Source organism: Cajanus cajan, chromosome 1 (assembly GCF_000230855.2).
Source record: "Cajanus cajan strain Asha chromosome 1, NIPB_CcT2T_4, whole genome shotgun sequence".
Classification (NCBI taxonomy): domain Eukaryota; kingdom Viridiplantae; phylum Streptophyta; class Magnoliopsida; order Fabales; family Fabaceae; genus Cajanus; species Cajanus cajan.
Genome location: NC_138517.1, coordinates 50987787 through 51131965, shown reverse-complemented (window position 1 = coordinate 51131965; position 144179 = coordinate 50987787).

Below are 144179 nucleotides of genomic sequence, written 5' to 3'. Positions count from 1 at the left end.
CACCTTGCGCCACCTCCTTTACCCTAAAACACCCATCCCTTTCCTTAGCACTAGGTTGCCTTTGGCTAACCTCCTTCCCTCTCCACCATAAAAGCAAAACCCTACCTAGGTTTCATCCTACACTTGGATGAGACTACCTTGAGCAAACCATCTTCACCTTCATTTCTTTGTGCTTCCGCCAACCATCCCTCCATTTTCTTCATCATTTTGGAGTCTCCTTGTTGAACCAAGATCAAGGGCGTGCATGGAACTAAGCCACCTTCCATCACGTATTGAGTTTTTGAACTACAATACGACCGTATTGAATTTAGTACGGCCGTATTGAAGTTCAAGAAACCTCAATACAGCCGTATTGAGTTCAGTGCGGCCGTATTGAAGTTCAAGAAACCTCAATACGACCGTATTGAGTTCAGTGCGGCCGTATTGTAGTTCAAAATGTTCAATACGGCCGTACTGAACTTTTGGGAGGCCGTATTGGGCTTCATTCCCTCCACTTCCTTATTTTGAGCTATTACAAGACCTCTAGACCTACAGAGAATCCTCCTAGGGCCTTCCATGAGTCCTTCTGGCTGACTTTCCTTCAGTCCTCAAGAGTCTTCAAGCTTTATTTCCGACCCGGACAATTTTAGGGGTCTACATGGAGAGAACTCACGGGGCAGATGGACTATCACGCTGGAGTGAAGGGTACTCGGCTCCCGACCGCACTCCGGATCTGCCACAAGCTGATCACCGGCTCCATCCATGCCAGACCCAAGAGCCCAGAGTCAGTGACACGGTAGGATCTGCTGGCTCTTTACTGCATGGCCACCGGACAGAGGGCCAACCCCGGATTCTTTTTCCTCGAGCACATAAAGAATCTGGGGGCACGAGAGTGTAGCGACGCTCGACGAGGATACATCATGGTCTCCACGCTCCTTTCACGACTCGCCGAGAACTGGGGGTGCCCCGATGGCGTAGATGCGGGGGAGTTGGCGCCTAAGCCCATCAATGCTGCCACCCTGCTCAACATGAGGATTATTGCCAGGGCAGGGAGGCAATATGTACGGGCGACCACACACGACACCTTCAGCGAGCTCTTCGAGAACATCGAGCTCCCGGGTGATGTGGACCCGCAGCCAGAGGCCGACACCTCACAGCAGGACATGGCCTACTTCGATGCTCGTTTCGACGCGTTGCAGCAGAGCATCGACGCTCGATTCGACACTGCGCAGCACGGTATCGACGCCCTACGACAGGATTTTGACAACCTGTCAGTCTGGCTGCATCGTCGCTTCCCAGACCCTCCACAAGATCCGTCGGCAGAGGAGTGAAGACCAGCTATCTTTCTTGCTTTTTATGTATTTGATTGATCGGGCTATGCCCCACTTCTCTTCATTTTCATTGTACAAATTTCATTCTATTTAATAAATGAAATTTTCCACTTTTGAATCCAAATTCTTTAGCACTTTAATTTCTGTACAGAAAAAGCCAAAATCAACAAAAAAGGCAAAAATACAGAAAAAGCCGAAATCAACAAAAAAGGCAGAAATTCAGAAAAAACCAATAAATCGTACAGAATAACTGAGCCTGGAGAGGCTTGCCGAAATAATACTCCCCAGAGACTTCTCAGCTCACACTCTTGGACCAAATCCCCAGTAAGAGCTATCAAAGCAAGATCGGTAAGATCCCCCAATGGAAGCAATGATCATCCAAACGAAATATCCGAGTCAAAGGACTCAGACTTCCTCAGTGGAAGATAGCTTTCCAACTCGAGCGACGAGTGAAGCTAAGCCTGAAGAGGCTTTCTAAATAATACTCTGGGATAAATAAGATCCTCAATCCCCATTCGCCTACTTAGAGGCACCCCTTCAAAAAGAGAAAAATCAAAAAGATCAATAACCATTCCCCAAGCGGAATCCGGCACTCAGCCGAACACCGAACATCAAGATCATTCGCCTACTCAGAGGCACTCCTTCAAAAAGAGAAAAAATCAAAAAGATCAATAACCATTCCCCAAGCGGAATCCGGCACTCAGCCGAACACCGAACATCAAGATCATTCGCCTACTCAGAGGCTCTCCTTCAAAAAGAGAAAAAATCAAAAAGATCAATAACCATTCCCCAAGCGGAATCCGGCACTCAGCCGAACACCAAACATCAAGATAATTCGCCTACTCAGAGGCATTCCTTCAAAAAGAGAAAAATCAAAAAGATCAATAACCATTCCCCAAGAGGAATCCGGCACTCAGCCGAACACCAAACATCAAGATAATTCGCCTACTCAGAGGCACTCCTTCAAAAAGAGAAAATCCAAAAAAGATCAATAATCATTCCCCAAGCGGAATTCGGCATTCAGCCAATCATTGAACGTCAAGATGATCCGCCTAACAGAAGAGGCTAATCAAAATTAACGACAGAATTCCCCAGCGGATAACAGCCTACGCAGAGGCAATAAAACCAGAAAATCAAAAAGAGTCACCCGAATAAGGATAACCGGGATACTCCACCAATGTCGAAAGGACGTCAGCCAATCATAAGGCATCGCTCACCTCAAAAGGAGCATCTTTGTGTCTGCACCCCCAAGGAATCAGAAATTCCCCAGTGGGCACCATCTACGCAATGGAAAGTTGGGACACAAGAACCTATGAGTAACTGCACATCCCCTAGACGGATCCCTACGTTATCCAGCCCTCAGTGGCACAAAAATCAAAAACAATCGTCGAAGCAGCATCGTGGACTGTGGAGACAAAATCATTACAAATCCCTGGAGAGGGCAAACTCACACTGCCAACGTCGTCAGAAACACGGAGGCAGACCCTGGGGAGGGCAAACCGCAGACCCTGGAGAGGGCAAACTCACGCTACCAAAGTGACCAGAAGCACGGAGATACGCAACCCTGGGGAGGGCAAACCGCAGACCCTGGAGAGGGCAAACTCACGCTACCAAAGTGACTAGAAGCACGGAGGTACGCAACCCTGGGGAGGGTAAACCGCAGACCCTGGAGAGGGCAAACTCAGCTGTCAAGGTTGTCAGAAACACCGAGACAGAGCCTGGAGAGGCGGTACTCAGCTACCCCGTCGTCAGAAACACGGAGGTATGCAACCCTGGGGAGGGCAAACCGCAGACCCTGGAGATGGCAAACTCAGCTGCCAAGGTTGTCAGAAACACCGAGGCAGAGCCTGGAGAGGCGGTACTCAGCTACCCCGTCGTCAGAAAAACGGAGGTATGCAACTGCCAATGTCGTCAGAAACACAGAGGCAGAGCCTGGAGAGGCGGTACTCAGCCACCAACGTCGTCAGAAACACGGAGGTGTGCAACTGCTAACGTCGTCAGAAACACAGAGGCAGAGCCTAGAGAGGCGGTACTCAGCTACCGAGGTTGTCAGAAACACCGAGGTATGCACGAGCCTGGAGAGGCGACGACTAATACTCAACCTGGAGAGGCTACTCAACAATTTTCCACCGGAAGACACTACAAGTCGGAAGGATGGCTTATTCCCCGGACAATTGGGTCAACTCCTTTACTTGTCAACCGGTACACCAAAAAGTCGTTTGACTAAGTAAAGGGGGGGCAGCTATAGACCCCTAAAATTGTCCGGGTCGGAAATAAGACTCGAAGACTCTCGAAGACTCTCGAAGACCGAAGGAAAGTAAACCGAAAGGACTCCTGGAAGACCCTGGAAGACCCTAGGATGATTCTTCATAGGTTTAGAAGTCTTAGAGTAGCTTAAAATAAGGATATGGGAGGATTGGAGCTCAATACGGCCTCCTAGAAGTTCAGTACGGCCGTACTGAACCATTTGAACTGCAATACGGCCGTAGTGAACTCAATACGGCCGTACTGAAGTTTTTGAACTTCAGTACGGCCGTACCAAATTTAATACGACCGCACTGTAGTTCAAAAAACTTCAGTACGGGCCGTAGTGAAATCAATACGGCCGTACTGAAGTTTTTGAACTTCAGTACGGCCGTACCAAATTCAATACGGCCGTACTGTAGTTCAAAACTTCAGTACGGGCCGTATTGATGTCAGAGGCCGTACTGCGCCTCACTCCTATATATAGGACGTCATTTGGACGTCATTCCACACATTTGGAGCATTTCTCCACCCTCTGGCTGAGTATTCTAGGGTTTTTGAGCAGTGTTCTGCCCTAGAAATCTCTCCGAGAGCCGATCCGACGAAGTTCTTGAGTTCTGAGCATTTAGCTTGAGGATTCGAACTAGTCGAAGGGAAATCTTTTTGATTTCCATAGTAAAAATTAATCTTTAGGGAAGGAGCGAGCAAGCGTGTAGTGGGAAGGAGCGCCAAAAAGCCTCCTAACGTCTATTTGAATATATAAAAGCACGCTTCAAAGGTTTCTTTTTCAAATCCTTCCTTTTATTGCTTTCTGATTGTTGCATTGCATTTTTCATCATGTAGATATCTCGTTTATAGTCGTTTCTAATAAATAGGGGTAATTTAGTAATTTTACACTGTTATTTATGAAATAATCCATCATAGGGAACCCGAAAAGGGCGTTGTGGGGTGCTAACACCTTCCCCGCACGTAACTGACTCCCTTATCCAACTCTGGTTGTAGTGGCCAAGGTTGATTTGCGAAAATCAATTGCCTTATCCCTTTTTGCAATGTTTTGAGTAAAACATTGGTGGCGACTCCAAGAACCCTTCTTTTTGCGAAAACCACTAATCCATGGAGGGTCTTGTAGACCCCTAAAATTGTCCGGGTCGGAAATAAAGCTTGAAGACTCTCGAAGACCAAAGGAAAGTCAGCCGGAAGGACTCCTGGAAGACCCTGGAAGACCCTAGGATGACAATCTGTAGGTTTAGAGGTCTTAGAGTAGCAAAAAATAAGAAAGTGGAGGGAATGAAGCCCAATACGGCCTCCCAAAAGTTCTGTACGGCCGTATTGAACATTTTAAACTACAATACGGCCGCACTGAACTCAATACGGCCGTATTGAAGTTTCTGAACTTCAATACGGCTGCACTGAACTCAATACGGCTGCACTGAACTTCAATACGGCTGCACTGAACTCAATACGGCCGTATTGAGGTTTTTTGAACTTCAATACGGCCGTACTGAATTCAATACGGCCGTATTGTAGGTCAAAACTTCAATACGGACCGTATTGACCCCCAGAGGCCGTATTGCGCCTCATCCCTATAAATATGACGTCAATTGGACGTCATTCTACACTTTTTTACTGAGTTTTAACCCTCTTCTTGAGTATTCTGGGTTTTTTTTTGAGCAGTGCTCTGCCTAGAAATCACTCGGAGAGTTGATCCGACGAAGTTCTTGAGTCACGAGCCATTTGCTTGAGTCTCGAACCTAGTCGAAGGGAAATCCTCCGGATTTCCATAGTTAAAATTTTATAGGAGGGAGCGAGCGGTCTTGTAGAGGGAGGGAACGCCAAAACGCTTCCCAATTTCTGTCAAGATATATAAGAAAGCACGCTTCAAAGGTTTATCTCTTTAAAGTCCCTTCTTTTACCGCTTTCTGTGTGTACATATTTAAACTGTCATCATGTATATAGTTAATTTATAATTGCTTAGAATAAATAGGGGTAATTTAGTAATTTCGCACTATTATTTTTAAATAATCTGTCATAGGGAACCCGAAAGGGGCGCTGTGGGGTGCTAACACCTTCCCCACGCGTAACCGACTCCCTTACCCGACTCTGGTTGTCATGGCCGAAGTCGATTTTTGAATCGATTGCCTTAAACTTCTTTTTCCAATGTTTTGAGTAAAACATTGGTGGCGACTCCATGAACCCTTCCTTTTTATGAAAACCGCTAATCCATGGAGGGTCCCGCTTGGGATTAACATGGATTGGTGAGCCTTTTAATAAAATTGCTCGTTTGACAAGGTCTCAGTTTGAGAATAAGTCATTCTAGCAATCCATATTTTTAAAAAAAAATAAAAGAGTCCAACCATCCTTCGCGAATGCCGAAAGCCCGTTTCGGGCCGGTGGCGACAGATGGCGACTCCACTGGGGAAGCCTCGAGAGTCAGTCCCATTTAGTGACAGATTATTTTTAACAAATAATAGTTAAAATTACTTTATTACCCCTTGTTTGTATGATAACATGCTTTCTCTATTTGGCTTTAAATAACTGTTGTATGTTTAAATTCTCGCAATTGTTTGAAATAAAAACTGCACACAAACCTTTGCACACAACAGTTCCCTCTATACCCGGGGGCATGAGTGGTAAGCCATAAGGAGTGGATGTTAGTACGGCCGGTTGTCGAATGGGTCTATAGGTGCCCGTAGACCGTTGTCGGAAAACATCACTCAAGGTGATAACCATGAACTCGAGTCCGACAGTGCGTTGGAGCTTTCCATCGACTTACGACAAGAGGAATTGGGTCCCTATAATGGGGGCACCTTGGGGGCCTCAGACCGGTGAGAACAGTTAGAACCACCTTGAATATGCAGCTTTCTGCAGGAAACCCCTACCTCGTGATTCGCTCGTGACTGTTCGTGGATGAGTGAAATTGTTTGTGTAAATGCTTATGTGCAATTGTTTGTGCATTAATAAATAACCTCGTGATAAGGTCTAAAGAATAATCCCCATGCATGAAAATACCATGACATGAGAGGAAAGACCATGTGTGAAAATATAATAAAAAGCGAGGAGCATGTACATCATTGCCAATAAGACCTCATGCATCCTCATCAATTATTCATTTTAGGATCACCAATACCCTCTCGATGTGAGTAAAAGGGACCCATGACTATTGAGATTCTCCGTTGGGGAGAGATCATAGGCTAGGAAGGGTGATAAATCTTCATCTTAAAAAGGCAGCGCCTTAAAGATGGAGTCTTATCAAGCTCACATCGAGAGTGTATTCATACCATGAATAAACTAATTAGAATAAAACATTCATTTTAGAAAGTGGCTGGTCATCTCTCTGTCCTCACACGCGCGCAGAAAATCAAGAAAATGGAAGCATTGGAGGAGCAAAATAAGAAGCTCACAACCGAGCTTTCACAGCTTAAAGAGCAGATGGCGCAAATGATGGAACTCATGCGTCAACATAACTTCCATGGATCAAGCCACAGTGACCATGGGTCCCATCATGAGGAAGAGGAGGTGCATGAAGAAGAGCCTCCGCACGCCATACCTATTGGGGCTGGAATTATGATTAAAGAGCCCGAAGTTTCAAAGGAACAATTCCACGCCCTAGAGGATCGGCTAAGGGCTATGGAGGGGCATGATTTCGATATTAAAGATGCCGCCGACATGTGTTTAGTGAGGGACATCCAATTCCCTCTTAAATTTAAAGTGCCGGATTTCCCAAAGTACGTGGGATCGACTTGCCCTAAGAGTCATCTCACCATGTACTGTCGCAAAATGGCTGCATATGCCACAAATGAAAAGCTCTTGATCCATTGCTTCCAAGAGAGCTTAGCCGATACTGCGCTCAATTGGTATATGCAGCTAGATGGAAATCTAGTACATACATGGAGGCAGTTGGCCGATGCCTTTCTCAAGCGCTATAAATATAACATCGACCTAACACCCGATAGGTCAGATCTTCAAGCCTTGAGTAAGAAAAATGATGAATCTTTCAAGGCGTACGCCCAACGATGGAGGGAGTTGGCGGCACAGATAGAGCCCCCGCTGTCGGATAAGGAGACGGTGTCCTTATTCATCAACTCGTTGACTGGTCCCTATTACGATAAAATGATAGGGAACACAACGACACTCTTCTCGGACATCATCACCATTGGGGAGAGAGTGGAACAAGGACTTAAAAGTGGGAAGCTGGCTAAGCCTTCCCAATCATATGAAGCTAAGAAGGCCTTCGGGAAGAAGAAAGAGGGAGGAGTCAATGCTATAACCATACCCTCGGCTACTTCCACTTCGAAGTCGGGAAGATCGCAATTCACCCCTGTGAAGAAGTTTGATAAACTTCCGATCACCTACAGCGATCTCCTGCCGAAGCTAGTAGAAGCCAAACTTCTAGCTTATGTTCCACCAAGAAAGATCGACCCACCTTACCCCGATTGGTACAAGCCACAGGACAAATGTTTATACCATTCGGGGGCACCAGGGCATTCAACAGAGAAATGCCTAGCTCTCAAATACAAGGTCCAAAACCTTATTGATGCCGGGTGGGTCACCTTCGATTCGACAGCGCCCGACGTGAGCAAGAATCCTCTGCCAAAGCAGGAGTAGAGAGAAGAACAAGCCACGATAGGGCCCCTTCATATTTCTCTTTTAGGGACTCATGATCAGTACCCGAGATCATGAGAACCTTTTCATGTAAATAAGGGTTTTTGTACAGTTTTAATACATATCAATAAAGAGGCATTTTTCACATTACTCTCTTTTTTTGTTCTTTTCTCTCTTTCCTCATTAACATTAATAATTCTAAACCTAAACAGAACCAATAAAATAATTATGTCTGTAATTGTTCGCTCTGACCGGGATCCGAAGGTGAAAGGGTTGAGTTGGACAGTGATGAGGAGACCATTTCTCCGGATCTGCAAAGATTGCTAGATCAAGAAGCTCGTCAAGAGAAATTGGAGACTGTGAATTTGGGGCAGGGCCGAGAGATAAAAGAGGTCAATATTGGGACCCATATCAGTGATGAAATAAGGACACATGTTTCCACTATGATTATAATAAAATCATTCTTTCTCATTGCTTCTTTTCTTGCTTATAATAAAATTCTAAACCACATTTTTTTTAACCCTGTTTGAATAAACATGAATGAGGTTAAAATCATCTTAATAATAATAAACCCACATCATTTTTATGTGGAAGTGTGTGTGACAACTTGGAGCACCTTTCCTTGGCCTCGACAAGTGCCATCATGGATAAAAAGAAATCCTTTAAAATAAAAGAAGCTCGGCAGGAAACTCAAAAAGGGGACTGCGCAAAAATAAGAGCAAAAGACCCGCTAGGAATCCCACGAAAGGGTAACCTAGGCAAAAGTTAGGGTTACAAAAATAAACAAAAACAAAGGTCCGCTAAAACGCCACAAAAGGGTGTTTTAGGCAAAAATAAGGACAATCAAAAAAATAAATCCATGATGGTACCATGAACCGAATTTAAAAAGAAAGGTTCAAGGGAAGCTATCCAAGTTGTCGAATCACAACACGACTTTTTAACTTCATAAGTGTTTAATCAAACAAGCCTAAACACATAAGCCTACCTTGGCCATCCATTCTTACAAAAACCATTTTTGAAAAATAAATCCCCTCTAAAACACAAACTTCAGAACAAAAATATCTTTCCTTTCTTTTCTCTCTTGTCCCGAAAGATTTTAGAATAATCTAGTGGAAGCATGGAGAAATAAATCATCACTGAAAATGGATCTAATCTGAATAATAAAATGGGGGAAGAACTGTGCCAAGAATTCAAGATCCAACATCATAACTCTTCCCCATATCGGCCGAAGATGAATGGGGCAGTCGAGGCAACCAATAAGAACATCAAGAAAATAGTGCAAAAGATGGTTGTCTCATTTAAAGACTGGCACGAGATGTTACCCTTCGCTCTTCATGGCTATAGGACTTCAGTACGCACATCTACAGGAGCTACTCCATTCTCCCTCGTCTATGGGATGGAGGCAGTTCTTCCCGTCGAAGTCGAAATACCTTCTCTAAGGGTAATCATGGAAGCAAAACTTTCCGAGGCAGAATGGGTTCAAAGCCGATACGACCAGTTGAACCTCATCGAAGAGAAACGGCTGAACGCCATATGCCATGGTCAAGCCTATCAGAGGAAGATCAAAAAGGCTTTTGACAAGAAAGTCCACCCTCGAGTCTACCATGAGGGAAAGCTGGTAATGAAGAAATTACTACCAGCTCAAAAAGACAAAATCGGAAAGTAGGCCCCAAATTACTAAGGACCATACGTGGTGAAGCGAGCCTTCTCAGGAGGAGCATTAATCCTCACAGACGTGGATGGAGAAGAACTTCGATACCCAGTCAACGCTGACGTGGTAAAGAAGTATTATGCTTGAAGACGTTGCTTGCATAAGCCCGCTAGGATGAAAACCCGAAAAGGGCATCCTAGGCAAAAGTTAGGGCAAAATAAAAAGCCCGCCAGTACAAGGGTACTAGGCAAAACAAAGGTGAATTTATCCCCGCTAGGATACGTCCTAGGCAAAAATTAGGGGCAAAAGAATAAGATGCAAAAACAAAGCAAGCAACGATCACTTGAATCGAAAACCGAAAGGCGGTTCAAGTGATTATCTTCTAGAAGCAAGCGTCTTGCAGCATCTACGCTCCTGGCTCAGGCATCTCACCCGAAGCAACTAGAGGAATGTAAAGAGCAACAATTACAGATATAATTGTTAAGCCCAATGTATATAGCCTACCCTGGCCAGCCATTCTTCAGAAATTCCTTCTGTATATCTTTCTGTAAAAACACTTGTGAATATCAATAAAATATCTATTCATTTTCTCTTCTCTCTTGACCATGTGATTATGCCTCTAAAATTGGTATTTCATAAAAATTGTACGAAATTCCTTTAATAATCAGTCAATAAAGAAAATTGGAGGGGTTCCTATAAAATCCGTAATGTCCTGCATAAAAGGCTCACAAAAATCCTCCCTCGCGTCTATGACAGAAACTCCTCCAAAGAAGAAGAGGATAGGGAGAGCCATTCATTTTCTAAAAAAACATCAACAAAATTAACTTGCATTTTTGTGCATCACACACACATTAGTTGCACATTCAAAGACCTTATCATGAGGCAATTGCATAAAATAGAAAAAATAGAAAATTGCTTGTGTATGACAGCAGTCAACAAAGGCCAAAAAAAAAAAAAAAAAAAAAACGACAAAAGGGCAAAAATACAGAAAAAGCCAAAAAATCGACAAAAAAGGCAAAATACAGAAAAAGCCAAAAATCAACAAAAAAGGCAAAATACAGAAAACCCAACAAATTGTACAGAATAACTGAGCCTGGAGAGGCTTGCCGAAATAATACTCTCTCAGAAATAACTGAGCCTGGAGAGGCTTTCCGAAATAATACTCCTTCTTCATACAGAATAACTGAGCCTGGAGAGGCTTGCCGAAATAATACTCCTTCAGAATAATTGAGCCTGGAGAGGCTCGCCGAAATAATACTCTCTCAGAATAATTGAGCCTGGAGAGGCTTGCAGAAACAATACTCCCTCTTAGAATAATTGAGCCTGGAGAGGCTCGCCGAAATAATACTCTCTCGGAATAACTGAGCCTGGAGAGGCTCGCAGAAATAATACTCCCCAGAGAAACCTCAGCTTAAGCTCATGGAACAAATCCCCAGCGAGAGCTATCAAAGCAAAGATCGTCAAAATCCCCAATGGAAGCGCGATCATCCAAGCAAAATATTCAGTCAAAGGACTTGAAACTTCCTCAGTGGAAGATAGCTCTCTGACTTAAGTGCTGAGTGAGGCTAAGCCTGCAGAGGCTTCCTAAATAATACTCTGGGATACATAAGATCCCCAAATCCCCAGTCGCCTACTCAAGAGGCACCCCTACAAAAGGAGAAAAATAAAAAATTTCAATAAATATTCCCCAAGCGGAATTTGGCATCCAGCCAAAACACCGAACATCAAGATGATTTGCCTAACAGAAGAGGCCAGTCAAGAATTGAATGACAGAATCCCACAGCGGATAACAGCCTACACAGAGGCAACAAAAATCAGAAAATCAAAAGAGACACCCGAATAAGGACAACCGGGATACTCCACCAACGTCAAAGGACGTCAGCCAAACATAAGGCATCGCTCAATTCAAGAAGAGCATCTGTGTCTGCACCCCAAGGAGTCAGAAATTCCCCATGGGTACCAACTATGCAAATGCAAGTTGGGGCACAAGAACCTATGAATGACTGCACATCCCCTAGACGGATCCCTGCGTTATCCAGCCCTCAGTGGCACAAAATCAGAAAAACCATCGAAGCAGCATAGTGGACTGTGGAGACAAAAAATCATCTCAGATCCCTGGAGAGGGTAAACTCGCATTGCCGAAGTGATCAGAAGACACGGACGCAGACCCTGGAGAGGGCAAACTCAGTTGCCTAGGTCGTCAGAGACAACCGAAGCAAAGTCTGGAGAGACGGTACTCAAAGTCTGGAGAGACGGTACTCAAAATCTGGAGAGACGGTACTCAAAGTCTGGAGAGACGGTACTCAAAGTCTGGAGAGACGGTACTCAAAGTCTGGAGAGACGGTACTCAGAGTCTGGAGAGACGGTACTCAGAGTCTGGAGAGACGGTACTCAGAGTCTGGAGAGACGGTACTCAGAGTCTGGAGAGACGGTACTCAGAGTCTGGAGAGACGGTACTCAGAGTCTGGAGAGACGGTACTCAGAGTCTGGAGAGACGGTACTCAGAGTCTGGAGAGACGGTACTCAGAGTCTGGAGAGACGGTACTCAGAGTCTGGAGAGACGGTACTCAGAGTCTGGAGAGACGGTACTCAAAGTCTGGAGAGACGGTACTCAAAGTCTGGAGAGACGGTACTCAAAGTATGGAGAGACGGTACTCAAAGTCTGGAGAGACAGTACTCAACCATCAGCGTCGTCAGAGGCACGTTGGTGTTCAACTTCCGGCTCGGGCGTCGAGTGAAGTTGACCCTGGAGAGGGTAAACTTAGCTACCGAGGTTGTCAGAAGCGCCGAGGTATGCAACAACCTGGAGAGGCTACTCAACAATTTTCCACCGGAAGACGCTACAAGTCAGAAGGTTGGCACATCACCCGGACAATTGGGTCAACTCCTTTACTTATCAGTCGGTACACCAAAAGGCCGTCCGACTAAGTAAAGGGGGGGCAGCTGTAGACCCCTAAAATTGTCCGGGTCGGAAATAAAGCTTGAAGACTCTCGAAGACCAAAGGAAAGTCAGCCGGAAGGACTCCTGGAAGACCCTGGAAGACCCTAGGATGACAATCTGTAGGTTTAGAGGTCTTAGAGTAGCAAAAAATAAGAAAGTGGAGGGAATGAAGCCCAATACGGCCTCCCAAAAGTTCAGTACGGCCGTATTGAACATTTTAAACTACAATACGGCCGCACTGAACTCAATACGGCCGTATTGAAGTTTCTAAACTTCAATACGGCTGCACTGAACTCAATACGGCTGCACTGAACTTCAATACGACTGCACTGAACTCAATACGGCCGTATTGAGGTTTTTTGAACTTCAATACGGCCGTACTGAATTCAATACGGCCGTATTGTAGTTCAAAACTTCAATACGGACCGTATTGACCCCCAGAGGCCGTATTGCGCCTCATCCCTATAAATATGACGTCAATTGGACGTCATTCTACACTTTTTTACTGAGTTTTAACCCTCTTCTTGAGTATTCTGGGTTTTTTTTTAGCAGTGCTCTGCCTAGAAATCACTCGGAGAGTTGATCCGACGAAGTTCTTGAGTCACGAGCCATTTGCTTGAGTCTCGAACCTAGTCGAAGGGAAATCCTCCGGATTTCCATAGTTAAAATTTTATACGAGGGAGCGAGCGGTCTTGTAGAGGGAGGGAACGCCAAAACGCTTCCCAATTTCTGTCAAGATATATAAGAAAGCACGCTTCAAAGGTTTATCTCTTTAAAGTCCCTTCTTTTACCGCTTTCTGTGTGTACATATTTAAACTGTCATCATGTATATAGTTAATTTATAATTGCTTAGAATAAATAGGGGTAATTTAGTAATTTCGCACTATTATTTTTAAATAATCTGTCATAGGGAACCCGAAAGGGGCGCTGTGGGGTGCTAACACCTTCCCCACGCGTAACCGACTCCCTTACCCGACTCTGGTTGTCATGGCCGAAGTCGATTTTTGAATCGATTGCCTTAAACTTCTTTTTCCAATGTTTTGAGTAAAACATTGGTGGCGACTCCATGAACCCTTCCTTTTTATGAAAACCGCTAATCCATGGAGGGTCCCGCTTGGGATTAACATGGATTGGTGAGCCTTTTAATAAAATTGCTCGTTTGACAAGGTCTCAGTTTGAGAATAAGTCATTCTAGCAATCCATATTTTTAAAAAAAAAATAAAAGAGTCCAACCATCCTTCGCGAATGCCGAAAGCCCGTTTCGGGCCGGTGGCGACAGGTCCCGCTTGGGATTAACATGGATTGGTGAATCATTTAATAAAATTGTTAGTTCGATGAGGTCTCAGTTTGAGAATAAGTCGTTCTAACAATCCATCATTTTTTCCAACCTTTAAAAAGAGTCCGACCATCGTTGCGAATGCCAACGTCCGTTTCGGCGGGTGGCGACAGTCCTTATTTTTGCCTAAAACACCCCTTTGTGGCGTCTCAGCGGACCTTTGTTTTTGTTCATTTTTGCAACCCTAATTTTTGCCTAGGTCACCCTTTCGTGGGATTCCTAGCGGGTTCTTTGCTCTTATTTTTGCGCAGCCCCCTTTTTGGGTTTCCTGCCGAGCTTTTTTTGTTTTTAGGATTTTGTCCTTAAAGGATTTCTTTTTTTATCCATGATGGCACTTGTCGAGGCCAAGGAAAGGTGCTCCAAGTTGTCACACACACTTCCACATAAAAATGATGCGGGTTTATTGTTATTAAGATGATTTTAACCTCATTCATGCTTATTCAAACAGGGTTAAAAATAATGTGGTCTAGAAATTTATTGCAAGCAAGAAAAGAAGCAATAAGAACTAATAAAGAACGATTTTATTATAATTCTAGCGGAAACATGTGCCCTATCGAGGCTCGGGGGTCGGGCTGTCCCCGAGGAGTGATCTCTAACAGTCATCAGGTCTATACATCCCTATCGGAAGAAGAAGAGCACTTGATGACGACGACCGGCCTTGACGCTTGTGAACCGACCTTCCTAAAGATCTGGCTTAAAGAACGTCGAGAAGGATCTTGGTTCCTCTTCGTCCTTTGATCTTTATTAGGGTTGTATCCTAACTCTTGTTTCCCCGGATTATCCTTAATAATGGGTAGCTCGAGAATTCCTTGGGAATCCTTGCCAAGTCCTTGTCCAGGCAAGTATCCGTTCTTGGTGAGCATGTAGGCTACCTTCTTCATTTCTCGGGGAAACGTTTCGACATTGGCAATCTCCAATGCTTGGAAGGCGATCTCTAGAGCTTCCTCTGCTGCATCCACGTAAGGTATGGCAGATGGCTTGCTGATGAGTATGTCATCTTCGGCTTGTACGGTCACCAGCTTGTCACCCACTATGAATTTGACTTTCTGGTGGAGCGTAGAGGGAACAGCTTTCGCATCATGAATCCAAGGTCGGCCGAGGAGACAGCTGTACGCGGGAGTAATGTCCATCACTTGAAATTCGACATTAAAGATGGTGGGTCCAATTTGGATTGGAAGATTGATTTCTCCCACCACTTCTCTTTTAGAACCGTCGAAAGCTCGGACGATCATGTTGCTCGGGCGCATTTGGATTCCCTTGATTGCCACTTGATCAAACGTTCTTTTTGGCATCACATTCAAGGAAGATCCATTATCCACCAAGACTTTAGCGATGTGATATTCCTTGCACTTTACAGAGATGTGCAAGGGCTTGTTGTGATTCGGTCTCTCAACGGGGATTTCTTCATCGATGAAAGTGAGGTGATCATTAGCCGTGATGTGTCTAACAATCCCCTCAAACTTGTCTTGGGAGATAGTGTGCGACACGTACGCCTCGTTCAAGACTTTCAACAGAGCTTGCCGATGCGGTTCGGAGCTTAGGATCAACGACAACAGAGTAATCTTTGCTGGCGTCCTATGAAGTTGATCCACGATGGAGTGTCGCCACAGGCCCGAAACGGGCTTTCGGCATTCGCGAAGGATGGTTGGACTCTTTTATTTGTTTAAAAATATGGATTGCTAGAATGACTTATTCTCAAACTGAGACCTTGTCAAACGAGCAATTTTATTAAAAGGCTCACCAATCCATGTTAATCCCAAGCGGGACCCTCCATGGATTAGCGGTTTTCATAAAAAGGAAGGGTTCATGGAGTCGCCACCAATGTTTTACTCAAAACATTGGAAAAAGAAGTTTAAGGCAATCGATTCAAAAATCGACTTCGGCCATGACAACCAGAGTCGGGTAAGGGAGTCGGTTACGCGTGGGGAAGGTGTTAGCACCCCACAGCGCCCCTTTCGGGTTCCCTATGACAGATTATTTCTAAAAATAATAGTGCGAAATTACTAAATTACCCCTATTTATTCTAAACAATTATAACTTAACTATCTACATGATGACAGTTAAATATACACACAGAAAGCAGTAAAAGGAAGGTCTTAAGAAGAAACCTTTGAAGCGTGCTTTTATATTCAAGTAAAACTGGGAAGCTTTTTGGCGTTCCCTCGCTCTACAAGCCCGCTCGCTCCCTCCTAGAAAATTTTAACTATGGAAATCCGGAGGATTTCCCTTCGACTCAGTTCGAGACTCAAGCAAAAAGCTCAGAACTCGAGAACTTTGTCGGATCAACTCTCCGAGTGATTTCTAGGCAGAGCACTGCTCAAAAAAACCCAGAATACTCATATTTATAGGGATGAGGCGCAGTACGGCCTCTGGGGGTCAATACGGCCCGTATTGAGTTTTTGAACTACAATACGGCCGTATTGAATTCAGTACGGCCGTATTGAAGTTCAAAAAACCTCAATACGGCCCTATTGAGTTCAGTGCGGCCGTAGTGAAGTTCAGAAACTTCAATCCGGCCGTATTGAGTTCAGTGCGGCCGTATTGTAGTTCAAAATGTTCAATACGGCCGTACTGAACTTTTGGGAGACCGTATTGGGCTTCATTCCCTCCACTTCCTTATTTTGAGCTTATTACAAGACCTCTAGACCTACAGAGAATCCTCCTAGGGCCTTCCATGAGTCCTTCTGGCTGACTTTCCTTCAGTCCTCAAGAGTCTTCAAGCTTTATTTCCGACCCGGACAATTTTAGGGGTCTACAGCTGCCCCCCCTTTACTTAGTCGGACGGCCTTTTGGTGTACCGGCTGACAAGTAAAGGAGTTGACCCAATTGTCCGGATGATGTGCCAACCTTCTGACTTGTAGCGTCTTCCGGTGGAAAATTGTTGAGTAGCCTCTCCAGGTTGTTGCATACCTCGGCGCTTCTGACAACCTCGGTAGCTAAGTTTACCCTCTCCAGGGTCAACTTCACTCGACGCCCGAGCCGGAAGTTGAACACCAACGTGCCTCTGACGACGCTGATGGTTGAGTACTGTCTCTCCAGACCTTGAGTACCGTCTCTCTAGACTTTGAGTACCGTCTCTCCAGACTCTGAGTACCGTCTCTCCAGACTCTGAGTACCGTCTCCCCAGACTCTGAGTACCGTCTCTCCAGACTTTGAGTACCGTCTCTCCAGACTTTGAGTACCGTCTCTCCAGACTTCGAGTACCGTCTCTCCAGACTTTGAGTACCGTCTCTCCAGACTTTGAGTACCGTCTCTCCAGACTCTGAGTACCGTCTCTCCAGACTCTGAGTACCGTCTCTCCAGACTTTGAGTATCGTCTCTCCAGACTCTGAGTACCGTCTCTCCAGACTTTGAGTACCGTCTCTCCAGACTGTGAGTACCGTCTCTCCAGACTCTGAGTACCGTCTCTCCAGACTTTGAGTATCGTCTCTCCAGACTCTGAGTACCGTCTCTCCAGACTCTGAGTACCGTCTCTCCAGACTTTGAGTACCGTCTCTCCAGACTTTGAGTACCGTCTCTCCAGACTTTGAGTACCGTCTCTCCAGACTTTGAGTACCGTCTCTCCAGACTTTGAGTACCGTCTCTCCGGACTTTGCTTCGGTTGTCTCTGACGACCTAGGCAACTGAGTTTGCCCTCTCCAGGGTCTGCGTCCGTGTCTTCTGATCACTTCGGCAATGCGAGTTTACCCTCTCCAGGGATCTGAGATGATTTTTTGTCTCCACAGTCCACTATGCTGCTTCGATGGTTTTTCTGATTTTGTGCCACTGAGAGCTGGATAACGCAGGATTCGTCTAGGGGATGTGCAGTCATTCATAGGTTCTTGTGCCCCAACTTGCATTTGCATAGTTGGTACCCATGGGGAATTTCTGACTCCTTGGGGTGTAGACACAGATGCTCTTCTTGAATTGAGCGATGCCTTATGTTTGGCTGACGTCCTTTGACGTTGGTGGAGTATCCCGGTTATCCTTATTCGGGTATCTCTTTTGGATTTTCTGATTTTTGCTGCCTCTGTGTAGGCTGTTATCCGCTGGGGATTCTGGATGTTGATTTTTGATTGACCTCTTCTGTTAGGCAAATCATCTTGATGTTTAGTGGTTGGCTGTACGCCCAAATTCTGCTTGGGGAATATTTATTGATATATTTTTTATTTTGCTCCTTTTGTAGGGGTGCCTCTTGAGTAGGCGACTGGGGATTTGGGGATCTTATGTATCCCAGAGTATTATTTAGGAAGCCTCTGCAGGCTTAGCCTCACTCAGCGCTTGAGTCAGAGAGCTATTTTCCACTGAGGAAGTTTCAAGTCCTTTGACTGAATATTTTGCTTTGGATGATCGCGCTTCCATTGGGGATTTTGACGATCTTGCTTTGATAGCTCTCGCTGGGGATTTGTTCCATGAGCTTAAGCTGAGGTTTCTCTGGGGAGTATTATTTCTGCGAGCCTCTCCAGGCTCATTTATTCTATACAGTTGGGGAGTATTATTTCAGCAAGCCTCTCCAGGCTCAATTATTCTGAGAGAGTATTGTTTCGGCAAGCCTCTCCAGGCTCAGTTATTCTGAGAGAGTATTATTTCGGCAAGCCTCTCCAGGCTCAGTTATTCTGAAGGAGTATTATTTCGGCAAGCCTCTCCAGGCTCAGTTATTTCTGAGAGAGTATTATTTCAGCAAGCCTCTCCAGGCTCAATTATTCTGTACAATTTTGTGGATTTTCTATGTTTGCCTTTTATCGATTTTTGGGCTTTTTCCGTATTTTGCCTTTTTATTGATTTTGGCTTTTTCTGTATTTTGCCTTTTTTGTTGATTTTGGCTTTTGTTGTACAGAAATAAAAGTGCTAAAAGATTTAGACTCAAAGAGTGAAAAATTTCATTCATTAAATAAACATGAAATTTTGTACAAGGGAAATGATGGGACGCAGCCCATTCAAACAAATACATAAAAATAGGAAAAAGAAAGCCGGTCTTCATTCTTCTGCCGGCGGGTCCTGTGGAGGAGCGGGGAACTGGCGGTGCATCCAGACCGAGAGGTTGTCGAACCCCTGCACCAAAGTGTCCAGTCGAGTATCGGTGCTCTGCTGCCATGCGCCGATACTGTGCTGAAAAGCATCGAATCGAGTATCGATGCTTTGCTGTAAAGCGTCAAAGCGGGCATCAAAGTAGGCCTTATCCGACTGTGAGGTGCCGGCCTCTGGCTGTGGGCTGCCGTCGCCCTGAAGATCAACGTCATTGAAGAGCTCGGCGAAGGCATCGGGGCCATCCGCTCGTACATACCCCCCTCCTGACCTCGCTATGATCTTCATACTGATCAAGGTGGAGGCATTAATTGGCTTCGGTGCCAATGGCCCTGGCTCTGCGCCGTCTGGGCATCCCCAAGTCTCCGCAAGCCGTGAGAGGAGTGGGGCAACCAGGATGTATCCCTGCCTAGATCCTCCCTCTCGTGCCCCCAAGTTCTTGACGTGCTCGAGGAAGAAGTATCCGGGGTTGGCCCTCCGACTGGTGGCCATGCAGTATAATGCTAATAAATCCGGCCGTGTCACCGACTCGGGGCTCTTCCACCTGCCATGGATGGTGCTGGTGAGGATCTTGTGACAGATCCGAAGAGCGGTCGGGAGCCGGGTGCCCTTCACCCCGGCATGATAGTCTTCGTGGCCTGTGATCGCTCTCCACATGCCGACCAGGGTCCACTGATCAGGCCACTCGCATATAGCATCTCGATATGCCAGCTGATCAGTCCTGCTGAAAAATCCTGCTTGGACGTTGAACTCGTCCAACGTCAGTGAGCGGTACCCCTGGTTCATCCAGAAGTCAACTGAGCAGACAGCCTCCCCAAAACTGTTTGTCGACTCAGTAACGCCGACAGTGGCCAGAAACTCCTTCGTTGCCGTCAAGTACAGCTGAGAAGGGGGATCAAGGAGGAATCCCCATCCTATACTGTCGAAGTAGCCTCGGACTTCATCCTCCAAGCCCACTGTACGGAGAATGTCAAAGTCGAGTGCCCTCGACGGCTCGAAGGTGAATGACTCTATGAGCTGTAGCCGTTCCTGATGTCGATCTGTCATTACGAGTCGAGCTGGGGCTCTTTGCCTCTTTCTGGATGATTCAGCCATTTTGTATTTGGAGAAGATTTCTGGGTTTCACTCACAAGCAAGGTATGCAGAGGAATGAAGATTGGAATGCAAAAATAAGAAGGGAAAAACCTATTTATAGACAAAATTTCGCCAATACGGCCCGTATTGATTCAATACGGCCGTATTGACGTATCCGTTAGTGGGCAAAATTGGTAACCAATACCGGCTGTATTGAATACAATACGGCCGTATTGGAGGCTAATACGGGCGTGTTGGTTTTAATACGCCCGTGTTGAATCTGAAGAGTTGCTTCAACGGTAGTCTCAATACGGGCGTATTGAAACCAATACGGGCGTATTATTATTTTTTTTTATTTATTTTTTTTTTTTAAGATAAACAAAGAATAAGTGATCTTCCAGTACACCTATCATCTGTATGCATGTATGCAAATATGATGCACCTAATTCTATTTGATTCATTTCTTTCAAAAGAATTAATCGGTGCACTTTTTGTTTGGATCTTGCCATTCCTCCAGATGGGCTGTGCTCTGCTGATTTCCGTAACCGAGGAATGATGCGTATTTGATTTTGGTGTCATCAACCAAATGATTTTCCTTTCCTTTAGAAGATGTGTCAACCCTCCTATTGACTACTATATCTCCATGTTTCCACTAGATTATTCAAAAATCGTTTGGGACAAGAGAGAAAAGAAGGAAAGGATATTTTTTCGAAAGTTTGTGTTTTAGAGGGGATTATTTATTTTTTGAAAAATGGATTTTGTAAGAATGGCTTGGCCAATGGTAGGCTTAAGTGTTTAGGCTTGTTTGATTAAACACTTATGAAGTTAAGCACGTCTTGGTTATTAACGTTTGTGATTTGATAACTTGGATAGCTTTTCTTGAGCCCCTTTGTTGAATTCAGTTGGTGGTACTGTCGCCACCGGCCCGAACGGGCTTTCGGCATTCGCGAAGGATGGTTGGACTCGTTTATTTGTTAAAAATATGGATCGCTAGAATGACGTATTCTCAAACTGAGACCCTGTCAAACGAGCAATTTTATTAAATGATTCACCAATCCATATTAATCCCAAGCGGGACCCTCCATGGATTAGTGGTTTTCGCAAAAAGGAGGGGTTCGTGGAGTCGCCACCAATGTTTTACTCAAAACATTGGAAAAAGGGATAAGGCAATTGATTTTTTCAAATCAACTTTGGCCATTACAACCAGAGTTGGGTAAGGGAGTCGGTTACGCGTGGGGAAGGTGTTAGCACCCCACAGCGCCCCTTTCGGGTTCCCTATGACAGATTATTTTCTAAAATAACAGCGTAAAATTACTAAATTACCCCTATTTATTCTAAGCAATTATAAATTAACTATCTACATGATGACAGTTTAAATATGCACACAGAAAGCAGTAAAAGGAAGGATTTAAGAAGAAACCTCTTGAAGCGTGCTTTTATATATTGAATGAAACTGGGAAGCTTTTTGGCGTTCCCTCGCTCTACAAGCTCGCTCGCTCCTTCCTAAAAAAACTTTTAACTATGGAAATCCGGAGGATTTCCCTTCGACTAGGTTCGATCCTCAAGCAAAATGGCTCGGGGGTCAAGAACTTTGTCGGATCAACTCTCCAAGTGATTTCTAGGGCAGAACACTGCTCAAAAACCCCAGAATACTCAAGGAGAGGGTTAAAACTATCTGAAAAAGTGTGTAATGACGTCCAATTGACGTCATATTTATAGGGAATAGGCGCAATACGGCCTACAGAAGCAATACGGCCGTATTGAAATTTTTGAACTTCAATACGGCCGTATTGAGTTCAATACGGCCGTATTGAAATTCAGAAATTTCAATACGGCCGTATTAAGTTCAATACGGCTGTATTGAAGCTTCAATACGGCCGTATTGATTTCAGTACGGCCGTATTGGGCTTCATTCCCTCCACTTCCTTATTTTGAGCTATTCTAAGACCTCTAGACCTACAGAGAACCCTCCTAGGGCCTTCCAGGAGTCCTTCTGGCTGATCTTCCTTCAGTCTTCGAGAGTCTTCAAGCTTTATTTCCGACCCGGACAATTTTAGGGGTCTACAGCTGCCCCCCCTTTACTTAGTCAAACGGTCTTTTGGTGTACCGGCTGACAAGTAAAGGAGTTGACCCAATTGTCCGGGTGATGCGCCGACCTTCTGACTTGTAGCGTCTTCCGGTGGAAAATTGTTGAGTAACCTCTCCAGGTTGTTGCATACCTCGGCGCTCCTGACAACCTCGGTAGCTAAGTTTACCCTCTTCAGGTCCTGCCTCTTAACATTCAGCCGTGTGAGTTTACCCTCTCCAGGTCCTGCCTCTTAACATTCAGCAGTGTGAGTTTACCCTCTCCAGGTCCTGCCTCTTAACATTCAGCAGTGTGAATTTACCCTCTCCAGGTCCTGCCTCTTAACATTCAGCAGTGTGAGTTTACCCTCTCCAGGTCCTGCCTCTTAACATTCAGCAGCGTGAGTTTACCCTCTCCAGGTCCTGCCTCTTAACATTCAGCAGTGTGAGTTTACCCTCTCCAGGTCCTGCCTCTTAACATTCAGCAGTGTGAGTTTACCCTCTCCAGGTCCTGCCTCTTAACATTCAGCAGTGTGAGTTTACCCTCTCCAGGTCCTGCCTCTTAACATTCAGCAGCGTGAGTTTACCCTCTCCAGGTCCTGCCTCTTAACATTCAGCAGTGTGAGTTTACCCTCTCCAGGTCCTGCCTCTTAACATTCAGCAGTGTGAGTTTACCCTCTCCAGGTCCTGCCTCTTAACATTCAGCAGTTGAGTATTGCCTCTCCAGGCCCTGCCTCTTAACATTCAGCAGTTGAGTTTACCCTCTCCAGGTCCTGCCTCTTAACATTCAGCAGTGTGAGTTTACCCTCTCCAGGTCCTGCCTCTTAACACTCAGCAGTTGAGTATTGCCTCTCCAGGCCCTGCCTCTTAACATTCAGCAGTTGAGTATTGCCTCTCCAGGCCCTGCCTCTCAACATGAGGTAGTTGAGTATCGCCTCTCCAGGCCCTTCCTCTCAACATGAGGTAGTTGAGTATCGCCTCTCCAGGCCCTGCCTCTCAACATGAGGTAGTTGAGTATCGCCTTCTCTAGGCCCTGCCTCTCAACATGAGGCAGTTGAGTATAGCTTGTCTCCACAGTCCACAATGCTGCTTCGACGGTTTGTTTTTCTGATTTTGTGCCGCTGAGGGCTTGATAACGCAGGGATCCGCCTAAGGGATGTGCAGTCATTCATAGGTTCTTGTGTCCCAACTTGCATTGCTTAGTTGGTACCCATGGGAATTTTTGACTCCTTGGGGTGTAGACACAGATGCTCTCTCTCTGAGTTGAGCGATGCCTTATGTTTGGCTGACGTCCTTTTGACGTGAATGGAGTATCCCGGTTGTCCTTATTCGGGTGTCTCTCTTTGATTTTCTGATTGTGTTGCCTCTGTGTAGGCTATTATCCGCTGGGGGATTTTGTCGTTGATTTTGATTAGCCTCTTCTGTTAGGCGTATCGGCTTGACGTTCGATGTTTGGCTAAGAGCCGGATTCCACTTGGGGAATACTTATTGATATTTTTGATTTTCTTCTCCTTTTTGCAGGGATGCCTCTTGAGTAGGCGATTGGGGATTTAGGGATCTTATGTATCTCAGAGTATTATTTAGGAAGCCTCTACAGGCTTAGCCTCGCTCAGCGCTTTGAGTCGGAGAGCTATCTTCCACTGAGGAAGTATTAAGTCTTTTGACTTGTATATACTGTTTGGATAATCGCACTTCCATTGGGGATTGCGTCGATTTTGCTTTGATAGCTCTCGCTGGGATTTTTCCGTGAGCTTGAGCTGAGGTTCCCTCTGGGGAGTATTATTTCTGCGAGCCTCTCCAGGCTCAGTTATTCTGCATACTGTGGAGGATGTGGAGTATTATTTTGGTAAGCCTCTCCAGGCTTAGTTATTCTGTACAAACTGTTTGTTGGATTTTCTATATCCTTGCCTTTTTTCATTTTCGGCTTTTTCTGTATTTTGCCTTTTCTTCTGATTTGGCTTTTTCTGTATTTTGCCTTTTTTTATGTTTTTGGCTTTTGCTGTACAGAAATTAAAAGTGCTAAAGAAATTAAATTCAGTTATTATGAGAGAGTATTATTTCGGCGAGCCTCTCCAGGCTCAGTTATTTTGTAGGAGTATTATTTCGGCAAGCCTCTCCAGGCTCAATTATTCTGTATGACGAGGGAGTATTATTTCGGCGAGCCTCTCCAGGCTCAGTTATTCTGAGAGTATTCTTTCGGCAAGCCTCTCCAGGCTCAGTTATTCTGAGAGAGTATTATTTCGACAAGCCTCTCCAGGCTCAGTTATTCTGTGGGAGTATTGTTTCGGCAAGCCTCTCCAGGCTCAGTTATTCTGTGGGAGTATTGTTTCGGCAAGCCTCTCCAGGCTCAATTATTCTGTGGGAGTATTGTTTCGGCAAGCCTCTCCAGGCTCAGTTATTTTGAGAGTATTCTTTCGGCAAGCCTCTCCAGGCTCATTTATTCTGTATGATGCTGTTGATTTTCTGAATCTTTGCATTTTGCTTGCTGCTGTCATACACAAGCAATTTTCTATTTTTCTATTTTATGTAATTGCCTCATGATAAGGTCTTTGAATGTGCAACTAATATGTGTGATGCATGCAATACAATTTTTTATTTTTGTTCATTTATTTAGAAAAGTGAGCGGCTCTCCCTATCCTCTTCTTCTTGGAGGACTTTCTGTCATTGACGCGAGGGAGTATTTTTATGAGCCTTTATGCAGGAGATCTATGGATTTTATAGGAACCCCTCCAATTTTCTTTATTTGACCAATTATTAAGAGAGTTTCGTACAATTTTTGAAACATCAATTTAGAGGCATAATCACATGGTCAAGAGAGAAAAGAAATGAATAGATATTTTATTGATATTCGCAAATGTTTTTACAGAAAGATATACAGAAGGAAATTTATGAAGAATGGCTGGCCAGGGTAGGCTATATACATTGGGCTTAACAATTATATCTGTAATTGTTGCTCTTTACGTTCCCCTAATTGCTTCGGCCTGAGCCAGGAGTGTAGATGCTGCAAGATGCTTGCTTCTAGAAGATAATCACTTGAATCGCCTTTCGGTTTTCGATTCAAGCGATCGTTACTTGCTTTGCTTTTACATCTTATTCTTTTGCCCCTAACTTTTGCCTAGGACGTATCCTAGCGGGGATGATTTTGCCGTTGTTTTGCCTAGTACCCTTGTACTGGCGGGCTTTTTATTTTACCCTAACTTTTGCCTAGGACGCCCTTTTTGGGTTTTCATCCTAGCGGGCCTATGCAAGCAACGTCTTCAAGCATAGTACTTCTTTACCACGTCAGTGTTGACTAAGTATCGAAGTTCTTTTCCATCCATGTTTGTGAGGATCAATGCTCCTCCTGAGAAAGCTCGTTTTACCATGTACGGTCCTTCGTGATTTAGGGCCCACTTTCCGATTTTGTCCTTTTGAGTTGGTAGTAATTTCTTCATTGCCAACTCTCCCTCATGGTAGACTCGAGGGTGGACTTTCTTGTCAAAAGCCTTTTTGATCTTCCTCTGATAGGCTTGACCATGGCATATGGCGTTCAGCCGTTTCTCTTCAATGAGGTTCAACTGGTCATACCGGCTTTGAACCCATTCTACCTCGGAAAGTTTTGCTTCCATGATTACTCTCAGAGAAGGTATTTCGACTTCAACAGGCAGAACTGCCTCCATTCCATAAACAAGGGAAAATGGAGTAGCTCCTGTGGATGTACGTGCTGAAGTCCTATAACCATGGAGAGCGAAGGGTAGCATCTCATGCCAGTCTTTGAATGAGACAACCATCTTTTGTACTATCTTCTTGATATTCTTATTGGCTGCCTCGACTGCCCCATTCATTTTTGGTCGGTATGGGGAAGAGTTGTGGTGTTGGATCTTGAACTCTTGGCACAGTTCTTCCACCATCTTGTTATTTAGATTGGATCCATTATCAGTGATGATTTATTTCTCCATGCTTCCACTAGATTATTCTAAAATCTTTTGGGACAAGAGAGAAAAGAAGGGAAAGATATTTTTGTTTTGAAGTTTGTGTTTTAGAAGGGATTTATTTTTCAAAAATGGTTTTTGTAAGAATGTTTGGCCAAGGTAGGCTTATGTGTTTAGGCTTGTTTGATTAAACACTTATGAAGTTAAGAAAATCTTTGTTTATTGACGTTGTGATTTGACAACTTAGATAACTTCCCTTGAACCTTTCTTTTTGAATTCGGTTCATGGTACCATCATGGATTTATTTTGTTTTTTGATTGTCCTTATTTTTGCCTAAAACACCCTTTTGTGGCGTTTTAGCGGACCTTTATTTTTGTTTATTTTTTGTAACCCTAACTTTTGCCTAGGTCACCCTTTCGTGGGATTCCTAGCGGGTCTTTTGCTCTTATTTTTGCGCAGTCCCCTTTTTTGAGTTTCCTGCCGAGCTTCTTTTATTTTGAAAGGTTTCTTTTTACCCATGATGGCACTTGTCAAGGCCAAGGGAAGGTGCTCCAAGTTGTCACACACACCTCCACATAAAAATGATGTGGGCTTATTATTATTAAGATGATTTTAACCTCATTCATGTTTATTCAAACAGGGTTAAAAATAATGTGGTTTAGAATTTTATTATAAGCAAGAAAAGAAGCAATGAAGAATGATTTTATTATAATCATAGTGGAAACATTAGTCTTTATTTCATCACTGATATGGGTCCCAATATTGACCTCTTCTATCTCTCGGCCTTGCCCCAAATTCACGGTCTCTAATTTCTCTTGACACGGTTGGAGTAGACGAGTTTCTTGATCTAGCAGTCTTTGCAGATCCGGAGAGATGGTCTCCTCATTATTGTCCAACTCAACCCGTTTATCCTCAACTTTCGGATCCCGGTCAGAGCGAACAATTACAGACATAATTATTTTATTGGTTCTGTTTAGGTTTAGAATTATTAATGTTAATGAGAGAGAGAGAAAAGAACGAAATGAGAGAATAATATGTGAAAAATGCCTTTTTATTGATATATGTATGTAAAACTGTACAAAACCCTTATTTACATGAAAAAGGTCCTCATGATCTCGGGTACTGATCATGAGTCCCAAAAAGAAAAATGTGGAGGGGCCCTATCGTGGCTTGTTATTCTCTCTAATCCTGTTTTGGCCGAGGATTCTTGCTCATGTCGGGCGCTATCGAATCAAAAGTGATCCACCCGGCATCAATAAGGTCTTGGACCTTATATTTGAGAGCTCTGCAGTTCTCCGTTGAATGCCCTGATGTCCCCGAATGGTATAAACATTTGTCTTGTGGTTTGTACCAACTGGGATGAGGTGGATCAATCTTCTTTAGTGGAACGTAAGCTAGAAGACGTGCTTCCACTAGCTTCGGCAGGATGTCGCTATATGTGGTCGGAAGTTTATCAAACTTCTTCACAGGTTTGAATTGCGATTTTCCTGACTTCGAAGTGGAAGAAGACGAAGAGATGGTTATGGCACTGACTTCTCTCTCCTTCTTCTTCCCAAAGGTCTTCTTAGCTTTAAATGATTGGGAAGGTTTAGCTAGCTTCCCGCTTTTCAGCTCTTGTTCCACTCTTCCTCCAACATGATGGGACTCATGGTCACTGTGCTCAGCCCCTTGTATGTTGTGGTGACGCATGAGTTCCATCATTTGCGCCATTTGCTCTTTGAGCTGTGAGAGCTCGGCTGTAAGCTCCTTATTTCGTTCCTCCAACGCGTCCATTTTCTTGTTGAGATGAGAGAGATCGGTTGTGAGCTTCTTATTTTGCTCCCCCAGCGCTTCCATCTTCTTGATTTTCTGCGCGCGTGTGAGGACAGAGAGATGACCAGCCACTTTCTAAAAATGAATATTTAATCTAATTAATTTATGGGATGAATACGCTCTTGACATGAGCTTGATAACCCTCCATTTTTAAGGCGCTGCCTTTTTAAAACAAAGCGTTACCACCCTCCTTGACTTATGATCTCTCCTCAACGGAGAATCTCGATAATTATGGGTCTCTTTTACTCATGTCAAGAGGTATTGGTGAACCTAAAATGCATGGTTTATGAGGATGCATGATATCTTTATTGGTAATGATGCACATGCTCCTCACTTTTATTATATTTTCACACATGGTTTTTCCTCTCATGTCATGGTATTTTCATGCATGGGGATTATTCTTAGACCTTATCACGAGGTTTATTATTAATGCACAAACAATTGCACATAAGCATTTACACAAACAATTCACTCATCCACGAACAGTCACGAACGAATCACGAGGTAGGGGTCTCCTGCAGAAAAGTGCATATTCAAGGAGGATCTAACTGTTCTCACTTGGTCAAAGGCCCCCAAGGTGCCCCCATTATAGGGACCCAATTCCTCTCGTCGTAAGTCGATGGAAAGTTCCAACGCACTGTCGGACTCAAGTTCATGGTTATCACCTTGAGTGATGTTTTTCCGACAACGGTCTCGTAGGCTCCTATAGACCCATTCAACCGGCCGTACTAACATCCACTCCCTATGGATTACCACTCATGCCCCCGGGTATAGAGGGAACTGTTGTGTGCAAAGGTTTGTGTGCAATTTATTTCAAACAATTGCAGAAATTTAAACAAACAACAGTTATTTAAAGCCAAATATATAAAGCACGTTATCATACAAGCAAGGGGTAAAGAAGTAATTTTAACTATTATTTGTTAAAAATAATCTGTCACTAAATGGGACTGACTCTCGAGGCTTCCCCAGTGGAGTCGCCATCTGTCGCCACCGGCCCGAACGGGCTTTCAGCATTCGCGAAGGATGGTTGGACTCGTTTATTTGTTAAAAATATGGATCGCTAGAATGACGTATTCTCAAACTGAGACCCTGTCAAACGAGCAATTTTATTAAATGATTCACCAATCCATATTAATCCCAAGCGGGACCCTCCATGGATTAGTGGTTTTCGCAAAAAGGAGGGGTTCGTGGAGTCGCCACCAATGTTTTACTCAAAACATTGGAAAAAGGGATAAGGCAATTGATTTTTTCAAATCAACTTTGGCCATTACAACCAGAGTTGGGTAAGGGAGTCGGTTACGCGTGGGGAAGGTGTTAGCACCCCACAGCGCCCCTTTCGGGTTCCCTATGACAGATTATTTTCTAAAATAACAGCGTAAAATTACTAAATTACCCCTATTTATTCTAAGCAATTATAAATTAACTATCTACATGATGACAGTTTAAATATGCACACAGAAAGCAGTAAAAGGAAGGATTTAAGAAGAAACCTCTTGAAGCGTGCTTTTATATATTGAATGAAACTGGGAAGCTTTTTGGCGTTCCCTCGCTCTACAAGCTTGCTCGCTCCTTCCTAAAAAAACTTTTAACTATGGAAATCCGGAGGATTTCCCTTCGACTAGGTTCGATCCTCAAGCAAAATGGCTCGGGGGTCAAGAACTTTGTCAGATCAACTCTCCAAGTGATTTCTAGGGCAGAACACTGCTCAAAAACCCCAGAATACTCAAGGAGAGGGTTAAAACTATCTGAAAAAGTGTGTAATGACGTCCAATTGACGTCATATTTATAGGGAATAGGCGCAATACGGCCTACAGAAGCAATACGGCCGTATTGAAATTTTTGAACTTCAATACGGCCGTATTGAGTTCAATACGGCCGTATTGAAATTCAGAAATTTCAATACGGCCGTATTAAGTTCAATACGGCTGTATTGAAGCTTCAATACGGCCGTATTGATTTCAGTACGGCCGTATTGGGCTTCATTCCCTCCACTTCCTTATTTTGAGCTATTCTAAGACCTCTAGACCTACAGAGAACCCTCCTAGGGCCTTCCAGGAGTCCTTCTGGCTGATCTTCCTTCAGTCTTCGAGAGTCTTCAAGCTTTATTTCCGACCCGGACAATTTTAGGGGTCTACAGGTACCATCATGGATTTATTCTGTTTTTCGATTGCCCTAACTTTTGCCTAAAACGCCCATTTGTGGAGTTTTAGCGGGCTTTTGTTTTTGTTCATTATTTTGTAACCCTAATTTTTGCCTAGGTCACCCTTTTGTGGGATTCCTAGCGGGTCTTTTGCTCTTATTTTTGCGCAGTCCCCTTTTTGGGTTTCCTACCGAGCTTTTTGTTTTTTAGGATTTTTGTCCTGAATGGATTTCTTTTTATCCATGACGGCACTTATTGAGGCCAAGGAAAGGTGCTCCAAGTTGTCACACACTTCCACATGAAAAAAAATGCGGGTTTATTTTTATTAAGACGATTTTAACCTCATTTATGTTTATTCAAACAGGGTTAAATAATGCGGTCTAGAATTTTATTGTAAGCAAGAAAAGAAGCAATAAGAAATAATGAAGAATGATTTTATTATAATCATAGTGGAAACATGTGCCCTATCGAGGCTCGGGGGTTGGGCTGTCCCCGAGGAGTAATCTCTAATAGTCATCAGGTTTACACATCCCTATCGGAAGGAGGAGAGCACTTGATGACGACGACCGGCCTCGATGCTTGTGAACCGGCCTTCCTAAAGATCTGGCTTAAAGAACGTCGAGAAGGATCTTGATTCCTCTTCGTTCTTTGATCTTTAACAGGGTTGTATCCTAACCCTTGTTTCCCCGGATTATCCTTGATGATGGGTAGCTCCGGAATTCCTTGGGAGTCCTTGCCAAGTCCTTGTCCCGGCAAGTATCCATTCTTGGTGAGCATATGGGCTACCTTCTTCATTTCTCGGGGAAATGTCTCAACATTGGCGATCTCCAATGCTTGGAAGGCGGTTTCTAAAGCTTCCTCTGCTGCATCCACATAAGGTATGTTGGATGGCTTGCTGATGAGTATGTCATCTTCAGCTTGTACAGTCACCAGTTTGTCACCCACTATGAACTTGACTTTCTGGTGGAGCGTAGAGGGTACAGCTTTCGCATCATGAATCCAAGGTCGGCCAAGGAGACAGCTGTATGCCGGAGTAATGTCCATCACTTGAAATTCGACGTTGAAGATAGTGGGTCCAATTTGGATTGGAAGATTGATTTCTCCCACTACTTCTCTTTTAGATCCGTCGAAAGCTCGAACGATCATGTTGCTCGGGCGCATTTGGACTCCCTTGATTGCCACTTGATCGAGCGTTCTTTTTGGCATCATGTTCAAGGAAGATCCATTATCTACCAAGACTTTAGCGATGTGATACTCCTTGCACTTTACAGAGATGTGCAAGGGCTTGTTGTGGTTCGGTCCCTCAGCGGGGATCTCTTCATCGGTGAAAGAGAGGTGATCATTAGCCGTAATGTGACTAACAATCCCCTCAAATTTGTCTTGGGAGATAGTATGCGACACATATGCCTCGTTCAAGACTTTCAACAGAGCTTGCCGATGCGGTTCGGAGCTTAGGATCAACGACAACAGTGTAATCTTTGCTGGCGTCCTATGAAGTTGATCCACGATGGAGTACTCGCTCTGTCGGATAAACTTTAACAGCTCGTCTGTCTCCTCCTCGAATTCTTTTTCCTCGGTTTTCTTTTCTTCTTTTCCTTTATTCTTGGGAGCTTTATCCTGAAGATCTTCGGGAGTGTAGATCCTGCCACTCCTAGTCATGCCCCCAAGTCCAGCGATGTTGGAGATATTGCTGTTGGCAGAAGAGTGGATGTCGTATATCCACGGCACAACCTTATTTGATTCGTAAGGGAAAGGCCTTGGAGCGGTGATCCTTAATGGTGTTGGACCTTCCCCTTTGTTTGTCTTGATTACCAACAACGGAGTTGACGTGTGTTCGCTTGGCGCGGTTGTTGGCTTACACTTGATAACGAACGGCGTGCGATCCATTCTTTGAACATACGCATCGATTAATTTTTTCTTTTTATTAATGTTATTAATGGATTACTAGGAGAGATGTATGAAATGAATGACTCCTAGATCCCTCCATGATCTATATGCATGATATGAGATGATGATGTTGAATATGCATGCATTGTGTTTATTGAACTAAGCATTATCATGTTTTCGGGATGTCCCTAAGATGATGCATGATATTGCTTGGTTTTGGGTAAATATCATTTTTCTTTGTTTTTTGAATATATATTTTTTTTGTATTTTTAGGGTGAAAAGGGAAACTACCTATATGAATGTGATGAAGGTAGATGTTAACACCATGTAATGGAAGATTCTTATTTCTATTTATTCTTATTATTTAAAAAGGAATGTTGTATGTTTAAAAGGTGCAATGTATGCTCATACAATGTCACATAAAAATGCACAAACAATTCACTCATCCACGAACAGTCACGAGCGAATCACGAGGTAGGGGTATCCTGCAGAAAGGTGCATATTCAAGGTGGTTCTAACTGTTCTCACCAGTCCAAGGCCCCCAAGGTGCCCCCATTATAGGGACCCAATTCCTCTCGTCGTAAGTCGATGGAAAGCTCCAACGCACTGTCGGACTCGAGTTCATGGTTATCACCTTGAGTGATGCTTTCCGACAACGGTCTACGGGCACCTATAGACCCATTCGACAACCGGCCGTACTAACATCCACTCCCTATGGCTTACCACTCATGCCCCCGGGTATAGAGGGAACTGTTGTGTGCAAAGGTTTGTGTGCAATTTATATTTCAAACAATTGCAGAAACTAAACATACAACAGTTATTAAAGCCATATAAATAAAGCATGTTATCATACAAACAAGGGGTAATAAAGTAATTTTAACTATTATTTGTTAAAAATAATCTGTCACTAAATGGGACTGACTCTCGAGGCTTCCCCAGTGGAGTCGCCATCTGTCGCCACCGGCCCGAAACGGGCTTTCGGCATTCGCGAAGGATGGTTGGACTCTTTTATTTGTTTAAAAATATGGATTGCTAGAATGACTTATTCTCAAACTGAGACCTTGTCAAACGAGCAATTTTATTAAAAGGCTCACCAATCCATGTTAATCCCAAGCGGGACCCTCCATGGATTAGCGGTTTTCATAAAAAGGAAGGGTTCATGGAGTCGCCACCAATGTTTTACTCAAAACATTGGAAAAAGAAGTTTAAGGCAATCGATTCAAAAATCGACTTCGGCCATGACAACCAGAGTCGGGTAAGGGAGTCGGTTACGCGTGGGGAAGGTGTTAGCACCCCACAGCGCCCCTTTCGGGTTCCCTATGACAGATTATTTCTAAAAATAATAGTGCGAAATTACTAAATTACCCCTATTTATTCTAAACAATTATAACTTAACTATCTACATGATGACAGTTAAATATACACACAGAAAGCAGTAAAAGGAAGGTCTTAAGAAGAAACCTTTGAAGCGTGCTTTTATATTCAAGTAAAACTGGGAAGCTTTTTGGCGTTCCCTCGCTCTACAAGCCCGCTCGCTCCCTCCTAGAAAATTTTAACTATGGAAATCCGGAGGATTTCCCTTCGACTCAGTTCGAGACTCAAGCAAAAAGCTCAGAACTCGAGAACTTTGTCGGATCAACTCTCCGAGTGATTTCTAGGCAGAGCACTGCTCAAAAAAACCCAGAATACTCAAGAAGAGGGTTAAAACTCAGTGTAAAAGTGTCAAATGACGTCCAATTGACGTCATATTTATAGGGATGAGGCGCAGTACGGCCTCTGGGGGTCAATACGGCCCGTATTGAGTTTTTGAACTACAATACGGCCGTATTGAATTCAGTACGGCCGTATTGAAGTTCAAAAAACCTCAATACGGCCCTATTGAGTTCAGTGCGGCCGTAGTGAAGTTCAGAAACTTCAATCCGGCCGTATTGAGTTCAGTGCGGCCGTATTGTAGTTCAAAATGTTCAATACGGCCGTACTGAACTTTTGGGAGGCCGTATTGGCCTTCATTCCCTCCACTTCCTTATTTTGAGCTTATTACAAGACCTCTAGACCTACAGAGAATCCTCCTAGGGCCTTCCATGAGTCCTTCTGGCTGACTTTCCTTCAGTCCTCAAGAGTCTTCAAGCTTTATTTCCGACCCGGACAATTTTAGGGGTCTACATGGAGTACTCGCTCTGTCGGATATATTTTAACAGCTCGTCAGTCTCCTCCTCGGATTCTTTATTTTCCTCGGTTTTTTCTTTTTCTTTTTCCTTTCCTTTATTCTTTGGAGCTTTATCATGAAGATCTTCGGGAGTGTAGATCCTGCCACTCCTAGTCATGCCCCCAAGTCCAGCGATGTTAGAGATATCGCTATCGGCAGAAGAATGGATGTCGTATATCCATGGCACAGCTTTATTCGATTCGTAGGGAAAAGGTCTTGGAGCAGTGATCTTCAACGGTGTCGGACCTTCCCCTTTATTCATCTTGATTACCAACAACGGAGTTGATGTGCGTTCGCTTGGCGCGGTTGTTGGCTTACACTTAATAACAAACGGCGTGCGATCCATTCTGAACATACGCATCGATTAATCCTTTCTTTTTATTAATGTTATTAATGAATTACTAGGAGAGATGTATGCAAATGAATGACTATGAAATGCAAAGGCAATTGGAAGATTTCATAGATCTCAAAAATTCGATTTATTAATCAAAGAAAGTGTACAACTCATTATACAATGCTTCAAAGCAAATTTTTACAAAATGAGAAAAGCCGATAGAAACCCACAGGCGGGTTCATGTTTCTTCTCCATTCAACTTCGGCTTCCTCTACATGACGAGCCATTGCTTCGGCTTGCGTATGGACCGCTTGGCTCATATTATCACTAATCTTTTGAGCGTCCTTCGCCTTTTGAATATAGTAGTTGATAATGGCTTGCAGCTCATTAAGCTCGTCTTCGGCTCGATCCTTCTCCTCTCGGAGCTTAGCCATATGTGCTAATCCTTCCCTTTCCTTCTTGCGAAAATCGGAAAGGCTTGCGGTTTGTTGTTGAGCAACTTCCCGCCATTGCTGCGCATCGGATCGAGTCAAGAGTAGATCATCTTGCATATCCTTGATCAACTGTGCCTGCCTTGCGTACTCGGCTTCAAGGCGTGCTATCTTTGCGTCGACATCTCGGAGTTGACTACTCGGTTCGACCTTTGGCATTTTGGATGCCCGAATAGCCTTCTCATTAAGGTTAGCACACTCGTCCTTGAGCCGCTCTATCTCATGGTTTTTTTTCTTGCACTGCCTTTGTAGACCGTCAATGGCGAAACTGGATTCTTCGCTTTTCTCCTCAAGAACTCTCATCTGAGCTCCCATGATTTCCAGCTTCTTGGTCAAGGCATCGACTTGTTCTTGCAGCAACCTCCTCGTGACTGCGGTTGCGCAAGAGGTGGATGGTTGGGGCACTCCCCTCTCGCTCCTCCAAGTCTCGTAGTCGGTGGAGACGGATACCCGAGGCTTTCCAAGCTCTCGATCTCCCTCGTAGATTGGTCTCTCCCATGTTCTAACGACAGCGTGCATGTCCCTTTGATGCTCGGAATCAAAGGAGAAACACAATCCTCCAAGCTCCTCTTTAGTAGGAACAATCTGAGTCCTCATAAGTTGCCTCATAGCCAATCTAGGTGAATAAGCTATGCAACCTCTGAGGCCCATCAAAGGTACGCTTGGGTAACTGCCGCATCTCATCAATACGTTGCTCGGACGGAACCAAGGACAAACCCATGTGAAGTGCTCGATGCTCCACTGTTCCATCTCTTCCTTCCATTCGGAAGCATAACGGCGGCATACGGGGATCTTCGAAAAGCTCCTCAACGGATCGAGGAAAGTCCCCATGTGACTAGAGGCGTAGAAGTGTGTGATGCTCCACACATATAACAAGGAGGTGCAGCATCGGATAATCTTCCCTTGCTTCTGCTGAGATATGTTGATAGAAAGCAAGGTGTCGGCAAGAATGGCAGGCACGGGACTCTTCATGTGCACGTCCCATGCGAAGAAAGCATCCATAGCGGCATGGTCCACTGTGTTAGTGTGAAAGGGGAATAGGACTGTCCCAAACATGGCTAACGCTAGAGTCTTGTTGAAAGCTAACCAATCTCCCTCACCAGCTAAGGAAGAAAGGTGATCCTCAATCATAGCGAGCTTCCAACCTTTGATACTGCCGTTCCCCACTATGGCAGATGATCGTGATGGTAGTTTGACTTGAGTAGCGACCCTCTCCACGACCACATAATTACCATGAAAAACATAGACTCCTGCTGATTTGGGCCATCGCAGCATGAGCTCGTACTCCTTGAGAGTAGGAACTAAGTCAAACTGGGGGAACTCGAAGCAATGCAGATCGAGACTCCAAAAGTGAACCAATGCTCTCAGAAAGGCCGGATCCACACATATCTTCCTCAAATCGAGGACTCGTCCATATGATTTCTCGAACTCAACACGAGCCTCATGTGGCATCAAAGAACAGAGGTGGTCCAACCTCTCGGCACGGTATAACAAGAAGTCCACTTTCTTCAACTGCCCTTGCACTCCCCTAGATCCCTCCACGATCTTCGATAAGAATGCATGATATGAGATGATGGCGTTGAATATGCATGCATTGTGTTTATTCAACTAAGCATTATCATGTTTTCAGGATGCTCCTAAGATGATGCATGATTTTGCTTGGTTTGGATAAATAACTTTTTTTTTTTTTGGGTATTTTGTTTTTTGTATTTTTTTGGGTGAAAAGGGAAACTACCTACATGAATGTGATGAGGGTAAATGTTAACACCATGTAATGGAAGATTCTTATTCCTATTTATTCTTATTCTAAAAGGGGAATGTTGTATGTTTAAAGAATGCAATGTATGCTCAAACAATGTCACATAAACAATGCACAAACAATTCACTCATCCACGAACAGTCACGAGCGAATCACGAGGTAGGGGTATCCTCCAGACAAGTGCATATTCAAGGAGGTTCTAACTGTTCTCACCGGTCTAAGGCCCCCAAGGTGCCCCCATTATAGGGACCCAATCCCTTTCGTCGTAAGTTGATGGAAAGCTCCAACGCACTATCGGACTTGAGTTCATGGCTTTCACCTTGAGTGATGCTTTCCGACAACGGTCTACGGGCACCTATAGACCCATTCGACAACCGGCCGTACTAGCATCCACTCCCTATGGCTTTCCCAGTGAAGTCGCCATCTGTCGCCACCCGCCGAAACGGACATTGGCATTCGCAACGATGGTTGGACTCTTTTTTAGTTTTGAAAAATGATGGATTGTTAGAACGACTTATTCTCAAACTGAGACCTCATCGAACTAACAATTTTGTTAAATGATTCTCACCAATCCGTGTTAATCCCAAACGGGACCCTCCATGGATTAGTGGTTTTCGCAAAAAGGGGTTCTTGGAGTCGCCACCAATGTTTTACTCAAAACATTGGAAAAAGACATAAGGCAATTGATTTTCGCAAATCAACTTTGGCCATTACAACCAGAGTTGGGTAAGGGAGTTGATTACGTGTGGGGAAGGTATTAGCACCCCACAACGCCCCTTTCGGGTTCCCTATGACGGATTATTTCATAAATAATAGCGTAAAATTACTAAACTACCCCTATTTATTAGAACGATTATAAGTAAACTATCTACATCATGAAAGTTTTAAACGTGCAATGCAACAATCAAAAAACGATAAATGAAAGCGGTAAAAGAAAGGATTTGGAAAGAAACCTTCGAAGCGGGCTTTTATATATTCAAAAAGGAGTTAGGAGGCTTTTTGGCGCTCCTTCCCACTACACGTTCGCTCGCTCCTTTCCCTAAAAATAAATATTAACTGTGGAAATCAAAGAGATTTCCCTTCGACTTGTTCGAGTCTCAAGCTAAAGGCTCGTGAACTCAAGAACTTAGTCGGATCAGCTCTCGGAGAGATTTCTAGGGCAGAGAATAGCTCAAAAACCCAAAAATACTCAGCCAGAGGGTGGAGAAATGCTCCAAATGTGTGGAAGGACGAGCCAATGACGTCCTATTTATAGGATTGAGGCGCAGTACGACCTAAGGAGTCAATACGGCCCGTACTAAGTTTTTGAACTATAGTACGGCCGTACTGAATTCAGTACGGCCGTACTGAATTCAGTACGGCCGTACTGAAGTTCAAAAACTTCAGTACGGCCGTATTGATTTCATTATGGCCGTATTGTAGTTCAAATGGCTCAGTACGGCCGTACTGAACCTCTAGGAGGTCGTATTGAGCTCCAATCCTCACACACCCTTATTCTAAGCTACTCTAAGACTTCTAGACCTACAAAGAATCATCCTAGGGTCTTCCAGGAGTCCTTCCGGCTGACTTTCCTTCGGTCTTCGAGAGTCTTTGAGTCTTATTTCCGACCCGGACAATTTTAGGGGTCTACAATAGTGCAACTTGTACACTTAGACTTCCAAGTGCTATTTTTGTTCCTAGAAAATACCAAAAACATTTTATCTCTTTTGCATAGGATATAAATTTCTTATTGCTTAATCATGAGTCATATTTCTCAAAGTGATAGTGATCTTGAATCTCCTAAAAGTTTTTCAAGAATTGTTAAGGAGGTTGAAGCACTAAAACTTAGGAAGCAACAAGAGGTACTTCAAAAAGAAAGAGAAAAGATTGAAAGAGAAGTACAACTTATTGCTCTTGAGGAAGAGATAAATAAAATTAAGCAACAAGAAGAAAAACTTTTTAAAAAAATCAATAAAAGAAAAAGTCAAAAGAGTTCTACTAAAAGTTCCAATGTCTCTTCTAGCCAAGAAGATATGGGTAGTTTGAAAGTTGATGATTATTACCAACCCATGCCTAGAAGAGTCATTAAGGAATCCAAAGTGAGGGAATCAAGGGTTGATCTCCCTTACTTTCATGGTAAAGAGGATGTAGATGCCTACTTGGATTAGGAGATGAAAGTGGAGTAAATCTTCACTTGTCACCAAGTAGGTGAAGAAAGAAAAGTTCCCCTAGCCACCCTAGCTTTCCAAGGACAAGCTATGTATTGGTGGACATCCTTAGAGAGAGAGAGAAGACTTCACGAAGACCCTCCTATCACTTATTGGAATGAATTGAGGAGTGCTATGAGAAGAAGACACATACCTTCTTATTATAGTAGGGAGCTTATGGATAAGCTCCAAAGTCTCCAACAAAAGAACATGAGTGTGGAGGAGTATAGACAAAAAATGAAGTTATATCTCATGAGGGCGGGAATAAGGGAAGAGGAAAGATTGACCATTGCTAGGTTTTTAAGTGGTCTAAATTTTGATATAAGAGATAGGGTTGAGTTACTCCCTTATAGGGACCTTGATAATTTGGTCCAACTTTGTATAAGGGTGGAACAACAAAATTTGAGGAAAGATTCTTTTAAAGGAAAAACTCAAGCTAACTCTTATATCAAGAAAGATTACAAGAGGGAGGGTCAATATGACTCTTCTAAAAACTCTAGTAAGGGTCAAGAAAAAGAAATAGAAAAAGAAAAAAATAAAAATGTTGTCACTTCTAGTAGTAAAACTAGTGACATCAAATGCTTTAAATGTCTTGGGAGAGGCCATATAGCTTCTCAATGTCCAACTAAAAAGGTTATGATTTTGAGAGGACAAGACATTTATAGTAGTCTTGATGAATATAGTTTTACCACTACAAGTGATAGTGAGACTAGTGAGGAAGATAATCAAGTTGAAAAGTTATATCCTATTGATGGTGATCTTCTTATGATCAAAAGGCTTCTTGGAAGTCAACCTTGTCCCACTTCACTATCACAAAGAGAGAACATCTTTCACACAAGATGTTTAGTTTCCAAAAGAAATTGTTCTCTCATTGTTGATAGTGGATCATGCTCAAATTGTTGTAGTACAAGGTTGGTTAACAAGTTAGCCCTTACCACTATTCCTCACCCTCAACCTTATAAACTTCATTGGCTCAATGAAGGTAAGGAATTAGAGGTAAATCAACATGTGAAGGTCAAGTTTTCTATAGGGGATTATAAAGACAAAGTTTTATGTGATGTGATCCCTATGGAAGCTTGTCATATTTTGCTTGGTAGGCCGTGGCAATTTGATAAACACACTATACATGATGGCCTCACTAACAAAATATCCTTGACTCATAAAAATAAGAAAATTGTTTTTAACCCTTTAACACCACCCCAAGTGTTTGAGGATCAAAAACAAATAAAAAGAAAAAGAAATAAAGAAAATAAAGAAAATCTCTTAGGAAAGAGTGTGGATGAAGGGGATTCCACTAAGGCAATTGTGACCAAGGAGAGTTATTTTATTACCAAACAAGCCTTCAAAAGAACTCTCTTTATTCATAAAAGTCTCGACTCTTATCCTAATGCTGCCACTTACCTTAAAGTTGAGAATGAGAAACAAAATAAACTTCAAACCAAGAATTCTCAACTTAGAGATATAGTGAAGAAGGAGTGGAGTAGTTCTAGTTTAACTTCTTATACTACTTCCTTGGAGGTGCACAAGGGAGGAAGTATTTTTGTGGTCTTAATAAAGCACCCAATTTTTGGTTTACATTGTTTGGTAGATACAACTTTTAATAATCTATATTCTATGTTTGCTCCTATGGAAGTTCTTTTTTTTTTTTTTTTGAACTTAATTTGATTTCTTCCCTACAAGACAAATGTAGTTTATATGATTATCAGTATCTAACAAGCAATCAAATCCAAAATTGTTTAGGGCGTTTTCTAGTAGTTTTTTCTTTATATTTTAGGAAAAGCCTAGGTTACCATTTAGGGTACTTTAGGCAAGATGTAGTAGTGTTTAAAAATCATTCTTTTCATTGTCTTAGTCATAGTGTTCTTACAGTTTTAGAAGAGGAGCCTATTTCTTCTTTTAGGGAGTCTAATAGTTTATTTTTCTTTCTTAGGCTAGATAGAAGGACTCCTCTTAGGATTTATGAAACTTTCATCTCTTATCCATTGTATGTTGTATATGTAGGTGTTGGATTTTCTTCCATGCATCCTCGAGATTTGAGGACAAATCCTTTTCAAGAGGGAGGGGATGATGAAATCATACTTTGGAATGCAAGAGGTGACACACTCAAAGATCTAAGAGGAGTGGGCTAGACATGGAAGATTGGGCCAGTCAAGGCCCAATGGGCCCTATGGGCTTGGAAGGCCCAAATCAAGTTTTCAACATGGGCCTATCTTGATATGAACATTCTTATTATATTTTGTTAGCATAGTTGAATATATTTTGGTCTTGTATTTTGGACCACATAGAGTAGCATTTTTAGGTTTTAGGCTTGTTGGGCTTAGTTTTGGGCTTCATGGGCCTTTGGGCTTTTGGTACCCAATATTGGGCTCATTTTCATTCTTGTAATTTTTCCTATTCATTGTATTTCCTTGACCATTGTATTTAGGTCATTAGATTAGGGTTGAAGGAGGATTACTAGTTTAATTGAATTAGGGTAAACTAGGTTTAATTTAGGATGCATTTAAGTTGCATTTTGGGTCACATGTTTGGTGCCACCTTGGCTGAACATGTGTGACTCAAAATTCAACCCTAAATGCATATTAAATCAAATCTAAATGAACTTAGCACTAGTGTGACCGGACTTGAACATGTGAGCCAAATTTTGAATTCAAATTTTTGAATTTGAATTCAAACTTGGCGCCACATGTGAAGCCTTTCACAATGGCGCCAAGTAACCCTAATTTCGGTTCAATATATACCTCCTTTATCATACATTGTAAACACTTTGAGTTGAATGAAATTTGAGAGCCATTGAGCCGAGTTTCCTTTCAAAGTCACCGAAATTCTCACCTCAAAAACCCTAGGAGAGTTCATCTCTTTCCTTCTCTTTGAAGTGAGTAGTCCATTGCTCCTTAAGCTTGGATGCTTCCATCCAAGGCTTAGGCCTAGTTCATCCGAGAATCATTCATCCTTCAAGTGTTCTTAAGATTCGGTCTCCATCTCCTTTGAAGAAGATTTAAGCTAAGGTGAAGCTAAGGAGAAGAATCACATCCACTTCTCCTACCTTTGCCATCAAATAAGCGTGGCCGATAAGAGTTGTCTTAATCGGCCCCACGGTGGGCGCCAAATGTTCTTACCGGGGATCTGAGGTAGGGATGATCTGCTAGGTAAGGTCGGTGAGCCTCCTTCACTGGTACGTTGATGCTCCAAGATGGGGGTGGTACCTGCAAAAGAGACTTCGATGCTAAAGTTAGGGTTTGCGTGAGTATATGTCTCGTATAAGTAATGCACGTACCTCGGTGTGAATTAGGGTTCTTCTGGGCCTTGGGCCCGAGATCTGTTATGACCTCTTTGAATGACGAGCTGACGTCACATAGCGCGTGTCCGAGGTCGTCAACTTATTCTAATACTCTATATGGTCCTAAATACAAGACCAAATTATATGAAAACTTATTCTAATAAAACATAAGAAGAATGGTCATATCAAGATAGGCCCATGAGAAGCTTGTCTTGGGCCTTCCAAGCCCATGGGCCCATTGGGCCTAGACTGGCCCAAACCTCCATGCCTAGCCCACTCCTCTTGGATCTTTTAGGTTGTCACCTCTTGCCTTCCTAAGCATGATTCTATCATCCCCTCCCTCTTGAAAAGGATTTGTCCTTAAATGGATTATGGATCCTAAGAGGAATCCTTCTATCTAGCCTAAAAAAGACAAATAAACTATCAAAATTAGACTCCCTAAAAGTAGAAATAGGATCCTCTTCTAAGTATAACCTAGAATGAAATCCTAAAAATGTAATGACACTATGGTTAAGAAAATGAAAAGAGTGATTCTTAAAAACTACAACATCTTGCCTGAAGTACCCTAAATGGTAACCTAGGCTTTTCCTAAAATATAAAGAAAAGACTACTAGAAAACGTCCTAAACAATTTTGGATTTGATTGTTTATTGGATACTCATAATCATATAAGCTAGATTTGTCTTGTAAGGAAGGAATCATATTAAGTTCAAAAGAGTAAGATCTTCCCATAAGAGCAAACATAGAATATAGATTTTTAAAAGTTGTATCCACCAAACAATGTAAACCAAAAATTGGGTGCTTTATTAAGACCACAGAAATACTTCCTCTGATGGAAGCACTTGGTGAAGATTGATGTTCATCCAAGCTTCCATGCAAGGACTGAAAATACTCCATGAGGTTATCACATTTTGACCTTGGAATTCTCCTTTGAAGAAGCTTCAATGGAGGAGAAGCACCTTTGAGGAGGTTCGGTTACCTCTTAGAAAGGTGAAGAAACTTGAGGAACCAAGCTTCTAGGAGAATAAACTTTGAGAGAGAACCTAGGAGAAGGTTTCTCACGAAATTGACTCTTGAAAATGAGAGAGAAATCTGATTTCTAATTCTCATAAATGTCCAAAAGTGATTACAAGAGAGGGATTTACAAATATATAGGGTAAGGTAGCTTCTAGGAGAAGCTAACCTTAACCATGGTTCACTAGGAACCATGGTAAGGTGTAGCTAACCATCCATGGTTTCTAAAACTTGTTGGAGAAGCTAACCTTGACCATGGTTCACTTAAGAACCATGGTAAAGTCAGCCCAACCTACCAAGGTTTAGAAACTTGGAGGAGAAGCTTCAAAAACTAAGAAGAGAGCTTACAAATTTCGGCCAAAGAGAAAGCACATGAGCTAGGCGGCCAAGGCTCCAATTTCTCCTTTGAATTATTTCAAAAAATTGTTGATTTGGTTTAGTTAGGTTCATCAAATGATGATGAGACCTAGCTAAATCAAATCTATGAAAAATTAGGAGAAAAATGAGTCTAATATGCAAAAATTTGCCTAGGCCCATCTCAGGCCCAATTTCTAAGCACACTCCCTAGCTTTGCTAAATGTCACCCCCTTTTCTCTACTGAAAAAATACAAAATGAATGTATCAACTAGGGAGGTTAAATGGAGTCAAACTCTCCAAGTAACCTACCCCAAAATCAATATACAAACACTAGTTAAAAGTAAGTAAAGTGCCTCCCAAATACAAAGGCAACAAGTGAACCTATACAAAGAAACTATGTACAAACATATGAAAAGGTCTTTAAGATCATTCCATTCCTCTTGGTTCTTTTAGGATATCACCTCTTGGATTCCTTGGCCTTGGCCATAGTCTATCATCCTCCCTTGTGCACCTCCAAGGAAGTAGTATAAGGAGTAAAGCTAGAAATAATCCACTCCTTCTTCACTATATCTCGAAGTTGAAAATTCTTTGCTTGAAATTTATTTTGTTCCTCATTTTAAACTTTAAGATTAGTGGCAGCATTAGGATAAGAGTCAAGAATTTTATGAAAAAAGAGAGTTCTTTTCAAGGCTTGTTTGGTAATAAAATAACTCTCCTTGGTCACAAAGGCCTTAGTAGAGTCCCCTTCATCCACACTCTTTCCTAATTTACTTTATTTTCTTTCTTTATTTCCTTTTCTTTTCATTTGTTTTTGATCTTCAAACACTTGGGGTGGTGTTAAAGGATTAAAAACAATTTCTTTATTTTTATGAGTGAAGGATATTTTGTTAGTAAGGCCATCATGTATAGTATGTTTATCAAATTGCCATGGCCTACCTAGCAAAATATGACAAGCTTCCATAGGAATCACATCACATAAAACTTTATCTTTATAATGCCCTATAGAAAACTTGACCTTCACTTGTTGATTTACCTCCAATTCCTCACCTTCATTGAGCCAATGAAGTTTATAAGGTTGAGGGTGAGGAATAGTGGTAAGGGCTAACTTGTTGACCAACCTTGTACTACAACAATTAGAACATGATCCACTATCAACAATGAGAGAAAAAGGTCTTTTAGAAACTAAACATCTTGTGTGAAAGATGTTCTCTCTTTGTGATAATGAAGTGGAACAAGGTTGACTTCCAAGAAGCCTTTTGATCATAAGAAGATCACGATCAACAGGATATAGCTTTTCTATTTCATGATCACTAGTTTGATCTTCACTCTCACTAGAAGAGGAAGATGATGAAGACTCTTCACTATAAATGTCTTTGCCCCTTAAGATCATGGTCTTTATGGAGGGGCATTGAGAGGCAATGTGGCCTCTTCCTAGACACTTAAAACATTTGATCTCACTCATCTTCGAACTAGTGTGTGAGGTGACCCTTTTCTTTTCCTTATCTTTGTCAAGTTCTTGAGTTTTAGAGGGGTTTTCTTTAGCAAAATTTTTAAATGAACTTCCCTCCCTCTTGTGTTCTTCCTTGTTATAAGATTTAGAGTTGGTATTTTTAAAAGATTTTCTAAGAATTTGTTGCTCAACCCTTATACAAAGTTGGACCAAGTCATCAAGGTCCTTATAAGGGAGTAATTCAACTCTATCTCTTATATCAAAGTTGAGACCACTCAAGAATCTTGCAATTGTTAATCTTTCTTCCTCCCTTATTCCAGCCCTCATGAGATACAACTCCATCTTTTGTCTATACTCCTCCACACTCATATTCTTTTGTTGGAGTCTTTGGAGCTTATCCATAAGCTCCCTACTATAATAAGAAGGTATGTGCCTTCTTCTGATAGCACTCCTCAAATCATTCCAATAAGCTCTATGAGGGTCATTATGAAGTCGCCTTTCTCTAACCAAGGCTGTCCACCAATACATAGCTTGTCCTTGGAAAGCTAAGGTGGCCAAGGGAACTTTTCTTTCCTCACCTACTTGATGACAAGTGAAGATTTGCTCCACTTTCATTTCCCAATCCAAGTAGGCATCCACATCTTATTTTCCATGAAAGTAAGGGAGATAAACCCTTGATTCCCTAACTTTGGGTTCCTTAATGACTCTTCTAGGTATGGGTTGATAATATTCATCTACATTCATACTACCCATATCCTCTTGGCTTGTGGAGCCATTGGAACTCTTAGTGGAACTCTTTTGACTTTTTCTCTTTTTATCCAAAAGTTTTTCTTCTTGTTGCTTAATTTTGTTTATCTCTTCCTCAAGAGCAATAAGTTGTACTTCTCTTTCAATATTTTCTCTTTCTTTTTGAAGTACCTCTTGTTGTATCCGTAGTTTAAGTGCCTCAACCTCCTTGACAATTCTAGTAAAACTTTTAGGAGATTCAAGATCACTATCACTTTGATAAATATGACTCATGATTAAGCAATAAGAAGTTTATATGCTATGCAAAAGAGACAAAAATATTTTTGGTCTTTTCTAGGAACAAAAATAACACTTGGAAGTCTAAGTGTACAAGTTGCACTATCAAGGGAGGTGAGCTACTAAGAGCCACTTAATAACCAAGCCTTTTCAAGTGGAAATCACTAAACTCCCTTGTGGTATTTTCAATTCCACAAAAATTTTCACAAAGATTTTTATGTAGTATGCTTTTCACAATTGTTTTTGAAGCTATCTAAATGTGAACAAGTAAATTCTATACAATGCTAGTCGAATTAGGACAGTAAAACAAAACAATTAAAGTTCAAACAACTCAAAGGAAGCAAGGTTAAGCAACTAGTCGTTTTGCCCTAAGTGGAAGCTTGAAACATATGAAATTTCCAAGCCACTTCCACTAGTACTACTCGTGAGTGAGCTACCAAGGGTTAGATATACCTGACCAACTTCTTAACACTCCCTTCAAGCTTTACAAATTGATGTAAAATACAAGAGAAATTGCAAAAATTTAAACTACACTAGAAACTGATGGAATCATACTTAAGAAGGCAAGAGGGGACATTCTACAAGATCCAAGAGGAGTGGGCTAGGCATGAAGGCTTGGGCCAGTCAAGGCCCAATAGGCCCAATGGGCTTGGAAGGTCCAAAGTTGAGCTTCACATGGGCCTATCTTGTATATCCATTTTGTGCTTATGTTTAGTAGTGTAGGTTTGGGCCTTAGGGCTTGTATTTCATTTAAGGCCTTGTATTTTGGCCACTTAGACTAGGAATTTCATTTCATGGTCATTTAAATTTAGGGTTAATTTAGGGTTACATGTTTATTGTCATTTAAATGTAATTAGCCTTGCATTTGGTATGCATTTTGGCCATGTGCACACATGCACATGGTGTGACCGAAATGCAACTCAAATGGATGACAAATTACATTCTAAATGAAGTGCATATGGGTGGTGTCCGGGTTTGGCTCCAAAATTTGAATTTTGAATTCAAATTTTGGGCGCCTAAGGTTAAGTAAACCATACCATGGTTTCACTTAACCTTAGGCTAACCCATGGTTCACCTTAACCTAATTTTCCCTACATATTCTATATGGTCGAGAATTGTATTTGGAATGTATGAATGAGATTTCTCACATTGAACTCTCTCCCTCCAAAAGTCACTCTCAACCTACCTCTACCCTCCTTGAGCTCCTCTCTTTGTAGAGCTAGGTTGTTCTTCTCTTCTACCGGACTTAGCTTGGTTAAGCCTAGGTCACATTGATTCTTCTTGGAGTTTCCTTCCTTGCTACACTTCCAAGGAACCGAGAAGGATTAGAAGCATTCTTGAGGATTCACAAGTGGAACCTCATCAAGTGGTATCTAGAGCTTCGATCTTCAAGAGATAAGCTGATAGCAAACCTAGGAGAAGTGATGGATGATCTTCTCCACGGATTTGCTTAGGCCGGATCTTCTTCAATGGAGGCTTGATTCTTCAACTCAAGACACTTAGAAGCTTAAGAACTCACGGATGCACTCAACCTAGAACTAGGAGGGAAGCATCCAAGCTCAAGCATCAATGGAGAGCACACTTCAAAGAGGAGGATTCTAAGGTGAAATCCTAAGGTTTTGAAGATGAACTCTAAGGTGACTTTGAAAGGGGAAACTCGGCCAAAGGCTCTCAAATTTCATTCAATATTCAAAGTGAGTACAAAAGATGAGAGGAGGGAATCATATAGCATCCGAAATTGAGGAGCACACTTGGCGCCACATGATTGGTCACATGTTGGCGCCAAGATTTGAATTCAAATTCAAATTTGAATTCAAACCTTGTGTCACATGCTCATGACCGGTCATGTAGTGCTAAATGATAGATTAGGTTGAATTTAGAGTGAATTTAGGGTTGCATTTCGGTGTCACACTTGTGCAACCAAGGTGGTGCCAAAAGTGTGACCTAAATGCAACTTAAATTCATCCTAAATTTGACCTAATTTGTCCTAATTCAAATGAACTATTAAACCTCCTTAAACCCTAAACTAATGACCAAAATACAATGGTCTAATGAATACAATCAATAGGAAATATTACAAGGAAAATAATGAGCCCAATATTGGGTGCCAAAAGCCCAAAGGCCCATGAAGCCCAAAACTAGGCCCAACTAGCCTATAACCTAAAATGCTACTCTATGTGGTCCAAAATACAAGACCAAAATATATGATACCTATACTAACATGATGTATACAAAACATATGAAAATAGATATAACAAAATATGGCCCATGAAAAGTTCAACTTGGGCCTTCCTAGGCCCAATGGCCCGATGGGCCCTGACAGGCCCAAACCTTCATGTCTATCCAACTCCTCTTGGTTCTTTAAGTATGTCACCTCTTGCACTCCAAAGCATGATTCCATCATCCCCTCCCTCTTGAAAAGGATTTGTCCTCAAATCTCGAGGATGAATGGAAGAAGAAAAATTAACACCTACATATAAAACATGCAAGGAATAAGAAGTAACATGATAAGATAAAAGATCATGGATCCTAAGAGGAGTCCTAGTATCTAACCTAACAAAGAAAGATAAAATATTAGACTCTCTAAAAATAGGCTCCTCTTCTAAGCATAACCTAGAAGTAAAACCTAAAAATGTAAGAACACTATGACTAAGACAATGAAAAGACTGATTTTTAAACACTACAATATCTTGCCTAAAGTACCCTAAATGGTATCCTAGGCTTTTCCTAAAATATAAAGATAATACTACTAAAAAACGTCCTAAACAATTTTGGATTTGATTGTTTATTAGATACTCATAGTTATATATTCTATTTTTGTCTTGTAGGGAAGGAAACATATTAAGTTCAAAAAAATAAGAACTTCCCATCAGATCAAGCATAGAATATAGATTATTACAATTTATATCTACTAAACAATGTAAACCAAAAATTGGGTGCTTTATGAAATCCAAAGAAATACTTCCTTCCTTGTGCACCTTCAAGGAAGTAGTATAAGGAGTAACACTAGGTATAGTCCACTCCTTCTTCACTATATCTTGAAGTTGAGAAGAATTCTTTACTTGAAATTCATTTTGTTCCTCATTCTCAACTTTAAGATAAGTGGCAGCATTAGGATAAGAGCCAAGACTTTTATGAATAAAGAGAGTTCTTTTCAAATCTTGCTTGGTCATAAAATAACTCTCCTTGGTCACAAAGGTTTTAGTGGAATCCCCTTCTTCCACACTCTTTCCTTCTTTTCTTTCTTTATTTTTTTTTTTCATTTGCTTTTGATCCTCAAACACTTGGGGTGGTGTTAAAGGATTAAAAACAACTTTCTTATTTTTATGAGTGAAGGTTATTTTGTTAGTAAGGCCATCATGTATAGTTTGTTTATCAAATTGCCATGGCCTACCAAGCAAAATATGACAAGCTTCCATAGGGATCACATCACATAAAACTTTGTCTTTATAATCCCCTATAGAAAACTTGACCTTTACTTGTTGATTCACCTCCAATTCCTCACCTTCATTGAGCCAATGAAGTTTATAAGGGTGAGGGTGAGGAATGGTGGTAAGGGCTAACTTGTTAACCAACCTTGTACTACAACAATTAGAACATGATCCACTATCAACAATGAGAGAACAAGTTCTTTTAGAAACCAAACATCTTGTATGAAAGATGTTCTCTCTTTGAGATAGTGAAATGGGACAAGGTTGGCTTCCAAGAAGCCTTTTGATCATAAGAAGATCACCATCCACAGGATATAACTTTTCAATTTTAGGACCTTCCTCACTAGTCTCACTACCACTTGAAGTGGTAGAACTAGATTCATCAAGACTACTATAAATGTCTTGTCCTCTTAAAATCATAACCTTTTTAGTTGGACATTGAGAAGTTATATGGCCTCTCCCAAGACATTTAAAGCATTTGATGTCACTAGTTTTACTACTAGAAGTGACAACATTTTTATTATTTTCTTTTTCTTTTTCATGACCCTTACTAGAGCTTTTAGAAGAGTCATATTGACCCTCCCTCTTGTAGTCATTCTTGATATAAGAGTTAGCTTGAGTTTTTCCTTTTAAAGAATTTTTCCTTAAATTTTGTTGTTCCACCCTTATACAAAGTTGGACCAAATCATCAAGGTCCCTATAAGGGAGTAACTCAACTCTATCTCTTATATCAAAATTTAGACCACTTAAAAACCTAGCAATGGTCAATCTTTCCTCTTCCCTTATGCCAGCCCTCATGAGATACAACTCCATCTTTTGTCTATACTCCTCAACACTCATATTCTTTTGTTGGAGTCTTTGGAGCTTATCCATAAGCTCCCTACTATAATAAGAAGGTATGTGCCTTCTTCTCATAGCACTCCTCAACTCATTCCAATAAGTGATTGGAGGTTCATTGTGAAGTCTTCTCTCTCTCTCTAAGGAGGTCCACCAATACATAGCTTGTCCTTGGAAAGCTAAGGTGGCCAAGGGAACTTTTCTTTCTTCACCTACTTGGTGACAAGTGAAGATTTGCTCCACTTTCATTTCCCAATCCAAGTAGGTATCCACATCTTCTTTTCCATAAAAGTAAGGGAGATCAACCTTTGATTCCCTCACTTTATGTTCTTTGATGACTCTCCTAGGTGTAGGTTGGTAGTATGCATCCATGTTCAAACTACCATCATTGTTTTGACTTTGAGAATCATTGGAGCTCTTGGTTGAGCTCCTTGAAGAACCTTTTTTATTTAATCTTTTCAAATGTTTTTCTTCTCGTTGCTTAATTTGTTGAATCTCTTGTTCTAAAGCCATGATTTGTACTTCCTTTTCAAGCTTTTCTTTTTGTTTTTGAAGTATTTCATCATGCTTCCAAAGTTTTAGTGCCTCAACCTCCTTGACAATTCTTTTAAAACTTTTAGGAGATTCAAAGTCACTACTATTTTGGGAATGTAGACTCATGATTAAGCAATAAGATTTTATATGCTATGCAAAAAGTTATAAAATGTTTTTGGTATTTTCTAGGAACAAAAATAGCACTTGGAAGTCTAAGTGTACAAATTGCACTATCAAGGGAGGTGAGCTACAAAGAGCCACTTAATAACCAAGCCTTTTCAAGTGGAAATCACTAAACTCCTTTGTGGTATCTTTGATTCCCAAAAACTTTTCACAAAAATTTTGAATGCTTTTTCACAATTTGTTTGTTTTTGAGACTAAACTAAGCGTGAGCAAATAAAACTACACAAGTCTAGACATTTATAGGCAACAAAAATAAAGCAATTAAGTACAAGAAAACTTAAAAGAAGCAAGTTAAGCAACTAGTCGGATATCCTAAGTGGAAGCTTGAAACATATGAAATTTCCAAGCCACTTCCACTAGTACTACACGTGAGAGTCTATCAAGGATGTAGATATACCTGACCAGCTTCTTAATACTCCCTCCAAGCTTTACAAATTGGTTTAAAAATACAAGAGAATTGACAAAAATTAAACTAGCCTAAAAAACAATAAAGTGGCGGCTTTGGTGACCAATTAGTGGCGGTTTTGTGTTCAACTTTTCTAACACTTAACCAAGTGTTTAATCCACCACTAATCCTTCAATATGCTGCTCCTGGACCTGCAAAAGAAACACAACAAAGAGGTTAAGGTGGCTGCCTCACAAGGTGAAGGAATTGGTCACTCAAGTGAAGGAGTTTTAGGAGGATTTTGGTCACTAAATTAGGTCAAATTTGGTGATTATAGTGTCCAAAATTTTTCCTACTCTTTGTTGAGCAATGCTTGATCCTTGAGCAAGGATTTAAGGCCACTTCCAGCACAGGAAAATTATTGAAAGAAAACTAGACAAGCAACAAAGCACAATTTGGAAAGCTTATACCAAAATTAAGAGTAATATGTGTATATGACAAGACTCAAAGAAGTTCAACAAGTAAAACTGAAAATTAAGACTCCAAATAAAAGCTAGCACTCAGAGAGAAGAGTTCCTAGATAGGTACTAGAATAGATGAACAAAACAAAAAAAATTTGAAGACAATTGGACAAGTATAGCAAAAGTAGTAGCCAAAACAATAACAAGGAATCAAGTAGGTTTTTTAACTTGTATACCTCTCGGCTTTTTCCTTTTAATTTTCTTTCTCTATTTTTTTTTTAATTCTTTCTTTTTCCAGTATCAAATTAAGAGTCCAGAGAGCATATTTGCCTTTTGTTTCAAAATTTTTAAAGATTCCAAGCTATAGAAACCGAGAATACAAATCAGCCAAAAATTAGGTCAAATTTCAAGTAACTTGAATAACTAGTGCACTAGTCTTTAGGTTTTTGGTTTGGATTCCTTTGAATTCTTTTCTTTTTGATCTTTTGAACACTTTAGGCTCTGTTTTATCTCTGTTTTCAGCCTCTAATTTTTTAAAATTTGAATCCACAAGAAGAGTGCACTAGAAGTAGGTTTACACTTGAAATTTTGAAGTCACAAAAATTTTTATAAGTTTTTCAATGGAATGTAATTTGAAAACTTAAGAACATAATAGAAACCTAACTCTAAAGAAACTTACTAGAACTAATAGCAAGTTATGAACACAATAAGGCAAAAGAAAAAGCACATATAGGAGGCAAGAACAATAGGTAAACCGAAAGCAATATATGGACACAAAACTCAAAATAAAACTAGGTTAAACATGCTATTCAAGGAATTTGCAACAAGTAAGGACTAAACACAAACTTCTAAGACAAAACAAAGATTTAAAAACAAAATCTAAATGCAATGCATGAGGTCCAATCACGGACACATACAAGGAATGGAGAGACTCAAAATAAACTCAAAATTAGCACAAAGCAAATAGTTCCTACAAGTTGATTATGGAAGAAAATTCAAGACAATCAACAATGGATCTATGAACTCAATAGCATCAAAATATAGATCCGAATTGAAACTCAATTAAGACAAACATAAGAACACAAAGAACACAAAATATTCGGACCAAACAAGATGAAGAACTTATCTCCTTGAAGACCTTGCTCTGATACCAAAAATGATAGCAAACCTAGGAGAAGTGATGGATGATCTTCTCCACGGATTTGCTTAGGCCGGATCTTCTTCAATGGAGGCTTGATTCTTCAACTCAAGACACTTAGAAGCTTAAGAACTCACGGATGCACTCAACCTAGAACTAGGAGGGAAGCATCCAAGCTCAAGCATCAATGGAGAGCACACTTCAAAGAGGAGGATTCTAAGGTGAAATCCTAAGGTTTTGAAGATGAACTCTAAGGTGACTTTGAAAGGGGAAACTCGGCCAAAGGCTCTCAAATTTCATTCAATATTCAAAGTGAGTACAAAAGATGAGAGGAGGGAATCATATAGCATCCGAAATTGAGGAGCACACTTGGCGCCACATGATTGGTCACATGTTGGCGCCAAGATTTGAATTCAAATTCAAATTTGAATTCAAACCTTGTGTCACATGCTCATGACCGGTCATGTAGTGCTAAATGATAGATTAGGTTGAATTTAGAGTGAATTTAGGGTTGCATTTCGGTGTCACACTTGTGCAACCAAGGTGGTGCCAAAAGTGTGACCTAAATGCAACTTAAATTCATCCTAAATTTGACCTAATTTGTCCTAATTCAAATGAACTATTAAACCTCCTTAAACCCTAAACTAATGACCAAAATACAATGGTCTAATGAATACAATCAATAAGAAATATTACAAGGAAAATAATGAGCCCAATATTGGGTGCCAAAAGCCCAAAGGCCCATGAAGCCCAAAACTAGGCCCAACTAGCCTATAACCTAAAATGCTACTCTATGTGGTCCAAAATACAAGACCAAAATATATGATACCTATACTAACATGATGTATACAAAACATATGAAAATAGATATAACAAAATATGGCCCATGAAAAGTTCAACTTGGGCCTTCCTAGGCCCAATGGCCCGATGGGCCCTGACAGGCCCAAACCTTCATGTCTATCCAACTCCTCTTGGTTCTTTGAGTATGTCACCTCTTGCACTCCAAAGCATGATTCCATCATAAGCTCCTAATTCTTGTCTTTTGAATTGTTTGATCTGTGGTTCATCCTTGTTCATCTTTGTGTTCATGTTACTTTAGAGTTGATTCCATTCCTAGATCTATTTTCTTGTCTTAAAATTGGTGGATCTAGTTGTCATGTTTCTTGAATGATTCATATACGCGTTTATGTTCAATTGCTTTTCATGCATCATGCTCCATTTCTTATGCCTTTAGGAAAATTCTGCCTATGATCATTTTTGTTTTACTTGAGTCTTATTTGAAATTTTTTTCGGTCATTGTGTGTTTGAGTAATTTTTCTTTTTGAATCCATGTCTAGAAGTCATGTGTAGTTCTTTCTTTGTTGAAAATTCTTGCTATGCTTGTTTAACTTTTTGTTTTCATCTTCTTGTGAACATTTTCTGGATTTGGCCGAGATCCTTTTAGTCCTTGTGTGCTCATTAGTAGTTTTCTTAGATTTTAGGTTTCTTATGTTCTAAAATGTCTTGCAATTCTTTTTCTCTATCCGTGAGTTTGATCTTGTGTAATTTCTAGTTGCTAAAATTTTTTGTTTAAGATCCATTTGAAATTTGAATTTAGGAGCCAAAACCGTGGCATGTGCTAAAAAAACAAGCAAGTGAAAAAAGCATGTTAAATTTACATTACATCTTGACCTAATTTCTTTTCCATTTGAATTTCAAAATTTGAAACGGTTTTGTGCTTAAAACAAAGTGTGACCGAGAGTGTGTGTTTCAAAATTTTAAAAGGAAAAAGACATCTCCTAAAGATATAAAATATATATATATATATATATATATATATATATATATATATATATATATAAAACAAAGTTCAAAAGAAAAATGCAAAAGCAAGTTGATTAAAAAAAAAATAGCTAAACCTAATTCCTCAAAGTAAAAGCCAAACAAGGAGATTGTGTTGAAATTGTTTAATCCTCTTCTCGGTTTGACATTGCTTTTTAGTGTATACATTTTTCAGCTTGTTTATTTTGAGTGTTTTGGTTTTGTTACTCAATTCTAGATCCTATCTAGGGTTATTCTTTCTTGTTCTAGCCTTTTCCTTCTTATTTGCTCTTCTACCTTGTCTCCTTTATTACTCCATTCTTGTCTTCCTTAAATCTCAATTCTCTTGGCTGTTTCTGTTCATTATTGTACTCAAGTGTGACCTAAGTTTTGACCTAGTCTATCTCCATAGAAGCTAGTTCTACAAGGGTCATCAAAAGAGGACTAAGAAAAGAAAGAGGAAGGTGGCAAAGAGTGCTATCGGATTGGCTACCAAAAAAAAATTCAAACACCAAACACTTGTTGCTGGAATTTTGTGGCTGCTGGACTTACACAAATCCGAGGAGACACATTGGAGTTTCATTTGATTTGTAATTGAATTTAAAAAAAAACAGAGTAATTAGTGACGGATTTAGAGACCAAATTTTTCCTTACTAATTGAATTTTCCTTGCAAAATTGGTCTCTAATTCTTCACTAATTTTTGGTGGCTGTTTTTGAAAATTCTTGAAGCCACTTGTTTAAATTTCTGTTCAGCTTTTAATTATCTTGTAATTGGCCATTTTTAGGAGTGTCTTGGGTGTGTCTTTGGTACACAACCATCTCTCCTTAGTTTCTTAATTTCGTTAGACTTGGTGGGAGTGGTCCTTGATTGGTCTTTGGTACCTCTCAAGCTCTCACTGTAGGAAAATGTGTTAGATAGTTTTTAAATTCTTGCAATCATTAATTGTTTAGTTTTTAATTCGCCTAGTTTTTCATATATCACATTTCATTAAAAATATTTTCATTGAAAAGATTTTTGGTGGAGATTAACTACAAGGGGGATTAGTAATTTTTACTTGAAGATGCTTGGTTATTAAGTGGCTCTTAGTAGCTCACCTCCCTCCAAAGTTCAATTTGTATACTTAGTCCTCCAAGTACTTAGTCTTAGCCTTTTAAAAAAAATGCTTCAAAAACATCTTTCATTAAAAGAAATCTTTCTCCTATAATGGAAGAATTTTCTGCTCCTCATAGTGATAGTAATTCAAGTGATTACAATGATATTGCCAAAGTATCACATGAATTAAGATCACTAAAAATTTGGAAAGAGCAAGAGTCTAAACAAAGACTTAAAGAAAAACTTGAAAGGGAGGATCAACTTGCTCTTTTGGAGGAGGAAATTCGTTTATTGAAGGAAAAAGAGGAAAAATTGCATCATAGATGTCGCCACCTGCCGAAACGGACCTTGGCAATCGCGACGATGGTTGGACTCTTTTTAAAGTTTTGAAAAATGATGGATTGATAGAACGACTTATTCTCAAACTGAGACCTTGTCGAGCTACCAATTTTATTAAATGATTCACCAATCCATATTAATCCCAAGCGGGACCCTCTATGGATTAGTGGTTTTCGCAAAAGGTAGGGTTCTTGGAGTCGCCACCAATGTTTTACTCAAAACATTGGAAAAAGATTTAAGGCAATTGATTTTATAAATCAACCTTGGCCATTACAACCAGAGTTGGGTAAGGGAGTCGGTTACGTGCAGGGAAGGTGTTAGCACCCCACAACGCCCCTTTCGGGTTCCCTATGACGGATTATTTATTAAATAATAGCGTAAAATTACTAAATTACCCCTATTTATTATAAACGATTATATATTAAATATCTACATGATGACGAATTTAAATATGCAACAATCAGAAAGCGGTAAAAGAAGGGATTTTTAGAGAAGAAACCTCTTGAAGCGTGCTTTTTATATATCAATGAAGTTTAGGAGGCTTTTTGGCGCTCCCTCCCTCTACAAGCTCGCTCGCTCCTTCCTAAAAAATAATTTTTACTATGGAAATCAAAAGATTTCCCTTCGACTAAGTTCGAATCTCCAAGCTAAATGCTCGGAATTCCAGAACTTCGTCGGATCGACTCCCAGAGAGATTTCTAGGGCAGAACACTGCTCAAAAACCCCAGAATACTCAAGGAGGGAGTCAAAACTGTGTGGAAAAGTGTGGAATGACGTCCAAATGACGTCCTATTTATAGGGATGAGGCGCAGTACGGCCCCTGGGTTCAATACGGCCCGTATTGAGTTTTTGTACTTCAATACGGCCGTATTGAATTCAGTACGGCCGTATTGAAATACAGAAACTTCAATACGGCCGTATTGGTTTCAGTACGGCCGTATTGTAGTACAAAATGTGCAGTACGGTCGTACTGAACTCCAAGGAGGCCGTATTGAGCTCCAAACCTCCCACTTTCTTATTTTTGGCTACTCTAAGACCTCTAAACCTACAGATAGTCATCCTATGGTCTTCTGGGAGTCCTTCTGGCTGACTTTCCTTTGATCTTTGAGAGTCTTCGAGTCTTATTTCCGACCCGGACAATTTTAGGGGTCTACAATAGACACCGAAGTAAACATAGCTCCCAAGCCCATAGTTCAACCATAGGAGAATCTATACATGATGATAGCCTAGCCTTAGATGATCATTACCAACAACCTCCTAGAAGAGTTCATAGGACCCCCAAAACTAGGGAATATAGGGTAGATCTCCCTTACTTTCATGGCAAAGATGATGTTGAGGGGTACCTTGATTGGGAAATGAAGGTTGAACAAATCTTCACTTGCCATCAAGTGAGTGAAGAAAGAAAAGTGTCTCTATCCACCTTAAGCTTTCAAGGCCATGCAATGTATTGGTGGACATCCCTTGTTAGATATAGGCGTCTCCATAATGATCCCCCAATTCAATATTGGAATGAATTAAGGAGTTCCTTGAGAAGGAGGCACATTCCCTCTTACTATACTAGGGAGCTTATCAACAAGCTCTAAAGACTCCATCAAAGAAACATGACTATGGAAGAATATAGACAAACCATGGAGTTGTATTTAATGAGGGCTGGCATTAGGGAGGAGGAAGATATTACCATTGCTAGATTTTTGAGTGGTTTGACTTTTGAAATAAGAGATAAGGTTGACCTTCTACCTTATAGAGATTTGAATGATTTGGTTCAACTTTGTATCAAGGTTGAACAACAAAATTTGAGAAAGAATTTCAAAACAAGCTCATACTCATCTTCTTATTCAAAGGTTGACTACAAGAGGGAGGGTAAAAATTTTGAAACGAAAAATACTTTTGATTCCTCCAAAAATCTAGACAAGGGTAAAGCAAAAGAGGAAAAAGAAAAGAAAAACACCTCACACACTAGCACCAAGTCTAGTGACATTAAATGCTTTAAGTGTCTTGGGAGAGGCCACATTGTTTCTCAATGCCCTAACAAAAAGGTCATGATACTAAGGGGCCAAGACATTTATAGTAGCCAAGATGAAGCTACTAATTCTCCATCTTCAAGTGAGGATGAAGAAGAAGAAAATGAGGGAGAGTCATGTGAGGTCACTTACCCTTACAATGGGGAACTTCTTATGATGAGAAGGGTCCTCAATAACCAACCTAGTGATACACAATCCCAAAGAGAGAACATTTTCACACAAGATGTAATATTTCAAACAAAGCTTGTTCTCTCATAGTGGATAGTGGATCTTGGTGCAATTGTTGTAGCACTAGGATGGTTGACAAGTTGCGCTTAACTACCACACCCTACCCCAAACTTTATCAACTTCATTGGCTCAATGATGATGGGGACATGGTAGTTAACCAACAAGTGGAAGTCGAGTTTTCTATTGGGAACTATCAAGATAAAGTCAAATGTGATGTAGTTCCCATGGAAGCTTGTCATATTTTGTTGGGTAGGCCATGGCAATTTGATAAGCAAATACACCATGATGGCCTAACTAATAAAATAACTTTCACTCACAAGGGTAATAAGTTTGTGCTTCATCCTCTATCACCTTCACCAGTGATGCAAGATCAAGTACAAATGAAGACCAACTATGATCAAGAAAAAAATAAATTATTAGGGAAGAGTGAGGCTAAAGGGGTCTCCCCTAAAGAATTTGTGTTCAAGGAGAGTTATTTAACCATCAAACAAGTATTGAAAAGTACTCTCCTTATTCATCAAAGTCTTCACTCTTATCCTAATTTTGCCACTAATCTTGAAGTTAAAGATGAAGAACAACACAATTTTCAAATGAAGCATCTTCAATTTCAAGATATTGTGAAGAAGGAGTTGCCTAATTTTAGTTTTACTCCTTATACTACTTCTTTGAAGGTTCACAAAGAAGAAAGTATTTCAATGGTCTTCATAAAGCACCCAATCTTTGGATTACATTGTTTGTTGGAACCAATTTGTAATAATCTCTATTCTATGTTTGCTTTGATGGGAAGTTCTTACCCTGTTAAACTTAAATTGCTTCCTTCCCTACCAAACAAATGTAGCTTATATGATTATGAATTTCTAATAAGCAATCAAATCCAAAATTGTTTAGGGCGTTTTCTAGTAGTTTTATCTTTATCTTTTAGGAAAAACCTAGGTTACCATTTAGGGTATTTTAGGCAAGATGTTGTACTTTTTAAGAATCATTCTTTTCATTGTCTAAGTCATAGTGTCACTACATTTTTCGGTTTTCATTCTAGGTTATGTTTGGCAGCGGATCCTATCTCTACTTTTAGAGAGTCTAATTTTGCTAGTTTGTTTTTTAGGCTCGATAGAAGGATTCCTCTTAGGATCTCTAATTCATTTTCTTACCATGACAATTTTACCTTCTATTCTTGGCATGTTGTGTTTGTAGGTGATCCTTTTTCTTCCATGCATCCTCGGGATTTGAGGACAAATCCTTTTCAAGAGGGAGGGGATGATGGAATCATGCTTAAGAAGGTGTAGACCCCTAAAATTGTCCGGGTCAGAAATAAGACTCAAAGACTCTCGAAGACCGAAGGAAAGTCAGCCGGAAGGACTCCTGGAAGACCCTAGGATGATTCTTTGTAGGTCTAGAAGTCTTAAAGTAGCTTAGAATAAGGGTGTGTGAGGATTGGAGCTCAATACGCCCTCCTAGAGGTTCAGTACGGCCGTACTGAGCCATTTGAACTACAATACGGCCATAATGAAATCAATACGGCCGTACTGAAGTTTTTGAACTTTAGTACGGCCGTACTAAATTCAGTACGGCCGTACTGTAGTTCAAAAACTCAGTACGGGCCGTATTGACTCCTTAGGTCGTACTGCGCCTCAATCCTATAAATAGGACGTCATTGGCTCGTCCTTCCACACATTGGGAGCATTTCTCCACCCTCTGGCTGAGTATTCTTGGGTTTTTGAGGTATTCTCTGCCCTAGAAATCTCTCCGAGAGCTGATCCGACTAAGTTCTTGAGTTCACGAGCCTTTAGCTTGAGACTCGAACAAGTCGAAGGGAAATCTCTTTGATTTCCATAGTTAATATTTATTTTTAGGGAAAGGAGCGAGCGAACGTGTAGTGGGAAGGAGCGCCAAAAAGCTTCCTAACTCCTTTTTGAATATATAAAAGCCCGCTCCGAAGGTTTCTTTCCAAATCCTTTCTTTTACCGCTATCGCTTTTTTTGATTGTTGCATTGCACGTTTAAAGCTTGCATCATGTAGATAGTTTACTTATAATTGTTCTAATAAATAGGGGTAGTTTAGTAATTTTACGCTATTATTTATGAAATAATCCGTCATAGGGAACCCGAAAGGGGCGTTGTGGGGTGCTAACACCTTCCCCACACGTAATCGACTCCCTTACCCAACTCTAGTTGTAATGGCCAAAGTTGATTTGCGAAAAATCAATTGCCTTATGTCTTTTTCCAATGTTTTGAGTAAAACATTGGTGGCGACTCCAAGAACCCCTTTTTGCAAAAACCACTAATCCATGGAGGGTCCCGTTTGGGATTAACACGGATTGGTGAGAATCATTTAACAAAATTGTTAGTTCGATGAGGTCTCAGTTTGAGAATAAGTCATTCTAACAATCCATCATTTTTCAAAACTAAAAAAAGAGTCCAACCATCGTCGCGAATGCCAATGTCCGTTTCGGCGGGTGGCGACAGATGGCGACTCCACTGGGGAAGCCTCGAGAGTCAGTCCCATTTAGTGATGGATTATTTCTAAAATGATAGTTTAAAATTACTTCATTACCCCTCGCTTGTATGATAATATGTTTTACCTAATTGGCTTTAATAACTGTTGGGTGTTTAAATTTTCGCAATTGTTTGAAATATAAACTGCACACGAACCTTTGCACACAACAGTTCCCTCTATAGTCGGGGGCATGAGTGGAAAGCCATAGGGAGTGGATGCTAGTACGGCCGGTTGTCGAATGGCTCTATAGGTGCCCGTAGACCGTTGTCGGAAAGCATCACTCAAGGTGAAAACCATGAACTCAAGTCCGACAGTGCGTTGGAGCTTTCCATCGACTTACGACGAAAGGGATTGGGTCCCTATAATGGGGGCACCTTGGGGGCCTTAGACCGGTGAGAACAGTTAGAACCTCCTTGAATATGCACTTGTCTGCAGGATACCCCTACCTCGTGATTCGCTCGTGACTGTTCGTGGATGAGTGAATTGTTTGTGTATAGGTCTATGTGACATTGTTTGTGCATTAATAATAAACCTCGTGATGAGGTCTAAGAATAACCCCCATGCATGAAAAATGTCATGACATGAGAGGAAAGACCATGTGTGAAAATATAATGAAAGTGAGGAGCATGTGCATCATTACCAATAAGACATCATGCATCCTCATAACCATTCATTTTAGGCTCACCAATACCCCTTGACATGAGTGAAAGAGACCCATGACTATTGAGATTCTCCGTTAGGGGAGAGATCATAAGTCAAGGAGGGTGGTAAACCTCCGTCTTAAAAGGGTAGCACCTTAAAGATGGAAGGTTATCAAGCTCATGTCAAGAGTGTATTCATTCCATAAATAAACTAATTAGATTAAGCATTCATTTTAGAAAGTGGCTGGTCATCTCTCTGTCCTCACGCGCGCGCAGAAACTCAAGAAGATGGACGCGTTGGAGGAACAAAATAGGAAGCTTACAGCCGAGCTCTCACAGCTCAAGGAGCAAATGGCGCAAATGATGGAACTCATGCGTCACCAAAACATACACGGGGCTCAACACAGTGACCATGAATCTCATCATGAGGAGGAGCAAGAGCAAGAGCCTCCGCAAGCTGTACCCTTTGGGGCGGGGATTACAATTAGAGAGCCCGAGATTTCAAAGGAGCAATTCCACGCTCTCGAGGACCGGCTGAGGGCTATGGAGGGGCATGATTTTGATATCAAAGATGCCGTCGACATGTGCTTAGTGAGGGACATCCAATTCCCTCCCAAATTTAAAGTGCCCGATCTCCCAAAGTATGTGGGATCGACTTGCCCCAAAAGTCATCTCACCATGTATTGCCGAAAGATGGCTGCATATGCCACTAATGAAAAGCTCTTAATCCATTGCTTCCAAGAGAGCTTCGCTGACACCGCACTCAACTGGTATATGCAGCTGGATGGGAATCAGGTGCTTACATGGAAGCAATTGGCCGACGCATTTCTCAAGCGCTACAAGTATAACATCGACCTAACACCCGATAGGTCCGATCTTCAAGCCTTGAGTAAGAAAAATGATGAATCCTTTAAGGCGTACGCCCAACGATGGAGGGAGTTGGCGGCACAAATAGAGCCCCCGCTGTCGGATAAGGAGACGGTGTCCCTGTTTATAAACTCGTTGACCGGTCCCTATTATGACAAGATGATAGGGAACACGACAACGCTCTTCTCGGACATCATCACCATTGGAGAAAGAGTGGAACAAGGGCTGAAAAGTGGGAAGCTAGCTAAGCCTTCCCAATCATTTGAAGCTAACAAGACCTATGGGAAGAAGAAGGAGGGAGGAGTCAACGCCGTAACTATTTCTTCATCTTCCTCCGCTTCGAAGTCGGGAAAGTCACAGTACAACCCTGTGAAGAAGTTTGATAAACTTCCGACCACATATAGCGACCTCCTGCCGAAGCTAGTGCAAGCTCATCTTCTAGCTTACATCCCACCAAGGAAAATTGATCCACCTTACCCCGATTGGTACAATCCGCAAGACAAATGTCTATACCATTCGGGGGCACCGGGGCATTCAACGGAGAACTGTAGAGCTCTCAAATATAAGGTCCAAGACCTTATCGATGCTGGGTGGATCACTTTTGATTCGACAGCGCCCGACGTGAGCCAGAATCCTCTGCCGAAGCAGGAGTAGAGAGAAGAGCAAGCCACGATAGGGCCCCTCCACATTTTTCTTTTCTTTTTGGGACTCATGATCAGTACCCGAGATCATGAGATCCTTTTCATATAAATAAGGGTTTTTTGTACAGTTTTTTATACATATCAATAAAGAGGCATTTTTCAAACATCATTCTCTCATTTATTCTTTTCTCTCTTTCTCTCATTAACATTAATAATTCTAAACCAAAAACAGAACCGATAAAACAATTATGTTTGTGATTGTTCGCTCCGACTGGGATCCGAAAGTTGAGGATGAATGGGTTGAGTTGGACATGTCGCCACCCGCCGAAACGGACCTTGGCATTCGCGACGATGGTCGGACTCTTTTTAAGTTTTGAAAAAATGATGGATTGTTAGAACGACTTATTCTCAAACTGAGACCTCATCGAGCTAACAATTTTGTTTAAATGACTCTCACCAATCCATGTTAATCCCAAGCGGGACCCTCCATGGATTAGTGGTTTTCGCAAAAAGAAGGGGTTCTTGGAGTCGCCACCAATGTTTTACTCAAAACATTGGAAAAAGATATAAGGCAATTGATTTTCGCAAATCAACTTTGGCCATTACAACCAGAGTTGGGTAAGGGAGTCGGTTACGTGTGAGGAAGGTGTTAGCACCCCACAACGCCCCTTTCGGGTTCCCTATGACGGATTATTTCATAAATAATAGCGTAGAATTACTAAATTACCCCTATTTATTAGAAATGATTATAAGTATAATATTTACATGATGAAAGCTTTAAACGTGTAATGCAACAATCAAAAAAGCGGTAAAAGAAAGGATTTTGGGAATAAACCTTTGAAGCGTGCTTTTATATATTCAAAACGAAGTTTAGGAGGCTTTTTGGCGCTCCTTCCCACTACACGTCCGCTCGCTCCTTTCCCTAAAGATAATTTTTACTATGGAAATCAAAGAGATTTCCCTTCGACTTGTTCGAGTCTCAAGCTAATGGCTCATGACTCAAGAACTTCGTCGGATTGGCTCTCGGAGAGACTTCTAGGGCAGAGAATAGCTCAAAAACCCAAGAATACTCAGCACGAGGGTCCAGAAGTCTGGAAAAAGTGTGGGAGGACGTGCCAATGACGTCCTATTTATAGGATTGAGGCGCAATACGGCCTGGGAGGTCAATACGGCCCGTACTGGGTTTTTGAACTACAGTACGGCCGTATTGAATTTGGTACGGCCGTACTGAAGTTCAAAAACTTCAGTACGGCCGTATTGATTTCACTACGGCCCGTACTCAGCCATTTTGAACTACAGTACGACCGTATTGAATATGGTACGGCCGTACTGAAGTTCAAAAACTTCAGTACGGCCGTATTGATTTCACTACGGCCGTATTGTAGTTCAAATGGCTCAGTACGGCCGTACTGAACCTCTAGGAGGGCGTATTGAGCTCCAATCCTCGCACACCCTTATTCTAAGCTACTCTAAGACCTTTAGACCTACAAAGAATCACCTTAGGGTCTTCCAGGAGTCCTTCTGGCTGACTTTCCTTCGGTCTTCGAGAGTCTTTGAGCTTTATTTCTGACCCGGACAATTTTAGGGGTCTACAGCTGCCCCCCCTTTACTTAGTCGAACGGCTTTTTGGTGTACCGGTTGACAAGTAAAGGAGTTGACCCAATTGTCCGGGGAGTAAGCCATCCTTCCGACTTGTAGTGTCTTCCGGTGGGAAAATTATTGAGTGGCCTCTCCAGGTTGAGTATTAGTCGTCGCCTCTCCAGGCTCGTGCATACCTCGGTGTTTCTGACAACCTCGGTAGCGTGAGTTTGCCCTCTCCAGGGTCTGCATACCTCGGTGTTTCTGACAACCTCGGTAGCTGCATACCTCCGTGTTTCTGACGACGGGGTAGCTGAGTACCGCCTCTCCAGGCTTGTGCATACCTCGGTGTTTCTGACAACCTCGGTAGCTGCATACCTCCGTGTTTCTGACGACGGGGTAGCTGAGTACCGCCTCTCCAGGCTCGTGCATACCTCGGTGTTTCTGACAACCTCGGTAGCTGCATACCTCCGTGTTTCTGACGACGGGGGTAGCTGAGTACCGCCTCTCCAGGCTCGTGCATACCTCGGTGTTTCTGACAACCTCGGTAGCTGCATACCTCCGTGTTTCTGACGATGGGGTAGCTGAGTACCGCCTCTCCAGGCTCGTGCATACCTTGGTGTTTCTAACAACCTCGATAGCTGCATACCTCCGTGTTTCTGACGATGGGGTAGCTGAGTATTAGTCGTCGCCTCTCCAGGCTCGTGCATACCTCGGTGTTTCTGACAACCTCGGTAGCGTGAGTTTGCCCTCTCCAGGGTCTGCGGTTTGCCCTCCCCAGGGTTGCATACCTCCATGCTTCTGGTCACTTTGGTAGCGTGAGTTTGCCCTCTCCAGGGATTTGTGATGATTTTGTCTCCACAGTCCACGATGCTGCTTCGACGGTTGTTTTTTATTTTGGTGACGCTGAGGGCTGGATAACGCAGGGATCCGTCTAGGGGATGTTCAGTTACTCATAGGTTCTTGTGTCCCAACTTTCCATTGCGTAGTTGGTGCCCACAGGGGAAATTCTGATTCCTTGGGGATGCAGACACAAAGATGCTCTTTCTGAGGTGAGCGATGCCTTATGATTGGCTGACGTCCTTTCGACGTTGGTGGAGTATCCCGGTTATCCTTATTCGGGTGACTCTTTTGATTTTCTGGTTTTGTTGCCTCTGCGTAGGCTGTTATCCGCTGGGGGATTCTGTTGTGTGATCTTGATTGGCCTCTTCTGTTAGGCGGATTATCTTGACGTTCGGTGTTTGGTTGAATACCGAATTCCGCTTGGGGAATGGGTATTGATCTTTTTGGATTTTCCTTTTTTGGAGGAGTGCCTCTGAGTAGGCGAATGGGGATTGAGGATCTTATGTATCCCAGAGTATTATTTAGAAAGCCTCTTCAGGCTTAGCTTCACTCGTCGCTCGAGTTGGAAAGCTATCTTCCACTGAGGAAGTCTGAGTCCTTTGACTTGGATATTTTGTTTGGACGATCATGCTTCCATTGGGGAATCTTGCTGATCTTGCTCTGATAGCTTTCACTGGGAATTCGGCCCAAGAGTGCAAGCTGAGATGTCTCTGGGGAGTATTATTTCGGCAAGCCTCTCCAGGCTCAGTTATTCTGTATGATTGTTGGGTTTTCTCTTTTTGAAGGAGTGCCTCTGAGTAGGCGAATGGGGATTGAGGATCTTATGTATCCCAGAGTATTATTTAGAAAGCCTCTTCAGGCTTAGCTTCACTCGTCGCTCGAGTTGGAAAGCTATCTTCCACTGAGGAAGTCTAAGTCCTTTGACTCTGATATTTTGTTTGGATGATCATGCTTCCATTGGGGAATCTTGCTGATCTTGCTCTGATAGCTTTCACTGGGAATTCGGCCCAAGAGTGCAAGTTGAGATGTCTCTGGGGAGTATTATTTCGGCAAGCCTCTCCAGGCTCAGTTATTCTGTCCGATTGTTGGATTTTCTGAATTTTTGCCTTTTTTGTCGATTTTCGGCTTTTTCTGTACAGAGGGATCTCAAACACACTCACAGATAAAGTATGCAGAGGAATGAAGATGTTGTGATGAATGAGAGGAGGAGGGACGTATTTATAGATAAAAGTACGGCCCATACTGAATTCAGTACGGTCGTACTGATCTTATTGTTGATGTACAAAAGAATGGGCCAATACGGGCCGTATTGAATTCAATACGCCCGTATTGGTGTGGACGTTATGGCCAATACGGCCGTATTCATTTCAGTACGCCCGTATTGAGTTGAAAATTTGTTCATAACCCTAATTTTAGTACGGGCGTACTGAACATGGTACGGGCGCATTGTTTTTTCTGAAGTTTATTTGTTTTTTTGCTTTTTTGTTTTTTTGTTTTTTGTTTTTTTGTTTTTTTTTTTGTTGTTTCAATAAACAGAGAATAAGTGATCTTCTAGTACACCTATCATCTGTATGCATGTATGCGGTATGATGCACCTAATTCTATTTGATTTATTTTTCAAAAGAATTAACCGATGCGTTTCTTTGCTTGGATTTTTGTCATTCCTCTAAACGGGCTGTGCGCTGCCGATTTCTGTAACCGAGGAATGATGCGTGTTATATCGAGATTGGTGTCATCAACCCAGTGATCCTTCCCTTCCTTTAGAAGATGTATCAACCCTCCTATTGACCACTATATCTCCATGTTTCCACTAGATTATTCTAAAATCGTTTGGGACAAGAGAAAAGAAAGGAAAGATATTTTTTGTTCAAAAGTTTGTGTTTTAGAGGGGATTATTATTGTTTTGAAAAGCGGTTTTTGTAAGAATGGCTGGCCAAGGTAGGCTCATGTGTTTAGGCTTGTTTGATTAAACACTTATGAAGTTAAGAAAGTCTTGTTATTGACGTTGTGATTCGACAACTTAGATAGTTTCCCTTGAACCTTTCTTTTTGAATTCAGCTCATGGTACCATCATGGATTTCTTTTGCTTTTTTGATTGTCCTTATTTTTGCCTAAAACACCCTTTTGTGGCGTCTCAGTGGACCTTTGTTTTTGTTCATTTTTGCAACCCGAACTTTTGCCTAGGTCACCCTTTCGTGGGATTCCTAGCGGGTTCTTTGCTCTTATTTTTACGCAGCCCCCTTTTTGGGTTTCCTGCCGAGCTTTTTTGTTTTTATGATTTTTGTTTTTAAAGGATTTCTTTTTTATCCATGGTGGCACTTGTCGAGGCCAAGGAATGGTGCTCCAAGTTGTCATACACACTTCCACATAAAAATGATGCGGGTTTATTGTTATTAAGACAATTTTAACCTCATTCATGCTTATTCAAACAGGGTTAAAATAATGTGGTCTAGAAATTTATTGCAAGCAAGAAGAGAAGCAATAAGAAATAATAAAGAACGATTTTATTATAATTCTAGCGGAAACATGTGCCCTATCGAGGCTCGGGGGTCGGGCTGTCCCCGAGGAGTAATCTCTAACAGTCATCAGGTCTATACATCCCTATCGGAAGGAGAAGAGCACTTGATGACGACGACCGACCTTGACGCTTGTGAACCGGCCTTCCTAAAGATCTGGCTTAAAGAACGTCAAGAAGGATCTTGGTTCCTCTTCGTCCTTTGATCTTTATCCTCGGATTCTTTATTTTCCTCGGTTTTTTCTTTTTCTTTTTCTTTTCCTTTATTCTTGGGAGCTTTATCATGAAGATCTTCGAGAGTGTAGATCCTGCCACTCCTAGTCATGCCCCCAAGTCCAGCGATGTTAGAGATATCGTTGTCGGCAGAAGAATGGATGTCGTATATCCATGGCACAACCTTATTCGATTCGTAGGGAAAAGGTCTTGGAGCAGTGATCCTTAACGGTGTCAGACCTTCCCCTTTATTCGTCTTGATTACCAACAACGGAGTTGATGTGCGTTCGCTTGGCGCGGTTGTTGGCTTACACTTAATAACAAATGGCGTGCGATCCATTCTGAACATACGCATCGATTAATTCTTTCTTTTTTATTAATGTTTATTAATGAATTACTGGGAGAGATATATGGAAATGAATGACTATGGAATGCAAAGGCAATTGAAAGATTTCATAGATCTCAAAAATTCGATTATTTAATCAAAGAAAGTGTACAACTTATTATACAATGCTTTGAAGCAATTTTTTACAAAATGAGAAAAGCCGATAGAAACCCACGGGTGGGTTCATGTTTCTTCTCCATTCATCTTCGGCTTCCTCTACATGGCGCGCCATTACTTCGACTTGCGTATGGACTGCTTGGCTCATATCATCGCTAGTCTTTTGAGCGTCCTTCGCCTTTTGAATGTGGTAGTTGATCATGGCTTGCAGTTCATTAAGCTCGTCTTCGGCTCGATCCTTCTCCTCTCGGAGCTTAGCCATCTGTGCTAATCCTTCCCTTTCCTTCTTGCGAAAATCGGAAAGGCTTGCGGTTTGTTGTTGAGCAACTTCCCGCCATTGCTGCGCATCGGATCGAGTCAAGAGTAGATCATCCTGCATGTCCTTGATCAACTGTGCCTGCCTTGCGTACTCGGTTTCAAGGTGTGCTATCTTTGCGTCGACATCTTGGAGTTGACTACTCGGTTCGATTTTTGGCATTTTAGATGCCCGAATAGCCTTCTCATTAAGGTTAGCACACTCATCCTTGAGCCGCTCTATCTCGTGGTCTTTTTTCTTGCATTGCCTTTGTAGACCGTCAATGGCGAAACTGGATTCTTCGTTTTTCTCTTCAAGAACTCTCATCTGAGCTCCCATGATTTCCAGCTTCTTGGTCAAGGCATCGACTTGTTCTTGCAACACCCTCCTTGTGACTGTGGTTGCGTAAGAGGTGGATGGTTGGGGCATACCCCTCTCACTCCTCCAAATCTCGTAGTCGGTGGAGACGGATACCCGAGGCTTTCCAAGCTCTCGATCTCCCTCATAGATTGGTTTCTCCCACGCTCTAATGACAGCGTGCATGTCCCTCTGATGCTCGGAATCAAAGGAGAAACACAATCCTCCAAGCTCCTCTTTGGTAGGAACAATCTGAGTCCTCATAAGTTGCCTCATAGCCAATCTAGGTGAGTAGGCTATGCAACCTCTGAGGCCCATCAAAGGTATACTTGGGTAGCTGCCGCATCTCATCAATATGTTGCTCGGACGGAACCAAGGACAAACCCATGTGAAGTGCTCAATGCTCCACTGTTCCATCTCTTCCTTCCATTCGGAAGCATAACGGTGGCATACGGGGATCTTCGAAAAACTCCTCAACGGATCGGGCAAAGTCCCCATGTGACTAGAGGCGTAGAAGTGTGTGATGCTCCACACATATAACAAGGAGGTGCAGCATCAGATAATCTTCCCTTGCTTCTGCTGAGATAGGTGGACAGAAAGCAAGGTGTCGGCAAGAATGGCAGGCACGGGACTCTTCATGTGCACGTCCCATGCGAAGAAAGCGTCCATAGTAGCATGGTCCACTGTGTTAGCGTGAAAGGGGAATAAGACGGTCCCAAACACTGCTAACGCTAGAGTCTTGTTGAAAGCTAACCAATCTCCCTCACCAGCTAAGGAAGAAAGGTGGTCCTCAATCATAGCGAGCTTCCAACCTTTGATACTACCGTTCCCCACTAAGGCAGATGATCGTGATGGTAGTTTGACTTGAGTAGCGACCCTCTCCACGGCCACATAATTACCCTGAAAGACATAGACCCCTGCTGATTTGGGCCATCGCAACATGAGCTCGTACTCCTCGAGAGTAGGAACTAAGTCAAACTGGGGGAACTCGAAGCAATGTAGATCGAGACTCCAAAAGTGAACCAATGCTCTCAGAAAGGCCGGATCCACACATATCTTCATCAAATCGAGAACTCGTCCATATGATTTCTCAAACTCAACACGAGCCTCACGTGGCATCAAAGAACAGAGGTGGTCCAACCTCTCGGCACGGTACAATAAGAAGTCCACTTTCTTCAACTGCCCTTGCATTCCACTAGATCCCTCCATGATCTACGATAAGAATGCATGATATGAGATGATGGCGTTGAATATGCATGCATTGTGTTTATTCAACGAAGCATTATCATGTTTTCGGGATATTCCTAAGATGGTGCATGATATTGCTTGGTTTGGATAAATAACCCTTTTTCTTTTTTGGGTATTTTGTTTTTTTGTATTTTTTGGGTGAAAAGGGAAACTACCTATATGAATGTGATGAAGGTAGATGTTAACACCATGTAATGGAAGATTCTTATTCCTAATTATTCTTATTTTAAAAGGGAATGTTGTATGTTTAAAGAATGCAATGTATGCTCAAACAATGTCACATAAACAATGCACAAACAATTCACTCATCCACGAACAGTCACGAGCGAATCACGAGGTAGGGGTATCCTGCAGAAAAGTGCATATTCAAGGAGGTTCTAACTGTTCTCACCGGTCCAAGGCCCCCAAGGTGCCCCCATTATAGGGACCCAATTCCTCTCGTCGTAAGTCGATGGAAAGCTCCAACGCACTGTCAGACTCGAGTTCATGGTTATCACCTTGAGTGATGTTTTCCGACAACGGTCTACGGGCACCTATAGACCCATTCGACAACCGGCCGTACTAACATCCACTCCCTATGGCTTTCCACTCATGCCCCCGGGTATAGAGGGAACTGTTGTGTGGAAAGGTTTGTGTGCAGTTTATATTTCAAACAATTGCGAAAATTTAAACACGCAACAGTTATTAAAGCCAGCTAGATAAAACATGTTATCATACAAGTGAGGGGTAATGAAGTAATTTTAAACTATTATTTTAGAAACAATCCATCACTAAATGGGACTGACTCTCGAGGCTTCCCCAGTGGAGTCGCCATCTGTCGCCACCCGCCGAAACGGACATTGGCATTCGCGACGATGGTCAGACTCTTTTTAAGTTTTGAAAAAATGATGGATTGTTAGAACGACTTATTCTCAAACTGAGACCTCATCGAGCTAACAATTTTGTTTAAATGACTCTCACCAATCCATGTTAATCCCAAGCGGGACCCTCCATGGATTAGTGGTTTTCGCAAAAAGAAGGGGTTCTTGGAGTCGCCACCAATGTTTTACTCAAAACATTGGAAAAAGATATAAGGCAATTGATTTTCGCAAATCAACTTCGGCCATTACAACCAGAGTTGGGTAAGGGAGTCGGTTACGTGTGAGGAAGGTGTTAGCACCCCACAATGCCCCTTTCGGGTTCCCTATGACGGATTATTTCATAAATAATAGCGTAAAATTACTAAATTACCCCTATTTATTAGAAACGATTATAAGTATAATATTTACATGATGAAAGCTTTAAACGTGTAATGCAACAATCAAAAAAGCGGTAAAAGAAAGGATTTTGGGAATAAACCTTTGAAGCGTGCTTTTATATATTCAAAACGAAGTTTAGGAGGCTTTTTGGCGCTCCTTCCCACTACACGTCCGCTCGCTCCTTTCCCTAAAGATAATTTTTACTATGGAAATCAAAGAGATTTCCCTTTGACTTGTTCGAGTCTCAAGCTCATGGCTCATGACTCAAGAACTTCGTCGGATTGGCTCTCGGAGAGACTTCTAGGGCAGAGAATAGCTCAAAAACCCAAGAATACTCAGCACGAGGGTCCAGAAGTCTGGAAAAAGTGTGGGAGGACGTGCCAATGATGTCCTATTTATAGGATTGAGGCGCAATACGGCCTGGGAGGTCAATACGGCCCGTACTGGGTTTTTGAACTACAGTACGGCCGTATTGAATTTGGTACGGCCGTACTGAAGTTCAAAAACTTCAGTACGGCCGTATTGATTTCACTACGGCCCGTACTGAGCCATTTTGAACTACAGTACGGCCGTATTGATTTCACTACGGCCGTATTGTAGTTCAAATGGCTCAGTACGGCCGTACTGAACCTCTAAGAGGGCGTATTGAGCTCCAATCCTCGCACACCCTTATTCTAAGCTACTCTAAGACCTTTAGACCTACAAAGAATCACCCTAGGGTCTTCAGGAGTCCTTCTGGCTGACTTTCCTTCGGTCTTCGAGAGTCTTTGAGCTTTATTTCCGACCCGGACAATTTTAGGGGTCTACAGGACAGTGATGAGGAGACCATCTCTCCGGATCTGCAAAGACTGCTAGATCAAGAAGCTCGTCTACTCCAACCGTATCAAGAGAAATTGGAGACCGTGAATTTGGGGCAGGGCCAAGAGATAAAAGAGGTCAACATTGGGACCCATATCAGTGATGAAATAAGGGCGCAATTGATCCAATTGTTAAGGGAATATAAGGACGTATTTGCATGGTCGTATCATGATATGCTCGGTTTGGACTCTAACATCGTCGAGCACAAGTTACCGTTGAAAGAAGGGTTTCGACCCATCAAACAAAAGCTCCGACGAATCAAGCCCGAATGGTCTTTAAAGATCAAGGAGGAGGTAGAAAAGCAATTAGACGCGGGATTCTTGGTTGTATCTCAGTATCCCGAATGGCTGGCTAACATCGTGCCAGTCATTAAAAAGAATGGAAAGGTTAGAGTTTGTGTTGACTACAGTGATCTGAATCGTGCCAGTCCAAAGGACGATTTTCCCTTACCGCACATCGATACACTAGTGGATCATACAGCCACGAACACACTCTATTCCTTTATGGATGGGTACTCTGGGTACAACCAAATCAAGATGAATGTGGAAGACCGCGAGAAAACTTCCTTCATTACACCCTGGGGCACTTTCTGCTACAGGGTGATGCCTTTCGGACTCAAAAATGCAAGTGCCACCTACCAACGAGCGATGGTGATGTTAATCCACGACAAGATCCACAAAGAAATCGAAGTATACGTGGACGACATGATCGCAAAGTCGAAGGACGAAATGGACCATATCCAATATTTGAGAAAATTATTCAACCGGCTTCGCAAGTATCAGCTTAAGCTAAATCCGGCTAAGTGTACTTTCGGAGTTCGGTCGGGTAAGCTTCTCAGGTTCATCGTCAGTAAAAAAGGCATAGAGGTGGACCCCGATAAAGTGAAGGCAATAATGGAAATGCCTCCTCCTAAGACCGAGAAAGAGATAAGAGGATTCCTCGGCAGGGTGAACTATGTCGCAAGGTTCATCGCACAGTTGACTGACACGTGCAAACCAATATTCAGGCTGTTGCGCAAGAATCATTCCAAATCTTGGGATGAGGATTGTCAACAAGCTTTTGATAAGATCAAACAGTGCTTGGCCAATCCACCAGTATTGGTGCCACCTGTCGAGGGAAGACCATTAATCCTCTACTTAACCGTGCTTGATGAGTCCATGGGAGGTGTGCTAGGACAACAAGATGAAACGGGAAAGAAAGAACGAGCCATCTACTACCTGAGCAAGAAATTTCTCGACTATGAAACCCGCTACACGCCGTTAGAAAAGACGTGCTGTGCATTAGCATGGGCAACACAACGGCTCAGGCAGTATATGATTAGGCATACTACTTGGTTGGTTTCCAAAATGGATCCAATTAAGTACGTGTTCGACAAACCAATAATCACTGGGAAGATTGCCCGATGGCAAGTACAGTTATCAGAATTTGACATCATACATGTCACACAAAAGGCCATCAAGGGCAGTACCCTAGCTGATTACCTAGCACACGGGCCGACCAACGACTACCAATCCCTTCAGGATAATTTCCCCGATGAGGATATAATGAATCTACAACATGAAGAGGCTAAAGATGATGCGTGGACCATGTATTTTGATGGAGCCTCCAACATGCTTGGACGAGGGATTGGCACAGTGCTAATCTCTCCACAAGGAAAATACATTCCCATAACGGCAAGACTCAACTTCGATTGTACAAACAACATGGCTGAATACGAGGCTTGCGCGTTGGGAATCCAAGCAGCCATCAACAATGGTATCCTAAAGCTCAAAGTGTTTGGTGATTCGGCCCTAGTCATCTACCAACTACGAGGTGATTGGGAAGTCCGAAATCCTAAACTGATACCATATGTTGAGCACATCAAAGATTTGACACATCTCTTCCAAAGTGTCGTCTTTGAATACATTCCAAGGGAGGAGAATCAGTTTGCCGACGCTCTTGCTACGCTCTCGTCGATGTTCGCCTTGGATAGTGAGCATGAAATGCCTATCATCAATATCCGGCGGCACGATAAGCAAGCGTTCTGCCTTTTGATAGATAAAGCTGTCGATGATCGTCCATGGTTCCATGACATCAAGCAATATTTAACAAAAGAGGAATATCCTGATGCGGCCAACGATAATGACAAAAAGCATATCCGAAGAAGGGCCATGGGATTTCTGCTAGTCGGTGAAACCTTCTACAAGAAAAATTATGACTCGGTCTTGTTGAGATGTATAGACCGAGTCGAAGCTCAAAATATGATCAAAGAAGTACATGAGGGGGTTTTCGGTACCCATATCCCCGGGCCTGCAATGGCTAAAAAGATCCTCAGGGCAGGATACTATTGGTCGACCATGGAAAGGGATTGTTACCAGTACGTGCGAAAATGCCATAAGTGTCAAGCATACGCCGACAACATTCATGTCCCACCGACTCCACTCAACGTATTGGCTTCACCTTGGCCATTCGCAATGTAGGGCATGGATGTTATTGGACCCATCGAGCCGAAAGCATCCAATGGACATAGATTCATCCTTGTGGCCATTGACTACTTCACCAAATGGGTAGAAGTGGCATCGTATGCTCATGTGACCCGAAAGGTGGTAACATCCTTCATCAAGAAGAACATTATATGTAGATACGGTATTCCCGATAAAATCATCACTGATAATGGATCTAATTTTAATAACAAAATGGTGGAAGAACTGTGCCAAGAATTCAAGATCCAACACCACAACTCTTCCCCATATCGGCCAAAGATGAATGAGGCAGTCGAGGCAGCCAATAAAAACATCAAGAAAATAGTGCAAAAGATGGTTGTCTCATTTAAAGACTGGCATTAGATGTTACCCTTCGCTCTTCATGGTTATAGGACTTCAGTACGCACATCTACAGGAGCTACTCCATTCTCCCTCGTCTATGGGATGGAGGCAGTTCTACCTGTCGAAGTCGAGATACCTTCTCTAAGGGTAATCATGGAAGCAAAACTTTCCGAGGCAGAATGGGTTCAAAGCCGATACGACTAGTTGAATCTTATCGAGGAGAAACGGCTGAACGCCATATGCCATGGTCAAGCCTATCAGAGGAAGATCAAAAAGGCTTTTGATAAGAAAGTCCACCCTCGAGTCTACCATGAGGGAGAGCTGGTAATGAAGAAGTTGCTACCAGCTCAAAAGGACAAAATCGGAAAGTGGGCCCCAAATTACGAAGGACCATACGTGGTGAAGCGAGCCTTCTCAGGAGGAGCATTGATCCTCACGGACATGGATGGAGAAGAACTTCGATACCCAGTCAACGCTGACGTGGTAAAGAAGTACTATGCTTGAAGACGTTGCTTGCATAGGTCCGTTAGGATGAAAACCCGAAAAGGGCGTCCTAGGCAAAAGTTAGGGCAAAATAAAAAGCCTGCCAGTACAAGGGTATTAGGCAAAATAAAGGCGAATTTATCCCCGCTAGGATACGTCCTAGGCAAAAATTAGGGGCAAAAGAATAAGACACAAAAACAAAGCAAGCAACGATCACTTGAATCGAAAACCGAAAGGCGGTTCAAGTGATTATCTTCTAGAAGCAAGCGTCTTGCAGTGTCTACACTCCTGGCTCAGGCATCTCACCCGAAGCAATTAGGGGAACGTAAGAGCAACAATTACAGATATAATTGTTAAGCCTAATGTATATAGCCTACCCTGGCCAGCCATTCTTCAGAAATTCCTTTTGTGTATCTTTCTGTAAAAATATTTGTGAATATCAATAAAATATCTATTCATTTCTCTTCTCTTGACCATGTGATTATGCCTCTAAATTGGTGTTTCTTAAAAAAATTGTACGAAATTCCTTTAATAATCGGTCAATAAAGAAAGTTGGAGGGGTTCCTATAAAATCCGTAATCTCCTGCATAAGAGGCTCACAGAAATCCTCCCTCACGTCGACGACAGAAATTCCTCCAAGAAGAGGAGGATAAGGAGAGCCATTCATTTTTCTAAAAACATTAACAAAATGATTAAACTTGCATTTTGTGCATCACACACACATTAGTTGCACATTCAAAGACCTTATCATGAGGCAGTCGCATAAAATAGAAAAATAGGAAAAATTTCTTGTGTATGACAGCAGCCAACAGAAAAAGCCGAAAAATCGACAAAAAAGGCAAAAATTCAGAAAATCCAACAATCGTACAAAATAACTGAGCCTGGAGAGGCTTGCCGAAATAATACTCCCCAGAGACATCTCAGCTTGCACTCTTGGGCCGAATTCCCAGTGAAAGCTATCAAAGCAAGATCAGCAAGATTCCCCAATGGAAGCATGATCATCCAAACAAAATATCCGAGTCAAAGGACTTAGACTTCCTCAGTGGAAGATAGCTTTCCAACTCGAGCGACAAGTGAAGCTAAGCCTGAAGAGGCTTTCTAAATAATACTCTGGGATACATAAGATCCTCAATCCCCATTCGCCTACTCAGAGGCACTCCTTCAAAAAGAGAAAATCTGAAAAGATCAATAACCATTCCCCAAGCGGAATTCGGTATTCAGCTAAACACCGAACGTCAAGATAATCCGCCTAACAGAAGAGGCCAATCAAGATCAATACGACAGAATCCCCCAGCGGATAACAGCCTGCGCAGAGGCAACAAAACCAGAAAATCAAAAAAGTCACCCGAATAAGGATACCCGGGATACTCCACCAACGTTGAAAGGACGTCAGCCAATCATAAGGCATCGCTCACCTCAGAAAGAGCATCTTTGTGTCTGCATCCCCAAGGAATCAGAATTTTCCCAGTGGGCACCAACTACGTAATGGAAAGTTGGGACACAAGAACCTATGAGTAACTGCACATCCCCTAGACGGATCCCTGCGTTATCCAGCCCTCAGCGGCACCAAAATCAAAAACAACCGTCGAAGCAGCATCGTGGACTGTGGAGACAAAATCATCACAAATCCCTGGAGAGGGCAAACTCACGCTACCAAAGTGACCAGAAGCACGGAGGTATGCAACCCTGGGGAGGGCAAACCGCAGACCCTAGAGAGGGCAAACTCACGCTACCGAGGTCGTCAGAAACACCGAGGTATGCACGAGCCTGGAGAGGCGACGACTAATACTCAGCTACCGACGTCGTCAGAAACACGGAGGTATGCAGCTGCCAACGTCGTCAGAAACACGGAGGCATGCAGACCCTGGAGAGGGCAAACTCACGCTACCGAGGTCGTCAGAAACACCGAGGTATGCACGAGCCTGGAGAGGCGACGACTAATACTCAGCTATCGACGTCGTCAGAAACACGGAGGTATGCAGCTGCCAACGTCGTCAGAAACACGAAGGCATGCAGACCCTGGAGAGGGCAAACTCACGCTACCGAGGTCGTCAGAAACACCGAGGTATGCACGAGCCTGGAGAGGCGACGACTAATACTCAGCTACCGACGTCGTCAGAAACACGGAGGTATGCAGCTGCCAACGTCGTCAGAAACACGGAGGCATGCAGACCCTGGAGAGGGCAAACTCACGCTACCGAGGTCGTCAGAAACACCGAGGTATGCACGAGCCTGGAGATGCGACGACTAATACTCACCCTGGAGAGGGCAAACTCAACCTGGAGAGACTACTCAACAATTTTCCCACCTGAAGACACTACAAGTCGGAAGGATGGCTTACTCCCCGGACAATTGGGTTAACTCCTTTACTTGTCAACCGGTACACCAAAAAAAAAGCCGTTCGACTAAGTAAAGGGGGGGCAGCTGTAGACCCCTAAAATTGTCCGGGTCAGAAATAAGACTCAAAGACTCTCGAAGACCGAAGGAAAGTCAGCCGGAAGGACTCCTGGAAGACCCTAGGATGATTCTTTGTAGGTCTAGAAGTCTTAGAGTAGCTTAGAATAAGGGTGTGTGAGGATTGGAGCTCAATACGCCCTCCTAGAGGTTCAGTACGGCCGTACTGAGCCATTTGAACTACAATACGGCCATAATGAAATCAATACGGCCGTACTGAAGTTTTTGAACTTCAGTACGGCCGTACTGAATTCAGTACGGCCGTACTGAATTCAGTACGGCCGTACTGAATTCAGTACGGCCGTACTGTAGTTCAAAAACTCAGTACGGGTCGTATTGACTCCTTAGGCCGTACTGCGCCTCAATCCTATAAATAGGACGTCATTGGCTCGTCCTTCCACACATTGGGAGCATTTCTCCACCCTCTGGCTGAGTATTCTTGGGTTTTTGAGCTATTCTCTGCCCTAGAAATCTCTCCGAGAGCTGATCCGACTAAGTTCTTGAGTTCACGAGCCTTTAGGTTGAGACTCGAACAAGTCGAAGGGAAATCTCTTTGATTTCCATAGTTAATATTTATTTTTAGGGAAAGGAGCGAGCGAACGTGTAGTGGGAAGGAGCGCCAAAAAGCTTCCTAACTCCTTTTTGAATATATAAATGCCCGCTCCGAAGGTTTCTTTCCAAATCCTTTCTTTTACCGCTATCGCTTTTTTTGATTGTTGCATTGCACGTTTAAAGCTTGCATCATGTAGATAGTTTACTTATAATCGTTCTAATAAATAGGGGTAGTTTAGTAATTTTACGCTATTATTTATGAAATAATCCGTCATAGGGAACCCGAAAGGGGCGTTGTGGGGTGCTAACACCTTCCCCACACGTAATCGACTCCCTTACCCAACTCTGGTTGTAATGGCCAAAGTTGATTTGCGAAAAATCAATTGCCTTATGTCTTTTTCCAATGTTTTGAGTAAAACATTGGTGGCGACTCCAAGAACCCCTTTTTGCGAAAACCACTAATCCATGGAGGGTCCCGTTTGGGATTAACACGGATTGGTTAGAATCATTTAACAAAATTGTTAGTTCGATGAGGTCTCAGTTTGAGAATAAGTCATTCTAACAATCCATCATTTTTCAAAACTAAAAAAAGAGTCCAACCATCGTCGCGAATGCCAATGTTCGTTTCGGCGGGTGGCGACAGAAGGCAAGAGGGGACATTCTACAAGATCCAAGAGGAGTGGGCTAGGCATGAAGGCTTGGGCCAGTCAAGGCCCAATAGGCCCAATGGGCTTGGAAGGTCCAAAGTTGAGCTTCACATGGGCCTATCTTGTATATCCATTTTGTGCTTATGTTTAGTAGTGTAGGTTTGGGCCTTAGGGCTTGTATTTCATTTAAGGCCTTGTATTTTGGCCACTTAGACTAGGAATTTCATTTCATGGTCATTTAAATTTAGGGTTAATTTAGGGTTACATGTGTATTGTCATTTAAATGTAATTAGCCTTGCATTTGGTATGCATTTCGGCCATGTGCACACATGCACATGGTGTGACCGAAATGCAACTCAAATGGATGAAAAATTACATTCTAAATGAAGTGCACATGGGTGGTGTTCGGGTTTGGCTCCAAAATTTAAATTTTGAATTCAAATTTTGGGCGCCTAAGGTTAAGTAAACCATACCATGGTTTCACTTAACCTTAGGCTAACCCATGGTTCACCTTAACCTAATTTTCCCTACATATTCTATATGCCCGAGAATTGTAGTCACTTTTGGAATGTATGAATGAGATTTCTCACATTGAACTCTCTCCCTCCGAAAGTCACTCTCAACCTACCTCTACCCTCCTTGAGCTCCTCTCTTTGTAGAGCTAGGTTGTTCTTCTCTTCTACCGGACTTAGCTTGGTTAAGCCTAGGTCACATTGATTCTTCTTGGAGCTTCCTTCCTTGCTACACTTCCAAGGAACCGAGAAGGATTAGAAGCATTCGTGAGGATTCACAAGTGGAACCTCATCAGAAACAATTTGTGGCGGCTTTAGTGACCAATTAGTGACGGATTTGCTGTCCAAATTTTTCAAAACTTGTTTAAGTGTTCCAATCTGCCACTAATCCTTGATTTTAGTTGCTCCTGGACCCTGCACAATGAACATAACAAAGTGATGAATGTAGGCTGCTCACAAGGTTAAAGGAAAGATCACTCTTGTGAAGGTAGGTTTAGGAAATTTTGGTCACTAAATTAGTCAAATTTGTAAGTCTTTTCTAACCAATTCTTTTCCTACTTTTTGTTGAGTCAATGTTTGGTCCTTAAGCAAGGATTTGAGTCCACTTCCAGCACATAATTTTTAGTCAAAGAAAACAAGATAAGCAACAAAAGCACAATTTAACAAGCTTATACCAAAAATTGAAGAATAATGTGTTTAAGACAAGACTCAAAGATAGCCAAAAATGAAAGCTGAAAAATACGACTCCAAAGAAGGCTAGCACTTAATTAGGAAGGTTCCTAGATAGGCACTAGAGTAGATTAACAAAACAAAAAAAATTTGGAAGTAATTGAACAAGTACAAACAAACTAGTAGTCCAAAAATTTCATGGAATTCAAGTGAATTGTCTTACTTGTTCTTCTCGGCTTTTGCTTTCTAAATGTGCTTTATATATATATATATATATATATATATATATATATATATATATTTTCTATTCTTTTCTTTTTCTGAATTCAAATGTATATTCCAGAGAAGATACTTGCCTTTTGATTTCAAATTTTACACAATTCCATGTCGCCACCGGCCCAAACGGGCCTCGGCGGTCGCGAAGACGGTCGAGCTCGCTTTTATTTTAGTTTTGAAAATGTATTGGATTATTAGAACGACTTGTTCTCAAACTGAGACCTTGTCGATCTTATCCAATTTATTTATTAAATGTATCACCAATCCATGTTAATCCCAAGCGGGACCCTCCATGGATTAGTGGTTTTCGTAGTAAAAGGGTTCATGGAGTCGCCACCAATGTTTTACTCAAAACATTGGAAAAAGGGATAAGGCAATTGATTTTATAAATCAACTTCGGCCATTACAACCAGAGTTGGGTAAGGGAGTCGGTTACGCGTAGGGAAGGTGTTAGCACCCCACAGCGCCCCTTTCGGGTTCCCTATGACAGATTATTTCTAAAAATAATAGTGCAAAATTACTAAATTACCCCTATTTATTATAAGCAATTATAAATTAACTATCTACATGATGACAGTTTAATATGCACACAGAAAGCAGTAAAAGAAGGGATTTTTAGAAAAGAAACCTCTTGAAGCGTGCTTTTTATATATCAAGTAAAACTGGGAAGCTTTTTGGCGTTCCCTCGCTCTACAAGCCCGCTCACTCCTTCCTAAAAATAATTTTTGACTTGGAAATCCGATGGATTTCCCTTCGACTTAGTTCGAGACTCAAGCAAAATGCTCAGAACTCAAAAACTTCGTCGGATCAACTCTCCGAGTGATTTCTAGGCAGAGCACTGCTCAAAAAACCCAGAATACTCAAGAAGAGGGTTAAAACTGTGTGTGAAAGTGTGGAATGACGTCAAAATGACGCCATATTTATAGGGAATAGGCGCAATACGGGCTATGGAATCAATACGGCCGTATTGAAATTTTTGAACTTCAATACAGCCGTATTGAGTTCAATACGGCCGTATTGAAATTTAGAAATTTCAATGCGCCCGTATTGAGTTCACTGCGGCTGTATTGAAGCTTCAATACGGCCGTATTGATTTCAGTACGGCCGTATTGAAGTTTCAGAAACTTCAATACGCCGTATTGAGTTCACTGCGGCCATATTGAAGCTTCAATACGGCCGTATTAAGTTTAGTACGGCCATATTGGGCTTCATTCCCTCCACTTCCTTATTTTAAGCTATTCTAAGACCTCTAGACCTATAGAGAACCCTTCTAGGGTCTTCCAGGAGTCCTTCTGGCTGATCTTCCTTCAGTCTTCGAGAGTCTTCAAGCTTTATTTCCGACCCGGACAATTTTAGGGGTCTACAGCTGCCCCCCCTTTACTTAGTCAAACGGCCTTTTGGTGTACCGATTGACAAGTAAAGGAGTTGACCCAATTGTCCGGGTAATGTGCCAACCTTCTGACTTGTAGCGTCTTCCGATGGAAAATTGTTGAGTAGCCTCTCCAGGTTGAGTATTAGTCGTCGCCTCTCCAGGCTCATTGCATACCTCCGTGTTCCTTGACAACCTCGGGGTAGCTGAGTACCGCCTCTCCAGGCTAATACCTCCGTGTTCCTTGACAACCTCGGGGTAGTTGAGTACCGCCTCTCCAGGCTAATACCTCCGTGTTCCTTGACAACCTCGGGGTAGCTGAGTACCGCCTCTCCAGGCTAATACCTCCGTGTTCCTTGACAACCTCGGGGTAGTTGAGTACCGCCTCTCCAGGCTAATACCTCCGTGTTCCTTGACAACCTCGGGGTAGCTGAGTACCGCCTCTCCAGGCTAATACCTCCGTGTTCCTTGATAACCTCGGGGTAGTTGAGTACCGCCTCTCCAGGCTAATACCTCCGTGTTCCTTGACAACCTCGGGGTAGTTGCATACCTCCGTGTTCCTTGACAACCTCGGGGTAGCTGAGTACCGCCTCTCCAGGCTAATACCTCCGTGTTCCTTGACAACCTCGGGGTAGTTGAGTACCGCCTCTCCAGGCTAATACCTCCGTGTTCCTTGACAACCTCGGGGTAGTTGAGTACCGCCTCTCCAGGCTCTGCCTCTCAACATGAGGTAGTTGAGTATCGCCTCTCCAGGCCCTGCCTCTCAACATGAGGCAGTTGAGTATAGTTTGTCTCCACAGTCCACAATGCTGCTTCGACGGTTTGTTTTTCTGATTTTGTGCCGCTGAGGGCTGGATAACGCAGGGATCCGTCTAGGGGATGTGCAGTCATTCATAGGTTCCTGTGCCCCAACTTGCATTGCATTGTTGGTACCCATGGGGAATTTTTGACTCCTTGAGGTGTAGACACAGATGCTCTCTCTTTGAGCGATGCCTTATGTTTGGCTGACGTCCTTTTGACGTAGGTGGAGTATCCCGGTTGTCCTTATTCGGGTATCTCTTTTGGATTTTCTGATTTTTGCTGCCTCTGTGTAGGCTGTTATCCACTGGGGATTTTGTCATTCATTTCTTGACTGGCCTCTTCTGTTAGGCAAATAACCTTGATGTTTGGTGCTTGGCTGGATGCCGCATTCCGCTTGGGGAATATTTATTGATATTTTTTGATTTTTTCCTTTTTGAAGGAGTGCCTCTTGAGTAGGCGACTGGGGATTTAGGGATCTTATGTATCCCAGAGTATTATTTAGGAAGCCTCTGCAGGCTTAGCCTCACTCAACGCTTGAGTCAGAGAGCTATCTTCCACTGAGGAAGTTTCAAGTCCTTTGACTGAATATTTTGCTTGGATGATCGCGCTTCCATTGGGGATTTTGACGATCTTGCTTTGATAGCTCTCGCTGGGGATTTGTTCCATGAGCTTAAGCTGAGGTTTCTCTGGGGAGTATTATTTCTGCGAGCCTCTCCAGGCTCATTTATTCTGTACAGTTGGGGAGTATTATTTCAGCAAGCCTCTCCAGGCTCAATTATTCTGAGAGAGTATTATTTCGGCGAGCCTCTCCAGGCTCAGTTATTCTGAAAGAGTATTATTTCGGCGAGCCTCTCCAGGCTCAGTTATTCTGAAAGATGTGAAATCTTTGTCTTTTTTTTTGTCGACTTTTGACTTTTTCTGTATTTTTGCCTTTTTTGTCATTTTTTTGGCTTTTTCTGTATTTTTGCCTTTTTTGTCATTTTTTGGCTTTTTCTGTATTTTTGCCTTTTTTGTTGTTTTTCGGCTTTTTCTGTACAGAAATGTCTCAGTTATTCTGAGAGAGTATTATTTCGGCGAGCCTCTCCAGGCTCAGTTATTTTGAGAGTATTATTTCGGCGAGCCTCTCCAGGCTCAGTTATTTTGAGAGTATTATTTCGGCGAGCCTCTCCAGGCTCAGTTATTCTGAAAGAGTATTATTTCGGCAAGCCTCTCCAGGCTCAGTTATTTTGAGAGAGTATTATTTCGACAAGCCTCTCCAGGCTCAGTTATTCTGTGGGAGTATTGTTTCGGCAAGCCTCTCAAGGCTCAGTTATTCTGAAAGAGTATTATTTCGGCAAGCCTCTCCAGGCTCAGTTATTTTGAGAGAGTATTATTTCGACAAGCCTCTCCAGGCTCAGTTATTCTGTATGACGCTGTTGATTTTCTGAATCTTTGCATTTTGTTTGCTGCTGTCATACACAAGCAATTTTTCCTATTTTTTCTAATTTATGTAGTTGCCTCATGACGAGGTCTTTGAAAATTTCTTTATGGCCAATACGGCCGCATCCATTTCAGTACGCCCGTATTGAGTTGAAATTTTGTTCATAACCCTGATTTTAGTACGGGTGTACTGAACATGGTACGGGCGCATTGTTTTTTCTGAAATTTATATATATTTTTGTTTTTTTTGTTTTTTCAATAAACAGAGAATAAGTGATCTTCCAGTACACCTATCATCTGTATGCATGTATGCAGTATGATGCACCTAATTCTATTTGATTCTTTTTTCAAAAGAATTAACCGATGCGTTTTTGTGTTTGGATTTTGCCATTCCTCCAGACGGACTGTGCTCCGCCGATTTCTGTTACCGAGGAATGATGCATATTTGATTTTGGTGTCATCAACCAAATGATTCTTCCCTTTCTTTAGAAGATGTGTCAACCCTCCTATTGACCACTTTATCTCCATGTTTCAACAAGATTATTCAAAAATCGTTTGGGACAAGAGAGAAAAGAAGGAAAGGATATATTTTCAAAGGTTTGTGTTTTAGAGGGGATTATTTTATTTTTGAAAAATGGTTTTTGTAAGAATGGCTGGCCATGGTAGGCTTATGTGTTTAGGCTTGTTCGATTAAACACTTATGAGGTTAAGCACATCTTTGTTATTAATGATTGTGTTTTGACAACTTGGATAGCTTTTCTTGAGCCCCTTGTTGAATTCAATTGATGGTACCATCATGGATTTATTTTGTTTTTCTTTTTTGACGGCCCTAACTTTTGCCTGAAACACCCATTTGTGATGTCTTAGCGGGCTTTTGTTTTTGTTCATTATTTTGTAACCCTAATTTTTGCCTAGGTCACCCTTTTGTGGGATTCCTAGCGGGTCTTTTGCTCTTATTTTGCGCAGCCCCCTTTTTGGGTTTCCTGCCGAGTTTTTTTTTTTTTTTTTTTTTTTTTATATTTTTTAGGATTTCTTTTTATCCATGATGGCACTTATTGAAGCCAAGAAAAGGTGCTCCAAGTTGTCGTGCACACTTCCACGCAAAATGATGTGGGTTTATTTTTTTAAGACGATTTTAACCTCATTCATGTTTATTCAAACAGGGTTAAATAACGCGGTCTAGAATTTTATTGCAAGCGAGAAAAGAAGCAATAAGAAATAATAATGAATGATTTTATTATAATCATAGTGGAAACATGTGCCCTATCGAGGCTCGGGGGTCGGGCTGTCCCCGAGGAGTGATCTCTAATAGTCATCAGGTTTACACATCCCTATTAGAAGGAAAAGAACACTTGATGACGACAGCTGGCCTTGACGTTTGTGAACCAGCCTTCTTAAAGATCTGGCTTAAAGAACGTCGAGAAGGATCTTGATTCCTCTTCGTCCTTTGATCTTTGCTAGGGTTGTATCCTAACCCTTTTTTCCCGGATTGTCCTTGATAATAGGTAGCTCCGGGATCCCTTGGGAGTCCTTGCCTAATCCTTGTCCTGGCAAGTATCCGTTCTTTGTGAGCATATGAGCTACCTTCTTCATTTCTCGGGGAAATATCTCAACATTGGCGATTTCCAATGCTTGGAAGGCGGTTTCCAAAGCTTCCTCTGCTGCATCCACATAAGGTATGTTGGATGGCTTACTGATGAGTATGTCATCTTCAGCTTGTACGGTCACCAGTTTGTCATCCACTATGAACTTGACTTTCTGGTGGAGCGTAGAGGGTACAGCTTTCGCATCATGAATCCAAGGTCGGCCAAGGAGACAGCTGTATGCCGGAGTAATGTCCATCACGTGAAATTCGACGTTGAAGATAGTGGGTCCAATTTGGATTGGAAGATTGATCTCTCCCACCACTTCTCTTTTAGAACCATCGAAGGCTCGAACGATCATGTTGCTCGGGCGCATTTGGACTCCCTTGATTGCCAATTGCTTGAGCGTTCTTTTTGGCATCACATTCAAGGAAGATCCATTATCTACCAAGACTTTAGCGATGTGATACTCCTTGCACTTTACAGAGATGTGCAAGGGCTTGTTATGATTCGGTCCCCCAGCGGGGATTTCTTCATCGGTGAAGGTGAGGTGATCACTAGCCGTGATGTGACTAACAATCCCCTCAAACTCGTCTTGGGAGATAGTGTGCGACACGTATGCCTCGTTCAAGACTTTCAACAGAGCTTGCCGATGCGGTTCAGAGCATAGGATCAACGACAACAGCGTAATCTTTGCTGGCGTCCTATGAAGTTGATCCACGATGGAGTACTCGCTCTGTCGGATAAATTTTAACAGCTTGTCAGTCTCCTCCTCGGATTCTTTTTCCTCGGTTTTCTTTTCTTCTTTTTCTTTATTCTTGGGGGCTTTGTTATGAAGATCATCGGGAGTGTAGATCCTACCACTCCTAGTCATGCCCCCAAGTCCAGCGATGTTGGAGATATCGCTGTCGGCAGAAGAGTGGATGTCGTATATCCACGGCACAGCCTTATTTGATTTGTAAGGGAAAGGCCTTGGAACTGTGATCCTTAATGGTGTTGGACCTTCCCCTTTGTTTGTCTTGATTACCAACAACGGAGTTGACGTGTGCTCGCTTGGCGCGGTTGTTGGCTTACACTTGATAACGAACGGCGTGTGATCCATTCTTTGAATATACGCATCGATTATTTCTTTCTTTTTATTAATGTTTATTAATGGATTACTAGGAGAGATGTATGAATGACTCCTAGATCTCTCCATGATCTATATGCATGATATGAGATGATGAGGTTGAATATGCATGCATAGTGTTTATTCAACTAAGCATTATCATGTTTTTAGGATGTTCCTAAGATGATGCATGATATTGCTTGGTTTGGATAAATGACCCTTTTTTTTTTTTTTTTTTCTTTGGGTATTTTGTATCTTTTTTGTATTTATTTTTTTGGGTGAAAAGGGAAACTACCTATATGAATGTGATGAAGGTAGATGTTAACACCATGTAATGGAAGATTCTTATTCCCATTTATTCTTATTTTAAAAAAGGGAATGTTGTATGTTTAAATAATGCAATGTATGCTCATACAATGTCACATAATCAATGCACAAACAATTCACTCATCCACGAACAGTCACGAGCGAATCACGAGGTAGGGGTCTCCTGCAGAAAAGTGCATATTCAAGGTGGATCTAACTGTTCTCACCGGTCTGAGGCCCCCAAGGTGCCCCCATTATAGGGACCCAATTCCTCTCATCGTAGGTCGATGGAAAGCTCCAACGCACCGTCGGACTCAAGTTCATGGTTATCACCTTGAGTGATGTTTTCCGACAACGGTCTACGGGCACCTATAGACCCATTCGACAACCGGCCGTACTAACATCCACTCCCTATGGTTAATCACTCATGCCCCCGGGTATAGAGGGAACTGTTGTGTGCAAAGGTTTGTGTACAGTTTGTATTTCAAACAATTGCGGAATTTAAATATACAACAGTTATTTAAAGCCATATAATAAATCATGTTATCATACAAGCAAGGGGTAACGAAGTAATTTTTAACTATTATTTGTTAAAATAATCTGTCACTAAATGGGACTGACTCTCGAAGCTTCCCCAGTGGAGTCGCCATCTGTCGCCACCGGCCCAAACGGGCCTCGGCGGTCGCGAAGACGGTCGAGCTCGCTTTTATTTTAGTTTTGAAAATGTATTGGATTATTAGAACGACTTGTTCTCAAACTGAGACCTTGTCGATCTTATCCAATTTATTTATTAAATGTCTCACCAATCCATGTTAATCCCAAGCGGGACCCTCCATGGATTAGTGGTTTTCGTAGTAAAAGGGTTCATGGAGTCGCCACCAATGTTTTACTCAAAACATTGGAAAAAGGGATAAGGCAATTGATTTTATAAATCAACTTCGGCCATTACAACCAGAGTTGGGTAAGGGAGTCGGTTACGCGTAGGGAAGGTGTTAGCACCCCACAGCGCCCCTTTCGGGTTCCCTATGACAGATTATTTCTAAAAATAATAGTGCAAAATTACTAAATTACCCCTATTTATTATAAGCAATTATAAATTAACTATCTACATGATGACAGTTTAATATGCACACAGAAAGCAGTAAAAGAAGGGATTTTTAGAAAAGAAACCTCTTGAAGCGTGCTTTTTATATATCAAGTAAAACTGGGAAGCTTTTTGGCGTTCCCTCGCTCTACAAGCCCGCTCACTCCTTCCTAAAAATAATTTTTGACTTGGAAATCCGATGGATTTCCCTTCGACTTAGTTCGAGACTCAAGCAAAATGCTCAGAACTCAAAAACTTCGTCGGATCAACTCTCCGAGTGATTTCTAGGCAGAGCACTGCTCAAAAAACCCAGAATACTCAAGAAGAGGGTTAAAACTGTGTGTGAAAGTGTGGAATGACGTCAAAATGACGCCATATTTATAGGGAATAGGCGCAATACGGGCTATGGAATCAATACGGCCGTATTGAAATTTTTGAACTTCAATACGGCCGTATTGAGTTCAATACGGCCGTATTGAAATTCAGAAATTTCAATGCGCCCGTATTGAGTTCACTGCGGCTGTATTGAAGCTTCAATACGGCCGTATTGATTTCAGTACGGCCGTATTGAAGTTTCAGAAACTTCAATACGCTGTATTGAGTTCACTGCGGCCATATTGAAGCTTCAATACGGCCGTATTAAGTTTAGTACGGCCGTATTGGGCTTCATTCCCTCCACTTCCTTATTTTAAGCTATTCTAAGACCTCTAGACCTATAGAGAACCCTTCTAGGGTCTTCCAGGAGTCCTTCTGGCTGATCTTCCTTCAGTCTTCGAGAGTCTTCAAGCTTTATTTCCGACCCGGACAATTTTAGGGGTCTACATTCCAAAGTATAGAAACCGAGACTACTAGATTGAAAAATATCAAGTAAAAATGGATGAACTAGTGCACTAGTTTTTAGGTTTTAGGTTGGATTCTTTTGTTCTCTTTTTTTTGTGACTATTTTGAATGCTAATGCTTTGTATTTCTTTGTTTTCCATCCACAAAAACTTTTAAAATTTGAATCCAAAACAAATAGTGCACTAGAATTAAGATGATTCACTTAAAATTTTAAAGTCACACAAAATTGATTCAAGAGAATTAAGGAAAGTGATTTGAAAACTTAAGTACACAATGGAAACCTAACACTAAGAAATTTGCTAGAACTAATAGCAAATTATGAACTCAAATAGATAAAAGAAAAGCACATATAGGTAGGCACAAAGATTATAATCAAAATCGTGACCAATAGTAGACACACAACACAAGAAAAAATAGGCTAAACAAGCTATTCTAGGAAATATCAACATATAAGAACTACACATAACTTTCTAAGACAAAACAAGGATTCAAAAACAAAATCTAATGCAATGTAATGAAGTCCAATCATGCACACATGCTTAGGAAATGAGAGACTCAAGCAAATACAAAAACGCACAAGCAAATAGGTCCTAAATATATTGATTGTGGAAAGAAATTCAAAATACAATCAACCAATGGATCTATGAATAGAATGTTTTCAAAAACTTATAGATCCGAAAGAAACTCAATCAAAGACAAACAAGAACACCACAAACACAAAAACAAACATGGACTTAAGTTTAGAATTGCAAAACCTTTAAAGACTTATTCCATTCTAGTGTCATTCTAGGATTTTCTCTTTTGAGTGCTAGCCTTTTTAATGTGTCTTAATTTTTGCTTGTCTTCCTTGAAATTCTTATGTTTGTCTCATTAATCTCTCTTTGAGTTTAGCTTTTTAATTGAGCTTTTTTCAGTTTTTATTCCTTTGGCCTCCTTCTTGTTCTTGGTTGGTTTGTTGTCTTTGAGTGTAGGTGAAGTACTATCTCCAAGATACCCTTAGAAAAATTTCTTTGGGGGATTGAGTGGAGACTAAATCCGTGAGGTCCCAACTGCTTTGGAGAAGGATATCATATCTCAAAGAGTGCAAACACCAAAGGAGAGGACTAACTTTGTTTGTTCCTTGTGAAGGGGAGCCAAATTGGAGGAGTTGAAGAGCTAAAAAAAAAAATTTATCTTTTCATTTTTTTTCTTGATTTCTTTTGGGCCACTTATATTTGGGCCTTCTTTATTTATTGTGGTTTGTAATTGGCCATTTTTAAACCTCTTCATTTTTGTTTAGTTTCGTGTAGTTGAAGGTGATTTGAAAACCTTTACCTAGGACTTCGACTAGTATATGTTTTAAGTGCTTTCCTTTTGCATGTTTTAAAGCTTTTGGTAGTATAATTGTTTAGGGTTTTATCTTTGTCTCCAATTCCATTTAGAAGGCTTGTTTTTGCCTACTAGGGGGAACGTGCACACACACACTTTATTGTTGTGCCAAATTTCTTTGTGAGAAAAGTAGAAAAGACTTAGTGATTTTTAGTTGATAAGGCTTGGTTATTAAGTGATTCCTATTAGTCCACCTCCCTTTGATAGTTCACTTTGTACACTTAGGCCTTTTTCTACCTACCTTGCACCTTGCAAACCATTTGTGAAAACCTTTTTATCACTCATTCTTTGTGAAAACCTTGTTCAAACCTTTTTGAAAACAACTTTGTGAAAACCTTTTTGATCAAAGATGAGTGATCATTCTAGTGTACATGGTCATGACTCATGTAGTTCTAGGTCTAGTGTTAGGGATGAACTTAGGAAATTAAAGGAGTACCTAAGAAAAAAATGATGGAAGAGCATGGGCTAAAGGCCCAACCACTAGAACTATGACCAGGAGATTACTTGAAGACTTGTCTGCTTTAGAGCTTAGTGGGCCCAATGGGCTTGGTGGGCCTAGGGTGCTTCTCACATGGACCTTACTTGATTAAACACCATGTTTTATTGCATTTTATTAGTATAGGAAATTACTTTGATTTTGGTCTTGTATTTTGACCATAGATTAGGGTTTATGTTTTTGGGCTTGTAATTGGGCTTCTTAGGCTTTGGGCTTTTGATACCCAATATTAGGCTCATTCTTCTTCTTGTAATTTTTCCTATTCATTGTATTTTCTTGACCATTGTATTTAGGTCATTAGATTAGGTTTTAAGGAGGATTATTAGTTTAATAGGATTAGGTTAAACTAGGTTTAATTTAGGATACATTTAAGTTGCATTTTGAGGTCACATGTTTCACGCCACCTTGGCTGAACATGTGTGACTCAAAATTAACCCTAAATGCATCCTAAATCACACCTAAATGTACCTAGCCTAAGGTGACCGGACTAAACATGTGTGTGTGAAGTTTTGAATTCAAAATTTTTGAATTTTGAATTCAAAACTTGGCGCCACATGTGACTCCTTCACATTGGCGCCAAGTACATTGAATTCGGATCCTATAAATCACCTCCTTCACTCTTTGTAATGTTACTTTGACATTTATGAAATTTGAGAGCCATAGTTTCCGAGTTTCTACATCAAAGTCCCTTTGAGAGTTCTCCTTCAAACCTTAGTGAATTCACCTTCTTCCTTCTCTTTGAAGTGAGCATTCCCTTGATCCATAAGCTTGGATGCTTCCATCCAAGGCTTAGGCCTAAATTCAACCGTGCATATCTTCCATTCAAGAGCAATTCCATTTGGTGTCATCTCCATTGAAGTGGATCCGTGCCTATCAAGAGCAAGGTCTTCAAGGAGATAAGTTGCTTCAACTTTTGTGTCCGTGTCTTGTGTTGTTCTAGTGTGTTCTTGTGTTTTAATTGAGTTTCATTTTCGGATCTATATGCTTTGAATCATCTTGTGTTCCATAGATCCATTGATTGATTGTTTTTTATTTTCTTCCACAATCAATGTTTTAGGACCTATTAGCTTGTGCTTATTTTTTGTTTGTCTTTGAGTCTCTCCATTCTTGTATGTGTCCGTGATTGGACTCCATGAATTGCAATAGATTTTGGTTTTGAATCTATGTTTTGTCTTAGAGTTTGTGTTTAGTCCTTTATATGTTTAAGAATTCCTTGAATAGCATGTTGACCTAATTTTTCTTTGAGTGCATTGTTCATCATTTTTTTGCTCTCGGTTTGTTCTCATTGTTGCCTACCTATATGTGATTTTTCTTTTACGTTATTGTGTTCATAATTTGCTATTAGTTCTAGCAAATTTCTTTAGAGTTAGGTTTCCATTGTGTACTTAAGTTTTCAATTCACTTTCCATTGAAAAAAAAAATTCTTAAAAAAATTGTTACTCAAAATCTCAAGTGTAATCCTACTTCTAGTGCACTAATTTTGTGGATTCAATTTTTTTTTAAAAAAAAGAGAGTTAAGAGGCTGAAAACAGAGGAAAATACAGAGCCTAAGTTTCAAAAGTTCAAAAGAAAAGATTACAAAAGGAATCCAACACAAAACCTAAAACTAGTGCACTAGTTTCATCATTTTCACTTGAATTTTTGGTTAACTTGTAGTCTCGGTTTCTATAGCTTGGAATCATAAAAAAATTTGAAACAAAAGGCAAATACCTTCTCTGGAATCTTAATTTGAATATAGAAAAAGAAAGAATAAAAAAAATAGTTAAAGCAATTTAAAAGGAAAAAGCCGAGAAGTGTACAATTTGAAAATTTCACTTGATTCCTTAGCTTGTTTTGACTACTATTTGGTTTATACTTATCCAATTGCTTTCAAATTTTTTTTGTATTGTTCATCTACTCTAGTACCTATCTAGGAACCTTCCTAACTGAGTGCTAGCTTTATTTGGAGTCTTAATTTTCAGTTTTACTTATTGAACTTCTTTGAGTCTTGTCATATACACATATTACTCTTCATTTTGGTATAAGCTTTTCAAATTGTGTTTTTGTTGCTTGTCTTGTTTTCTTTCCTTAAAATTCCTGTGCTGGAAGTGGCCTAAAATCCTTGCTTAAGGATCAAGCATTGACTCAACAAAGAGTAGGAAAGTTTGGGACACTAATACCACAAAATTTGACCTAATTTAGTGACCAAACTTTTCCTAAACTTCTTTCACTTGAGTGACCATTCCTTTCACCTTGTGAGCAGCCACCATTAATCTCTTTTGTTTTGTTTATTGTGCATGTCCAGGAGCATCATTATTCAGGGGTTAGTGGCGGATTAAAACATTCACACAAGTGTTAGACATTGGACAACAAAATCCGTCACTAACTTGGTCACAAAAACCGCCATTTATTGCTTTCTAGGCTAGTTTAAATTTTGCAATCTCTTTTGTATTTTTAAACCAATTTGTAAAGCTTGGAGGGAGTATTAAGAAGCTGGTCAGGTATATCTAACCCTTGGTAGCCTACTCACGTGTAGTACTAGTGGAAGTGGCTTGGAAATTTCATATGTTTCAAGCTTTCACTTAGGGCAAACCGACTAGTTACTTATCCTTGTTTCTTTTAAGTTTCTTGTCCATAATTGTGTTTAATTTTCTGCCCTAATTCGTCTAGAATTGTGTAGTTTTAATTGCTCACGTTTAGTTAGCTTCAAAAACAAACAAATTGTGAAAACATACAAAAAGTTTTGTGAAAAGTTTTGGGGAATTGGAAGTACCACAAAGGAGTTTAGTGATTTCCACTTGAAAAGGCTTGGTTATTAAGTGGCTCTTTGTAGCTCACCTCCCTTGATAGTGCAACTTGTACACTTAGACTTCCAAGTGCTATTTTCATTCCTAGAAAATACCAAAAGCTTTTTATATCTTTTTTGCATAGCATATAAAATTCTCATTGTTTAATCATGAGTCATATTTCTCGAAGTAGTAGTGACTTTGAATCTCCTAAAAGTTTTAAAAGAATTGTTAAGGAGGTTGAAGCACTAAAACTTTAGAAGCATGAAGAGGTACTTCAAAAAGAAAAAGAAAAGATTCAAAGAGAAGTACAACTTATTACTTTAGAGGAAGAGATACAAAAGATTAAGCAACGAGAAGAAAAACTTTTGAAAAAAAATAAATAAAAGTAAAAGTCAAAAAAGTTCCTCAAGGAGCTCAACCAAGAGTTCCAATGACTCTCAAAGCCAAGAAAATGATGGTAGTTTGAATATGGATGCATACTACCAACCTAAACCTAGGAGAGTCATTAAAGAACCCAAAGTGAGGGAATCAAGGCTTGATCTCCCTTACTTTCATGGAAAAGAAAATGTGGATGCCTACTTAGATTGGGAGATGAAAGTGGAGCAAATCTTCACTTGTCATCAAGTAGGTGAGGAAAGAAAGGTTCCCTTGGCCACCCTATCTTTCCAAGGACAAGCTATGTATTGGTGGACATCCTTGGAAAGAGAGAGAAGACTTCACAATGACCCTCCAATCACTTATTTGAATGAGTTGAGGAGTGCTATGAGAAGAAGGCACATACCTTCTTATTATAGTAGGGAGCTTATGGATAAGCTCCAAAGACTCCAACAAAAGAACATGAGTGTGGAGGAGTATAGACAGAAAATGGAGTTATATCTCATGAGGGCTGGGATAAGGGAGGAAGAAAGATTGACCATTGCTAGATTTTTGAGTGGTCTAAATTTTGATATAAGAGATAGAGTTGAGTTACTCCCTTATAGGGACCTTGATAATTTGGTCCAACTTTGTATAAGGGTGGAACAACAAAATTTAAGAAAAAGTTCTTTCAAAGGCAAAACTCAATCTAGTTCTTATATTAAGAAAGACTACAATAGGGAGGTTCAATATGATTCCTCTAAGAAATTTGGCAAAGGTCTAGAAAAAGAAAAAGAAAATGAAAAAAATAAAAATAAAAATGTTGTCACTTCTAGTGGTAAGACTAGTGACATCAAATGCTTTAAGTGTCTTGGGAGAGGCCATATAGCTTCTCAATGCCCCACTAAGAAAGTAATGATTTTGAGAGGGCAAGACATTTATAGTAGTGTTGATGAATCTAGTTCCACTACTTCAAGTGATAATGAAACAAGTGAGGAAGACCATCCAATTGAAAGTGCATATCCTTGTGATGGTCAACTTCTAATGATTAGAAGGCTTTTAGGAAGCCAACCTCATGAATTTCACCTTTCACAAAGAGAGAATGATGGAGGAGGCCCATGGGCTAAGGGCCCAACTACTAGGGCTATGGCAAGGATGATGCATGAAGAGTGGGCCCAAGCCCAAGGAAGGCCCGCCACTTTATTTTGTTGGGCTTTGTCTCAAGCCCATTAGATTAGGGATAGTGTAGGATTGGGCCTTAGTGCCTTGTATTTTCATTGGGCCTTGTATTTCCGGCCTTGTAGTTTAGGAATTACATTTAGAGGTCATTAGAATTTAGGGTTAATTAAGGTTGCATGTGAATTATCATTAGCATGTAATTAACTTGGCATTTGAGAGGCATTTCGGCCATGTGCACACATGCACATGGTGTGACTTAAATGCAACTCAAATGAGAAGCTAAATTACATGCCAAATGATGGAGCACATGGAGGTTCCGGGTTTGGCTCCTAAAATTTGAATTTTGAATTCAAATTTTAGGCGCCTAAGGTTAAGTAACCATACCATGGTTTTACTTAACCTTAGGCTAACCCAAGGAACCATTTAACCTAATTTTACCCTATATATTCCTTATGGCCGAGCATTGTATTCACTTTTGGATTAATTGAATGACATTTCTCTTCTTAGAACTCTCCCCTCCGAAAGTCACCTCTTCCTAAAACTCTACCCTACTTGAGATCCTCTCCTTGTAGAGTTAGGAAGCTTACTCTTCTCCGGACTTAACTAGAAGCACTCATAAGTCACATTGAAGCTACTTGGAGTCTCCCTCCTTGAAGTTCTTCCAAGGAATCCGAGAAGCTTTAGAAGTGTACTTGAGATTTCCAAGTGGAATCTCATCAAGTGGTATCAAGAGCATTCGGCTCTTCAAGAGATAAGTTCATTTCCTTGTCTTTTGAAGTGTGGATCCGTGGTTCAATATTGTCATCTTGTGTTCATCCTTGTTCATCTTTGTGTTCAGGTCATTTTAGAGTTGATTCCTTCCTAGATCTATTTTCTTGTCTTAAAATTGATGGATCTAGTTTCGGTTTTGCTTGAATGATTCATATATGCATTTTATCTTGAATTGCTTTTCATGAATCATGCTCCATCTCTTATGCTATTAGGAGAATTCTGCCCATGAACATTTTATTTTGCTTGAGTCATATTTGAAATCTTATTCGGTCAATGTGTGTTTGAGTCATTTTATTTTTGAATCCATGTCTAGAAGTAATGTGTAGTTCTTGTATTGTTCATCATTCTTAGCTATGCTTGTTTAACTTTGATTTTCTTTTGCATCTTGAATTTTTTTTTTAATAGGATTTGGCCGAGATCCTTATTGTCATGTGTGCTCATAATTTTTGTTTGAATTTGAGTTCATAAACTACTACTAGATCATTAGTAGTTTTCTTAGAATTTTAAGTTTCCTATACTATAGAAAATGTCTTGAAAAATTTTTCTCATGATCCGTGAGTTTAATCTTGTGAGCTTTGGATATGTGCTGAACATTGTGTTTTACATTCAACTTGAAATTTGAAATTGGAGCCAAAAATCGTGCATGTGCTAAATCAAACAAACAAGCATACAAAGCATGTTGCATGTCAATTACATCTAAATCTAATTTGATTGTCATTTGCCATTCAAATTTGAATTCGGTTTTTGTGTTTCAATAAGTGAGACCGAGAATAGTGTTTTACATTTTGACCTAAAAGAAAAAGGCAACTCCTAAGATTAAAAAAAAAAATAGAAGAAAGACCAAAAGAAAATTCAAAACAAAAGTGAAAAAAAAAAGTGCTAATCCTAAATTTGAAAAGAAAAAGCCAATTAAGGAGTTGAATCTTCACTTGTTGTCTTCTCGGTTTGGACTTGTAATTGCATAATAACTTTTTTCAGCTTACATCTATCTTTGAGTGTTTTGGTTTTGAGCATCAATTCTAGAACCTTTCTTAGGATTTTTCTTTCTTGACCTAGCCAACTCTTGTCTTTTGTCATTTATAATGTCTACTCCTATTCTACTCTAGTCTTCAATCATTCTCAAATTCTTTGTTTTGCTGTTCATAATCTCTTTTGAACTCAAGTGTGACTTATGTTTGACCTAGTCTATCTTCCTAGAAGCTAGTTCTACAAGGGTCATCAAAAGAGGACTAAGAAAAGGAGGAGGAAAGGACAAAGGTGGCTCTCGGTTTTGACTACTACAAGAACAAACACTAAACACTTTTGGCTGGAAAAATTGTGGCTGCTGGACTGGCAATCCGTGGAGGATTTTTGAAGTTTTAATTTGATTTTGTAATTGAAGTTTTTTTAAAAAAAAAATTATAAGCATTAGTGATGGATTTAGAGACCAATTTTTCCTTGCTAATTTGAAAAATTTTGTTGCAAATTTGGTCACTAATCCTTCACTAATTCTTTATGGCTGTTTTTAATTTTTATTCCAGCCACTTGTTCTTTGCTGTTCAGCTTGTTCATACCTTGTATTTGGACCATTAAAAGGAGTGTCTTGGGAGTGTCTTTGGTACACAACCATCTCTCCTTAGGTTTATAACTTTCGTTAGTACTTGGTGGGAGTGGTCCTTGATTGATCTTTGGTATCTCTCAAGCTCTCACCCTAGGACACGTTTAGTTAGTTTTAATTCTTGTTTAATACTTGTCTTTATTTGCTTTCATACGACTAGCATATTATAGTTCACAAAACATCAAAAATAATTTTTCATTGAAAAGAATTTGGTAGAGATTAACTACAAAGGGGATTAGTAATTTTTACTTGAAGAGGCTTGGTTTTTAAGTGGCTCCTAGTAGCTCACCTCCCTCCAAAGTTCAATTTGTATACATAATCCTCCAAGTACTTAGTCTTAACCTTGCACAAAAACAATTGATTTTCAAAGTTCATTCATCAAAAAGCATCTTTCTCCTATAATGGAAGAGTTTTCCACTCCCCAAAGTGATAGTAATTCAAGTGATTACAATGACTTGTCAAAAGTAACACATGAATTAAGATCACTTAAGCTTTGGAAAAAGTAAGAACCCAAACAAAAACTTAAAGAAAAACTTGAAAGAGAGGCTCAACTTGCTCTTTTGGAGGAAGAAATTCGTTTATTAAAGGAGAAAGAAGAAAAATTACACCACAAGCACCGAAGTAGACATAGCTCCCAACATAGTTCAACCCTAGGAGAATCAATGAATGATGATAGCCTTGATTTAGGAGATCATTATCAACAACCTCCTAGAAGGGTACATAGGACCCCCAAGCCAAGGGAATCTAGGGTAGATCTTCCCTATTTTCATGGAAAGAATGATGTGGAGGGGTACCTAGATTGGGAGATGAAGGTGGAACAAATCTTCACTTGCCACCAAGTTGTCGCCACCGGCCCGAAACGGGCTTTCGGCATTCGCGAAGGATGGTTGGACTCTTTTATTTGTTTAAAAATATGGATTGCTAGAATGACTTATTCTCAAACTGAGACCTTGTCAAACGAGCAATTTTATTAAAAGGCTCACCAATCCATGTTAATCCCAAGCGGGACCCTCCATGGATTAGCAGTTTTCATAAAAAGGAAGGGTTCATGGAGTCGCCACCAATGTTTTACTCAAAACATTGGAAAAAGAAGTTTAAGGCAATCGATTCAAAAATCGACTTCGGCCATGACAACCAGAGTCGGGTAAGGGAGTCGGTTACGCGTGGGGAAGGTGTTAGCACCCCACAGCGCCCCTTTCGGGTTCCCTATGACAGATTATTTCTAAAAATAATAGTGCGAAATTACTAAATTACCCTTTATTCATTTATTCTAAACAATTATAACTTAACTATCTACATGATGACAGTTAAATATACACACAGAAAGCAGTAAAAGGAAGGACTTAAGAAGAAACCTTTGAAGCGTGCTTTTATATTCAAGTAAAACTGGGAAGCTTTTTGGCGTTCCCTCGCTCTACAAGCCCGCTCGCTCCCTCCTAGAAAATTTTAACTATGGAAATCCGGAGGATTTCCCTTCGACTCAGTTCTAGACTCAAGCAAAAAGCTTAGAACTCGAGAACTTTGTCGGATCAACTCTCCGAGTGATTTCTAGGCAGAGCACTGCTCAAAAACACCCAGAATACTCAAGAAGAGGGTTAAAACTCAGTGTCAAAGTGTGAAATGACGTCCCATTGACGTCATATTTATAGGGAAGAGGCTCAATACGGTTTCTGGGGGTCAATACGGTCCGTATTGAAGTTTTGAACTACAATACGGCCGTATTGAATTCAATACGGCCGTATTGAAGTTCAAAAACCTCAATACAGCCGTATTGAAGTTCAAAAACCTCAATACGGCCGTATTGAAGTTCAGTGCAGCCGTATTGAGTTCAATGCAGCCGTATTGAACTTCAATACGGCCGTATTGAGTTCAGTGCGGCCGTATTGTAGTTTAAAATGTTCAATACGGCCGTACTGAACTCTTGGGAGGCCGTATTGGGCTTCATTCCCTCCACTTTCTTATTTTTTGCTACTCTAAGACCTCTAAACCTACAGATAATCATCCTAGGGTCTTCCAGGGTCTTCCAGGAGTCCTTCCGGCTGACTTTCCTTTAGTCTTCGAGAGTCTTCAAGCTTTATTTCCGACCCGGACAATTTTAGGGGTCTACAGCTGCCCCCCCTTTACTTAGTCGGACGGCCTTTTGGTGTACCGGCTGACAAGTAAAGGAGTTGACCCAATTGTCCGGGTGATGTGCCAACCTTCTGACTTGTAGCGTCTTCCGGTGGAAAATTGTTGAGTAGCCTCTCCAGGTTGTTGCATACCTCGGCGCTTCTGATAACCTCGGTAGCTAGGTTTACCCTCTCCAGGGTCAACTTCACTCGACGCCCGAGCCGGAAGTTGAACACCAACGTGCCTCTGACGACGCTGATGGTTGAGTACTGTCTCTCCAGACCTTGAGTACTGTCTCTCCAGACTTTGAGTATCGTCTCTCCAGACTTTGAGTACCGTCTCTCCAGACTTTGATTGAGTACCGTCTCTCCAGACTTTGTTTGAGTACCATCTCTCCAGACCTTGTTTGAGTACCGTCTCTCCAGACCTTGTTTGAGTACCGTCTCTCCAGACCTTGTTTGAGTACCGTCTCTCCAGACCTTGTTTGAGTACCGTCTCTCCAGACCTTGTTTGAGTACCGTCTCTCCAGACCTTGTTTGAGTACCGTCTCTCCAGACCTTGTTTGAGTACCGTCTCTCCAGACTTTGTTTGAGTACCGTCTCTCCAGACTTTGTTTGAGTACCGTCTCTCCAGACTTTGTTTGAGTACCGTCTCTCCAGACTTTGAGTATCGTCTCTCCAGACTTTGTGCATACCTCGGTGCTCTCGACAACTGGGTAGCTGAGTTTGCCCTCTCCAGGGTCTGCTTCCGTGTCTTCTGATCACTTCGGCAATGCGAGTTTACCCTCTCCAGGGATCTGAGATGATTTTTTTTGTCTCCACAGACCACTATGCTACTTCGACGTTTTTCTGATTTTGTGCCACTGAGGGCTGGATAACGCAGGGATCCGTCTAGGGGATGTGCATTCATTCATAGGTTCTTGTGCCCCAACTTGCGTTTGCATAGTTGGTACCCTTTGAGGAATTTCTGTTTCCCTGGGGTGTAGACACGAAGATGCTCTTTCTGAGATGAGCGGTGCCTTATGATTGGCTGACGTCCTTTCGACGATGGTGGAGTATCCCGGTTATCCTTATTCGGGTGACTCTTTTTGTTTTTCTGGTTTTGTCGCCTCTGTGTAGGCTGTTATCCGCTGGGGGATTTTGTCATTGATTGTGATTAGCCTCTTCTGTTAGGCAGATCATTTTGACGCTTGATGTTTGGCCAAGAGCCGGATTCCACTTGGGGAATGATTATTGATCTTTTGATTTTTTTTCCTTTTTGTAGGAATGCCTCTTGAGTAGGCGACTGGGGATTTGGGGATCTTATGTATCCCAGAGTATTATTTAGAAAGCCTCTTCAGGCTTAGCTTCACTCTTCGTTTGAGTTGGAAAGCTATCTTCCACTGCGGAAGTCTAAGTCCTTTGACTTGGATATTTTGTTTGGATCATGCTTCCGTTGGGGAATTTTGCTGATCTCGCTTTGATAGCTTTCACTGGGGAATTTGGCCCGTGAGTGGAAGCTGAGATATCTCTGGGGAGTATTATTTCGGCGAGCCTCTCCAGGCTCAATTATTCTGAGAGAGTATTATTTCGGCAAGCCTCTCCAGGCTCAGTTATTCTGTGGGAGTATTGTTTTTTTTGTTCAGCCCGAGAATGCGAGCTGAGACGTCTTTTGGAGAGTATTATTTCGGCAAGCCTCTCCAGGCTTAATTATTCTGTGGGAGGCGATTGATTTTCTAAATCTTTTGCCTTTTTTGTCGTTTTTGGCTTTTTCTGTATTTTTTGCCTTTTTTGTTGATTTTGGCTTTTTCTGTGTTTTTGCCTTTTTTGTTGATTTTGGCTTTTTCTGTGTTTTTGCCTTTTTTGTTGGTTTTGGCTTTTTCTGTACAGAAATGTCTCTGAGGAGTATTATTTTGGCAAGCCTCTTCAGGCTCAGTTATTCTGAGAGAGTATTATTTCGGCGAGCCTCTCCAGGCTCAATTATTCTGAGAGAGTATTATTTCGGCGAGCCTCTCCAGGCTCAGTTATTCTGAGAGAGTATTATTTCGGCGAGCCTCTCCAGGCTCAGTTATTCTGAGAGAGTATTATTTCGGCAAGCCTCTCCAGGCTCAGTTATTCTGTATGGTGAGAGAGTATTGTTTCTGCAAGCCTCTCCAGGCTTAATTATTCTGAGGAAGTATTTTTTCAGCAAGCCTCTCCAGGCTCAATTATTCTGTACAAACTGAGGAGTATTGTTTGTATCCTTGCCTTTTTTCGTTTTCGGCTTTTGTTGACTGCTGTCATACACAAGCAATTTTCTATTTTTTCTATTTTATGCAATTGCCTCATGATAAGGTCTTTGAATGTGCAACTAATGTGTGTGTGATGCACAAAAATGCAAGTTAATTTTGTTGATGTTTTTTTTTTTTTTTTTTTTTTTTTTTTTTTTTTTAGAAAATGAATGGCTTTCCCTATCCTCTTCTTCTTTGGAGGAGTTTCTGTCATAGACGCGAGGGAGGATTTTTGTGAGCCTTTTATGCAGGAGATTACGGATTTTATAGGAACCCCTCCAATTTTCTTTATTGACCGATTATTAAAGGAATTTCGTACAATTTTTATGAAATACCAATTTTAGAGGCATAATCACATGGTCAAGAGAGAAGAGAAATGAATAGATATTTTATTGATATTCGCAAGTGTTTTTTTTTTTTTTTTTTTTTTTTTTTTTTTTTTTTTTACAGAAAGATATACAGAAGGAATTTCTGAAGAATGGCTGGCCAGGGTAGGCTATATACATTTTTGGCTTAAACAATTATATCTGTAATTGTCGCTCTTCCCGTTCCCCTAATCGCTTCGGGTGAGATGCCTGGACCAGGAGTGTAGATGCTGCAAGACGCTCGCTTCTAGAAGATAATCACACGAATCGCCTTTCGGTTTTCGATTCAAGTGATCGTTGCTTGCTTTATTTTTATGTCTTATTCTTTTGCCCCTAACTTTTGCCTAGGACGTATCCTAGCGGGGATAATTTTGCCTTTGTTTTGCCTAGTACCCTTGTACTGGCGGGCTTTTTGTTTTGCCCTAACTTTTGCCTAGTATGCCCTTTTTCGGGTTTTCATCCTAGCGGGCTTATGCAAGCAACGTCTTCAAGCATAGTACTTCTTTACCACGTCAGTGTTGACTGGGTATCGAAGTTCTTCTCCATCCATGTCCGTGAGGATCAATGCTCCTTCTGAGAAGGCTCGTTTTACCACATATGGTCCTTCGTAATTTGGGGCCCACTTTCCGATTTTGTCCTTTCGAGTTGGTAGCAATTTCTTCATTACCAACTCTCCCTCATGGTAGACTCGAGGGTGGACTTTCTTGTCAAAAGCCTTTTTGATCTTCCTCTGATAGGCTTGACCATGGCATATGGCGTTCAGCCGTTTTTCTTTAATGAGGTTCAACTGGTCATACCGGCTTTGAACCCATTCTGCTTCGGAAAGTTTTGCTTCCATGATTACCCTTAGGGAAGGTATTTCGACTTCGACGGGTAGCACTGCCTCCATCCCATAGACGAGGGAGAATGGAGTAGCTCTTGTAGATGTGCGTACAGAAGTCCTATAACCATGGAAAGCGAAGGGTAACATCTCGTGCCAGTCTTTAAATGAGACAACCATCTTTTGCACTATTTTCTTGATGTTCTTATTGGTTGCCTCGACTGCCCCATTCATCTTTGGCCGATATGGGGAAGAGTTATGGTGTTGGATCTTGAATTCTTAGCACAGTTCTTCCACCATTTTGTTATTCAGATTAGATCCATTTTCAGTGATGATTTATTTCTCCATGCTTCCACTAGATTATTCTAAAATCTTTCGGGACAAGAGAGAAAAGAAAGGAAAGATATTTTTGTTCTGAAGTTTGTGTTTTAGAGGGGATTTATTTTTCAAAAATGGTTTTTGTGAGAATGGATGGCCGAGGTAGGCTTATGTGTTTAGGCTTGTTTGATTAAACACTTATGAAGTTAAAAAGTCGTGTTGTGATTCGACAACTTGGATAGCTTCCCTTGAACCTTTCTTTTTGAATTCGGTTCATGGTACCATCATGGATTTCTTTTGTTTTTTGATTGTCCTTATTTTTTGCCTAAAACACCCTTTTGTGGCGTTTTAGCGGACCTTTGTTTTTGTTTATTTTTGTAACCCTAACTTTTGCCTAGGTCACCCTTTCGTGGGATTCCTAGCGGGTCTTTTGCTCTTATTTTTGCGCAGTCCCCTTTTTGAGTTTTCTGCCGAGCTTCTTTTATTTTAAAGGATTTATTTTTATCCATGATGGCACTTGTCGAGGCCAAGGAAAGGTGCTCCAAGTTGTCGTGCACACTTCCACACAAAATGATGTGGGTTTATTGATTATTAAGACGATTTTAACCTCACTTATGTTCATTCAAACAGGGTTAAATAATGCAGTCTAGAATTTTATTGTAAGCAAGAAAAGAAGCAATGAAGAATGATTTTATTATAATCATAGCGGAAACATGTGTCCTTATTTCATCACTGATATGGGTCCCAATGTTGACCTCTTATATCTCTCGGCCATGCCCCAAATTCACAGTCTCCAATTTCTCTTGACGAGCTTCTTGATCTAGCAATCTTTGCAGATCCGGAGAGATGGTCTCCTCATCACTGTCCAACTCAACCCATTTATCCTCAACTTTCGGATCCCGGTCAAAGCGAACAATTACAGACATAATTATTTTATTGGTTATGTTTAGGTTTAGAATTATTAATGTTAATGAGGAAAGAGAGAAAAGAACAAAAAAGAGAGTAATGTGAAAAATGCCTCTTTATTGATATGTAAAAAAAACTGTACAAAAACCCTTATTTACATGAAAAGGTTCTCATGATCTCGGGTACTGATCATGAGTCCCTAAAAGAGAAAAATGAAGGGGCCCTATCGTGGCTTGTTCTTCTCTCTACTCCTGTTTTGGCAGAGGATTCTTGCTCACGTCGGGCGCTGTCGAATCGAAGGTGACCCACCCGGCATCAATAAGGTTTTGGACCTTGTATTTGAGAGCTAGGCATTTCTCTGTTGAATGCCCTGGTGCCCCCGAATGGTATAAACATTTGTCTTGTGGCTTGTACCAATCGGGGTAAGGTGGGTCGATCTTCCTTGGTGGAACATGAGCTAGAAGTTTGGCTTCTACTAGCTTCGGCAGGAGATCGCTATAAGTGGTCGGAAGTTTATCAAACTTCTTCACAGGGGTGAATTGCGATCTTCCCGACTTCGAAGTGAAAGTAGCCGAGGGTATGGTTATAGCATTGACTCCTCCCTCTTTCTTCTTCCCGAAGGTCTTCTTAGCTTCATATGATTGGGAAGGCTTAGCCAGCTTCCCACTTTTGAGTCCTTGTTCCACTCTCTCCCCAATGGTGATGATGTCCGAGAAGAGTGTCGTTGTGTTCCCTATCATTTTATCGTAATAGGGACCAGTCAACGAGTTGATGAATAAGGACACCGTCTCCTTATCTGACAGCGGGGGCTCTATCTGTGCCGCCAACTCCCTCCATCGTTGGGCGTACGCCTTGAAAGATTCATCATTTTTCTTACTCAAGGCTTGAAGATCTGACCTATCGGGTGTTAGGTCGATGTTGTATTTATAGCGCTTGAGAAAGGCGTCGGCCAACTGCCTCCATGTATGTACTAGATTTCCATCTAGCTGCATATACCAATTGAGCGCAGTATCGGCTAAGCTCTCTTGGAAGCAATGGATCAAGAGCTTTTCATTTGTGGCATATGCAGCCATTTTGCGACAGTACATGGTGAGATGACTCTTAGGGCAAGTCGATCCCACGTACTTTGGGAAATCCGACACTTTAAATTTAGGAGGGAATTGGATGTCCCTCACTAAACACATGTCGGCGGCATCTTTAATATCGAAGTCATGCCCCTCCATAGCCCTTAGCCGATCCTCTAGGGCGTGGAATTGTTCCTTTGAAACCTCGGGCTCTTTAATCATGATCCCCGCCCCAAGGGGTACAGCTCGTGGAGGTTCTTCTTCGTCCTCATGATCCTCCTTATGATGGGACTCATGGTCACTGTGGTGAGCCCCGTTCATGTTTTGATGACGCATGAGTTCCATCATTTGCGCCATCTGCTCCTTGAGCTGTGAGAGTTCGGCTGTAAGCTTCTTATTTTGGTCCTCCAGCGCTTCCATCTTCTTGATTTTCTGCGCGCGTGTGAGGACAGAGAGATGACCAGCCACTTTCTAAAATGAATGTTTAATTAGTTTATTTATGGGATGAATACGCTCTTGACATGAGCTTGATAACCCTCCATTTTTAAGGCGCTGCCTTTTTAAAACGGAGAGTTACCACCCTCCTTGACTTATGATCCCTCCCCAACGGAGAGTCTCGATAATTATGGGTCTCTTTTACTCATGTCAAGAGGTATTGGTGAACCTAGAATGCATGGTTTATGAGGATGCATGATATCTTATTGGTAATGATGCACATGCTCCTCACTTTTATTATATTTTCACACATTGGTTTTTCCTCTCATGTCATGACATTTTCATGCATGGGGATTATTCTTTAGACCTTATCGCGAGGTTATTTATTAATGCACAAACAATTGCACCTAAGCATTTACACAAACAATTCACTCATCCACGAACAGTCACGAGCGAATCACGAGGTAGGGGTTTCCTGCAGAAAGGTGCATATTCAAAGTGGTTCTAACTGTTCTCACTGGTCTGAGGCCCCCAAGGTGCCCCCATTATAGGGACCCAATTCCTCTCGTCGTAAGTCGATGGAAAGCTCCAACGCACTGTCGGACTCGAGTTCATGGTTATCACCTTGAGTGATGCTTTCCAACAACGGTCTACGGGCACCTATAGACCTATTCGACAACCGGCCGTACTAACATCCACTCCCTATGGCTTACCACTCATGCCCCCGGGTATAGAGGGAACTGTTGTGTGCAAAGGTTTGTGTGCAGTTTTTATTTCAAACAATTGCGGAAAATTAAACAAACAACAGTTATTAAAAGCCAAATAGATAAAACATATTATCATACAAACAAGGGGTAATAAAGTAATTTTAACTATTATTTGTTAAAAATAATCTGTCACTAAATGGGACTGACTCTCAAGGCTTCCCCAGTGGAGTCGCCATCTGTCGCCACCGGCCCGAAACGGGCTTTCGGCATTCGCGAAGGATGGTTGGACTCTTTTATTTGTTTAAAAATATGGATTGCTAGAATGACTTATTCTCAAACTGAGACCTTGTCAAACGAGCAATTTTATTAAAAGGCTCACCAATCCATGTTAATCCCAAGCGGGACCCTCCATGGATTAGCAGTTTTCATAAAAAGGAAGGGTTCATGGAGTCGCCACCAATGTTTTACTCAAAACATTGGAAAAAGAAGTTTAAGGCAATGAATTCAAAAATCGACTTCGGCCATGACAACCAGAGTCGGGTAAGGGAGTCGGTTACGCGTGGGGAAGGTGTTAGCACCCCACAGCGCCCCTTTCGGGTTCCCTATGACAGATTATTTCTAAAAATAATAGTGCGAAATTACTAAATTACCCTTTATTCATTTATTCTAAACAATTATAACTTAACTATCTACATGATGACAGTTAAATATACACACAGAAAGCAGTAAAAGGAAGGACTTAAGAAGAAACCTTTGAAGCGTGCTTTTATATTCAAGTAAAACTGGGAAGCTTTTTGGCGTTCCCTCGCTCTACAAGCCCGCTCGCTCCCTCCTAGAAAATTTTAACTATGGAAATCCGGAGGATTTCCCTTCGACTCAGTTCGAGACTCAAGCAAAAAGCTTAGAACTCGAGAACTTTGTCGGATCAACTCTCCGAGTGATTTCTAGGCAGAGCACTGCTCAAAAAAACCCAGAATACTCAAGAAGAGGGTTAAAACTCAGTGTCAAAGTGTGAAATGACGTCCCATTGACGTCATATTTATAGGGAAGAGGCTCAATACGGTTTCTGGGGGTCAATACGGTCCGTATTGAAGTTTTGAACTACAATACGGCCGTATTGAATTCAATACGGCCGTATTGAAGTTCAAAAACCTCAATACGGCCGTATTGAAGTTCAGTGCAGCCGTATTGAGTTCAATGCAGCCGTATTGAACTTCAATACGGCCGTATTGAGTTCAGTGCGGCCGTATTGTAGTTTAAAATGTTCAATACGGCCGTACTGAACTCTTGGGAGGCCGTATTGGGCTTCATTCCCTCCACTTTCTTATTTTTTGCTACTCTAAGACCTCTAAACCTACAGATAATCATCCTAGGGTCTTCCAGGGTCTTCCAGGAGTCCTTCCGGCTGACTTTCCTTTAGTCTTCGAGAGTCTTCAAGCTTTATTTCCGACCCGGACAATTTTAGGGGTCTACACAAGTGAGTGAAGAAAGAAAAGTCTCCTTAGCCACTCTAAGCTTCCAAGGTCACGCCATGTATTGGTGGACTTCTCTTGTGAGAGATAGGCGTCTCCATAATGATCCTCCAATTCAATATTGGAATGAATTAAGGAGTGCCTTGAGGAGGAGGCATATACCCTCTTACTACACTAGGGAGCTTATCAACAAGCTCCAAAGACTCCATCAGAAAAATATGACTGTGGAAGAGTATAGGCAAACGATGGAGTTATATTTAATGAGGGCTGGTATTAGGGAGGAGGAAAATATTACCATTGCTAGGTTTTTGAGTGGTTTGACTTTTGAAATAAGAGATAAGGTTGAGCTTCTCCCTTATAGGGATTTGAATGACTTGGTTCAAATTTGTATCAAGGTTGAACAACAAAATTTGAGAAAAGGTTTTAAATCAAGCTCATACTCATCATCTTATTCTAAGGTTGACTACAAGAGGGAGGGTAATAAAAATGATTTTGAAAAGAAAAATAATTTTTCCTCCAAGAATCTAGACAAAGGTAAAGACAAGGAAAAAGATAAAAAAAACCAACACTTCACACACTAGCACCAAGTCTAGTGACATAAAGTGCTTTAAGTGTCTTGGGAGAGGCTGTTGAGCTTAGGAGAGCTTGAAGCTTAAGAAGTTTTGATGATCACAACATGCAACAACTTGGAGAACACAAAAACAAAGTTAAAGAAGAGTCAAGAGAATGCTATGATCTAAGACTATGTAATAGAACTTAGGAGATGAATTTTTATATTTGTGTATACTTGTGTGTGTGCTTTGTGCATTAAGCAAATCTTGTCTAAAATCAAGTAGGGAGTAGGTGATGATGAGTTGAGAACATTGGAAAATTATTTTGAGACTTAGGGGGGTGTATTGGTTTAGGATTTCGTAGGATTTTAAAAGACTTTTTTTGAGTAAAAAAGTCCATTGGTATTCAATCAGGATTTTATGTCACTTAAAAACAATCCAGTGGTATTCAATCTGGATTTTTAGGATTTTTTAAAGAGTCCATTAAAATCCACTGGTATTCATTTGAGATTTTTTACAACTTAAAAACAATCTATTGGTATTCAAAAATTTAAGGATTTTAAAGGATTGTTGTGTGAGAGGGATTTTGAAAGACTTTCTAGTGTTATCTATAAATACCAGATTCATAAAACAATCCCATCCAAACCCATCGGATTTTGAAGGATTGTTTGAAATGATTTTTCAAGTGTTTTAAGAATTTTCAAGTGAGTTTTTCATCTTTTTTTTCTATGCTCCTGTCTTCTCCATTTTTTCTCTACTAATAATACTACACTATTGTTCATTGCTCATATATAATACTATTCTCATACCATTCTCCTATTTTGTGAAACTCTAATATGTAAATGATAGTGTCATTGACTTGTTTTATTTTTCTGTTCGTTCTCTTTAATTGACTTACTTTATTTTATTCTATGTAGTTGAATTTGTTCCTTTATATAACACAAAAAAATACTTGAAATTTTAACTTTTAAGTGGTAATTTTTTTTATGACACACGTTAAGAAAAGAAAAAGGTGAAAGATGAAATTGATATCATAATCTCAACAATATATATATATATATATAAAAGATGAATTTGTTAGGGTTTTTGTGAGTAGAATGAGATAAAAATGGATCTTAGTACGGGGAAGAACCCTCTTAGCATAAAAATTGCGAATTCTCTCTTTCCCTTGAATTTGTTACTCTTATCCCTCCTCCTTTTATGACTCAACAATTATTTTATTTTTTTTACTATGAATTTTTCTTTTTTATTTTTATATTATGAAATTAAGATTTTTTATATTTTAAAAAAAGAAAATTAACATAAGACATTGCAATATCTAATTTTTTAGGGTTTAGGATTTATGCCTTCATTAACTTATTTTTTAAAAAAGAAAATATTGTTAAAATAATTGTTAGAATAATTTATATTTATAAATATCGTTAAAAATTATCATATATATATATATATATATATATATATATATATATATATATATATTCTCTATATCTAAATACTTCTGTTTATATAAAAAAAATTATATATCTAAATATTTTTTCAGTATCGAATATACTAATTTTTTTATATAAAAAATTATCTTATGTTTCTATATTTTCGTTTTTACATTTTTTTTATAATAACTGAGGTATTTGATCCATTTGGATAGCAAAAATATATTCGATCTTGTATGATGGTGTGCTTCTAAAAATAATAATATAATTTTATTGATTTTGTCTATTATCCGTAATTATTTATATAACTATTTTTTAACATATATTGTTTTAGTAATTCAAATGGGAGATTCACAAGGAAATAATAAAGAAAAATGAAAAGAGAAAGAAAACTATGAAGCTTGGATTAAGGATGATTCCGATGAATTGTTACAATTGATAGTGGATGCTATAAAAAGAGGATAGAATATTATAGAGAATTATTATTATTATTTATCTAGACATTATTTTTTTTATTTATTATTTTTATCTTTGACTCTTTTTAAATTTGAATGTATAATTTTTTTTAAATCTTATCAAATGTCAAAATTCCACAAAATCCCACAGAATCCATTAAAATCCTAATTTAAAAGTCTTGCATAATCCATTAAAATCCTGATTTTAAGTCTTGTAGAATCTTGCAAAATCTTAAAAGTCATGAAAATCCTGCAAAGTCTTTTAAAATCCGCAGGATTTTTTTTAACTAAAAAAGTCCTTTAAAATCCTAATCCAATACACCCCCCTTAAAATGAAGTTTTAAGAACTGACTCAAAATAATCGATTATTGTTAAATATAATCGATTATTTCAGCAAATGGGCTAAGTGGAATGCCTTGCTGTAATAATCGATTATTTGTCAAAATAATCGATTATTTCATAAACAACTCTGTGGAATAATCGATTATCCAGCTAAATAATCGATTAAATTGTTCTTGGTTGATTTCCAGAAATCTGAAGAACAAAATAATCGATTATTCTTTAAAATAATCGATTATCTGGGTTTGAACTTTTATAAATAGACTTGAACTATTTTGAAACATAAGACAATTGAGTGAGAACTGATAATCAACTTCTAAAAGCACTTTAGAGAGTCTGTGTGACATCTTGGAAAGGTTTCTTTGTGAAATTCCAAGAAGAAAAACATTTGTGAAAGAACTTGTGAAAATCATCATCATCATCATACTCTTGAAATAGAAGGACAAAGAATTGTTCAAGAATTCCAGGTGAATTCATTTCATTTTTTGTTTCTTTGTGAATCTTTGTGGAAAATCTTGAGAAGGGTTTCTCAAGTGATTAAGGTTCTTGTAGTGGGGATCTACAAGGGGTACTTTCTTGGGGTCAAGAAAGTGATTATCTTTTAGTAGTGAAGTATATGCATGTGTGTTTGCTTGTAAACCTTCTTGCTTAAAGATAGTGGAAAAATCTTAATCAGGTGGTGATTAAGGACTGGATGTAGGTCACATGTGGAGTGGCTGAACCAGTATAAAAGACTTGTGCAATCTTCTTCAACCTTATCTCTTGTTTTGTAATTTCTTGATTGAGTTTTAAGGAAGATAAAATTTGATTAACAAGTGAATGTAATTCTTGATGTTTTAAATCTGTAAATTGAACATTGTTGATGAACCTCATGATGTTGTAATCAAGTTAGCATATTGCATTCATATTATCATAACAAGTCTTGAGAAGTGCTTCAAGTGAGAATTCTGTCATAGAAAAGTTTGTAATTGAAAGTGAAGATCCAAAAACTCTGATAAATTTTTAAAGGGTCATTGAATCCAATTCACCCCCCCTCTTGGATTTGGCCATTCTTTTCTAACAATTGGTATCAGAGCAAGGTTCTTGAGAGTTGTTCAAGACTTAAAAATGGCCAACAACAACCTACCCTATGGTGAGGGTGTCTCTATACATAGACCTCCTGTTTTCAATGGTGAAAATTATGTCTATTGGAAAATTAGGATGAGAATTTTCATTGAAGCTATTGATATTGCTGTATGGGATGCTATAGAAAATGGACCCTATGTTCCAATGAAAAAGAATGATGATGGTGAGCTTAAGGAGAAACATTGGAGTGAGTGGAGTGATGAGGAAAGGAGAAGAGCCCAACATGATAAGAGAGCAAAAAATATAATCACATCTGCATTGTCTATTGATGAATTTTTCAGGATCCACAATGCTCATCAGCTAAAGAAATGTGGGACACCTTGCAAGTCACTCATGAAGGAACAAGTGATGTCAAAAGATCAAGAAAACATACTCTCATTAGAGAATATGAATTGTTTAGAATGCAAAATGGTGAATCCATCTCTGATTTTCAAAAAAGATTTACACATTTGATAAATCACCTTGTTGATCTTGGCAGGAAATTTGAAAAGGAAGAGCTGAATCTAAAAGTGCTGCAATGCTTGGATAGAACATGGCAAGCAAAGGTGACAGCCATTGAAGAATCAAAGGACTTGACCTCCTTAACATTAGCTACTCTCTTTGGAAAATTAAGGGAGCATGAACAAAAGCTGCACATATTTGATGAACATGAGCAGCAAGACAAGAAAGGTAAAGGAGTGTCATTGAAGGCCTTAAAAACTGCCAAAGGAAAAGAGGTATATGAAGAAACAAGCTCCGATGACTCCGAAACCGAAAATTTCAACCTGCTAGTGAAGAAATTCAGAAAGTTTATAAGAAGAAAAAGAAACTCTCCCTATAAGTTCAACAAAAAGCCAAACAAGAAAGAGGAAGCATCCTCCTCCTCCTTCAATTGCTTTGAATGCGGAAAGCCTGGACACATGAAAGCTGACTGTCCAAATATCTTAAAGAAGCAACAAGAGGAGAAGAAGTTTAAGAAAAATGCAAAAGGAAAAAGAGCCTATATTGCTTGGGAAGACAATGACTCAAGCACAACAAGTGGAGAATCCGAATGTGAGGAGAACAACTTGTGTTTGATGGCTGGAACTGCACAAGACACAATAGAATGCTTGAGGGCCAAAAATTTGCTGTGGTATCTTGATAGTGGCTGCTCAAGGCACATGACCGGGGATCCCTCCAAATTCTCAAGTCTGAAATTGAAGAATGAAGGGTATGTTACCTATGGTGACAACAATAAAGGCAAAATTCTTGGTCATGGAAATATTGGTAATTCCTCCTCTCAAACATTGATTGAAAATGTATTGCTTGTTGAAGGTTTGAAGCACAATTTGCTGAGTATAAGTCAATTAAGTGACAAAGGCTTTAAAATTGAATTTGACAATACATGTTGCTTAATTTGTGATAAAAGGAGTAAAGAAATCAGATTTATAGGAAAAAGGATTGACAACATATACATGCTAGACTTAGAGCATTCAATATCAATGTCAAACACTAAATGTCTAATAACTCAAGAAGAAAATATATGGCTTTGGCATAGGAGAGCTGCACACATTCACATGGATCACTTAAATAAATTGAGTAGGAAAGAATTGGTGGTTGGTCTACCTAAACTCAAGTTTGGAAAAGACAAATTATGTGATGCTTGTCAAAAGGGCAAGCAAGTGAAGGCTAGCTTTAAAAGCAAAAATCAGATTTCAACATCTAGACCTTTGCAATTAATTCACATGGATTTGTTTGGTCCATCAAGAACAATGAGCTTAGGTGGAAACTACTATGGCTTAGTGATTGTAGATGACTACTCAAGATTTACATGGGTTATGTTTCTTGCAAATAAAAATGATGCTTTTACTGCCTTTAGAAAATTTGCTAAGCTTGTTCAAAATGAGAAGTGTTTAAACATCACCTCTATAAGAAGTGATCATGGAGGTGAATTCCAAAACATCATGTTTCAAAAATTTTGTGAGGAACATGGTATAAACCATAATTTCTCAGCACCTAGGACACCTCAACAAAATGGGGTTGTTGAGAGAAAGAATAGGTCCTTAGAAGAACTTGCAAGAACAATGTTAAATGAAACAAACCTACCAAAATACTTTTGGGCTGATGCTATTAACACAGCTTGTCATGTGTTAAATAAAGTTCTGATTCGGCCTATTTTAAAGAAAACACCCTATGAAATCTATAAAGGAAAGAAGCCTAACATTTCCTATTTTAGAGTGTTTGGTTGCAAGTGTTATGTGCTGAACAATGGGAAAGAACAACTTGGGAAGTTTGATGCAAAGGCTGATGAAGCAATATTTCTAGGATACTCTACAAATAGTAAGTCTTATAGAATTTACAATAAGAGAACTCTAGTGGTAGAGGAATCTGTTCATGTAGTATTTGATGAATCAAATAAGCAAGAGACAAGGCAAACTGAAATTGAAGATTTAAATGAATTGCTTGATCAACCCCTATTGGAAAATGAACCAAATGAAAAATCTAAGGAGAGTGTATCACATGAGAAAGAAAAGGTAACATGTGAACAATTGCCTAAAGAGTGGAAGACTTCTAGAGAATTATCAATAGATAACATAATTGGAAATATTGGTAAAGGTGTTACAACTAGGAGTGCTATCAAAAATATTTGCAACACTATGGCATTTGTTTCACAAGTTGAACCTAAGAACATTGATGAAGCACTTAAAGATGAGCATTGGTTAATGGCTATGCAAGAGGAACTAAATCAGTTTGAAAGAAATGAAGTTTGGGATTTAGTGCCATTACCAAAAGATTATCCAATTATTGGAACCAAGTGGGTTTTCAGAAATAAGCTTGATGAATCAGGAATAATTCTTAGAAATAAGGCAAGATTAGTGGCTAAGGGATATAATCAAGAAGAAGGAATTGACTATGATGAGACTTTTTCCCCTGTAGCAAGGATTGAAGCTATTAGACTACTTCTTGCTTATTCATCAATTGAGAATTTCAAGCTTTATCAAATGGATGTAAAAAGTGCTTTCCTCAATGGGTTGATACAAGAGGAAGTGTATGTGGAACAGCCACCTGGATTTGTGGACTTCAAAAATCCTAATCATGTGTACAAGCTCAAAAAGGCACTCTATGGCTTGAAGCAAGCTCCTAGATCTTGGTATGATAGGTTGAGCAAATTTCTAATTGAGAATGATTATGAAAGAGGAAAGGTGGACAATACATTGTTTGTTAAGAGATTTAAAAATGATACAATGTATGTGCAAATATATGTGGATGATATTGTGTTTGGATCTACAAATTCCTCTCTTTGTAAAGAATTTGCCAAAACAATGCAAGGAGAATTTGAGATGTCAATGATGGGAGAACTTACCTTCTTTTTGGGATTACAAATCAAACAAATGCATGATGGAACTTTCATAAGTCAGAGCAAGTATTGCAATGAACTTTTGAAAAAGTTTGGTATGGAAGGGTGTAAGGAGGCTGCCACACCAATATCAAACAATTGCAATCTTGACTTAGATGAGATTGGAATTGCTGTTGATAATTCAAAATATAGAGGTATCATAGGATCACTCTTATACTTGACAGCAAGTAGGCCTGATATAATGTTTGTTGTGTGCCTATGTGCAAGATTTCAAGCAAATCCTAAAGAATCTCATATGAAAAGTGTAAAGAGAATCCTTAAGTATTTGAAGGGTACAACTAATGTTGGTTTGTGGTATCCAAAAGGAGTATCATTGAGTCTAATTGGCTACTCAGATTCAGATTTTGCTGGGTGTAGGCTAGACAGAAAGAGCACAAGTGGAACTTGTCACTTGTTAGGTAGTGCACTTGTTTCATGGCATAGCAAAAAACAAGCTTGTGTTGCCTTAAGCTGAGTATATAGCAGCTGGAAGTTGTTGTGCTCAAATCCTTTGGATGAAGCAACAATTAAGAGACTATGGAATTGAGTTGAACAAGATTCCTTTGAGGTGTGATAACACAAGTGCAATAAATCTGACCAAAAATCCAATTTTGCACTCTAGGACTAAGCATATTGAGATAAGACACCACTTTTTGAGAGATCATGTTCAAAGGAATGAGTGTGTTGTGGAGTTTGTAGAAACAACCAAACAACTAGTTGATATTTTCACAAAACCTCTACCTAGAGAGAGGTTCAATCAATTGAGAATTGAGTTGGGAATAATTAGTGAAACAAGTTTGAATTGATTATGTTGTGAGAATGAATACAAGAGATGTGTGGAAGATAATATTTGGAAGTTGCAAACAAGACGTGGTGAAATTTGAGAAGTTAAAATTTTCAGTGAAACAAATCATCACTGGAATAATCGATTATCTTAAGATATAATCGATTATCTTAAAGTGACTCATGAAAATAATCGATTATCTGAGGAAATAATCGATTATCTGGAACATGAAGAATTCCAAGAGTTTCGGAAATAATCGATTATTTGGGTAATAATCGATTATCTGGTAAGCAAGAAACTCAAAAGTCACTGGAATAATCGATTATTTGGGTAATAATCGATTATTTGATAAGAAGAAACTCAAAGGTCACTGAAATAATCGATTACTTCAGTCAATAATCGATTATCTGGGGAGTATAAGGAAAATGAACCCTCTGTAATAATCGATTATCCTTAAAATAATCGATTATCCATATCAGAAAGTGGTTTAAACTGAGTTTACTGATGCAAATAATCGATTATTTGCACAACTAATCGATTATTTGGGCGGTTTTTTTTTTAAATTTTCTTAAAACGGTTAACTCCGCGCCAACTCATAAAACTACCCACTTTTTCCATACCCAGAACGTGCAAACACCTTAAAATCTTCTCAGAACCTCTCATTATCTCATTCTCTCATTCTCTCATTATTTCCCAAACCCTCCAAACCCTAACTCTCTCAAAACCTCTCAAATCCCTCTTCTTCTTCATCTTTCTCCAAGACCCAACCATGGCATCTTCCTCCAAGAGACCCAAGAAGCTGGAAGTGAGGGGGAGCAAGCGCCCTCTTCCCTCGGAGCAACTCATCTCGAAGTGGTTCGCCGATGAGAAGGCCCAAGAATACTACTTCGAATGGTATGCCGGTCGGAGAATCATCCCTCCGAAGACCCTAAAGCTTGATTGGTTCAAGAATGAGGGGTTTAGCTTTCCAACCCTCCTGGAGTACCAAGAGTTGAAGGCGTTTCTAGAGATGGACGGACCCTATTATCCGGAGCTCATCCGGTTATTTCTCTACTTTGCCACCACAAATGGAGGAGTTATGCAATCCGTGGTGAAAGGCAAGTTGATCAAGTTAGATGGACCAACTTTGAGAGCTGCTGCGGGTCTGAGCGGAACTGGAGGAGAGAAACCCCAGCCATTCAACTTTGGAGATTTTGAAGAACTGATCACATTCCGGGATTGTCAACGGAACCCATCCAACACAAACTATGAAAAGTTCTTGGCGGGAGGTATGAAAAAGAACTCTCGCTTGATTTCCTTCATTATTGCCTGGATGTTAAAACCTAGGTTGCACAACCATGCTCAGATGTCTCGGGATGACATTTTGTTAATGCATGTCATTAAGAAGAAAATTAAGATTGATTGGGTGGCGGTTGTGAATGACTGTATTTGGAAGGCAAGGAGAAAGGAAGACGGTCCAATTCCTTATGCTTTGCTTCTGTCAAAAAATTTTGAGATTGCTGGTGTAGATTTAACAGGTGAAAGAAAGATTGTTCTGCACGCATCGAACAAAATAGAGAAGTCTTCTTTGCATCATATGGGGATGCTAAAGCAAGAAGACAAGTGGGTGTTTAAAGGAGATGTTCCTCCTACACCGGAGCCAGCTACAGATGAGGACGGTGTGCCTTCTCATGATGAGGATCAGCCACCACAGGTGGAAGCTGAGCCTGGAGAAGCTGAGCCGGAACTGAAGCCGTTTTCACCTTTTGAGCAGATCATGATTAATAAGATTGATGCTGTGATGGACATGTCAAGGAGACATGAGACTTTGTTTTCAGGTTTGCTGGACAGGTTTGATGATCTGGATCGCGTAGTTAGGCTGATCAAGACTCAACTTGGCATTCCTGAGGATGAAGAATGATTGTTTTTATTAGTTTTCATTAGGATTTTTAATTCTGGTTGAGACAATTTTAAGTTCAATTGGGTTGTAATGATTTTAATTTCTGAACACTTTTATTGCTTTTGGTGTTGAACACTTTAAATTTGATGAATTTGAAGTTTGTTTGTTAATATGTTGATTTGTTTTTTAATTCCAATGCTTGATTTGGAATGCTGGTGCACAATGCTCTGTTTTTGTGAGCATCTGTTTTGTGAGCATATATATTGATTTGTGAGCATCTGTTTTGGTTCAAAATTATCATACTCTGTTTTTTTTTGAAGTGATGCATATTTTTGCCTAGCTTAAGTTGATCTGAATTAAGGTTTTCTGATGCACAAATGATTTGATCTGACTTGCTGAACCAATGTTTTTGGCAAGTGGCTGAATATATTCTATACATAGCCTATGATTGTTAACCTTGGCTTACTTTGTTTTTGATAATGCCAAAAGGGGAGAAATGGTATAAATGGTGTGTGTTTAGTTGTTGTTTTTGCAGGTATTGTGCTTGTGTGTGTATTGTGCAGGTTTTTGGTTCATGGTACAATAAGAAGTTTCAGGCACAAAGTGCATTGTGGGCTGAGATCATTATCCATGGGTTGTCATCATCAAAAAAGGGGAGATTGTTGAGCTTAGGAGAGCTTGAAGCTTAAGAAGTTTTGATGATCACAACATGCAACAACTTGGAGAACACAAAAACAAAGTTAAAGAAGAGTCAAGATAATGCTATGATCTAAGACTATGTAATAGAACTTAGGAGATGAATTTTTATATTTGTGTATACTTGTGTGTGTGCTTTGTGCATTAAGCAAATCTTGTCTAAAATCAAGTAGGGAGTAGGTGATGATGAGTTGAGAACATTGGAAAATTATTTTGAGACTTAAAATGAAGTTTTAAGAACTGACTCAAAATAATCGATTATTGTTAAATATAATCGATTATTTCAGCAAATGGGCTAAGTGGAATGCCTTGCTGTAATAATCGATTATTTTTCAAAATAATCGATTATTTCAGAAACAACTCTCTGGAATAATCGATTATCCAGCTAAATAATCGATTAAATTGTTCTTGGTTGATTTCCAGAAATCTGAAGAACAAAATAATCGATTATTCTTTAAAATAATCGATTATCTGGGTTTGAACTTTTATAAATAAACTTGAACTATTTTGAAACATAAGACAATTGAGTGAGAACTGATAATCAACTTCTAAAAGCACTTTAGAGAGTCTGTGTGACATCTTGGAAAGGTTTCTTTGTGAAATTCCAAGAAGAAAAACATTTGTGAAAGAACTTGTGAAAATCATCATCATCATCATACTCTTGAAATAGAAGGACAAAGAATTGTTCAAGAATTCCAGGTGAATTCGTTTCATTTTTTGTTTCTTTGTGAATCTTTGTGGAAAATCTTGAGAAGGGTTTCTCAAGTGATTAAGGTTCTTGTAGTGGGGATCTACAAGGGGTACTTTCTTGGGGTCAAGAAAGTGATTATCTTTTAGTAGTGAAGTATATGCATGTGTGTTTGCTTGTAAACCTTCTTGCTTAAAGATAGTGGAAAAATCTTAATCAGGTGGTGATTAAGGACTGGATGTAGGTCACATGTGGAGTGGCTGAACCAGTATAAAAGACTTGTGCAATCTTCTTCAACCTTATCTCTTGTTTTGTAATTTCTTGATTGAGTTTTAAGGAAGATAAAATTTGATTAACAAGTGAATGTAATTCTTGATGTTTTAAATCTGTAAATTGAACATTGTTGATGAACCTCATGATGTTGTAATCAAGTTAGCATATTGCATTCATATTATCATAACAAGTCTTGAGAAGTGCTTCAAGTGAGAATTCTGTCATAGAAAAGTTTGTAATTGAAAGTGAAGATCCAAAAACTCTGATAAATTTTTAAAGGGTCATTGAATCCAATTCACCCCCCCTCTTGGATTTGGCCATTCTTTTCTAACAGAGGCCACATTGCTTCTCAATGCCCTAACAAGAAAGTGATGATTTTAAGGGGCCAAGACATTTATAGTAGCCATGATGAAGCTACTACTTCTTCATCTTCAAGTGAGGATGAAGAAGAAGCAAGTGAGGGAGAGTCATGTGAGGTCACTTACCCTTACAATGGGGAACTTCTTATGATGAGAAGGGTCCTCAATAACCAACCTAGTGATACACAATCCCAAAGAGAGAACATCTTTCATACAAGATGTAACATTTCAAACAAGGCTTGTTCTCTCATAGTGGATAGTGGATCTTGGTGCAATTGTTGTAGCACTAGGATGGTTGAGAAGTTGGGATTGACTACCACACCCCATCCAAAACCTTATCAACTTCATTGGCTTAATGATGATGGGGATATGGTGGTCAACCAACAAGTGGAAGTAGAGTTTTCTATTGGGAATTATCAAGACAAAGTTAAATGTGATGTAGTTCCCATGGAAGCTTGTCATATTTTATTAGGAAGACCATGGCAATTTGACAAATAAACTCATCATGATGGTCTAACTAATAAAATAACTTTCACACATAAGGGTAAAAAGTTTGTGCTTCATCCTTTATCACCTTCACAAGTGAAGGAGGATCAAGTACAAATGAAGGCTAAACGTGATAAAGAAAAATGGAAGGAAAAAAAAGTTGAAAAAAAAAAGCTCTAAAATTTGATGACAAAGAGGATTCTAGAGAGACTAGTGTTCCCTCTCTAGAGATAGTTCAAGAAGAGATTTTTGACTCAAAACCTTTACACAAAACCTCTCTCTTCCTTGAACCATCTTCTCATATCCTCATGTGTAAAGGAACACTAACTTGCACTGCCACATCTTCTTTGGAAACTTCTCTACCGCTTGAGATAAAAAAACTTTTAAAAGAATTTGGTGATGTATTCCCTAGTGAAGGACCCATTGGACTTCCACCTTTTAGGGGAATAGAGCATCAAATAGATCTTGTGCCTGGGGCTAGTCTTCCAAATAGGCCAACTTATAGGACTAACCCACAAGAAACCAAAGAGATAGAGAAGCAAGTACAAGAGTTGTTGGAGAAGGGATGGATTCAAAAGAGTCTAAGCCCTTGTGCTGTACCAGTAATTTTGGTGCCAAAAAAAGATGGAAAATGGAGGATGTGTTGTGACTGTAGAGCCATCAACAACATCACCATAAAATATAGGCATCCAATTCCTAGGCTTGATGACATGCTTGATGAATTGCATGGGTCATCCATATTTTCCAAAATAGATCTTAAAAGTGGATATCACCAAATTAGAATTAAGGAGGGTGATGAGTGGAAAACTGCTTTTAAGACTAAGTTTGGTCTATATGAATGGTTGGTTATGCCTTTTGGGCTTACTAATGCACCTAGCACATTCATGAGGCTAATGAATCATACCCTTAGGGATTGCATTGGTAGGTTTGTAGTTGTTTATTTTGATGATATTTTAATATATAGCAAGAGTCTAAGTGATCATGTGGATCACCTAAGACAAGTTTTACTTGTTCTTAGAGACAATCACTTGTTTGCCAATGTAGACAAGTGCACTTTTTGTGTGGATAATGTTATTTTCTTAGGGTTTGTGGTAAGCAAAAATGGGGTTCATGTGGACCCCGCAAAAATCAAAGCCATCCAAGAATGGCCTATTCCTACTAATGTTAGTGAAGTTAGGAGCTTCTATGGTTTGGCAAGCTTTTATAGAAGATTTGTTCCTAACTTCTCTACATTAGCTTCACCTCTCAATGAGTTGGTGAAGAAGGATGTGGCTTTTGAATGGGGAAAAACATAATTTAGCTTTTCAAGAACTAAAACATAAACTTACTCAAGCACCCGTTCTAGCTTTGCCTGATTTTTCTAAAACTTTTGAGCTAGAATGTGATGCTTCAGGTCTTGGAATAGGAGCTGTGTTGTTACAAGGTGGTCACCCAATAGCTTATTTCAGTGAAAAACTTCATGGGGCTGCCTTGAACTACCCTACTTATGACAAGGAGTTATATGCTTTAGTTCGTGCCCTTCAAACTTGGGAACATTATCTTGTGACCAAGGAATTTGTTATTCATAGTGATCATGAATCACTTAAATACTTGAAGGGTCAACATAAATTAAATAAAAGGCATGCAAAATGGGTTGAGTACCTTGAACAATTTCCTTATGTCATCAAATATAAAAAGGGCTCTACAAATGTAGTAGTTGATGCTTTGTCAAGAAGACATGTTTTATTGAATACCCTAGATTCTCAAATATTAGGGTTTGATGACATCAAGGAGTTGTATGAGAAAGACCTTGATTTTGCTAACTTTTATTCTTTATGTATTCAAAAACCTTATCAAGGGTACTATATTTCTGAGGGGTATCTTTTTAAAGAAAACAAACTTTGTATACCCCAAGGATCTATTAGGAAACTCTTGGTTAAGGAGAGCCTTGAGGGTGGGCTCATGGGGCATTTTGGAATTGAGAAAACTCTTTCACTTTTGAAAGAGAAATTCTTTTGGCCTCATATGAAAAGAGATGTTCAAAGGTTTTGTAGTAGTTGCATTGCTTGTTTACAAGCAAAATCTACCACTAAACCTCATGGACTATACACCCCCTTGCCCATATCCTTTTCTCCTTGGGTAGACATTTCCATGGATTTTATTCTTGGATTGCCTAGAACCCAAAGAGGAAAGGATTCCATCTTTGTGGTTGTGGACCGTTTTAGTAAAATGGCACACTTTATTCCATGCCACAAAGTGGACGATGCAAGTCACATTGCTAAATTATTCTTTCAGGAAATAGTGAGACTACATGGGTTACCCAAAACTATAGTCTCAGATAGAGATGTTAAGTTCCTTAGCCATTTTTGGAAAACTCTTTGGGCATGGCTAGGAACTAAACTTCTATTTTCTACCACATGTCATCCCCAAACTGATGGGCAAACTGAGGTAGTAAATAGGTCTCTAGGGACTATGTTGAGGGCAATCCTCAAAGGCAATAAAAAGTCATGGGATGACTATCTCCCTCATGTGGAGTTTGCCTATAATAGGGTGGTTCACAAAACCACTAACATGTCTCCTTTTGAGATTGTTTATGGCTTTAATCCTCTTACCCCATTGGATTTATTACCCCTACCTGATGTTGCTTCCTTTATTCATGAAGAAGGCACATCTAGGGCTGAGTTTGTCAAGAAGTTACATGAGAGGGTTAGAGATCATATTCAATCCCAAACACAAAAATACCAAAAAAATAATAATAAGGGTAGGAAAGAAGTTATCTCCAAGGAAGGTGACTGGGTTTGGCTACACCTTAGGAAGGATAGGTTTCCTTCCAAAAGAAAGTCAAAACTTAGTCCTAGAGGGGATGGCCCTTTCCAAATCCTTACAAAAATCAATAATAATGCCTATGTCTTAGATCTCCCTTCTGAGTATGGAGTTAGTTCTAGTTTCAATGTTTCTGATTTATCTCTTTTTACAGGGCTAGCTACCCAAGAGGAGGATGCTTTGGATTTGAGGACAAATCCTCTTCAAGAGGGAGGGGATGATGGAGGAGGCCCACGGGCTAAGGGCCCAACTACTAGGGCTATGGCAAGGATGATGCATGAAGAGTGGGCCCAAGCCCAAGGAAGGCCCGCCACTTTATTTTGTTGGGCTTTGTCTCAACCCCATTAGATTAGGGATAGTGTAGGATTGGGCCTTGTAGACCCCTAAAATTGTCCGGGTCGGAAATAAAGCTTGAAGAATCTCGAAGACTAAAGGAAAGTCAGCCGGAAGGACTCCTGGAAGACCCTGGAAGACCCTAGGATGATTATCTGTAGGTTTAGAGGTCTTAGAGTAGCAAAAAATAAGAAAGTGGAGGGAATGAAGCCCAATACGGCCTCCCAAGAGTTCAGTACGGCCGTATTGAACATTTTAAACTACAATACGGCCGCACTGAACTCAATACGGCCGTATTGAAGTTCAATACGGCTGCATTGAACTCAATACGGCTGCACTGAACTTCAATACGGCCGTATTGAGGTTTTTGAACTTCAATACGGCCGTATTGAATTCAATACGGCCGTATTGTAGTTCAAAACTTCAATACGGACCGTATTGACCCCCAGAAACCATATGGAGCCTCTTCCCTATAAATATGACGTCAATGGGACGTCATTTCACACTTTCGGACTGAGTTTTAACCCTCTTCTTGAGTATTCTGGGTTTTTTTTGAGCAGTGCTCTGCCTAGAAATCACTCGGAGAGTTGATCCGACGAAGTTCTTGAGTCACGAGCCATTTGCTTGAGTCTCGAACCTAGTCGAAGGGAAATCCTCCGGATTTCCATAGTTAAAATTTTATAGGAGGGAGCGAGCGGTCTTGTAGAGGGAGGGAACGCCAAAACGCTTCCCAATTTCTGTCAAGATATATAAGAAAGCACGCTTCAAAGGTTTATCTCTTTAAAGTCCCTTCTTTTACCGCTTTCTGTGTGTACATATTTAAACTATCATCATGTAGATAGTTAATTTATAATTGCTTAGAATAAATAGGGGTAATTTAGTAATTTCTCACTATTATTTTAAAATAATCTGTCATAGGGAACCCGAAAGGGCGCTGCTCACCTTGCGTAACCGACTCCCTTACCCGACTCTGGTTGTAATGGCTGTAGACCCCTAAAATTGTCCGGGTCGGAAATAAAACTCGAAGACCCTCAAAGATCGAAGGAAAAGTCAGCCAGAAGGACTCCTAGAAGACCATAGGATGGCTATCTGTAGATTTAGAGGTCTTAGAGTAGCTTAAAATAAGGAAGTGGAGGGAATGAAGCCCAATACGGTCGTACTACACTTAATACGGCCGTATTGAAGCTTCAACACGGCCGCAGCGAACTCAATACGGCGTATTGAAGTTTCTGAAACTTCAATACGGCCGTACTGAAATCAATACGGCCGTATTGAAGCTTCAATACAGCCGCAGTGAACTCAATACGGGCGCATTGAAATTTCTGAATTTCAATACGGCCGTATTGAACTTCAATACGACCGTATTGAAGTTCAAAAATTTCAATACGGCCGTATTGATTCTGTAGACCGTATTGCGCCTATTCCCTATAAATATGACGTCAATTGGACGTCATTCCACACTTTTGAACATAGTTTCAACCCTCTCCTTGAGTATTCTGGGGTTTTTGAGCAGTGTTCTGCCCTAGAAATCACTCGGAGAGTTGATCCGACGAAGTTCTTGAGCCCCGAGCCATTTTGCTTGAGGATCGAACCTAGTCGAAGGGAAATCCTCCGGATTTCCGTAGTCAAAATTTTATAGGAGGGAGCGAGCGGGCTTGTAGAGCGAGGGAACGCCAAAAAGCTTCCCAGTTTTACGAAATATATAAAAGCACGCTTCAAAGGTTTCTTCTTAAATCCTTCCTTTTACTGCTTTCTGTGTGCATATTTAAACTGTCATCATGTAGATAGTTAATTTATAATTGCTTAGAATAAATAGGGGTAATTTAGTAATTTTACACTGTTATTTTAGAAATAATCTGTCATAGGGAACCCGAAAGGGGCGCTGTGGGGTGCTAACACCTTCCCCACGCGTAACCGACTCCCTTACCCAACTCTGGTTGTAATGGCCAAAGTTGATTTATAAAATCAATTGCCTTATCCCTTTTTCCAATGTTTTGAGTAAAACATTGGTGGCGACTCCAAAGAACCCTCCTTTTGCGAAAACCACTAATCCATGGAGGGTCCCGCTTGGGATTAACATGGATTGGTGAAACATTTAATAAATAAATTGGATAAGATCGACATGGTCTCAGTTTGAGAACAAGTCGTTCTAATAATCCAATACATTTTCAAAACTAAAATAAAAGCGAGCTCGACCGTCTTCGCGACAGCCGAGGCCCGTTTGGGCCGGGTGGCGACAGATGGCGACTCCACTGGGGAAGCTTCGAGAGTCAGTCCCATTTAATGACAGATTATTTTAACAAATAATAGTTAAAATTACTTCATTACCCCACTTGTTTGTATAAACATGCTTTATTTATATGGCTTTAAATAACTGTTGTATGTTTAAAATTCCGCAATTGTTTGAAATACAAACTGTACACAAACCTTTGCACACAACAGTTCCCTCTATACCCGGGGGCATGAGTGATTAACCATAGGGAGTGGATGTTAGTACGACCGGTTGTCGAATGGGTCTATAGGTGCCCGTAGACCGTTGTCGGAAAACATCACTCAAGGTGATAACCATGAACTTGAGTCCGACGGTGCGTTGGAGCTTTCCATCGACCTACGACGAGAGGAATTGGGTCCCTATAATGGGGGCACCTTGGGGGCCTTGGACTAGTGAGAACAGTTAGATCCTCCTTGAATATGCACTTTTCTGCAGGAGACCCCTACCTCGTGATTCGCTCGTGACTGTTCGTGGATGAGTGAATTGTTTGTGTAAATGCTTATGTGCAATTGTTTGTGCATTAATAAATAACCTCGTGATAAGGTCTAAAGAATAAATCCCCATGCATGAAAATGTCATGACATGAGAGGAAAGACCATGTGTGAAAATATAATAAAAGTAAGGAGCATAAACATCATTATCAATAATACTTCATGCATCCTCATCATCATTTATAGGTTCACTAATACCCTCTCGATGTGAGTGAAAGAGACCCGTGACTATTGAGATTCTCCGTTGTGGAGAGATAATAGCCTAGGGAGGGTGATAAACTTTCATCTTAAAAAGGCAGCGCCTCAAAGATGAAAGATTATCAAGCTCACATCAAGAGTGTATTCATATCATAAATAAGCTAATTAGAATAAACATTCATTTTAGAAAGTGGCTGGTCATCTCTCTGTCCTCACACGCGCAAAGAAGATCAAGAAAATGGAAGCATTGGAGGAGCAAAACAAAAAGCTCACAACCGAGCTTTCACAACTTAAAGACCAATTGGCGCAAATGATGGAACTCATGCGTCATCACAACATCCATGGATCTCATCACAGTGATCATGGGTCCCATCATGAGGGAGAGGAGGAAGAGCATGAAAAAGATCCTCCACACGCTGTATCCCTTGGGGCTGGAATTATGATTAAAGAGCCCGAAGTATCAAAGGAACAATTCCACGCCCTCGAGGATCGGCTAAGGGCTATGGAGGGGCATGACTTTGACATCAAGGATGCCGCCGACATGTGTTTAGTGAGGGACATCCAATTCCCTCCTAAATTTAAAGTGCCGGATTTCCCAAAGTACGTGGGATCGACTTGCCCCAAAAGTCATCTCACCATGTACTGTCGCAAGATGGCCGCATATGCCACAAATGAAAAGCTCTTGATCCACTGCTTTCAAGAGAGCTTAGCTGAAACTGCACTCAACTGGTATATGCAGCTAGATGGAAATCTAGTACATACATGGAGGCAGTTGGCCGACGCCTTTCTCAAGCGCTATAAATACAACATCGACCTAACACCCGATAGGTCTGATCTTCAAGCCTTGAGTAAAAAGAACGATGAATCCTTCAAGGCGTACGCCCAACGTTGGAGGGAGTTGGCGGCACAGATAGAGCCCCCGCTGTCGGATAAGGAGACGGTGTCCTTATTCATCAACTCGTTGACTTGTCCCTATTACGATAAAATGATAGGGAACACAACGACACTCTTCTCGGACATCATCACCATTGGAGAAAGGGTGGAACAAGGACTTAAAAGTGGGAAGCTGGCTAAGCCTTCCCAACCATATGAAGCTAAGAAGGCCTTCGGGAAGAAGAAAGAAGGAGGAGTCAACGCTGTAACCATTTCTCCATCTTCTTCCGCTTCGAAGTCAGGCAAATCGCAAAACAACTCTGTGAAGAAGTTTGATAAACTTCCGACCACTTATAGCGATCTCCTGCCGAAGCTAGTAGAGGCGCGTCTTATAGCTTACATTCCACCAAAGAAAGTGAATCCACCTTACCCCGATTGGTACAATCCACAAGACAAATGTCTATACCATTCGGGGGCACCAGGGCACTCAACGGAGAACTGCAGAGCTCTCAAGTATAAGGTCCAAGACCTTATCGATGCTGGGTGGGTCACTTTCGATTCGACGGCGCCCGATGTGAGCAAGAATCCTCTACCGCAGCAGGAGTAGAGAGAAGGGCAAGCCATGATAGGGCCCCTCCACATTTTTTCTTTTAGGGACTCATGATCAGTACCCGAGATCATGAGGACCTTTTCATGTAAATAAAGGGTTTTGTACAGTTTTACATACATATATCAATAAAGAGGCATTTTTCACACATTATTCTCTCATTTTGTTCTATTCTCTCTCTCTCATTAATATTAATAAACTCTAAACCTAAACAGAACCAATAAATAATTATGTCTGTGATTGCTCGCTCTGACCGGGATCCGAAAGCCGAGGGTGAATGGGTTGAGTTGGACAGTGATGAGGAGACAGGAGACCATCTCTCCGGATCTGCAAAGACTGCTAGATCAAGAAGCTCGTCTACTCCAACCGTATCAAGAAGAATTGGAGACCGTGAATTTGGGGCAGGGTCAAGAATTGAAAGAGGTCAACATTGGGACCCATATCAGTGATGGAATAAAAACGCAATTGATTCAATTGTTGAGGGAATACAAGGACGTATTTGCATGGTCGTACCATGATATGCCCGGTTTGGACTCCAACATCGTCGAACACAAGTTGCCATTAAAAGAGGGGTTTCGACCCATTAAGCAAAAGCTTCGACGAATCAAGCCCGAATGGTCCTTAAGGATTAAGGAGGAGGTAGAAAAACAATTGGACGCGGGATTCTTGGTTGTATCCCAGTATCCCGAATGGCTGGCTAACATTGTGCCAGTCATCAAAAAGAATGGGAAGGTTAGAGTGTGTGTTGATTATAGGGATTTGAATCGTGCCAGTCCAAAGGACGATTTTCCCTTGCCACACATCGATACACTTGTGGATCATACTGCCACAAACACACTCTATTCCTTTATGGATGGATACTCGGGGTATAATCAAATCAAGATGAATATAGAAGACCGCGAGAAAACTTCTTTCATTACACCCTGGGGCACTTTCTGCTATAGGGTGATGCCTTTTGGACTTAAAAATGCGGGTGCCACCTACCAACGAGCGATGGTGACACTATTCCACGATATGATCCACAAAGAAATTGAAGTATACGTGGATGACATGATCGCAAAGTCAAAAGACGAGATGGACCACATCCAATATTTGAGAAAATTATTCAATCGGCTTCGTAAGTATCAGCTTAAGCTAAACCCGGCTAAGTGTACTTTCAGAGTTCGGTCGGGTAAGCTTCTCGGGTTCATCGTCAGTGAAAAAGGCATAGAGGTGGACCCTGATAAAGTAAAGGCAATAATGGAAATGCCTCCTCCTAAAACTGAGAAAGAAATTAGAGGATTCCTCGGCAGGGTGAACTACATTGCAAGGTTCATCGCATAGTTGACTGACACGTGCAAACCAATATTCAAGCTGTTGCGCAAGAATCATTCCGAAGTTTGGGATGAGAATTGTCAACAAGCTTTCGATAAGATCAAACAGTGCTTGGCCAATCCACCAGTGTTGGTACCACCTGTCGAGGGAAGACCATTAATCCTCTATCTAACGGTGCTTGATGAGTCCATGGGAGCTGTGCTAGGACAACAAGATGAAACAAAGAAGAAAGAACAAGCCATCTACTACCTGAGCAAAAAGTTCCTTGATTATGAAACCCGCTACACGCCACTAGAAAAGACGTGTTGTGCGTTAGTATGGGCAACACAACGGCTCAGGCAGTATATGATTAGGCATACTACTTGGTTGGTTTCCAAAATGGACCCAATTAAGTACGTGTTCGACAAACCGATAATCACTGGGAAGATTGCCCGATGGCAAGTGCAATTATCAGAATTTGACATCATACATGTCACACAAAAGGCCATCAAGGGTAGTACCCTAGCTGATTACCTAGCACACGGGCCGACCAATGACTATCAATCCCTTCAGGATGATTTCCCCGATGAGGATATAATGCATTTACAACATGAAGATCCTAAGGATGATACGTGGACCATGTATTTCGATGGAGCCTCCAACATGCTTGGACAGGGGATTGGAACAGTATTAATCTCCCCACAAGGAAAGCATATCCCCTTAACGGCAAGACTCAATTTCGACTGTACAAATAACATGGCCGAATACGAGGCTTGCGCGTTAGGAATCCAAGCAGCAATCAACAATGGTATCCTAAAGCTCAAAGTATTTGGAGATTCGGCTTTAGTCATCCACCAACTGCGAGGTGAATGGGAAGTCCGAAATCCTAAGCTGATACCATATGTTGAGCATATCAAAGACCTGATACAATTCTTTCAAAATGTCGTCTTTGAATATATCCCAAGGGAGGAAAATCAGTTCGCTGACGCCCTTGCCACACTATCATCGATGTTCGCCTTGGATAAGGAGCATGAAATGCCCATCATCAATATCCGGCGGCACGATAAGCAAGCGTTCTGCCTACTGATAGATGAAGCTGTTGACGATCATCCATGGTTCCATGACATCAAACAATATCTGTCAAAAGGGGAATATCCTGATATGGCTAGCGATAATGATAAAAAGCATATCCGAAGAAGGGCCATGGGATTTCTGTTGATTGGAGAAACCCTCTACAAAAAGAATTATGACTCGGTCTTGTTGAGGTGCATAGACCAAGTCGAAGCTCAAAATGTAATCAAAGAAATACATGAGGGGGTTTTCGGTACCCATATTCCCGGGCCTGCAATGGCTAAGAAAATCCTCAGAGCAGGATATTATTGGTCGACCATTGAAAGGGATTGTTACCAATACGTCCGGAAATGCCACAAGTGTCAAGCATACGCCGACAACATTCATGTCCCACCAACGCCACTCAATGTTTTGGCTTCACCATGGCCATTCGCAATGTGGGGCATGGATGTTATTGGACCCATCGAGCCAAAGGCATCCAATGGACATAGGTTCATCCTTGTGGCCATTGACTATTTCACCAAATGGGTAGAAGCGGCATCGTATGCTCATGTGACCCGAAAGGTGGTAACATCCTTCATCAGAGAGAATATCATATGCAGATACGGTATTCCCGATAAAATCATCACTGATAATGGATCCAATTTGAACAATAAGATGGTGGAAGAACTGTGCAAAGAGTTCAAAATTCAGCACCACAACTCTTCCCCATATCGACCAAAGATGAATGGGGCAGTCGAGGCAGCCAATAAGAATATCAAGAAGATAGTACAAAAGATGGTTGTCTCATTCAAAGACTGGCATGAGATGCTACCCTTCGCTCTCCATGGTTATAGGACTTCAGTACGTACATCCACAGGAGCTACTCCATTCTCCCTTGTTTATGGAATGGAGGCAGTTCTGCCGGTTGAAGTCGAGATACCGTCTCTGAGAGTAATCATGGAAGCAAAACTTTCCGAGGCAGAATGGGTTCAAAGTCGATACAACCAATTGAACCTTATCGAAGAAAAACGACTGAACGCCATATGCCATGGTCAAGCCTACCAAAGGAAGATCAAAAAGGCTTTTGACAAGAAAGTCCATCCTCGAATCTACCATGAGGGAGAGCTGGTGATGAAGAAATTGCTACCGGCTCAAAAGGACAAAATCGGAAAGTGGGCCCCAAATTACGAAGGACCATACGTGGTGAAGCGAGCCTTCTCCGGAGGAGCATTGATTCTCACAGACATGGACGGAGAAGAACTTCGATACCCAGTCAACGCTGACGTGGTAAAGAAGTATTATGCTTGAAGACGTTGCTTGCATCAGCCCGCTAGGATGAAAACCCAAAAAGGGCATCCTAGGCAAAAGTTAGGGCAAAACGAAAAGCCCGCCAGTACAAGGGTACTAGGCAAAACAAAGGCAAAATTATCCCCGCTAGGACATGTCCTAGGCAAAAATTAGGGGCAAAAGAATAAGATGCAAAAAGTAAAGCAAGCAACGACCACCTGAATCGAAAACCGAAAAGGCGTTTCAAGTGATAATCTTCTAGAAGCAAGCGTCTTGCAGCATCTACACTCCTGGCTCAGGCATCTCACCCGAAGCAACTAGGGAACGGGAAGGGCAGCAATCACAGATATAATTGTTTAAGCCAAAAACGTACAGCCTACCCTGGCCAGCCATTCTTCAGAAAATCCCTTTGTAAATCTTTCTGTATAAACATTTGAATATCAATAAAATATCCATTTGTTTCTTTTCTTTCTTGACCATGTGATTATGCCTCTGAATTGGTTTTTCATAAAAATTGTACGAAATTCCGGTCAATAAAAGAAAATTGGAGGGGTTCCTGTAAAATCCATAATCTCCTGCATAAAGGCTCACAAAAATACTCCCTCGCGTCAATGACAGAAAGTCCTCCAAGAAGAAGAGGACAGGGAGAGCCACTCACTTTTCTAAATAAATGAACAAAAATAAAAAAATTGTATTGCATTTGTGTATCACACACACATTAGTTGCACATTCAAAGACCTTATCATGAGGCAACCGCATAAAATAGAAAAATAGAAAATTGCTTGTGTATGACAGCAGCAAGCAAAATGCAAAGATTCAGAAAATCAACAGCATCATACAGAATAACTGAGCCTGGAGAGGCTTGCCGAAAGAATACTCTCAGAATAATTGAGCCTGGAGAGGCTCGCCGAAATAATACTCTCTCAAAATAACTGAGCCTGGAGAGGCTCGCCGAAATAATACTCTCTCAGAATAATTGAGCCTGGAGAGGCTCGCCGAAATAATACTCTCTCAGCATAACTGAGACATTTCTGTACAGCAAAAGCCAAAAACATAAAAAAGGCAAAATACAGAAAAAAGCCAAATCAGAAGAAAAGGCAAAATACAGAAAAAGCCGAAAATGAAAAAAGCAAGGATATAGAAAATCCAACAAAAAGATTGCGCAGAATAACTGAGCCTGGAGAGGCTTGCTGAAATAATACTCTTTCAGAATAATTGAGCCTGGAGAGGCTTGCAGAAATAATACTTCCTCAGAATAACTAAAGCCTGGAGAGGCTTGCAGAAATAATACTCCCCCAACTGTACAGAGTAAATGAGCCTGGAGAGGCTCGCAGAAATAATACTCCCCAGAGAAAACCTCAACTCACGCTCTTGGATTCAAAATCCCCAGCAAGAGCTATCAAGCAAGATCGTCAAAATCCCCAATGGAAGTACGATCTCCCAAGCAGAATATCCAAGTCAAAGGACTTAAACTTCCTCAGTGAAGATAGCTCTCCAACTCAAGTGTCGAGTGAGGCTAAGCCTGTAGAGGCTTCCTAAATAATACTCTGGGATACATAAGATCCCTCATTCCCCAATCGCCTACTCAGAGGCATCCCTGCAAAAGGAGAAAAAATCAAAAAACATCAATAACCATTCCCCAAGCGGAATTTGGCACTCAGCCGAACACTGAACTTCAAATCCCCAGTCGCCTACTCAAGAGGCACCCCTTCAAAAAAGAAAAAAAAAAAAAAAATCGAAAAGATCAATAATCATTCCCCAAGTGGAATCGGGCTCTCAGCCAATCATTGAACATCAAGGTGATATGCCTAACAGAAGAGGCTAATCAAAATCAACGACAAAATCCCCCAGTGGATAACAGCCTACACAGAGGCAGCAAAATCAGAAAACCAAAAGAGACACCCGAACAAGGATAACCGGGATACTCCACCAACGTCAAAGGACGTCAGCCAAACATAAGGCATCGCTCAACTCAGAGAGAAAGAGCATCTGTGTCTATACCCCAAGGAGTCAGAAATTCCCCAAGGGTACCAACAATGCAATGCAAGTTGGGGCACAGGAACCTGTGAATGACTGCACATCCCCTAGACGGATCCCTGCGTTATCCAGCCCTCAGTGGCACAAAAATCAAAAACAATCGTCGAAGCAGCATCGTGGACTGTGGAGACAAAATCAACATCCAGAATCCCCAGCGGATAACAGCCTACACAGAGGCAGCAAAAATCAGAAAATCAAAAAGAGTTACCCGAACAAGGATAACCGGGATACTCCACCAACGTCGAAAGGACGTCAGCCAATCATAAGGCACCGCTCACATCAGAAAGAGCATCTTTGTGTCTGCACCCCTAAGGAATCAGAAATTCCCCAGTGGGGACCAACTACGCAATGGAAAGTTGGGACACAAGAACCTATGAGTAACTGCACATCCCCTAGACGGATCCCTGCGTTATCCAGCCCTCAGTGGCACAAAAATCAAAAAACAACCGTCGAAGCAGCATCGTGGACTGTGGAGACAAAATCATCACAAATCCCTGAAAAGGAGATATTCACGCTACCCCCGTCGTCACAAACACGGAGGTATGCAGCTTCCGGCTCGAGCAATGAGCGAAGCTATCTCTGGAAAGGAAGTACTCACTGCTCACCGTCGTCACAAAGGTACTTAGCTTCCGGCTCGAACAAAGAGTGAAGCTAAGCCTGGAGAGGCGGTACTCACAGCTTCCAGCTTGGGCAGCAAGCAAAGCAAAGCCTGGAGAGGCGAAACTCACACTGCTCACCGTCGTCACAAAGGTGCTTAGTTTCCGGCTCGAACAAAGAGCGAGACTAAGCCTGGAGAGGCGAAACTCACACTGCTACCGTTGTCACAAGGGTACTTAACTTCCGGCTCGAACAAAGAGTGAAGCTAAGCCTGGAGAGGCGGTACTCACAGCTTCCAGCTTGGGCGGCAAGCAAAGCAAAACCTGGAGAGGCTACTCGACAATTTTCCACCGGAAGATGCTACAAGTCAGAAGGTCGGCGCATCACCCGGACAATTGGGTCAACTCCTTTACTTGTCAGCCGGTACACCAAAAGGCCGTCCGACTAAGTAAAGGGGGGGCAGCTGTAGACCCCTAAAATTGTCCGGGTCGGAAATAAAACTCGAAGACCCTCAAAGATCGAAGGAAAAGTCAGCCAGAAGGACTCCTAGAAGACCATAGGATGGCTATCTGTAGATTTAGAGGTCTTAGAGTAGCTTAAAATAAGGAAGTGGAGGGAATGAAGCCCAATACGGCCGTACTACACTTAATACGGCCGTATTGAAGCTTCAACACGGCCGCAGCGAACTCAATACGGCGTATTGAAGTTTCTGAAACTTCAATACGGCCGTACTGAAATCAATACGGCCGTATTGAAGCTTCAATACAGCCGCAGTGAACTCAATACGGGCGCATTGAAATTTCTGAATTTCAATACGGCCGTATTGAACTTCAATACGACCGTATTGAAGTTCAAAAATTTCAATACGGCCGTATTGATTCTGTAGACCGTATTGCGCCTATTCCCTATAAATATGACGTCAATTGGACGTCATTCCACACTTTTGAACATAGTTTCAACCCTCTCCTTGAGTATTCTGGGGTTTTTGAGCAGTGTTCTGCCCTAGAAATCACTCGGAGAGTTGATCCGACGAAGTTCTTGAGCCCCGAGCCATTTTGCTTGAGGATCGAACCTAGTCGAAGGGAAATCCTCCGGATTTCCGTAGTCAAAATTTTATAGGAGGGAGCGAGCGGGCTTGTAGAGCGAGGGAACGCCAAAAAGCTTCCCAGTTTTACGAAATATATAAAAGCACGCTTCAAAGGTTTCTTCTTAAATCCTTCCTTTTACTGCTTTCTGTGTGCATATTTAAACTGTCATCATGTAGATAGTTAATTTATAATTGCTTAGAATAAATAGGGGTAATTTAGTAATTTTACACTGTTATTTTAGAAATAATCTGTCATAGGGAACCCGAAAGGGGCGCTGTGGGGTGCTAACACCTTCCCCACGCGTAACCGACTCCCTTACCCAACTCTGGTTGTAATGGCCAAAGTTGATTTATAAAATCAATTGCCTTATCCCTTTTTCCAATGTTTTGAGTAAAACATTGGTGGCGACTCCAAAGAACCCTCCTTTTGCGAAAACCACTAATCCATGGAGGGTCCCGCTTGGGATTAACATGGATTGGTGAAACATTTAATAAATAAATTGGATAAGATCGACAAGGTCTCAGTTTGAGAACAAGTCGTTCTAATAATCCAATACATTTTCAAAACTAAAATAAAAGCGAGCTCGACCGTCTTCGCGACAGCCGAGGCCCGTTTGGGCCGGTGGCGACAATGGCCGAAGTCGATTTTTGAATCGATTGCCTTAAACTTCTTTTTCCAATGTTTTGAGTAAAACATTGGTGGCGACTCCATGAACCCTTCCTTTTTAGAAAACCGCTAATCCATGGAGGGTCCCGCTTGGGATTAACATGGATTGGTGAGCCTTTTAATAAAATTGCTCGTTTGACAAGGTCTCAGTTTGAGAATAAGTCATTCTAGCAATCCATATTTTTAAACAAATAAAAGAGTCCAACCATCCTTCGCGAATGCCGAAAGCCCGTTTCGGGCCGGTGGCGACAGGCCTTAGTGCCTTGTATTTTCATTGGGCCTTGTATTTCCGGCCTTGTAGCTTAGGAATTACATTTAGAGGTCATTAGAATTTAGGGTTAATTAAGGTTGCATGTGAATTATCATTAGCATGTAATTAACTTGGCATTTGAGAGGCATTTCGGCCATGTGCACACATGCACATGGTGTGACTTAAATGCAACTCAAATGAGAAGCTAAATTACATGCCAAATGATGGAGCACATGGAGGTTCCGGGTTTGGCTCCTAAAATTTGAATTTTGAATTCAAATTTTAGGCGCCTAAGGTTAAGTAACCATACCATGGTTTTACTTAACCTTAGGCTAACCCAAGGAACCATTTAACCTAATTTTACCCTATATATTCCTTATGGCCTGTCGCCACCGGCCCGAACGGGCCTCGGCGGTCGCGAAGACGGTCGAGCTCGCTTTTATTTTAGTTTTGAAAATGTATTGGATTACTAGAAAGACTTGTTCTCAAACTGAGACCTTGTCGATCTTATCCAATTTATTTATTAAAAGTCTCACCAATCCATATTAATCCCAAGCGGGACCCTCTATGGATTAGTGGTTTTCGCAAAAGGAGGGTTCGTGGAGTCGCCACCAATGTTTTACTCAAAACATTGGAAAAAGGGGTAAGGCAATTGATTTTATAAATCAACTTTGGCCATTACAACCAGAGTTGGGTAAGGGAGTCGGTTACGCGTGGGGAAGGTGTTAGCACCCCACAGCGCCCCTTTCGGGTTCCCTATGACAGATTATTTCTAAAATGATAGTGTAAAATTACTAAATTACCCCTATTTATTATAAGCGATTATAAATTAACTATCTACATGGTGATAGTTTAAATATGCACACAGAAAGCAGTAAAAGGAAGGATTTAAGAAGAAACCTCTTGAAGCGTGCTTTTATATATTGAGTAAGACTGGGAAGCTTTTTGGCGTTCCCTCGCTCTACAAGCTCGCTCGCTCCTTCCTAAAAACTTTTGACTATGGAAATCCGGAGGATTTCCCTTCGACTAGGTTCGAATCTCCAAGCTAAGTGCTCGGAATTCCGGAACTTCGTCGGATCGACTCCCAGAGAGATTCCTAGGGCAGAACACTGCTCAAAAACCCCAGAATACTCAAGGAGGGAGTCAAAACTGAGTGTGAAAGTGTGAAATGACGTCCAATTGACGTCATATTTATAGGGAACAGGCCCAATACGGGCTACGGAATCAATACGGCCGTATTGAAATTTTTGAACTTCAATACGGCCGTATTGAGTTCAATACGGCCGTATTGAGTTCAATACGGCCGTATTGAAATTCAGAAATTTCAATACGGCCGTATTGAGTTCACTGCGGCTGTATTGAAGATTCAATACGGCCGTATTGATTTCAGTACGGCCGTATTGAAGTTTCAGAAACTTCAATACGGCCGTATTGAGTTCACTGCGGTCGTATTGAAGCTTCAATACGGCCGTATTAAGTTCAGTACGGCCGTATTGGGCTTCATTCCCTCCACTTCCTTATTTTAAGCTATTCTAAGACCTCTAGACCTACAGAGAACCCTCCTAGGGCCTTCCAGGAGTCCTTCTGGCTGATCTTCCTTCAGTCTTCGAGAGTCTTCAAGCTTTATTTCCGACCCGGACAATTTTAGGGGTCTACAGCTGCCCCCCCTTTACTTAGTCAAACGGTCTTTTGGTGTACCGGCTGACAAGTAAAGGAGTTGACCCAATTGTCCGGGTGATACACCAACCTTCTGACTTGTAGTGTCTTCCGGTGGAAAATTGTTGAGTAGCCTCTCCAGGTGGGTGCATACCTCGGCGCTTCTGACATCCTCGGTAGCTGAGTTTACCCTTTCCAGGGTCAACTTCACTCGACGCCCGAGCCGGAAGTTGAACACCGACGTGCCTCTGGCGACGTTGGTGATTGAGTACCGTCTCTCCAGACCTAGCCTCACTCGACGCCCGAGCCGGAAGCTAGACACCAATGTGTTAACATCACACTGATGATTAAGTATTGCCTCTCCAGGCCCAACCTCACTCGCCGCCCGAGCCGGAAGTTGGACACCAACGCACCTCTGATGACGCTGATGGTTGAGTACCGTCTCTCCAGACCTAGCCTCACTCGACGCCCGAGCCGGAAGCTAGACACCAATGTGTTAACATCACACTGATGATTAAGTATTGCCTCTCCAGGCCCAACCTCACTCGCCGCCCGAGCCGGAAGTTGGACACCAACGCACCTCTGATGACGCTGATGGTTGAGTACCGTCTCTCCAGACCTAGCCTCACTCGACGCCCGAGCCGGAAGCTAGACACCAGTGTTTTAACATCACTGATGATTGAGTACCGCCTCTCCAGGCTCTGCCGCTTAACATTTGGCAGTTGAGTTTGCCCTCTCCAGGGTCTGCGTCTTAACATCGGCAGGTGGGTTTGCCCTCTCCAGGGACTGCGTCCGTGTCTTCTGATCACTTCGGCAATGCGAGTTTAACCTCTCCAGGGATTTGAGATGATATTTGTCTCCACAGTCCACTATGCTGCTTCGACAGTTTTTTCTGATTTTGTGCCGCTGAGGGCTGGATAACGCAGGGATCCGTCTAGGGGATGTGCAGTCATTCATAGGTTCCTGTGCCCCAACTTGCATTGCATTGTTGGTACCCATGGGGAATTTCTGAATCCTTGGGGTGTGGACACAGATGCTCTCTCTTTGAGTTGAGCGATGCCTTATGTTTGGCTGACGTCCTTTGACGTTGGTGGAGTATCCCGGTTGTCCTTATTCGGGTATCTCTTTTGGGTTTTCTGATTTTTGTCGCCTCTGTGTAGGCTATTGTCCGCTGGGGGATTTTGTCATTCATTTTGATTAGCCTCTTCTGTTAGGCGTATCATCTTGACGCTTGATGTTTGGCTAAGAGCCAGATTCCACTTGGGGAATTATTATTGATCTTTTCGATTTTCTCTTTTTGAAGAAGTGCCTCTAAGTAGGCGAATTATCTTGATGTTCAGTGTTTGGCTGAGTGCCGGATTCCTCTTGGGGAATGGTTATTGATCTTTTTGTGATTTTTCTTGAAGGGGTGCCTCTGAGTAGGCGACTGGGGATTTAGGGATCTTATGTATCCCAGAGTATTATTTAGGAAGCCTCTGCAGGCTTAGCCTCACTCAACGCTTGAGCTGGAGAGCTATCTTCACTGAGGAAGTTTAAGTCCTTTGACTTGGATATTCTGCTTGGGAGATCGTACTTCCATTGGGGATTTTGATGATCTTGCTTTGATAGCTCTCGCTGGGAAATTTGGCCCGTGAGCTTGAGTTGAGGTTTCTCTGGGGAGTATTATTTCTGCGAGCCTCTCCAGGCTCAGTTATTCTGCATACTGTGGAGGATGTGGAGTATTATTTTGGTAAGCCTCTCCAGGCTTAGTTATTCGGTTCAAACTGTTTGTTGGATTTTCTATATCCTTGCCTTTTTTCATTTTCGGCTTTTTCTGTATTTTGCCTTTTCTTCTGATTTGGCTTTTTCTGTATTTTGCCTTTTTTATGTTTTTGGCTTTTGCTGTACAGAAATTAAAAGTGCTAAAGAAATTAAATTCAGTTATTATGAGAGAGTATTATTTCGGCGAGCCTCTCCAGGCTCAGTTATTTTGTAGGAGTATTATTTCGGCAAGCCTCTCCAGGCTCAATTATTCTGAAGGAGTATTATTTCGACAAGCCTCTCCAGGCTCAATTATTCTGTATGACGAGGGAGTATTATTTCGGCGAGCCTCTCCAGGCTCAGTTATTCTGAGAGTATTCTTTCGGCAAGCCTCTCCAGGCTCAGTTATTCTGAAAGAGTATTATTTCGACAAGCCTCTCCAGGCTCAGTTATTCTGTGGGAGTATTGTTTCGGCAAGCCTCTCCAGGCTCAGTTATTCTGAGAGTATTCTTTCGGCAAGCCTCTCCAGGCTCAGTTATTCTGAGAGTATTTTTTTTCGGCAAGCCTCTCCAGGCTCAGTTATTCTGTATGACACTGTTGATTTTCTGAATCTTTGCATTTTGTTTGCTGCTGTCATACACAAGCAATTTTTCTATTTTTTCTATTTTATGCAATTGCCTCATGATGAGGTCTTTGAATGTGCAATTAATTATGCGCGATGCACAAAATGCAAGTTTAATTTATTTTATTTTTTGGAAAAAATGAATGGCTTCCCCTATCCTCTTCTTCTTGGAGGAATTTTGTCATTGATGTGAGGGAGGATTTCTGTTATTGCCAATACGGCCGTTATTCATTTCAGTATGCCCGTATTGAATTGAAAATTTGTTCATAACCCTAATTTTGGTACGGGCATACTGAACACGATACGGGCGTATTGTTTTTCTGAAGTTTATATATTTTTTGTTTTTTCAATAAACAGAGAATAAGTGATCTTCCAGTACACCTATCATCTGTATGCATGTATGCAGTATGATGCACCTAATTCTATTTGATTCTTTTTTTCAAAAGAATTAACCGATGCGTTTTTGTGTTTGGATTTTGCCATTCCTCCAGACGGACTGTGCTCTGCCGATTTCTGTTACCGAGGAATGATGCATATTTGATTTTGGTGTCATCAACCAAATGATTCTTCCCTTTCTTTAGAAGATGTGTCAACCCTCCTATTGACCACTATATCTCCATGTTTCCACTAGATTATTCAAAAATCGTTGGGACAAGAGAGAAAAGAAGGAAAGGATATATATTTTCAAAAGTTTGTGTTTTAGAGGGGATTATTTTATTTTTGAAAAATGGATTTTGTAAGAATGGCTGGCCATTGGTAGGCTTATTGTGTTTAGGCTTGTTTGATTAAACACTTATGAAGTTAAGCACATCTTTGTTATTAATGATTGTGCTTTGACAACTTGGATAGCTTTTCTTGAGCCCCTTGTTGAATTCATTTGATGGTACCATCATGGATTTATTTTGTTTTTCTGTTTGTCCTTATTTTTGCCTAAAACCCCCTTTTGTGGCGTTTTAGCGGACCTTTGTTTTTTGTTCATTTTTGTAACCCTAACTTTTGCCTAGGTCACCCTTTTGTGGGATTCCTAGCGGGTCTTTTGCTCTTATTTTTGCGCAGTCCCCTTTTTGGGTTTCCTGCCGAGCTTATTATCTTTAGGATTTCTTTTATCCATGATGGCACTTATTGATGCCAAGAAAAGGTGCTCCAAGCTGTCATGCACACTTCCACATAAAAATGATGCGGGTTTATTGATTATTAAGACGATTTTAACCTCACTTATGTTTATTCAAACAGGGTTAAATGACGTGGTTTAGAATTTTATTGCAAGCAAGAAAAGAAGCAATAAAGAATTAATGAAGAATGATTTTATTATAATCATGATGGAAACATGTGCCCTATCGAGGCTCGGGGGTCGGGCTGTCCCCGAGGAGTGATCTCTAATAGTCACTGAATTTACACATCCCTATTAGAAGGAAAAGGACACTTGATGACGACAGCTGGCCTTGACGTTTGTGAACCAGCCTTCCTAAAGATCTGGCTTAAAGAACGTCGAGAAGGATCTTGATTCCTCTTCGTTCTTTGATCTTTAATAGGGTTGTATCCTAACCCTTGTTTCCCCGGATTGTCCTTGATAATGGGTAGCTCCGAGATTCCTTGGGAGTACTTGCCTAATCCTTGTCCTGGCAAGTATCCGTTCTTTGTGAGCATATGAGCTACCTTCTTCATTTCTCGGGGAAACGTTTCAACATTGGCAATTTCCAATGCTTGGAAGGCGGTTTCCAAAGCTTCCTCTGCTGCATCCACATAAGGTATGTTGGATGGCTTGCTGATGAGTATGTCATCTTCAGCTTGTACAGTCACCAGTTTGTCACCCACTATGAACTTGACTTTCTGGTGGAGCGTAGAAGGAATAGCTTTTGCATCATGAATCCAAGGTCGGCCAAGGAGACAGCTGTATGTTGGAGTAATGTCCATCACTTGAAATTCGACGTTGAAGATAGTGGGTCCAATTTGGATTGGAAGATTGATCTCTCCCACCACTTCTCTTTTAGAACCGTCGAAAGCTCGGACGATCATGTTGCTCGGGCGCATTTGGATTCCCTTGATTGCCAATTGCTTGAGCGTTCTTTTTGGCATTACGTCCAAGGAAGATCCATTATCTACCAAGACTTTTAGCGATGTGATACTCCTTGCACTTTATAGAGATGTGCAAGGGCTTGTTGTGGTTTGATCCCTCGGTGGGGATTTCTTCATCGATGAAGGTGAGGTGATCATTAGCCGTGATATGACTAACAATCTCCTCAAACTTGTCTTGGGAGATAGTGTGCGACACGTATGCCTCGTTCAAGACTTTCAACAGAGCTTGCCGATGCGGTTCGGAGCATAGGATCAACGACAACAGAGTAATCTTTGCTGGCGTCTTATGAAGTTGATCCATGATGGAATACTCGCTCTGTCGGATATATTTTAACAGCTTGTCTGTCTCCTCCTCGGATTCCTTATTTTCCTCGGTTTTTTCCTCTTTTTCTTTCCCTTTATTCTTGGGAGTTTTGTCATGAAGATCTTCGGGAGTGTAGATCCTGCCACTCCTAGTCATGCCCCCAAGTCCAGCGATGTTGGAGATATCGCTGTCGACAGAAGAGTGGATGTCGTATATCCACGGCACAGCCTTATTTGATTTGTAAGGGAAAGGCCTTAGGACTGTGATCCTTAATGGTGTCGGACCTTCCCCTTTATTCGTCTTGATTACCAACAACGGAGTTGATGTGCGCTCGATTGGCACGGTTGTTGGCTTACACGAACGGCGTGCGATCCATTCTTTGAACATACGCATCGACTAATCCTTTCTTTTTATTAATGTTTATTAATGGATTACTAGGAGAGATGTATGAATGACTCCTAGATCCCTCCATGATCTATATGCATGATATGAGATGATGGCGATGAATATGCATGCATTGTGTTTATTGAACTAAGCATTATCATGTTTTCGGGATGTCCCTAAGATGATGCATGATATTGCTTGGTTTGGATAAATAACCCTTTTTTCTTTTTTTGGGTATTTTTATTTATTATATTTTTTGTATTTTTGGGTGAAAAGGGAAACTACCTATATGAATGTAATGAAGGTAGATGTTAACACCGTATAATGGAAGATTCTTATTCCTATTTATTCTTATTTTTAAAAGAATAGGAATGTTGTATGTTTAAAGAAATGCAATGTATGCTCAAACAATTTCACATAATCAATGCACAAAC